At 41.4% G+C, this 144179-nt stretch overlaps 1 protein-coding gene and 2 long non-coding RNA genes across 5 annotated transcripts; 2 read left to right on the top strand and 1 right to left on the bottom strand.

Moving 5' to 3' along the window:
• Positions 1-30510: 30510 nt before the first annotated feature.
• Positions 30511-34962, top strand: LOC125456224 (uncharacterized). Its single transcript, XR_007248421.1, has 3 exons — positions 30511-30941; positions 31019-31177; positions 33805-34962. It is a non-coding gene; the product is annotated as an uncharacterized LOC125456224 (long non-coding RNA).
• On the bottom strand, positions 33925-43843 carry LOC125456228 (uncharacterized). Its single transcript, XR_007248423.1, has 3 exons — positions 43783-43843; positions 43264-43495; positions 33925-35254 (listed from the first exon to the last, which is right to left on the bottom strand). It is a non-coding gene; the product is annotated as an uncharacterized LOC125456228 (long non-coding RNA).
• Positions 43842-137119, top strand: anapc4 (anaphase promoting complex subunit 4). Of its 3 annotated transcripts, XM_048539116.2 has the most exons (29): positions 43842-43976; positions 53616-53733; positions 55130-55235; positions 55323-55455; positions 57254-57328; positions 68258-68284; positions 68374-68418; positions 76791-76875; positions 81265-81375; positions 81701-81784; positions 83658-83744; positions 87272-87336; positions 89829-89871; positions 90070-90146; positions 97082-97182; positions 101723-101774; positions 103523-103578; positions 107042-107088; positions 116199-116255; positions 121087-121143; positions 121588-121681; positions 122463-122560; positions 122657-122718; positions 123311-123346; positions 123471-123572; positions 126769-126846; positions 127939-128109; positions 130985-131108; positions 135484-137118. In XM_048539116.2, exons 2-29 carry the CDS (start codon positions 53626-53628, stop codon positions 135727-135729), a joined length of 2427 nt encoding a protein of 808 aa, XP_048395073.1. In that variant the 5' UTR covers positions 43842-43976; positions 53616-53625; the 3' UTR covers positions 135730-137118. The 3 variants fall into 3 exon arrangements, with proteins under 3 accessions (XP_048395073.1, XP_048395082.1, XP_048395091.1); XM_048539125.2 differs by lacking the exons at positions 68258-68284; positions 68374-68418; XM_048539134.1 differs by lacking the exons at positions 43842-43976; positions 53616-53733; positions 55130-55235 and having other exon boundaries at positions 55340-55455; positions 68379-68418; positions 135484-137119.
• Positions 137120-144179: the final 7060 nt, after the last annotated feature.

The raw sequence follows: 144179 nt of genomic DNA, 5'->3' as shown, positions 1-144179 counted from the left end.
TTGCTGCTCAAATCCATTGAAATTAACACAGACATCAGAGCACAAAGGTTTCCAACATTAAATTTCACTTACAAATATTTCACATTACATTGGTTTCACTTTATTATTCTATGTGTCATCATTATTTGTTGTTTCTATCTTAGTCAGAAATATATTGGCAGACCTCAAGGTCGGCATGCCTGGATGGTTACAGCGGAGTTAAGGACACTTGATTCATTGTGCCAGAAAAAAAGAAATGGGTGTTTTTCAATCATTCTTCATTGAATTTTCATACTAGTGTCCATTGTGTGCTCTCCACTTGGCTGCACTTTCTGGCTCAGCTGGTCCTTCCTTCTATACATTGTAAAGAACATTGTCTAATCTCTGTCATGTTGTTGAGGTGCCAGTGTTGGACTGGAGTGAGGAAAAGGTCAGAAACCACATGACATCAGGCTATAGTCCAACAGGTTTATTTGAAAACAAAAGCTTTCAGAGCTTCACTCCATCTTCAGGTGTTAGTGAAAGATAGTATGCAACACAAGAATTTATAAGCAAAATATCAAAGGGTCACCCACTGATGAGGATGTATTAATCAAACCTGAGATGCTGTTATATCTTTAATCAGTTAGGAAGTTTTAATTGATCAATATGTAGCTGTAAATTCTCGAATTCCTTTCACGTCACTGTCCTGAGAGAACTAAAGAATATCAGTGCAAAGAAGAGGTGACATTTTAGACAGACAATACATGTTAGATGTGAGGCCTTGTTAAAAACTGTTTGTGTTTTGGTTTGGAGTCAGATTGGTTTTATTCCGAAAGTAGGAATTTATAAAATGCCACATTGACTGACTGTCTATAAATTGTGTACTTTTTGAACAAAATAGAATGTAGCTGCAAATACGTGTGTGTGTGTGTGTGTGTGTGTGTGTGTGTGTGTGTGTGTGTGTGTGTGTGAGAGAGAGAGAGAGAGAGAGAGAGAGTGAGTGTGTGCACGTGTGTCAGACGGGGAGAGAAAGAGTGTGTGTATGTGTGAGGGGCAAAGGGTAAGTGAGTGTGTACATGTGTGTGAAGGGAGGAGAGAGAGAGAGAGAGAGAGAGAGAGCATTGTCTAACCTAAAATGTCACCTCTGCTTTACACTAATAAAACCTTCAGTTCTCTCAGGACAGTGACTTGAAAGGAATTCAGGGATTTATATATACATATTAATCAAACAAAACCTTCGAACTGACTGAAGAGCTAACAGCATTTTAGGTTTATTTAGTACATTCTCATCAGTGGGTGACCCTTTGACCTTTGACTTATAAATTCTGTGACAGATACTACCTCTCTTACTAACATGTGAAGAAGGAGCAAACCTCCAAAAGCTTGTGTTTTCAAATAAACCTGTTGAGCTATAACCAGTGTCATGTGATTTCTGACAACCTATTTGTCAGCAGAGATCATTTAAATGTTGTCAATGAATTCAAAACTCTGTAAGGACTCTGCCTGTCCAACTGGAGATGTATGCACATTTATAACACCTGACATTGTACCCCTCATCTTCTTCCCTTGACTGACTCCCCATCTCTCCAGCTAGAATATCCAAAATATCAAGTCCCTACCCGAATTGCGAGCTTTCCTGCTCCTCTGATGCTGCCTGGCTTGCCGTGGTCCTCCAGCTCCACACTGTGTTATCTATTTATCCACATTACATTGCATTTGCCAAGCAATTGCCCACTCAGCAGCCTGTACAAGTCGCCCTGCAGCATCTTAGCATCCTCCTCACAGCACACACTGCCAACCCGCTTTGTTTCATCTGCAAATTTGGAAATATTCCTTCATCTAAATCATTAATGTATATTGTGAACAGCTGGGGTCCCAACACTGAACTTTGCAGTACCCCACTCATCACTGCCTGCCACTCCGAAAAGGACCCATTTATTCCAATTCTCCCGCTTACTGTCTGCCAACCAGTTCTCTATATATATATTACTACAATATATTACTTCCAGTACTATAGGCTTTAATTTTCTGTACTAATCTCTTGTATGGAACCATGGCAAAGGCCTTTTGAAAGTCCAGATACACAACAACTACTGATTCACTCTTGTCCACTCTGGTGCTCACATCCTTGAACAATTCCAGAAGATTTGTCAAGCATGTTTTCCCTTTAGTGAATCCGTGCTAATTTGGGAGATTCTGTCACCACTTTCCAAATGCTCAGTTATCACTTCTTTAATTACTTCCCCATCACTGATGTCAGGTTAACCAGCCTATAATTTCTCATCTTCTATTTTTTTTTGGAAAAGGGGGGTTACTTTAGCAAACCTCTCATCCATGGGAATTCTTTCAAAATCTATAAAATACTGGAGAATGATCACCAATGTGTCCGTTATTTTTAGGGCCATTTCCACATTTTTTTTCTTTATTCGTTCATGGGATGAGGGCGTCACTGGCCAGGCAACATTTAATTCCCATCCCTAATTGCCCAGAAGGCAGTTCAGAGTCAACCACATTGCTGTGGATCTGGAGTCTCATGTGGGCCAGACCAGATAAGGATGGCAGTTTCCTTCCCTAAATGGTATTAGTGAACCAGATGGGTTTTCCTGGCAATCGACAATGAATTCATGGTCATCATTAGACTCTTAATTCCAGATATTTATTGAATTCAGGTTCCACCATCTGCCATTGTGGGATTCAAACCCAGGTTTTTTTTTATCTGGGTCTCTGAATTAACAGTGCTGTGATAATACCACTAGGCCATCGCCATGCATCCACATATGATGCATCTTATGGCTCTTAGATCACATTTTTTTAAATACATACTCACTGTGCACTGTGAATTTGAAGTTGCCAGCCTTTCTGGCTTGTATTGATTTTCAGCACATTGGCTTATCAGTCCTAATTTACAGGCTACCAGCATTTGTGGTTTGCACTGCTGTTTAGCACAGAGGGAGGAGAAGGCAGCTTGCCACTGTTCAGGGAAGTGGACACATCAGTGTAGGGCATTGGAATAAATCAATGTCACAGCTACAGCATGTGCTAGCAGCTTCTGCAGCCAAACATTTTGTATGTGCCTCAACCAAATGGCCAAGTCTGAAAGTCAAAGGGGACCAGTCTAGAGTGAAGAGGGGCTATTGCAGTCAGGGGATGCAGCCACAGATAAGGGGCTTATCCAATCTCAGTCCAAATGTTGACTACATTCAGTCAGGCACACGACTTGACCTGTGTCCAGGATCTGTGTACTTTCAGCCCAGAGATGGGGCCACAGTCAGTGCCTGACATCCAGTGCAATCAGTCTAGGGATTACAGATACATCAGTTGTCATGCAGTGGAGACACTCAAACTAGCTCAAAATAGACACTCAAACTTGCACCTTTCTTTAAACACGGGGGCCTTTTGTGTTCAATTCATCTCATAACAAAGAATGGCAACCTACTAGCCGTTTTGATTGTGTGCTTTCCTTACATATTAACATTTTGTGACTCATGCACTAGACCACCTAAATCTTGCTACCTCTTGGAATTCTGCAGTCATTCTCCAGTTAAATAACAGTCTTTACATTCTTCCTGCCAAAGGAAATAACTTCATGTTTCCACATGACACTACATTTGCCAGATTTTTTGCCCATTCACTCAATCTGTCAATATGTATCTGCTATCTTCTTTTGTCTTCTTCATAACATATTCTCCATTCTAGCTTAGTGTCATTTACAAACTTAGCTACCATGCTTTCAATCTCTTCACCTGTGTTGTTGATGTAAAATTACATTAATGTAAATTCGGCCCCAGTGCAGACTTTTTCAGAACTCCACTGTCACTTCCTGCCAGTCAGACTTAGACTCATTTATGCATACTGTCTGTTTCCTGCCAGCCAGCCTAATCTTCTCTCTGTGCTAATATTTCACACCCTATGCCATGGGCTTTTATTTTCCAGAATATTGGTTGATGCTGCACTTTCTCAAATGCTGGCTAGAACTCCATGTACAGTATATCTACAGGCTCCCCTTTATCCACAGCATACATTAATTCTTCAAAGAACTCCAATAATTTGTTTACTGATGATTAACCTCATGATAAAATAATGCTGCCTCTTGCCAATTACCTTAGATTGTTTTATGTATCTCAGTTTAATCTCTTCAATGATCAATACTAACATCTTCCCCACATCAGACATCGAGCTTACCTGTCTATGATTTCCTGCTTCTGCCCCTTCTTGAACATGAGGGTTGTATTTGCTACCGTCTAGTTGACAGGGCCTTTCCTGAATTGGGGCAAGTTCAGAAAATTAAAACCATTACTTCAATCATCTCATTAGCAACATCTTTGAATTCTTAAGATGAAGTTCACATGGAACCAGAATCTTGTCAATCTGCAGCTCTTTCACTTTGCTCACTACCCCTTCTCTATTGATTGCAATTTTACCCTGATTTACAGTTTGTACTATAATTTTTATAATAAAGATAGAAGTAAAATATTTGTTTGTCTGCCTTGTCCTTATTATGTACTATTAACTCCCCATTCTTACTCCATAGGACCAACATTCACACTATTTAGTTTTTTTCAATGATTGTAAAAACATGTGCTACTCATTAATACATTCCCAGCCTGCTTCCTGACACTAATTTCTATACCCTGAACAACGTTTTAGTCATTCTCTGTAGTTCTTTGTATTCTGACCAATGGTCTGATCTGCAACATATCTTTGCAGTTTTATGCTTTTTCCTATGACTTCTTTCCCCTGTCTTAGAATTCCACGGAATCCCTTCAGTATGGAAACACCCCATTTGGCCCAAATAGCCTACACTGACCCTCTAAACAGTATCCCAGCCAGGCTCATCGGCCCACCCTTTCTCTGTAACCCATTTCCCATCGCTAACACAACTAACCTGCACCTCCATGGACACTATGGGGCAATGTCTCACAGCCAATTCACCTAACTTGCACATTTTTGGACTGAGAGGAAACCAGACACCCGGCAGAAATCCACACAGACACAGGGAGAATGCGCAACTACATACAGACAGTTGCCTGAGGGTGGAATTGAACCGAGATCCCTGGAGCTGTGATGCAGCAGTGCTAACAACTGAACCATTCAATTTGTTATTTTGTTATCTTTGCAACATTTAGTTTCAATTGTTGGTGTAGCCTTAGTTTTTTATTTGTCCCTTTCTGTTATTTGCTGACCCTGATTTCCTATTTGAATATTTTCTCTTTACCTAACCTGTACTGTTTGATATACCACATCTTTCCAGATTAATCCCTTACCCCCAATATTTAATTTAAGACCCGCTCTCCTTCCCTAATCATGTGCTTTGCAAGAACACCGGCCCCACTGTCCCAGTGGTACAATGCCCATGTTGTCCAGTACTAGTGCCAATGGCCTGCTAACAGGAACCAACTTCTCTAATACAGTCTCTGAGCCTTGAATTCAATTCTCTAATTTTATGTTCCCAATGCCAATTTGTATACTTCATAGGAAGTTAGGTGAAGGTGGTAGAGTAGCCTGTTAATCGAGTGGCACTTGTGCAATAGTTATGGATGACCTTGGATCAGGAGATCAGGGTGTAGAATCAGTTTGGTAAGTTGAGAAACTGTAAGGGAAAGAAGTTACTAGTGACCATCATAGATATTTAAGGGAATATTTCAGAATTCTTTCGATAAATGCATTTATATTATAAAAAGTCCTTTGAGCTTCAGCTTTCAATTTCATGCACAGTTCATCATTCTCTCCATTCAGATCTCTTTCCTAGGTCTCAGTCTGCCCTTGGTAACTACATGGACCATAACAAATGGATCCTGTCCTCCCACTGTAAGCTTTTTCCCAGACCTGACCAGATGACCTGAAGCCTGGCATTGGGCAGGCAACAATGCCATCTGGACTCCTGCTCTTTGCTGCTGAAAATGGTGTCAATCTCCTTCATTTCGCTCCTTCACCAACGCAGGAAATGACATCACCAACCCAAGGAAACCTAACCAGATAAATAGAAAGCGGGACATAACACCAGCGCTTCGTCGGAGGCTCACTGATGATGTTACCTAGAATGGTGACGAAACGTCTGAAAACTAACCTTCCAGCTCAGCGAGCAAACTCACATCCAAAATCATGCCTTACATAAGTACATCAAGGTTAATAGAACAGATTGCAGAATATAGTGTTACAGCTACAAAGGAGCAGAGAAAGACTAACTCTAATAAATGAGCAATCCATTCATAAGCCTGATAACAGCGGAAAATAAGCTGTTCTTGAATCTGCTGATACATATTTTCAAACTTTTGCATCTTCTATCCAGTAGAGGAGCGTAGAAGAGGGTATAACCAGAGTGGGAGGGGTCTTGGATTATATTGGCTACTTTCCTGAGGCAGTGGGAAGTGTAGACAGAGTCAATGGAACTTACTATCACACCTGCAATTGCTATTTCTAAAAATCAAACAAATTAGAAGATCCTAAGGTTGCCTCCTGGGACAAAGAATCCAGGTAACCTTCTCCTTACTTAATGCACTAGAGTGTCTGCAGTTCAGCCTCCAGCTCATAAACAATGTGTCAAAGCTGCTGAAACTTCAAACATTAAATGCTAATTTGCTTACCCCTGGATCACAATGATACCCAGGAGCTCCCATTACTACAGCCTTGAGATGTCACCTGAATGAATGAGTGTAAATAAATTAATAACCTAATTAAATAATTATGTTACTTTAAGTATATTTTATCAATTTTCTTACCAATTTGTACACTGCATTAAAACCTAAGAATAGAAAATACTTTAATCACTTACTGGAGATTTGCTAACTGGCCAACTCCTTTCCCTTGTAATGTAGCAAGCAGAAATTCCAATCAGTGCCAAAGAATCTGGTTGTCCCTGACTGCCTGTTTTAGGGATGAAGAGTCATCTAGACTTGAAACATTAGCATGCTGTCTCTCCATGGATGCTGTCTGACCCACTGTGATGTCCAACATTTGTTGTTTCAGTACAGAATCCAGCATCTGCAGTAATTTCTTCTTCATTACCTCACTCACTCCTTTAACTGCTACTCCACGCACAGTGGGCAATGTGTGTTACTGATTTTTCTCCTTTGGAATGGTTTACAATGTTTTACACGTAAGACAATTGTATGGGGGCCACTGTATTAATCATGCATCCATTGATTCTGTAATACCACCCATCTGCACTCAATTGCAAGTCCTTTCTTTTGAGAACCATTAACATTACAAATTATGGTCCCAAGCAATCATAATCACTACACACTTTCATCAAATGTCCCCACGTCATGTCACATACACACAGCCACGCTCATCACGTTTTCATACCTGACATTTTAATGCAACAATCTGAAATTTAAGTATGTGATGATGTGGTCTATTATGTTAAAGGGTGGCTTTTTTGAGAAAAGTGAGTTTACTGTAGAGAAATGCCTGCATTATACTCAATGTAGCAATGGCACTTTGGTTCCCTACCATTCATCTGCATAAGATTATAGAGCTCAGAACTCGTTATCTAAAGATGACATTGGCCTCCTTGCGAACACAAAGCGGTCATGACACAATATGTGAGTCCATTAAGTGTTGTTTTATCGTAATTGATGTCAGGGATCAAGAGTTCCGTTACTGATTTGCTATTCTATTGCGTATATACCCCACAATATAAGTTACAACATCATCAGAAACAGGAAGGGAGTGCTTCAAGAGGGAAAACCAACAAGTGAAGGTTTACCAAAGAGGCAGAGAAAAATGGAAAAAACCTGCATCTACACCTGCTGGAAACACAGGTGGAAGCTCATGATGTACTGGGCCATCTCCACCAAACTGTATCATCTGCTGGAGCAGGACCTGTGCTCAGAAGGAAGGGATGGTCATCCCTTCACAGCACCTGTTGAGATCATAGTTCCATTAATTTTAACACTGGTGACTTGTTCCAAGAAACAACTGGGGACCTGAGATGACAAGGTATAGAGCTGGATGAACATAGCAGGCCAAGCAGCATCAGATGAGCAGGAAAGCTGACGTTTCCGGTCTAGACTCTTCTTCAGAAATGGATAGCATTATCTGAAAAAAAAGGGTCCCCATTAAGACAGCAGTCAGGAGGAACTTCTTCTCTCAGATGGTGATGGAAGCTTTCTGAAAAAGGGTCTAGACCCGAAATGTCAGCTTTCCTGCTCCTCTGATGCTGCTTGGCCTGCTGTGTTCATCCAGCTCTACACCTTGTTATCTCAGATTCTCCAGCATCTGCAGTTCCTACTATCTCTGAAACAAGTGGGGACCTTTGCAGCTTTTCTCAATCATCAGTCCAGATGCCATTTTCTCTAGATTACAACGCTTCATTACCTTGCCACATTATGATGATATTCAAGCAGTCTGGGTAATGGATTTTCTACCATCGTTGTCTTCCCTGAGGTGCAGGACACTATAGACTGCAGTCACACTGCCTCACTGTGATAAGGTAGCACCTGGGATGAGGCCGAGGGCCCTCACCCCCCTCCCACCTTAAGATTCATGCTGAAAGCTCTTAGCTAAAACAATGTAGTGCAGGTCTGTGCACATATTCAGCAGGCACTCAGTGTGCTGGACTTGGGTCTCCATTGCATTTTCAACTTGTTCACGGTGATAGTTAGACATGTGTATGCCAGAGCCAGTACAGTATTGCGAATGTAGTGGACTCCTCCATCCTTTGATTTCATTTACTGACTGCTCCCGAAGAATCTGCCGGCTGTTCCTGCACCTCTCTGTGCATTTTGATGAAGTTACTCGTGGCTGACACTATCAGGATTGTTTTCTGTCTGGGGCTGAACAGAGTCTAAGTCTGTCAAAACCTTGAATGTACTTAATGAACTTAACCTCAATATCACTCTACGGTGAAGAATTTCTTGTATTCATCACCATCTGAGAAAAGAAATTCCTCCTGACTGCTGTCTTAATGGGGAACCCCTTTTTTTTGAGAATTATGCTCTCTGTTTCTAGACTCTCTCACAAGGGGAAATAACCTTTCCAAATTTATTCTTTCAAGCCCAAAAGAATGTTCTATGATTCACTGAGGCCACCTGTCATTCTTCTAAATTCCAAAGGATTACCAACCAAAGCAACTCAACTTCATATAAAAAAAACCCACTGTAAATGGTACCACCTGAGTGAACTATCTCCGGATTGCTTCCAATGCCAGCATATCTTTCCTTAGATAAGGGAGAATTCGCGGTTTTGCAGCTATGGCCTGGCTAGTGCCTTGTACATTTTTAGCAAAACTTCCCTGATTTTTTATTCCATTCCTTTTTGAAATAAAAGCCAATGTTCCATTTGCTGCCATCTCTGTTATCTGCTGAATGCTAGATGTTTGTGATTAATGCATGAGGACCCCAAAATCCCTCTGCGCTGCAGCTTTCTGCAGACTTTCTCCTCCATGAAGCCAGGCTAGCTCTGCATGACTTTATTACTATTTCCAAATGCTATGTTATTCTATCCTTCACTGTAGACTTAATCTATTCTCAGTGACAGATGTTAATCAAACAGGCCAGCACTTAACTGTTCTTCTCTGGCTTCCTTTCTTTTTAACTAAGAGTGTTACATTGACAATGTCCCAATCCTCTGGGGCTTTTCTGGAGCTAAGGATTCTTGGAAGATTATAATCAGTGCTTACGCTATTACAGTAGCTACTTCCTTTACATGAGACGGGATGTAATTGTGTCGGAGGCAGTTCAGAGAAGGTTTACTGGATTGATTCCAGAAGGTTTACTGGATTGTCTCCAGAAATGAGTGATTTGCCTTTGAAGAGAGATTGAGCAGTTTAGGCTTATATTCTCTGGAGTTTCGAGGAATGAAAGGACATCTAATTGAGATATAAAAGATGGTAAAGGGGATTGACAATGTGGATGCTGAAAAGATGTTTCCTCATGTGGGGTAATCCAGAAAACGAGAGATCATAGTTTGAGGGATAATGGGAACTGCAGATGCTGGAGAATCCAAGATAATAAAATGTGAGGCTGGATGAACACAGCAGGCCAAGCAGCATCTCAGGAGCACAAAAGCTGACGTTTCGGGCCTAGACCCTTCATCAGAGAGGGGGATGGGGAGAGGGAACTGGAATAAATAGGGAGAGAGGGGTCCGCCTCCCCCTCTCTCCCCATCCCCCTCTCTGATGAAGGGTCTAGGCCCGAAACGTCAGCTTTTGTGCTCCTGAGATGCTGCTTGGCCTGCTGTGTTCATCCAGCCTCACATTTTAAGATCATAGTTTGAGCATGGGGCTCAGCAGATTTTAAACAGAGATGATTGATAGATTGATTTATTGTCACATGTACCAAAAAACAGTGAAAAGCTTTGTATATAAGTGGTACAGGCAGATCATAGTAAGCCAAGGATGTACAGATTAAAAAGACTTACACAGAGGGATACAGGTTACATTGCACAGGATGTGCAATAGGCGAGATTGATGTTAGCAAGATTAGCATTATTTGAGGCTAGAGAGTCCATTCATCTGTCTGATAACGGCCAGAATGAAGCTGTTCCTGAAACTGCTGGTGTGTGTGTTCAGGCTTTTGTATCTTCTGTCTGACAGAAGAGGTTGTAGGAGGTCATTACCAGGGAGTGATGGGTCTTTGATGACTTTGGCAGTCTTACCGCAGCAGAGAGCTGTGTAAATGGAGTCCATGGATGGAACGTTGACTTCCGTGATTGTCTGGGCTGTGCATACCATCTTCTGTGGTTTCTTGCAGTCCTGGGCACTGCAGTTGCCATACCAGGCCATTATGCACCCGGACAGTATGCTTTCAAAGGTGCATCTGTAGAAGTTGGTGAGGGACTTTACGGACATGCCTAATTTCCTGAGCTGCTTAAGGAAAAAGAGGCATTATTGCACCTTCTTGGCCGATGCATCTACGTGAGAAGTCCAGGACAGGTTGTCAGTTATCGTCACTCCAAGGAACTTGATACTCTTCACCCTCTCAGCCTCAGTTCCATTGATGTAGGTGGGAGCAATGAAATCCTCCTTTCTTTCCGAAGTCGATGATCATTTCTTTGTTTTGCCAACGTTGACAGACAGATTGTTTTCATTGTAGCGTGTCACTAAGCCTTCTATCTCCTTTCTGTAGTTTGACTCTTGTTGTTAGATATCCATCCCACTACAGTGGTGTTGTCGATGGCGTTCATTCAGAATTTGGCAACAGAGACATAGGTGTAAAGGAAGTACAGTAGGGAGCTGAGGACACATCCTTGGTGGGCTCCGGTGTTAAGTGTTATTGTGGAGGAGGTGCAATTATCAATCTTCACTGATTACAGACTGTTGGTCAGAAAGCTGAGGATCCAGTTTTGAGATCAGTCTGGAGGGGATAATAGTGTTAAAGGTGGAGCTGTAGTCAATGAGCAGGAGTCTGATGTAGGTGTCCTTGATGTCTGGATGTTCCAGGGATGAGTGCAAGGCTAGAGATACGGCATCCTCTGTGGACCTGTTGTGTTGTAGGCAAATTGAAGGGGATTGAGGCAGCCTGGGAGACCAGAACTGATATGGGCCATGATCAGCATCTCGAAGCACTCATGATTATTGAGATCAATGCTATTGGGAGGAGAAATTACTTCTCTAAGTGTCACGAATCTGTGGAATTTGCTATCCCAGAGAGTGGTGGATGCTGGGAAATTGAGTAAACTTAAGGAAGAGGTAGATTTTTAATGAGTAGTGAGTTGAAAGGTTGTGAAGAGTGGACAGAAAAATTGAAGCTGACTTGAGATCAGCCATAAACACATCAAGTGGCAGAACAGGCTTGAGGGGCTGAATTGCCGATTCCTATTCATAGTTCTTATGTTCTTTAATATTCTAAGATGCATCCCATCAAGTCCACAGAACTTATCCGTCTTCAGGCCCATCAGTTTTGATAGTTATTTCCTTGTCATCTTTTTTCCATTGATTTAGCATTTCAGGAATGCTATTCGTGTTCTTTACTGCAAAGACAGATGCAAAGTATTCAGGTTAAAAATGAGTTAGCACTGGCATTAATAGGAAAACAGTGTAGTACATTACAGTGAAGCTCATTTGATTGGTTGCTCATGGTAGTCACAGACTCCCCAGATGAGCAATTGCCATCTTCGCTGGCCAGCTGCAACATTTTCTCCTCATACAGGGTGAGGAGCTTACTGCCCGCTATCTCATCACTTGAACCTCTTGTCCTGGCTATGAGGAACATTTTCCTGCAATGACTCAAAGGGATGATTGAGTATGATGGAATTGGATGGGAGAGTCCTTAACAGTGATGCAGGGGCTCAAGGGATAGTGGGGTCTTCCAAGTGACTGAACAGGAGGTGCAGACAGCAGGAAGAGGATTAATAGTTTGGGAGGATGAGTTGACTGCATGTCATTGAGTAGATTTGCTGCACACAATAACGATACTTGGTGAGAACTGTGTGCAGTGGTGTGTGTAAGGCCAATTTCCTGGATTGCAGCTTATGAAAGTGTTTACCTTCAAATACAGGTATATGATATTTTCTGTATACATTGAGAAAATAAAAGCTTGTCCATCAGAAGATTACTTACACAAAGATCACAGGAAGTGTGGGTCTTATAGGAGCCCTACAATGTGGAAAAAGACCATTTGGCCCAACAAGTCTATATTGACCATTCAAAGGGCATCCCACCCAGCCTCACTCCCACCAGACCCCACATCCCCAACCCTGCATTCTCCCTGTCGCTAATCTACCTAACCTACACATTGCTGGACATTATAGGCAATTTTTAAGCATGACAAGTTCAGATAACTTACATATCTTTGGACTAAGGGAGGAAACTGGAGCACCCAGCAGAAGCCCACGCAGACATGCAGAGAATGTGCAAACTCCACACACACAATCACCCAGAATTGATTCCAGGCCCCTGGTGCTGTGAGGCAGCAGTGCTAACCACTGAGCCACTGTGCCGCCCTTATTTTTATTCATTGCTTTTCTCTTGCACATAGCTAAGCTTATCTGTTGTAAAAGTAAAATCTGCTACTGACATTGCTTGTTTGCTCTTTACTGTTCAATAGGTCAAAGTCTAGGGAGCTTTATTCTGCAACATTCCAAAGATGACGAGGATCATGCAATATAAATCACTCACTGAAATAAAATGAAAGAATATCTTTGTTTGTTTCAAAAGAACAAAAGAGTACAAAAGAACAGTACAGCACAGGAAAAGAACTTTCAGCCCTCCAAGCCTGTGATGATCATCATGCCCTAACTAACCTAAACAACAAACCTTTTGCCCTTATTTAGTCCATACCCCTCTATTCCCTCCCTATTCATGCAATCATCCAGGTGCCTCTTAAAAGTCACCAACGTACCCACTTCCAACACTTTCTCTGGCAGTGTGTTCCAGGCTCCTAGTATTCCTGTGTGAAAAACTTTCTTCACACATGTCCCTTAGACTTTCCCCCTCTCACCTTGAACCTGTGCACTGTAATCAAAACTTAAACCCTGGGAAACAGCCTCTGATTATCCACCCCTTCGATGCCTCTCATAATTTTGTAGACCTCTATCAGGTCTGCTCTCAGCTGCCATCTTTCCAGTGAAAATAACCCTGGTCTTTTTAACGTTTTCTCATAGCTAATGCCCTTGAGACCAGGTAACATCTTGGGGAACATTCTCTGTATTCTCTCCAAAGCTACCATGTCCTCTGGCAGTGTGGTGACCAAAACTGCACACAATACTCCAATTGCGGCCTAACAAGGATTTTAGATTGCTGCAACATGGTTTTCCAACTCTTGTACTCTATGCCCCAGCTGATGAAGGCCAGCATGCCATATGTCTTCTTAATCAACACTGTTGCCACTTTTACAAAATTGTGGACTTGCACGCCCAGATCTGTCTGTACTGTATATTTATGTTCTTAAGGGTTCTGCCATTAACAGTATAATTCACACATAAATTTGATCCTCCAAAATGCAACACCTTGCAGCTGTCTGGATTAAACTTGATTCATCATTTCTGTGCCCAAGTCACAAAACTATTTATATCTGTTGTATCCTTTCACAATCATCAGCGCAATCAGCAACTCCACCAATCTTCATGTGATCTGCAAACTTGCTATTCAGACCACCCACATTTTTCTGCAGATCATTTATGTATACTACAAACAACACAGGACCTAAAGCTAATCCCTGTGGAACACCACTAGTTACCGGTCTCCATTCTGAAGAACACATTTCCATTGCTACCCTCTGGCTTCTTTGACTAAGCCAGTTTTGTATCCATCCAGTCAGCCCACCATGAATCTCATGTGATTTTAGTTTTTGTACAAATCTGCCATATGGGACTTTATCAAATACCTTACTAGAGTCCACATAAACTACATCCATAGCCCTTCCCTCATCAATCATCTTTGTCACCTCTTCAAAAAATTCAGTCAGTTTGGTGAGACATGACCTTCCCTATACAAAACCATGCTGCCTGTCACTAACTAATCCATTTTCTTCCAAATGTGCACATATCTTATCCCTCAGTTTCTTCTCTCAGAGGTTCCCCACCACAGACGTCAGGCTCACCAACCCATGATTTCCTGGATTGCCCCTGTGTCCTTTCTGAAATACGGAACAACACTGGCTAATCTCCACTCCTCTGGAATTTCACTTGTGGTCCAAAGAGGATGTGAAGGCATCCATTAATGTCCTAGCAACTTCTTCCCTTGCCTCTCATAGCAATCTGCGATAGATCTCTTCTGGTCCCAGGGACTTGTCTACCTTAATACAATTTAGAATACCCCAAACTTCCTCCATCAATATACTGGCATTTTCTAGAGTATTCACACATCCATCCCTGACCTCAACATCAGTCATGTCCTTCTCCTTGGTGAATACCACTGCAAAGTACTCATTAAGGATCTCCTCACTTTCTGTGGCTCCACATATAACTTCCCTCCTTTGACCTTGAGAGGGCCTGCTCTTTCCCTTACTATCCTCTTCCTTCTAATATATGCATAAAAAGTCTTGGGATTCTCCTTGTCCCTGTTTGCTAAAGACATTTCATGGCCCCTGTTTAGCCATCCTAATTCCACATTTAAGTTCTTTCCCACTTTCTCTTTCCTCCTCAATGGCTTCATCAGCTTGAAGCTGCCTAAACCAATCATATGCTTCCTTTTTCCTTTTGACTAAGCTTACAATTTCCCTTGTCATCCATGGTTCCTGAATCCTGCCATACATATCCTTCAGTTTTGCATGGGCATGCATGTCCTGAACTTTAATCAATTGGTCTGTAAAAGACTCCCATGTGCCAGATGTAGATTTGCCCTCGAATAACTGCTCCAAATCCACATTCCCCGGTTCCTGTCTAATGTGGATATAAATGGCCTTGCCCAATTAAGCACCCTCACCTGAGGGCCAATCCTGTCCTTGTCCATGAATACTCGAAATCTTTCAAGTTATGGTCACTAAGCCCAAAATGCTCTCCTACTGAAACAACGATCACCTGTCCTGGCTCAATCCCTAGGACCAAGTCTAATATGGCCTCTTGTCTGATTGGATTGTCAACATTCTGCATCAAAAAGTTCCCCTGGACACAACTAACAAACTGCTATCCATCTAACCCCCGGCTCTAATAGAGTCCCAGTCAATAAGAGGAAAGTTGAAGTCATCCACCACAACTACCCTGCTTTTTCACACCTTTCCACTTTCTGACTACATATCTGCCTCTGTGGGCTATTGGGAGGTCCATAGAAAACTCCCAACATTGTGATTTCATCCTTCCTATTCCGGAGCTCCAAATATAATGCCTCACTGCAAGATCCCTCCAATGTGTCCTCCCTCAACACAGCTGCGATGTGATCCCAAATCAGCATTGCAACTTCCCCGCCCCTTTTGTCTCCCATTCTGTCCCGTCTAAAACATCCTGGAATATTAGGCTGCCAGTCCTGTCCCTCTTTTAACCATGTCTCCGTAATGACAATAAAATCATAATTCCATGCAGTAATCTATGCTCTTAGTTCATCTTCCTGCACTGAAGTAAATATACTCCAGCTCTCCAGTTCGTCTGAGCCCCGTGACTTCCCTCTGCCTGCTCTTATTCTGCGCTATGCATATCTCAGTCTCTCTTTTGTCCCCAGTCCTTGCACTTACTGGCCTATTGTTCCGGCTCCCACCCCTGCCACACTAGTTTAAACAGCTCTGGCAAACCTCCCACTCAGGTTATTGGTGCCCCTCCAGTTTAGGTGCAACCCATCTTTGTTGTACAGGTCTCACCTTGCCCAGAAGACATCCCAATGAATTGTCTTCCCAGGACCTTTCCCTACCTATGTCATTTATGCCAAAGTGGACAATAACTTCAGTCTGTTTTCTCTCCCATTTCAGGATGACCTATGCCCACTCAGAGACATCCAGGACCCTGGTACCAGGCAGGGAACACAACATTCCATCCTCTCTTGTCCACAGCCACAGAAACACTTGTCTGTGCCCCTGACTATCCAGTCACTCACTACTATTGCTCACCTGGATAGCAGAACCAGTTGCGGTGCCACAATTTTGGCTACTGCTCATACAATCTCCTAAAGGGAAAAGCCACAAAAGATTCCCATACCACCTGCCTGCCTTTCCTGGCAGTCACCCAAATATGTATCTGGACCTGTGGTGTGGCCACCTCCCTAAAGCTAGCATCTATCACTCTCTCTGTCCCCTGTATGCACAGCGATGTGTCCAGCTGCTTCTCCAAACAAACCGTGAGTCTGAGAGGAGCTGCAGCTGGTCACACTTCCTGAAGTAGTTGTTAAGGACACCAGACTGCTCCCTAGCTTCCCACATGTGGCACAAGGAGCATACCACTACCCTAACTGCCACCTCTGCCCTTGTACACTTCAAAAAATATGAATCTTACCTTGCCTGAACTCCTCACAGTGCCCCAGACCAGTCGCGGTGACTGCAGTGCCGCCTCCCAGAATTGCTCTCATGATGTCCTAGCTGTACAGTTTCCTAGGTATTCAATGAATTGAACCAAATAGTTCAAAAAGTAAAGCATTTCTTGTGGCATAGAAAGCTTTAAGGGTAATCAGAATTACAGGAGTGAAATAAATTAAAAACATGGGAAGCATATCCTTAAAATGTAATGAAGATGTTTGGCTGAGGGAAGTTATGCGACTGCTTGCTTGCATTGCAGAATATGCAATTTGAGCCATAATATATTTATGTCTGACTTCCATGCTATGAGGGAAGATAAGTCAAATAGACCTCTGAACTGCTATTTATCATATAGGTTCATACAGTGTAGGAAAGGCCCTTTGGGCCATCAAGACTACACCGATATAACTACCACTTCAAAAACTTGGGTGCACATTTCAAATATCATAACATTCATGGATATGGGACACCTGCAGGAAAATGTGAGTGGCTGCCTCCACTGTCTTCCCACACAATGCATTCCGAATTCCCACCGCACACTGAGTGAAAACGTTTTGTTTTTCCAAATCCCCTCTGAATCTCCTGCCCCTTATGCTAAAACTATGTCCTCTTGTGATTGACTCCTCAACTAAGGGGAACTGTTGCTCTCTACTCATTTAGTCCATACCCCTCATAATCTTATACACCTTAGTCATGACCCCCTCAGTCTTCTCTGTTCTGAAGAAAACGATCCACACCTATCGAGTCTCTTTCTAGTCTCATGGCCTTGGGACATGCAAGTATGAAAATCTTCAGCAAAGTTATTATTACTAGATGCACTCTTTGATATGATTCTAATAACTTTTATGTTCAGGATTTGGCACTTTTTTATCTTTGATTATACGGAATAGAAATCTTTAAAACTGATTGCGATGGAACAATTAAACATGCTGCAATAGCACCTCATTCCAATTAATCAAGTACTCTCTCTCAATTGTTACATTATATTAGATCTGATCATGGGAACGTGAAGCTAAGCCAATGATTATCTGGAATTTCTAAACAAAAAACTAACAAACTGCAGATGCTGGAAATCAGAGACAAAAACATAAATTGCTGGAAAATCTCAGAACTTATGCAGAGAAAGTAGAGTTCATGCTTCAGGTCCAGTGATCTTTCTTCAGAACTGTTGTTAAAAAATTATCTATCAGGTCTCAAGAGGACTTGTTGCTTAAGTTCAATGCCTGCCTTGGATTCATTAGCCTCTTTTATTGGTTTACCATGTATTTTGATGTGACCCTATTGTCAGTGTACGGTATGCCATAGAAAGATTCCATCTGGAGTGTACTGCAGTGCAACCTCTGAATAGAGTAAGTACATGAATCTTTGCAGTAGGATCTCCACTGGTCATTGTGTAATAGTTGTTGTAGTAGCATAGACCTTAGTAAAAATGTTCTCCTATTGTGCAGAAATATTGCAGAAACATAATAAAACCCGGTTTAGAAAGATTCCCATGATCCACCCAAAAGCTAGACCTTAACTGAGTTTAGATTATGAAAGGCAATTTAGATTGCATTCTAATATTCCACCCAGAATATTTTGTATTTACCTGTGTGATTTGACAGCAGTGGATATCTTGAGCGCCAAGCAGAATGATGAAAAGCTGTTGTGGTTTTTAATTGAACCTTCTTGCTTCATTGTTATAACATCAATCACCTAAAATAAACAAGACAGTCTCCTCATGACAATAATCAGTTCAAGTCATTACAATGGCAAACCCCCAGACAGGGTTAAGATCAGAAGCTCTTAGTCACTATCTATGTCAAGCGATAGAAAGAAAGAACATTCTCGGTCACTTGTTAAGATTTTCTGAACAAAGAAGTACCATGGAGCAATGTGCATCAGCAAAATATCAAGCACTAAATTCGTCTCCTTTACTTCAGCAGAAATAAAGAAATAGAACAAAACTGAATAGTCAAGTCATTTTCAGCTGTAATATCCTAGGTTCACTCAGACGTAAAATGAAATGATGCTGATGCAAATGCAGAAAGAATACATAATTTTGTAAAGTAAATCTCTAAACATATGTTTGAAGATGTTTGTTGACCAGATGAACATACAAAAAATTTGCAAAAATGGAAACAGGTCAAGCAGTTCAGTCGATGCATGACACATTTATCTCCCATGTGGACAAGTAGTGCAAATCTCATTAACCCATCAAGTTTCAAAGTGTCTTTATCCTTGTTTCTTCTATTCACCTACTCAACCTATGAATATTGACATAGCCCCTGATTTTACATCCGAGTCAATACTGGGTTAGAATTATGGAACTTAGAAATTCAATAGCTGCTCTACAAAGAGGATCCAGAGTGTTTTAACTTCCAAGTTTCATTTAAATTGCACTGAACAACTTCCCACTGTTCCAAACTGGAGGCAGTGGAAAATGACGTAGCCTGGAGGGTCACTACTGAGGCCAGCATAGTGTTGAGGATCAGTATTCTGTGTAAGCTGCATGCATGCCCTGAATGATTATCCGGACATATACAGCTAATGAAGGAATCCCAATGGCCACGTACAGAATGGTCATGAATCCCAGGGTCTTTGATGCGCCAGAATAAAGTCCAGGCATTATGAACTTATTACTTGCCTACACTTCTGCTTCCTGCTCTAGACAAATTGTAAAAGCTTGAGATTGTCGAAGCAGACTCTAGGAAGAGAGAGAAGTAAGGTCACACCACCTCCAGTTGCGATCTGAAGCTGTAGGAACAGGGTCAAGAAGTTTTGGGGAATTTACAGTCTTCTCAGCAGTGGTCAGGCAACACGGTCTGGGAAGCAAACAGGCATTCCAGAAGGAAGCAACACTTGACACAAGTAACAAGTTACATTTCTCTTTAATACGTTAAACAATTTTTACTTGATAAGTTTAAAATATGTCTGAAAGAAAAACAAATGAGTCTTCAAGTTCCGAAACATCAGGTGATTGTGAGATGAGAGTGGACTTTACAAAACACAGAAATTAATTCTGATCTGGTGAAAGTTCACATTAAGAATTTCATATCTGCAGTCAAGGTGAATGTGCCCATGTTTTCTACGCAAGATATTTGTGATTATGTAACAATGTACACAGTGATTACTGAGGCCTGGCACAGCAAAATTCAAGTCTTTGAATTTGTAGAGTCTATTGACCGTCATATAGAGACAGCTCAAGGATAAATAGTACAAATTGCATTTTCTTGCCTTAATAGTGGATAAAAGTACAGACGTTTCAGTTCAAAAAATGTTGATTCTGTACATCAAGTTTTGATCAGAATCTGAACTTGCTTACAAAGACTGCAGCAATTTTGAAAATGGCTGCTTACAACAGTGCCTCCCTTGTGACAGCAATCAAGCAATTTTAAGTTCGCAGTGACCTTGATTTATAGCAGATGGTGATATTTACATCAGACAGATCTTTTGTTACACTGTGAAAGAGAAATGGAGTACTGCAATCTTGCAACGTGAAATCAAACATTTGTCTGGACAGCACAGAGTTGCTCAGAGATATTCTGGGAATAGATGGTGGTTCGACGCAGGAGTAGTTGAAATGCTTCTAAGAACATTGTGTACAACGTTAAGAAGGTTAACAGTATAGAAACGGCAGTTTGAAGATTTTACCAAAGTCACAGAGTGGGATCCTGTGGCATGTTAACCTCTGAATGAAGTGAGGTGGCTGTCAAGTCACCTTGCAGTGAGTGCACTAACGTAAAACTATAATGTGTTGACGAAGTACTGCATAGAGCAAGTAAATAAGCACAACAATCTAATAAACAAATATTGCCTGAAAATTCTCACAAAACCTCAATATCACATTACACTGACAGCTCTAAATGATGTTCTCAATGAGCTTGCATCACTGTGTAAGTTCTTACAGAGAAGCTGTTTGGCAACAATTGAAGTTACGCAAACTGCAAATTTAGTATCTCAGTGGATGTGTTTATTGGAGTAACGAAGTTAAGAAGGTAATAAAATGTGAGGCTGGATGAACACAGCAGGCCAAGCAGCATCTCAGGAGCACAAAAGCTGACATTTCGGGCCTAGAAGGGTCTAGGCCCGAAACGTCAGCTTTTGTGCTCCTGAGATGCTGCTTGGCCTGCTGTGTTCATTCAGCCTCACATTTTATTACCTTGGAATTCTCCAGCATCTGCAGTTCCCATTATCTCTGAAGTTAAGAAGGTGCTGGCTGCTCTTGACACTGATGTGGTCACGGCTGCAATTCTTCAATTTATTCAACCACCTGGAATTAGATTTCCAGGAAAGGAATATTGAGAGTAGAATGCATTTGATCAGGCTGCAATTGCCAAAACAACCAATTACGAATTTGGCAAAGGCAGTATTATGTGACTGAAATTGAAATATTTCATTTTTAAACCACATTATGGCAAAAGTGTGGCTACACAAATGTGTGAAGTATGCTCTGATTTCAAATTTTATGTTTGTGTGAATAAAGTCAAGATGGGCTCCATTCCAACATTTAGTGATTTAGTGCATTATGTTCTAAAAGATGACCAGTTTCAAGAAATGCCCATTCTTCTGGATATTCGATTATAGATGACTCCATGTGTTATATCAGTTGTTATTATCAATTTTTATAGATGAACCATAGAAAGTATCCCATCTGGATGCATCACAGCATGTTATGGCAACTGCTGTTCCCAAGACCGCAGGAAACTATCGAGTCATGGACACAGCCCAGCTCATCACACAAACCAGCCTTCCATCCCTTGTCTCCGTCTATACTTTCTGCTGCCTCAGGAAAGCAACCAACTTAATTAAAGATTCCTCCCATCTTGGTTATACTCTCTTCCACCCTCTTCCTTGGGCAGATGATATAAAAGTTTGAATACACATACGAACAGATTCAAAAACAGCTTCTTCCCGGCTGTTATCAGACTTTTGAACGGACCTCTCAAATGTTAACGTTGATCTTTCTCTCTGCACCCTCTCTATAGCTGTGCTGGTATATTCAGCACAGTGTTCGGCTACCCTGATGCACTTTGTATGGTACGATGTGCCTGTACAGCATGCGAATCAACACTTTTCACTTCATCTCGGTACATGTGGCAACAATAAATCAAAGCAAATAACAAGAAGATTCATCAATGCTGTTTAATTTTGAGGACATCATGTTAAACAACGAAATGTTAAGGAATGGATCCTTTCCCATTTGAACGCTATTACGCCTTTGCAGACTAAAACTCCGTTTACTCCTTTCACTGACAGCAGCTCGTTTTTATCGATATGTTACGTTCAAGGTTGAGACCAAATCATTCGTGACAACACATCTTTTCGAAAGCAGGCAATTTGCTTCAAAGTCTCTGCTGGTACCTCTCTATATTTTTCATTTACTCACTATCACGCATTTGTAACGAATACAGTGAAAACTGTTGCTTAGTGTTGCTGCTCTCCGACGCCAGCAGAGAAAGAAAATAAATCAAAAACAGAATATAAAGGCTGAAAATAAAATAATAAAGCTCATCTTAGAGTCGTATCTCAAAAAAGTTAGGTGGTCATTGGAACAGCTCCTGATTCTAGCAGTCATGAGTCTGGATCTGGGCTCTTCCAACCCGATATTTTGAGTCCCTGCTGCTATACCGACAACAGTGCTGCAACCGTGTTTCACCATGCTGTGCTGCTGGAACAATTTGGTTGTGAGAAGCTGTGCAAGAATAACCAAGGTGACAGAACCTCTGGCACATTTCCACACTGTTGATCAGCAGGCCTCTACTTTGCACTTTGATCTATGGCTAAAATTGATAACTTTTATGTGAGAGAGTAATAATGTCAAACTTATATTGTACCACTCCACTTGTCAGCTTATTAAGACAAGCTGTGACATGCTTTCAAGATAATAAAATGTGAGGCTGGATGAACACAGCAGGCCAAGCAGCATCTCAGGAGCACACTCTGTGACATGCTTTCTATTTGTACTTATTTCAGAATGTGGTCATTTTTCATACATTGTGTTTTTCACAATGGAAAAGGTAATAATTTAAGACTGCACTGTTTACTGTATTCAATGCTGGGATTTTTTAACTTTATATCTGAGTCTTCATTCACCTATATCTATATAAAACGCCATTCAGTAATCATGAGCCACTTTTATAACATCTGCCATAAAAACAAAATCAACAATAAGCCATAAAGTGGTCTTAATGCTTTTATAGTATAAACGTACCATGTTTTTTGGTTGTCATGTTAACATTGGCATTTACATCAGCAAGTGACTTATCTATGCGGTTGACCAGTATAACAAAAAGTTATTGTCGTTTACCTGACTTGAACTGGATAGACCCACACATGTTGACAATCTCTTTACAAGTTCAGAGTTCTTGCATCATAAAAACAAATAGAACATAAAACACAACATAAAAAGACAATTCAAAAATTCTCAAAATAAAATTGAAAACTGGAATAACAATTGCACTTATAAACATTTGCTTTGTGGTTAAACTGTAGGAGTAACTTCAGGGAAATGTAGCAAAATACAAAGAGACATTTCCAGTGTTCCTGTTGTCTGTGGTTGATGATGTTCAATCTTAACAGATCAAAAGCATACAACTTCTTATAAGGACTGCTGGATATACGCAGCTAGTCAGCCAGAATCTGAAAGAGAAAGGTTAATGATCATTGACACCTTTTTTTTTAGCAATGTACTGAATGCTTATTGAAGTTGACTTCTTAAGGACTGAATCTTGGAAATGTCTAAAATGAATGTTGACCTTCCTGTCTTTGATGAAATCCCTTAGAATTTGCAACAAAACATAATGAATATTTAAAGTTTTGAAGAAAGGTTTAGAGGAATATGGGCCAAACAGGAAAATGGGATTAGTTCAGCTTAGGAAACCTGATCGACATGGACGATTGTGCCAAAGGGTCTGTTTCCTACCATGTGACTCTATGACACTATGATTCTAAGATGGTGGGTATTCAAAACCAATGTTCAAATATAGAATTAAATTGACAGAATTGGTGTATCTATACTAAATAAATATGCTTTATAATCATGTTTGGCAACTGTTTTTTCTGGCTGAAATTAATGTTTTTCCTTAGAAATATTTTCCACTACTTACCATAAAGTAGGTAACACAGAGGCGGCTCAAGAAAGGGAAGCAGCAAGCAGGAGGTGATGGGTGGGGCAGGAAGCAACAAAGACCACAGGTCAGTCAATAGATAGTATAGGGTATATTGCGAAGCAGGAAAAGCACTAATCAAGTGACATGTCCTAAAATCAGACCAGTGAGAAATGACAATCAAACAGCTCTTACAATACTAAATGTAAAAAAAATCCCCATTAGCTGATCAATGTTAAAATGGAACAACATTAAATGGGATAATAGCAATCACTTTGGTTGCAAATCTTTCAACTTTGCCTTTCTACTGACGTGCTTGGCGCTTCAATCACTAAAAATAGGAGTGTTTATGGAGCTATCTCCTACCATTGGTTGTTTAACACCATTCCTGCCTGGATATGGCAGAAGCATAGAGCTCTGATCTGTTGACTAAGAGATTGCTTGGCACTGTCTATTTTATGCTGCTTTTTAGCATCCGTATACTGTAGCTACACCAGGTTGACACTTCATTTTTAGATCTGCCTGATGCTCTCCTGATATGCTGTCTCACATTCCTTATTTTTTAAGGGTTAGTTTCTTGGCTTGATAATAACAGTTAGAGAGAGGGAACTGCTGGATCATGAGATACAGATTGCATTTGAATACAATTCCTTTGCTGCTGATGACCCACCTCATGGATGCCAAATTTTGAGCTCCTAGATCTATTCTTGATCTTTCCCAAGTAAGTCGGTAGTAGTGCCACACAGCACAGGTTTTCCATTGTTAAGATAGGACTGTGTGGTGGTCATTCTAATCAAAACTCTCATGTACAACTGGTCAATTAATGAGGAATTGATGAGGTCATGTAGGCTTTTCCTTCATGTTGGTTCTGTCACCAACTGCCACATTCCAATATCGGCAAAATTATGTGCTCTGTACTTGAAACTACTGCATCAGCACCTCTAGCATGTCTGCCTACCCCACAGAACCGGATACACCTAAAAATGATGGTGGAGACCTTGGGATGGAAGGTATAAATCAGTGAGTATGATTAGGTTGGGTTGTTGCTTGGCTAATCTGTGAGACAGCTTTCCCAACCTTATGGCACAAATCCCAAAGGTTAGCATGGAGGACAATGCTGAGTCAGTTGGGCATTTCCTGTACTTAGAGTGATTGCAAGTGGTATATCCAAACTTATTTTTCTTTAGTGTTTCTGGAGACATTTCATCAAAGTTGATGGCTTGCTGGGTCATTCCAGAAGGCAGTTAAGACATAAGTATCTTGCTAATGGGCTGAGGTCTTATGGAGACAGACTGGGTCAGGAATGCAAATTCCCTCGCCCAAAAGACAACTTAGGACTTTAAAGATGATAAAATGTGAGGCTGGATGAACACAGCAGGCCAAGCAGCATCTCAGGAGCACAAAAGCTGACGTTTCGGGCCTAGACCCTCTCTGATGAAGGGTCTAGGCCCGAAACGTCAGCTTTTGTGCTCCTGAGATGCCGCTTGGCCTGCTGTGTTCATCCAGCCTCACATTTTATCATCTTGGAATTCTCCAGCATCTGCAGTTCCCATTATCTCTTAGGACTTTAAAGAGTGTTTTTGTTTATCAATTCATGGGATGTGGATGTTGTTGGCTGGAATAGCAAATATTGCCCATCCCCAGTTGGCCTTGAGAGTGTCATGAAGCTCTTTATTACACTCACAGATACTCAGAATCACATACCACGGAAACAGACCCTTCAATCCAACTCATCCATGATGACCAGATTTCCCAAACTAAACTTGCCCCATATCCCTCTGAACCTTTGCTATTCATGTACATGTCCAAATGTCTTTTAAATACTGTAATGGGACCCACCTCCACCAGTCCTTCTGTCAGTTCATTCCAGATCTGCACCACCCTCTGTGGGTAAAAGTTGCTCGCCTCTCACCTTAAACTACGTCTTTTCTATGCAGTTATTATACACACATCTATAAAATCATGCTAACAGTTGTATAAGCACCCAGCAAGCAAACAGGACCCAATCTCTCCCTACACCCTGCTACTCCTACAGTAAACAGACCCTCCCCTTCCCTGCACCCCCTCAACCCTAAACCCAACACCCAAAATCCCCAACCCAGCACCCAACACCCCTAACCCCAACATTACTACCATGCTGACCTCAGGTTACTGGGGATTTTCAACAGAGATGGACGTGGGAATCTTGGTGTACAAAGTTTAACAAGCAAAAAGTGCCAGTTTGTTAGAAGCCACCAGGAATGCATTGACTTCTCTGTTGATACTCCATGAGATAATTTTTTGACATGAACATATGCCTCATTAGCCTGGAATTCTATAAATTACATTTAAATAATGTATCTTCGCATGCCGAACATCTATTACACAAGTATATCCGATCTAACTATTAACTTGCTTATACAACTCTGTCATGCAGACAGTAACCAGTTATACTGTTTCAGCAAGGATTGGTGGAGAGAGAACTAGAATCCAAAGCTAGGGGACACCGGTTTAACGTGAGAGGGGAATGATTTAAAAATGGACCTAATAGGCAACCTTTTCACACAGATGGTGCTGTGTGTTTGGAATGAGTTGCCAGAGGATGTGGTGGAGGCGGATACAATTACAACAATTAAAAGGCATCTGGATGGGTACATGAAGAGGAAGAGTTTAGAGGGATATGGGCCAAATGCTGGCAAATGGGACTAAATTAGGATATCTGGTCGGCCTGGACAAGCTGGACTGAAGGGTCTGTTTCCATGCTGTACATCTTTACAGCTCTCTAACTGAGCCTTCGGGCTTCACAATCAGCACGACCAGTGCTCCCCATTCTGCAAACTGCAATGATTTGATGATTTTTTCATTTTCCAGCCTCCTGATTTCTGCCTGTACTTTTGCACACAAGGTAAATGGTACCAGGTAGGCCTTGCAATATTATGGAACTATTTCTTGGTCAACATGTAAGGTGGCCTCGGCCTCTTTGATAGTCCCTAGACCTTCCTGAAAGACTTCTGGGTACTTAATTAAGACTTCACGCAGACAACCATTTTCTAATCAAAAAACGTTGAGGCAACCAAATGGAATCTTTCTGAACCAATTTCAATCCATCAAGCTTAGGCCTGAGCCTTTTATGACAGTAATGATAATTGAACCAGCTGCTTATCATAAGACTGGAACCAAAATTGTATCCGTAATCTGTACGGGTTCCCCATTATTGGTTCTCAGCCTGACCAAGGTCTTATACAAACTTAAGGAGTCCAGAGGGAATTTTGTTAAAGACTTGTTCCGCTATCACTGATACATCCATGCTAGTATCGCCTTCCATCAGAACTGGGTGACCATTTAAACAGACATTTATTTTGATTGGTTCTGATTTGGATGATGCTAAGCAATTTAACAGTTCCAAACCAGATATAGATGGACTTTCCAGGGTGTGCACTCTCCTGGATACCAGCCTAACAGGTCTCTCACTCTTCTCAGGTCTAGTAGGATTCTTTTGTTACGTCCAGTTTGCATATCAGCAGAGACTACAATGACTTGCTGGCCCTGATCCTTGAGAAAATATTAACTGTTTGGCTGAGGCTTGGCTTTGTTTTGGGGCTTTGTTGCAGGCTGACCTAGAGTCCCTCTGTTCAGGGTATGTCCTGAGTGAGGCTATGCAATTGCCTTCACTTAAGTGGGGTTCCCCAAGCTCAGACAGCCTGGCGAAATGTCCACTTCCATTGGTGTACCTTGTAACTCATACACTCCACATGCCACATTTTCTAATGATGAAGTCAACTGTAGTGCATGTTGGAATCCTGTTGGGTTTCAGCTAGTAGGTGCTTTGCATGATCAGATCATTAATCCTGCATATCAAATGGTCTCTCAGCATTTCGCTTAGGGTTAAACAAAAATCACAAGTTTCTGCCAGTCATCTTAACTTCATCAGAAATCCCGATACAGATTCCCCAGGTTCTTGAGCTACCAAGTAAAACCGCCATTGTTTCAGAATTGGAGGAGACTTGGAGTCATAATATTCCTTGGCTGAATCCATCGACTCTCGAAAAGTTTTAGAACCTGATACCTCAGGGAAATTTAGGCTCCCGATAACCAAAAAAAGCTATAGGTCCACACGCTATCAGGAGAATTACTCATTGCTTTTCATCTCCCCAAATGTCATCTGACGTGAAAAAATAACGGTCCTTTCAATATACAGGCCACAGTCTTTGATGGCAGGATCAAGTCAAACTTCCCAAATGGTGGTGTGATGTCAGAATTATTTACCCTAACTCAAAGATGGTTGTTGCGAGCAAATCTCTTCGGGGCGTGTTTTCCTCTCATTGCCACTGAAATAATTCCATGAAGGCTGGTAACCCATTACCAAGCAATCCTTTATTTACACATGCATAGAACATGACACTGATCAAATTAGCTCACAGCTGGCTCCTAAAGATGACAGAACACCTGACACACTGTTTATATCCGTCAGGCTCCCTGGTTGGACCAGGTTAACGGTGCCATCAGGGAACTCATATTCTATGAGGGTTATCTGGCTGATCTTGTTAAAATTACTTCAGCCTACCCCATTTTCTTTCTGTCTCTTGGCTCTGACTCCTCCTATCCACTCATCTCTTTCCCCCTGTCCAACCCTGTTGTGAGCATAAATACATGTTTTTCTGAGCTACTGCCAATTCTGATGAAGGTTATTAGGCTCAAAACTTTACTGTTTCTTTCTACAGATACTGCCAGACCCTCAGAGTTTCTCCAACAATTTGTTTCTGTTCGTTTCTTCGTTGATAACTTGTAGTACCATATGGTTCTCATATGCTGCCTTGTACGCAACTCCCACAAGTGACATCTTGCCTTTATAATTCCTAAGCACTACCCAGAGTGCTTTTAATCACCATTTGCTAAATTGACATTATCCTTCTCTATTGTGTTAATGTCATCTTTAGTTAAGAGGGCCAATCTTCCCTGTCTCAGCTTCCTGTCCTTCTTAAATGTCACAAACCGTTCCATAAAGATTTCATTCTCCATCATCCTGCAGCGACATCTCAAAATGGCCACTAGATCATACTTATTTATGTTACATTATAGCATGAGTTCATCTGTTTTGTTACAAATGCTACATGCATTCAAATACAGTGATTTCAATTTTTGCCCTTTTATTATTTTTGGCAAAGCAGACTCAATTGGCTGAATTGCCTGTATTTGCTCCTGCATTTGTTGTCATTATTGCACAATATGCCTTTATAAAATGGCTGTAGAAGTTCAACCTGTTTGCAATTTCATGTTGGGAATTGGGAGAATTAGCAGGTCATTCAGCATCTCAAATACTTACAGAATGAAGTATTTAGAGGGGATCTTACCATTACTCAAAGAGACTTCAGCTGCTGGGACCAATATGAATTGAGCCTTCATGCGAGTAAACTGATGGGATCGAGTGCAATGCTGGTTTCACATGCACTCTTTTTTAATTCACTCATGAGACATGGGCACAACTGGCTGGGCCTTTAGAACTGCAGCAGTTCATGTGCTGTATGTAGGTCTACGAACCCAAACCCTATTGTTTGGTCCTCTGAATATTTTAGCCCAGTAAGATACCAATACGCTACTGTACCTAAAACTGACATTATAATATTGATCATATATCTTTTCACAAGTGTGTTTATAATTAATTGTGCCCTTTTATGCTCTTTAGAGAATAGAAGATGGTTAAAACAAAAGTTAGATATTTTAATCAAGTTGTTCGAATTGGCTATTACACACCTTTGGACCCGGTGAGATTTGAAACCAGGTCTTCCAGCCCCAAAGGTAGGTACACTTCCACTATGTTAGAATACCCAAAAAAAAATTAACTTGTACACTTTTGAAACCAATTAAACAAATTAACTGACAATCCCTCAAAGAGGGTCTATAACAAAACAACAAATCTTCAAAGGAAACTTAAACATAAATTAAAACAACACTCATTGGACTGCAGCTTGTACAGTCCCCATCTGTTGTGAAAGGCCTTAAATCTACTGGTGGACACCATGAACACCCGCTTAAGGGTCACCTAGGTACGAACATAGGTGTGGAGCATGAGCAGGCAGTCAATCTGATTGACCTCCTCAACCGCTGATTGCCTAGACTTATTAATGGGCATCTTGGCCAAGTCTAGGAGCTGGCTAACAATTTCGTCTTTCTTGCTTATGCCCCTGCATACTGGTGACCAAAGATCAGAAATGTAGGGCTGAAAGGCAGACAAAATCTGTGAAGCAGCTGCTTCAATAATTTAAATATGGATTGCCACCTCACACAAGCTACTTACACGAGGAACATGGACGCCTCAAGGCCACAATAATTCACTTGTGTCAGTCATTACTTATTATTGCCTAATTAAACATGAGTCTGGATTGACAAAGCATAAGAAACAAAATTGCAATGTTAGATGAGCTGCTGTATTATCATTGGAGTGCTCATAACTAAGATTAGGTAGAATTCAGATCGATTAAAATGGGTTTGGTTCAATGATAGTTACACATTAACTAATTTCTGGAAGCCAGCACACAGACAGGGTACAGGGTTCCAAATTGTTTGGCCCACGTTACTGATTGATCTTGTTCAAAGTCTGAGTAAACATTATTAATGCGTGATCAAAATTATAATTCACCATTTCTGGAAAGAAATGGAGGAAGCAAAATTACTGGAACAAGAGAAAACAGGTTGAAGAATTTGACCATCTCCAAAAATAGCCCTATGGAGTGCTGAAACTAGCGTGCCTCCTGCAGCATGCATTCATACACATTGTTGCAGCAATGTGAATTTGGTACTGGAGCCTCATCATACTGGGACACGTGCAGCTAGTGGTGTTACTTATTGGCAGAGCGCTGATTGAGGGTGGGCAGAATATCAGGCATCATGGATGATGCTTACAGTAGCAAGTGACTTTGAAAGCAAAGAAGCCAAGCTGTGTCTGCAGGCAACAGAAAATACTGGAAACCTCAGCAACTGCAGAAAGGGCAGTCAGATCCTCTAACGCTGTTTTGGAGGGCCAATGCAGGCAATTGACAGGAGAAAAGACATTCTGTAATAGAATTCAATTGCACCGTAAAACACGCTGCAACAGGTGATGGCGCAAGCATTCACATTTGTGCAAGATTCACATGCTGACAGTTCAATGATTCAATTGCTTTATTTATTCAGGTGCCTATTTACTGAAGCATCAATAATCGAGAATGACTTCTGTTACTTAAAGGCAACTAGCAACTCTTACACAAGATGAGTTCTCTGGTTACAGAGAGCCAGAAAGATTCTGCAGTTAATTATCCAGGCTCCTGATGCTGCTTTGGAGATGCTGTTCTGGTCAGTGAATGGGAGCACGGGCAATCTTTGGATTCTTCTGTAACTATTTCTCGTCTGAAAAGTGGCTTCTGCATTCTAATTCCAAAGCTTTTTTTTGTTAATTTCTCTGAAAATGTTTCTGTTTGTTTTATGACTATTTTAAACAATTTTTTATGTTTTATTTTCTTTTTTATATAGTCCCAGTAATGAAAAAAAATTTAATTGTTGAATATTTTTCTAATCTCTCATTTTCACGTCCAGTCTTCCCCTTACTTCTGAAATTATTCAGCAAAATAGTTCCAGTTTTTCTAACTGTGTGTTTATCTGCTACAAAGGCCCCTGGAAACATAAAAAGAGTGATAGGGTGATTAGAAACGGGTGATCATGTATAGTACTGCTGAGTAGCTTGGACAATTGGTGGTGAAGGGGATTGGAGTTCGTAATAAACCTGTTCTGGTTCCTCTTTTAGAATTCGCTTACGTTTACATTGAGTTCAAAATTCTCCAAGTACGTTCTCCAACAGTTCAGTTCTTTTGTGTTTTTTTTGTTGACAACTAACATTTATTTGAGATATTGGCAAAGTCTCCAGAGCATTGAGATAACATAAATGAGTCCTGCCATTACTACCCAGAATACTTCTGGTTATTGGACTACTTCAACAGCAACAGGAAGTCATATTTATACGATGCTTTAATGTAATAAAATGCCCCTGAATCCAGTGGCGGCAGCAGAGCAAGCATGAGCCGGGTCCTACAGGAGTGGTGGAGCAAGCGGGCTCAGGCTAGAGTGGTGGAGGAGTGCACAGGTCACGCCCTGGAGTGTCAGCAGAACACGTTCTCGCTGGTGGCCGGCACATGGCCTTGTGTACTGGGGCAGGCAGGTGCAAAAGATCATATTGGAGAGGGACTAGAACTTAAGTACTTTATGGTCACTTTTTATCATAATTCTGGATTTTTAAAACTCCATGCCTATGCTGACCTACATATTTCTTACTTTTTGACAACATCAAGTGTCTTTGCCTAGGTACTCTGTCTGAGGTGACTTTGAAAGGCAACATGACAAACTTTTCATTACACTCATTAGGGTGTGTGTGACAATAAAGGCCAATTCCAATTCACTCATAGGAATATGATTAATCATAATTTAACATCCAGTTAGATAAAAAGATATTAGATCAAATGGTCAAAAGTTTGGTTGAAGAAGTCAAGTTTAAGGATTGTAAAAAGAAGAGAAAGTGATGTCAAGAAATGGAAAGGTATAGGGAGAGAATGCCAGAAATTAAGGCCTGGGGCATTTACGGCACAGTCACTGATGGGGGCAGTCAAATTTGGCGATATTCATGAGGCCAGGATTAAAAGTACATAAGTAGTTCAGAAGGTTATAGGGCTGAGGGAGATGGGCAGAAGCCATGATTGTGGAAGCATTTTGAAGTAAGGATGAGAAATTGAAACTCAATACACTGTTTGATTAGTGTCAATGTATGTCATTGAGCAATTGGCTGATAGGTGAATGACAGCTGCTGCAAATTTTAAGCACAGAGTTTTGGATGACTTAAATTTTCAAAGGAGAAGAAGGAGATCAGCCAAAATTGTGTTGCAAGAGTTGAGACTGCAGGTAATAAAGGTATTAGTAAGAATTTCAGCAGCAGGACAAATCAGGTGATGTTCCAAAGCTGGAAAGTAGTCATCTTTTGAATCATGTAACTACGTGAACAGTAGCTCATTTCAGGGGCACTTTTGGTGGAAGGTTGTGCTTCGTCTGGTGTAGCCTCAGACAGAGAGAGTTTGGTGACCTCAGTAGCTATGGTACAGAGTTTGGAGCAGGATTCAAAACAATGATTTCAATTTTCCCAATATTTAATGGGTGAAAGATTCTGCTCATCCAGAACTGTATGTCAGATAAGCACTTTAACAATTCATTAACTATGGAGCGGTTGAGTGGGAGGTGACAGTGAGGTACAGCTAGAGGTCATTAGCATAGATATGAAAACTGATGTATTTTAGAATGATTTGAGGAGCAGCATGCAGGTGTGAAATAAGAGATGGCCAAGGGTGGATCCTAAAGAGACAGCAGAGGTGAAGATGAAGGAGCAAGAACAGCAGACATTGTAACCAGTATCGCTTGCAATCAGATATATGAGAATAATTAAGAATAAAACTGAACGTCAGCAGTACCATCCAGCTTTCCGACAATGGAGAGGTTTGAAGGAGGACGGTGCAGTGAACTAAGCAAAACATTGCAGATATGTTAGTTAAAAGGAAGAAAAGCTTAATTTTGTGATAGTGACATAAGATATCATGTCACTTCAATGAGAGCTGTTTTGGTACAATGGAAGGGATGGAAAACTTATTACTTCCATTATGTTATCATGTTTTCCTGAGATTAAAATAATACAGATTGGGGCTTGCTTGAAAGCCCTGCAGCTAACTGATAATGGGCTAGGAAGAGCTCGAATATGTCCTAAAACATAAGTGTCACATTAGCTGATCTCAGTCAACTACAGCACCACATATAAAACATCCTGTTTAAATAAATGTGCTTGTGGCCCCTTAATTAGCCAAGCCAGAAAATACGTTTCATGGTGACAACTTTAAAAACATGAATTGTACTCAGTGTAGAATCTTATGGAATTAACTTTTCTTTTAAAGATGGGCAATGATGGGCTGAAAAGGAGGCCATGGAAGATCACCTGACTTGGTATGTGGATTCAAAACTGCCACATTGTCTTGAAAGTAAAAAGGACGCCTTCCACATTAAGAAGGTATCACAAATGACAAATGCAAAATACTGCAGACACTGGCGTGGTGATCTTTAAGATAAAGAAACAGTGCTGGAGAAACTCTGAAGGTCCAGCAGTACATGTAGAGAGAGATTCAAAGTTATTGTTTCAAATCCAACATAACTCTTGTTGTTGAAAAAGAGGGAAGGGGCAAGTGGAACAAAAAAAAGAAGAGGAAAAGTTTTAGAGAGCAAGAAATCAAAGGTGTCATATAATAATGATAGTTGTAAAGGTTGCAAACAGGAGACAAAGTAAAGGTCAAGAATCAGTCCAAGATCTGTCACTATCCATCTCCTAAGACCATCCAAACGTTATTTCCTGACTTAAATAGGTCATTCTGAAACAATGATTGTCTCAAAGCCTGAAGAATAAACATCTTCAAATAATAACCAAGGTTGTGGCTAATTAACTTAAACCCCAACATCATATTTGGGAATTGGGACTGTGGTAAACCATTTAGTAAGGCAGGCCAGTTTCCCTCCTTTTTCAAAGCTTCAAGTGCTGGTTACTGAGAGACAGCAGCAGTAATAACAGCAGCAAAACCCATGTCTCAAGAAACAGACAGTACAACTCAAGGTCTCCGGAGCTGCTTCCACTCAAGTCCACCAATTCAGCAAACCAGCTTTCTGAATGACTATTAGGAACTAACTATGTATTGGACGGATAGTTTATCTCTTCGAGAGAATCTTGCAATGACACTGATATGTAACTTGGGACATGAATTCACGCCCAGACTGCACTTCAGAAATGAAAATGTCTTGTCAGGTCTGCAATGTGTGCCTTCTAAGGCAAGCCAATCATGTGAACTACAAACTATTCCTTGTAAAAGTGTACGATTCTCTTTAACTACTTGCCTTGAGCGTGTTTGTGTGTGAGATTTTACGAGTCAGAGGCAACGTATCAGACTTTTGAAATGTGAATAAATAATCCCCTTTGTTCAAAACTATGAAACACTTACTGCAGGTTATTCAAATTGTCCACAAAATTTGGGATTAAAATACACATGAAAAAGCATAATGGTTATGTACAGTACGGAAGAGGACAGGATTTTCCCATAGTTCTTTCTCACGCTGTCCATAACCCTTGGATTGACCAAAAGAAAAGGAGTCTTCCTTCTTTGGATCATACTCATGTGAGGCATGCTAGAAAGTGTACAAAATTGCACTTTTGAAGAAAGAGTTTGGTTCAAATATATTCTACTGCCAGATTGAAATGGACTCAGGTTCACCGACTCTAGCATCAGGAATGATGTTTTGGGCGAAGTACAAAGGAAGATGGCTGTTGACTTCAAAGGAACAGCATTCAGCACGAGTCTCCACCTTCATGAGACAAAATAAAAATATAAAAAAGAATAAGTTAATAAAAATAATAAACTATATTTCACCACTTAAGGTTTTAAAACATCAGCAAAATGAACACAGGACTCACTTCACTAGATTTTCAACAGCTTAAAATGTTTTCAAAACACTTTACTTCAGCAACATAAATCTAAAAACATCTCCATTACCTCAACGAGTTAAAAATGTTTGAACGAACTTTGGAATGCGCTTAAAGGCTTTTTCACAAATGCCTACATAAGCAGTATTAATATAAAGACTATAAATACTTTTTACTTCTGATAAAATCTAAAATTTAGCAACATAATATGTTTTGAATAACAGCTGAAACATCAAAATGTCATAAAGATTAAATAGTTTAGAACATTCAAAAAATCTCTGGAGAAAAACTCAGAAAATAGACACCACAGAACATAGTGACTTCATCATTTGACCTTTACACATCACTCAACTTTACTTGATCTTTCATTAGACTGCAACACAGTTCTGTACTTTTGAAAAGTAGTCCCAACTTTTGGTTAGTCTTTTATTGACAACTAATTGATCTGTACATTTAGTAATAATGACAGTATTGCCATGTTTTTGAACAAAATGAACATTTAATTTTACATTAAGAATAATTATTATCAAAGGCATCTCCTCTGGTTCACATACTCTTAAGTCTTCGTTGTTGAGGGCTTTTTAGGTCAACATTTTAAGTCCCTCAAAGCTATTGGCAACGGAGCTGTAAATTCAACAATTCATAATTAATTTATTGTTAATAGAAACGGAAAGTTAACTATTTGCAAGATATTCCTATTCTATTATAAGTTATTTTTTATATTTATTTATTGATATTTATTCCTATTTAAAAAGGTACAGACTAATTAAAAGTTAAGCTATACATCAATCTTTCATCAGTCACACAAACAAATTCTGAGATGACAATTCTGCTGTCCATCTATTGCTGAATTTAAAGAGGCCTAAATTTCATAAATAAAGTCATTCATCAACACCTATTACTCTGGGAAAAAGGAAGCACTATATTGCAGTCAGAATCTTCTGATCACAGAAAAGGTGGACTTAGAGGTTGGAAGGCAAATTAATTAGGTGGAATAGTGGTGTATCAGCATGCCGCTGCTATCCCACCTCTGCTTCAATGAGTGTCAGGGTACGAACAGCCATGAGTGATCTTCCCATTCCACTGCCAGTCAGTTCACTATCACTTAAAGGCCAATTCCTGCCTGGCTGGAATGAGCTTATCTCTAGGTGGGATACATAGCCTGTCCAGCTGGTATACGAGTGAGGCAGCATGTCAGTTGAGGGGAGGGATTCCTCAATTTGCACAGATTTATGCACAATCAAGAGACTGGATATAGGACAGTAGAGTAGCAACTGAGTCCATTTCCTACTCTTGCATCAACTCTCCTTCTCCTTTCTCCCCACTAACCTCACCTTCAGAAACCCTTTCCAAAAACACTTAGTTGCTCCATTGTCATGGCAATCTTGGTTTTCCTTCCAGCAGCAACAAGGACTTCTTTGGAGCTGTCCTGTGAGAAAACTGTCAGTTTCTGATTTGTTGGAAACACTTGCTTGATTTCAGAAAATTATGGTCTGATTGGAAGACGATATGATAGGTCTTTTTGTGAAAAATCTGTTCGGGTGTCTACCACATTGAGTCAATGAGGAGACACTTGACAAAGAAATTTCAGACTGTGTCACTGTTCTCTTTACACTGGACTGGATTTTTGATGTTTCCCTGAAACTGGTGCTTGGAGCTGGATCTGTAATTGGTGAAGATGCAACATTCAAGAGGTTAATGAGGCAGGAATAGGTTTTTTTTCTGGACCTTTACCTCAATTTTTACCTGGAATTCCCTCCCTCAGGGCATTGTGGATCAACCTACAGCATGTGGGCTGCAGTGGTTCAAAATTGGCAGATAAAATTCAAACTGGATAAATGTGAGGTACTGCATTTTGGCAAAACAAACAAGTTCAGGGCTTATGCAATTAATGTTACAGCCTTGGGTAGTGGTGTAGAATTGAGAGACTAGGTTCAGGTACATAATTCTTTGAAGTTTGCATCACATTTAGATAGGGTGGTTAAAAAGGCATTTGGCATGCTTGTCTTCTTTTGTTCAGTCCCTTGAGTATAGGAGTTGGAGAGTCATGTTGAGGATGTATAGGATATTAGCAAGGCTTCTTCTGGAGTACTCTGTCCAGTTCCAGTCACGGGAAAGATATTATTAAACTGGAGAGGGTTCAGAAGAGATAATGGGAACTGCAGATGCTGGAGATTCCAAGATAATAAAATGTGAGGCTGGATGAACACAGCAGGCCGGATTTGCCAGGATATTGTCAGGTATGGAAGATTTGAGTTATAACGCAAGACTGAATACACTGGGACTTATTCCACTAGAGTCTAGGAGGTTGAGAGGCAACCTTAAAGAAGGTTTTAAATAATGAGGCGTATAGACAGAGTTAATGATAGTTGTCTTTTTCCTGGGACGGAGGATTTCAAGACTAGGGCGCACATTTGTAAGGTGAGAGAAGAGAGATTTAAGAGAAGACATGAGGGTCAATTTTTGTTTTTACAGAGGGTGTTTCGTGTGTGTAATGAATTTCCTGAGGAAGTGGTGCATGTAGGTACAATTACACATTTCAAAGACATTTGAATAAGTACTGATAGGAAAGGTTTGGAGGTATATGGCCCAGGCGTAGGCAGGTGGGACTAGTTTACTTTGGGATTATGTTCAGCATGGGCTGGTTGGATTGAAGGGTCTGTTTCTGTGCTATATGACTATGATTCTAAGGCTGCACACCATGACCTACAGAAGGGAAAGTAGGGATGGGCAATAAAATGCTGATCAGCCAGTGATGTCCACATCTTGAGTGAATTAAAAAATAACTTCCTCTTATTGTGGCTAGGAGTTCCTTGACACCTGAGCACCCATTTAACTGACAGTGCAACCATACAATAGAACTCAGATTTGAAAGTCAAATTGGGCTTGGCAATGAGCTGAAAAGTACCATAACAATAGGCGCAAATGATTGATTTCAGATTATCAACCAAATTTCAGGCACTGTAGTTTCTGCTGCTATTTCCTACCAGGCCACATCTTTGGTCTCCCATTCTCAAATGCAGAGTCTGTTCTAAATGTCAGGACACTAAATAGTGTCACAGCTCAATCTGCATTGTCACAGGTTACATTAATCCAACTCCGGGTGGGTGTGGTAGAGGCCTATGAAAATCAATTTCTTCTAGGAGATGGCTCAAACTGGAAAGAGAAGCCACTGCTGGAGACGTACTGATAAATTTAGGAAGATATCAATGGAACCACAGTCACGTGCCATTCAAGGAAAGATTGGCTTTGGAGGAGGCTGTCTTGCTTAGCTATGTCAAATGCTGGGGCATTGGCAAGCAGAAGGACAATGAAGGGTAAAACATGGACAAAGAGGATGTTATTTGTGACTTTATTTAAGGCTGTGAAAATAGCATAATGGAGAATTGTCAAGACTCAAAACAAGAAACTACAAGTCATACACATTGAACTAGAAACTGACACCAGGGAGATTAGAAAAGAGGCAGTAACTGATAATCTGTCAACGCCTCTATCTATTCTCTAACATATAAAAATCCTCCTTAAGTCTTCTTTGTTTCCTTGCCAAATCCTCACATTTAGCTTTATGTTATCAAGAAATTGTGACTGTTCTCCTTGGAATCAATTGTAAATCAACATCCCAAAAAATGAGGGGGAACGTTTGAGTTCTGGGAATTACACACTTCCAATTGGTGTCAATTCCAAGTAACATGTGGTTTAAGTCTACCCACTTCTCCAAATGTTTGTACTTCAATTTGATATCACCTATTGTTTTGCGTAAACTGCAGTGAAATGTCCATCTTTGTTAATGACCCTCTTGATGAATTTAAATTGCCAAACTCCATTCTTATTAGATACCGGTCAGTAGATTTTCAGTGGTGGTATATTCCAGTGAAGAGACAGGAAATATGGTCATTTGCATCTATTCCATCCCAACTAGCGTTTTTATTTCCTCAGTGTCAATTTGAACCATAGAAAAGTTTCCAGATGGAGATAAAGAGCAGCCATGAAGAAAGAGGGGAAAACGAGTCTTAAGTCAAGATGCACATGAAAGTAAATGCAATATAAGCATGCTGTCTGTGATAAAGGTACATTCATAATCTTTGCTCTGCCGTGAGCAGACAACTGTTGAGCATAGCTGCAACATTGCCTTATAGAAAGGGACAGTAAATTTATGACTAGGTCAAAATCAGCCATGATCTTAGTGAATGATGGAGCAGCCTTAAGGAGCTAAATGGCCTACTCCTGCTTATAAATTGTATGTAAAGCTGAAAATATTCTGAAGCAAATATGATACAAATAAGGTAGAGAAGAACCAGTAAGAAAACTAAAGCAGACACAAAGAAACAAATATGGCTTTGCTGTGCCTGTGTATTAGTGAAATCACACAAGGAAACAGCACATCTTTCACCACAGATATTAAACAAGCATTCTTCAATTATATCAGAGAGAGATAGTAGGATAGTAGAGATGCTGGAGAATGAGAGATGACAAGGTATAGAGCTGGATGAACACAGCAGGCCAAGCAGCATCAGAGGAGCAGGAAAGCTGATGTTTCGGGCCTAGACTCTCCTTGATGCTACTTGGCCTGCTGTGTTCACCTAGCTCTACACCCTGTTATCTCTCATTCTTTAATTATAATTTGGAATTGTTTTCTTTCAACTGAGAGACTCCATCTAGTGGAAATTGCGTACTAAATTGTTTCACTTTCACTTTACATTTAATATCAGCATAAGGCTTCTTTTGAATTGAAATTAAAACTGCTGGATACCTTGTTTAATTGCAGGAGAGGGCGTTGAAGAGTGGAAGGGGCTATGTACTCATTTAGGATTTCTAGGTCCTGCTGATCCTAATGGTAAGACTTCATTTAAACAAAAACTCTTCCCAACACCCAGCCAGGCTCGTTACACATATGGCAGGTGGGAGCTGAAATTTGTCCACAGGATGCCACATGAGATTTCTGTGAGAATGGTTCTCCATCATAAGCTGTGCCATCTTACTTCGGATGAACTTGGAAACAACAACCCCATACCACCAATTCCTAATGCAAACTATTCTAGTTGTCAGCCTTGGCTTGATGTTTGAAGCCATAAATTGTTGGTTCAAGCTTGAATCTAGAAATCCAAACGCTAATCTAGGCTTGCACTTCAGCAAAGTATCGAGGAAATAGTACTCCATCAGTGCAATTTCTTTAAGGTTGAGATATCAAACTTGGCTTGAAACAACTAAGTTCCGAGAATGAAGTCCGCTGGGATTAGAGAACTTTTCAGCCTTTGTCTCCAGTTTGCTCAGTACCAATTCCTTGATGATTGTAATTTCACCAAATTCCTCTCTCCTTTCCACCTTCTAATTTACAGCTATTACTTGGATGTCTTTTGTATCCTCTGTTTTAAAGGCAGGAGCAAAATTTGTTCATTTCATCCACAATTTTCTTCTCATCTACTCTTAACTAGCTCATTCTCCAGCGGATTAACAATAACTTTATTTATTCTTTTCCTTTATAGATATCTGTAGAAAGTTCTATCTGTTTTTATATTTTGAGGCAGTTTCATCTCACTCTTTTCCACTAAAGAACTTTTTCAGTAATTTTCTGGTGTTCTTTATGTTGTGTCCAACTACTTGACTTGCCATTGATCTTTGCCCAAATATCTTTTCCCCTTAAGTTTGAAGCCCTCCTTAATTTCTTCAGATAACCTCAGACATTGGGTCCTCTCCTTGGAATGCTCTTTACATTAGAAATGTACTTATTCTCAGTAAGCTAAAATAACCCTTCAAACATCTTCCACTGCTTCTCTAATTGACTATCATCTAACCCGGCATCCTCATTCACTTCAGCTATTTCAACTTTTATGGCCACATAGTTGCCCTTAGTTAAATTTAAAATGCTAGTCTGGTTCACTTCTCTCCATTTTAAACTAGATGCAAACTAGTCAGGAACGAGTAGATCACTCCCTCTGAAGACTTCGTTCCCCTAATAATTCTCAGCTCCACCCAAACCAATTCTACATCCTGACGTGCTGCACTAAGTGTATCTAACTATTGCATAAAAGCCATCATTGATGAACAGTGCTACTCCTCACCCAGCTTCTTACTCTTCTTGAATTTCATATACCTCTCAATATTTGGGACCCAAGTTTATCATGCAGCCACGTCTCAGCACAGACTCAAATCATTATTTCAAAGTGTGCTATCAATATGTTTACTTTATTGTGAATGCCATGTGACACGCACCCATTAATTTTGTGCTTTTGTCATCTCTGTAACATCTAGTCTTGACTTTTGACTTATCCTTAGGTTTATTTTCTGTCCCTTCCAGCCATTCCTTGACAAATTACTATTTCATTTTCCTGCCTTAACTCTACTTGATTTTCTACAGCTACCGAAACCTGATCCCTCATTATCATTGTTTAGTATAAACCCTAACTATTTCCCTACCTATACAATTTGCTGGAAAATTGGTCCCAGCTCAGTTCAGCTGCAGACTATCGCGATGGCCCAGCTCCCACCAACCCCAGTACAGATCGTAGTTCCCCACAAACCTGAAGCCACTTCTCCCATCCCAGGCTTTCAGACAGTTTCATTTCACTCATCTGAATGTGACTTTTGTTCATTGGCAGGTAGTTAGTTAATAATAGGGATTATCACCCTTGAGTTTGTTTTTCAATTTGTTGCTGGGTCCTCAGACTTCTGTGCAGCAGAACATCTTTGCTATAACTGCCACCTATGTTATTGTTACCTCTACAGACTCATTCAATTATAGAGTGAAAGGGGAGGATTCTAAGTCCCTGACCTTCCCTCTGGAGATGTCTGAGACCCTGGCACTAGGTAGACAAGATAGCCATCAAGATTCCTACTCACCTCTCTCACTGTACTATCATCTGCTCTCACTGCATTCCTTTTTTGCCTCCTTTGACTTGAAGAGTTTTCTACAGCACGGTGCCATAATCAATTCACCCATTTACCTTGCAACCCTCACTCTTATCCATACATGAAGAAAGAACCTCAGACGTGTTGGACAATTGCAAATGCTGAGGCTCCTGAACTCCTGCATTCCCCTACCAGTCTGAGTCACATGCTCCTTTCCCTAACCACTGACCAAATCAGACGACCCAACGGTAAGAATGTGGCTGCCTCCTGGTACAAAATATCCAGACAGTGCTTGTGGTTCTGCCTCCAACTCAAATTCTGAGCATAGCTGTTTGAGCTGTAAGCACCCACTGCAGACGATTTTACTCTGGGTTGCATAGCATCCAGAGGCTCCAGCTTGTTGCAGCCACGGCACATCATTGCCATCCTGAAAAATGTTTAAGTACCAAGTTGAATTCACAGTTCGTTGATCATGCTAATGCTATGCCTGGTATGATGTTGTGACAAAATCTTTATTCTAATTTTGAAGTCTACTAAACAAACTGTTTCCTCATTTCTCATATGAAGATTTTGGTAAAACCTTCAGTTCATACATTGTGGTTCACAAACAGGCTCTCATAATCAGGAAAAATCATCAGCAAGGACACTGAAAGGCTTCCACAAAGGTAATGCAGAAAACTTTGATTAATTTGCTTACAATCTCTTTTGGATACCAACCAAGTATCATAGCTTCAAGTCTGTGAGTGACACAGTGTGAAAACACAGCAGAAGGGAAAAGAAGCAAGAGGATAGGAAATGGCCCTCACGGAGCTCACCCTTCCTAAATGTAGGATCCCACAATTTATCTTTTTGAATTAGTGACCCACCGTTCCCAAAAGTCTGTAAACAACCTTGTACGGTTAACACCAGTGGCAGCAAGTTGGGGGTCTTTAAATGGACATTAATAGGACATTTAAGATTCTCCATTAACAGCAGTGCAAGAACACCATCCACTGATCTGCCCAATGATTTAACTGGGGAAGAGATGGAAAAGTAGTGAAATTACCTGCTCCCGTGCCAAAGTAAGTCCTGGGGAAGTGAAGATATTCTGGCCAATGCTTCTGTCAAAGTTGTCCTTAAAATCTCCCTCTCAGGAATGCAGCTTTCGCTTCTCCAGTCTTCCAGCATAGTTCCCTATCCCTGGAACTATTCTGATAAATCTTTTCAGCACTTTTTCCATGGCCTTGACTTTCCTCAAATGTACCGACTAGAGCTGAACCCAGTACTCTAAGTGAGGGCTATATAGACATAAGTGTTGTACAGACATGTATTATAAATTCCTTTATTTTGTGTGTTCTCCCTCTAATAATTAAGTCAATTATCCCATCAGCTATTTAAAAAAAATTAAAACGGATTTCTCAAATTTCCCTGCAAAATCCAAGGATGTGTTTATCCATGCCCTCTTTACACGTATTATTTCGCTCATGTGTACAAATAAAAAAAATTTAAAAGATAACAAAATTCAGAGTTAAAAGAAGTCAAGCTGCAAGTCATTTGCAACTTTTTTTTCTAATTTAGCGCTTACCCAGCGTCATCGCATTAGCAACCGCCCACGGAATCGCGCGCACAGTAACCGTAGCGCGCTACCGCCTGTACTGACGTGACCAAACGGGCACAGTGTACTCTCGCGATACCACCCCAGTGGTCTATTACGCATGCAGGCTGTGGGTTTGAACCCGACTGGCGGTGGCTGTCGCTTTTGGTGTAAACGGGCTGAAGGTAACATGCGGTGTTTCCAGTCCCGGGGCTGAGGTTCTCCCGCCCATCTGGGGTGGTCACTTCTTGTTTAAGATGCAACTGGCCTTGTTAGTAGCCACACAACTGAAGAAATATCTTCATTATGTGTGCTAAAAGCACCTGACAAGTTTCCTCATGGAAGACTGGTAAACATGGTTAGATCTCTCAGACGGTAGGAACTGCCGATGTTGGAGAATCTGAGCCAACAAGGTATAGAGCTGGATGAACACGGCAGGCCAAATAGTATCAGAGGAAGAAGGGTCCAGACCCTGAAACGTCAGCTTTCCTGCTTCTCTGATGCTGCGTGGCCTGCTGTGTTCATCCAGCTCTACACCTTGTTACCTTAAGATCACACAGACTACAGGGAGAACTAGCCATTTGGATATGGAACTGGCTCCAAGGTAGAAAATAGGTGGTGTTGGAGGGTTGCTGTTCAGATGCCACAAGGGTCAGTGCTGGGTCCTCTGCTTTTTGACATTTATGTAAATGATTTGGACATGAATGTAGGAGGAGGTATGGTTAGTAAGTTTGCAGATGACACCAAAATTAAAGATGTCGTGGACAGAGTTCAATAGGCTCTTGATCAGATGGGCCAATGGGCTAAGGAGTAGCAGATGGAGTTTAATTCATATAAAAGTGGTGTGTTTTAGAAAATCAAATCAGGGCAGGACTTAATAAAAACTGAAAGAATTTGCATCATCTGTAATTACGGGTTGAGGTGCTTCATAACTGGAGCATGGCTAATGTTGTACCTTGTGTTTGAGAACGATTGTACTGGAGAAACTGGGGAACTATAGGCCTGTGAGTCTGACTCCAGTTGTAGGTGAATTGTTGGTGGTGATTATAAAAGGTATGATTCATGCAAATTTAGAGAAGCAGAAATTGATTAGGGATAGTCAGTGTGGTTTTGTGAGGTAAATCATGCTTCAAACTTCATTTAGTTTTTTATTGTGTCAAAGAGATTGATGGCGGAGTAGTAGACTTTTATTTGGATTGTAGTAAAGCCTTTGACAAAGTTCCACTTGGTAGACTAATTAGTAAAGTTAGGTCATGTGGGATTTGGGGAGGAGCTTGCCAGTTGATACATAATTAACTTAATGGCAAGACTCAGAGAGTAATGATGTAGGTTGCTTTTCGGATTGAAAGCCCGTGGCCTGTGCTGTCCCACAGGGATTGGTTCTGGGTCCTGTTTTGTTTGTCAATTACATAAACAATTTGAATGAGATAATAGAAAGCATGTTTAGTCAGTTTGTGGGTAACACCAAAATCGGTGGCACAGTAGACCGTTAATATTTTCTAAAGTTACACTGGAGGGTTTCCTGACACAGTATGTTGAAGGGTCGACGAGGGGAAGCCACACTGGATCTGTTACTTGGTAATGAACCAGGCCAGGTGTTTGATTTAGTGGTAGGTGATCACTTTGGAGAGAGTGACCATAATTTGGTCACGTTTAGTTTGGCAATAGAAAGGGATAGGAGCATGCCACAAAAGTTATAGATGTGGGAAGGGTAGTTATAATGTGATTAGGCAAGGTTTAGGAGGCATAGAATGGGGTAGCAAAATGCAGGGGATGGGGACAATCAAAATGTGGAGCTGGTTTAAGGAACAGATATTGCGTGTCCTTGATAGGTATGTCCCTGTCAGGCAGGGAGGAAGCGATAAGGTAAGGGAACCGTGGTTTATTAAAGAAATTGTATCTCTTGCTAAGTGGAAGAGGGAGGCTTTTGTGACGTTGAGACGAGATGGTTCAGATGAGGCGATGGAGTGTTACAGATTAGCTAGAAAGGATTTAAAGAGAGAGTTAAGAAGTGCAGACATTAGCAGGTAGAATAAAGGAGAACCCTAAAGCTTTCTATAGGTATGTGAGGAATAAGAGGATGACTTGGATAGGAATAGGGCCAGTCAAAGACAGAAGTGGGAAGTTGTGTGTGGACCCTGTGGAGATCGGAGAGGTGCTAAATGAATATTTCTCATCTGTTTTCACTCAGGAAAAGGAGAATATTGTAGAGGAGAAGACCAAGTTATGGGCTATTAGACTTGAAAGGATTGAGGTTGGTAAGGACGAGGTGTTATCAATTCTAGGTGTGAAGGTAGATAAATCCCCTGGGCTGGATGGGATTTTTCCGAGGATTCTCTGGGACGCCAGGGAGGAGATGGCGGAGCCTTTGGCCTTGATCTTTGAGTCGTCATTGTCTACAGGTTTAGTACCAGAGGACTGGAGGATTGCAAATGTTGTGCCCTTGTTCAAAAAGGGCAGTAGAGATGACCCAGGTAGTTAAAGACCAGTGAGCCTTAGGCCTGTTGTAGGAAAAGTTTTGGAAAGGATTATAAGAGACAGGATTTATGATCATCTAGCAAGCAACAATTTCATTGGAGGTAATCAACATGGATTCATCAAGGGAAAGTCGTGTCTCACAAACCTCAGAGTTTTTTGAGAAGGTAACCAAGCTTGTGGATGAGGTTAGGGCAGTTGACGTGGTGTACATGGACTTCAGTAAAGCCTTTGATAAGGTTCCACCTGGTAGGCAATTGGAGAAAATGCGGAGGCATGGGATTGAGGGAGATTTAGCAGTTTGGATTAGAAACTGGCTTTCTGTAAGAAGGCAACGAGTGGTGGTTGATGGAAAATATTCAGTCTGGAGTCCGGTTACTAGTGGTGTGCCTCAAGGATCTGTTTTGGGAGCACTGCTGTTTGTCATTTTTATAAATGACTTGGACGCAGAGATAGGTGGATGGGTTAGTAAGTTTGCAGATGCCACTAAAGTCAGTGGAGTGGTGGACAATGTGGAAGAATGTTGCAGGTTGCAGGGAGACTTGGATAAACTGCAGAATTGGGCTGAAAGGTGGCAAATGGAGTTCAATACAGATAAATGTGAGGTGATTCACTTTGGGAAGAATAATAGGAAGGCAGAATACGGGGTCAATGGAAAGATTCTTGGTAGTGTGGATGTGCAGAGGGATCTTGGTGTCCATGTACATAAATCCCTGAAAGTTGCCACCCAGGTTGATAATGCTGTTAAGAAGGCTTACGGGTGTGTTAGGTTTTATTGGTAGAGGGATTGAGTTCTGGAGCCATGGTGTCATGCTGCAACAGTACAAAACGTTAGTGCAGCCTCGCTTGGAATCTTGTGTACAGTTCTGATCGCCCCCATTAGACAAAGGATGTGGAAGCATTGGAAAAGGTGCAGAGGAGATTTACCAGGATGTTGCCTGGTCTTGAGCGAAGGTCTTATGAGGAAAGACTGAGGGACTTGGGTCTGTTCTCATTGGAGAGAAGAAGGCTAAGAGGGGATTTAATAGAGACATACAAGATGATCAGAGGATTAGACAGGGTGGACAGAGAGTCTTTTTCCTAGGCTGATGACGTCGGCTTGTACGAGGGGGCATAGCTGCACATTGAGGGGTGATAGATTTAAGACAGATGTCAGAGGCAGCTTCTTTACTCAGAGTGGTAAGGGCATGGATCGCCCTGCCTGCCAATGTAGTTAACTCAGCCACATTAGGGGCATTTAAACAGTCCTTGGATAAGCATATGGATGATGATGGTATAGTGTAGGGGGATGGGCTTATATTCGTCCACAGGTCGGCGCAGGGCCGAAGGGCCCGTTCTGCGCGGTATTGTTTTATGTTCTGTGTTCTAAAGGGATCTTGATCGGATAGATTAATGGGGTGAAAAATGGCAGGTCGTGTTCAGTCTTGATAAATGCCAGGTATTGTATTTTGGTACGTCAAACAAGGTGGGGATTATACATTTAATGTTGGGGTTTTGAGTAGTGTTGTAGAAGAGGTGGACCTGGGGTGAGGGACATAATTCTTTTAAGTTTGTGTCACATACAGATAGAGTAGTTAAAAGGTGTTTGGCATGTTTCCCTTCATTGCTCGGTCCTCTGATTATAGGAGTTGGGATGTTATGTTGAGGTTATGGAGCATAGGAGGTTGAGAAACGACCTGATAAAATAATGAGGGGTATAGATAGAGTTAATGGTAGTTGTCTTCCCCCTAGGATGGAGGTTTCAAGACTAAGGGACGCATTTTTAAAGTGAGAGGAGAGAGATTTTACAAAAGACCTAAGAGGCAATTTTTTTTTACACACAGGGTGGCTCGCATGTGAAATGAACTTCCTGGGGAGGTGGTGGATGAGGGTATAATGCCAATGTTCAAAAGACATTTGGATAGATACAGGAATAAAAATGGTTTGGCGGGATATGGGGCAGGAGCAGACTAGTGGGACTAGGTTAGTTTGGGATAATGTTTGGCATGGACTGGTTGGACCAAAGTGTCTGTTTCCATGCTGAGTGACTGTATCACTCTGGATGCTGTAAGTCAGAGACAAAAATAGAAATTGATGGAAAAGGTCAGCAGGTCTTGTAGTTTCTGTGGACAGAATCGGAGTTAACATCTTGGGCCATGACCTTTCCCCTCCTTACTGGGTAAGAGTCACTCAACATGCAGTGTTAGCTAAGATAACAAAGTGTGAAGCTGGATGAACACAGCAGGCCAAGCAGCATCTCAGGAGCACAAAAGTGTTAGCTGATTCTTTGCACAGATGCTGCCGGACCTGCTGAGCTTTTCCAGCAATTTATATTTTCATCTCAGGCAGGACTTATACACTTCATGGTAAGGCCCTGGGGAGTATTGCTGAAAAAAGAGAGCTTGGAGTGCAGTTTCATTGTTCCTTGAAAGTGAAGTTGCAGATAGGCTGGTATAATTACAACATTTAAATGGGGATATGAATAGGAAAGCTTGATGGGCCACATGCTGGCGAATGAGACTGGATATATTTAGGATATCTGCTTGGCATGGACGACTTGGACCGATGGGCCTGTTTCCGTGCTGTACATCTCTATGATTATGAAACATATTATACAGCAGGTTAGTTACAGATTCTAATAAGAAATGCACCCCTCACCCTTACCAATTCTTTTCAAAATGCTTAAAAAAAACCTTCACTTGTAACTCAGAGCATACAGTTGATCAAAATGTGTTGGTTTCGACACCAAGTTTTGTTAGTAAATTTGAAGCCCAGGGAGTAAAGAACAGTGGCAGCATAGAGCCTGGAAACATGGTACTGGTGAACAGGTAGTTTTCTGGCTGAAGAAATGTATGCAGTAGGGTTCCATGTGAGAATCATTCTTGAGATATGTTGGTGACCCATGCATACCAACAGCTGTATGGTATTCAGCCCTCGAGCCTATTCTACCATTTGATAAGATTGCAGCTGATCTGTGGTCTAATTCCGTATACCTGTATTTAGCCCAAATCCATTAATATCTTTGCTTAAAAGTTTATCTTTCTCAGATTTAAAATTAGCAACTGATCTAATATCAGCTGCAGTTTGTAGAAGAGAGTTCTAAACCTGCTCCATCCTTTGTGAAGATGTGCATCTTGATATCACTCCAGAATAGTCTGGCCCCAATTTTCAGACAATAGCCCCTGGTTCAAGAATCCCTGACTAATGGAAATAGTTTATTTATCTTCATTCACCCTGTTTTTTTAAATCTAGAGTCATAGATCAATATAGATCAATCTTGATAATTGGATCAATGGTTGAAGATTGACAGATGGAGTTTAAATTGGATTGCATTTTAGTAAAAGAAGCAAAGGCAAGACTTGTGCAATTAATGGTAGAGCGTTGGGCAGTGTTATAGAACAGAGTCACCTCGGAGTTCAGGTACATAATTCTTTGAAATTTACTTCACATAGAGATGGCGATTAAGGTGTTTAGCACACTTGCCATCATTTTTTAGACCTTTGAGAAAAGAGATGGGACATTATGTTGAGGTTGTACAGGACGTCAGTGAGGCCACTCCTGGAGTGCTGTGTCATGTTATGGCCTCCCTGTCACAAGAAGGATATTATTAAGCTCAAGTGGGTTCAGAATGTTGCTGGGAAAGGAGGTTGGAGTTATAAGGAGGGATTGTATAGGCTGGAGCATAAGAGGATGAGAGGTAACCTCACAGAGGTTTATAAAATCATGAGGGTTATAGATAAGGTGTTGGCAGGTGTCTTTTCCCTAGGCTGGGGTATTTGAAGACTTGGGGGCATATCTTAAAAGTGAGGGGAGAAAGATTTTAAAAAGGACATGTCGGGGCAAACTTTTTACACAGAGTGAGACTAGTTTAGTTTGGGATTATGTTCGGCATGGACGAATTGGACTGAAGGATCTGCTTCTGTGCTGTATGACTCAATGACTCTGGAGTTGCACAGCATGGAAACAGACCCTTCGGTCCAACTTGTCCATGCTGACCAGGTTTCCCAAACTAACCTAGTTCCACTTGTCTGCATTTGCCCCATATCCCGTTAAACCTCTATTCATGTACCTGTCCAAATGTTGTAACTGTATCTGTATCCACCACTTCTGTAGAAATTCATTCTGCACACAAAGCACCCTGTGTATGAAAACGTTGCCCGCAAGTCCCTTTTAAATCTTTCTTCTCTCGCCTTAAAAATATGCCCCCTAGTTTGGAATTGCCCCACTTCAGTGAAAAGCCCTTGACTATTCGCCTTATCTATGCCCCTCATGATTATATAAACCTGTATAAGGTCACCCATGCTCTAGTGAAAAACATCCAGCCTATCCAGCCTTTCATTATATCTCAATTCTTCTTGTCCAGGTAAACCTCTTCTGCCCTCTTGCTAATTTATTAATTTCCAATAAAAAGGTGACCACAACTGTACACAGTACTTCAAAAGTGCCCTTACCAATGTCCCGTGCTCAATGGTTTGAGCAATTAAGGCAAGCATGCTAAACACCTTGCTAACCAGATTATTCCTTAATGTTCTAACTTTGGAGAAAACAAGCTTAAATTGTATAATCTGTTGTCATAATTTAACCCCTGAAGTTTAGACCCATTATTATAAACCTGTGTTGAACTTCCTCCATATCTTTCTCAACATATGACAGTCACATTTGCTCACAGTACTCCAAGAGGGGTATAACCAGGATTTTGTATAACTGCAACATAATTTTCTACGTCCTTGTACTCCAGTCCTCAAGATATGAATGTCAGCATTCAGTGAGCCATCTTGATTATTTTCTGCACCTCTTTGTGGCATTTTAAAGATCTATGCACCTAAACCTCTGATTATGTTGGACATCCACCATTTAACTTCATACCATCTAGAAAGTACCCTGATCAGTTCTCTCTTGGTCCAAAATGGATAACCTCAAACTTGCTTAGATTACAATTTATCTGCCACAATTTTGCCCATTCACTTAGACTATCAATATCCTTTGTAATTTACGGCTATCATCTATACTATAAATAATGTACCTAACTTTGTGCCATCAGCAAATCTGGATATTTGACTTTCAAATGCCATTATCCAAGTTGTTAATAAATGCAAATAATTAAGTCCTACATAGATCCTTGTGGGATGCTGCTATTGACATCCTGCCAATTGTCTATGCTTTCAGGAAGGAAACAAAGTAGAAAGAGTAGTTGTTGTTGCAGCAGCATACAGTGATGTTCAGATATCTGGTTTTGCCACTAATGATAATCTACTAACCTACACTAAATTAGGAATTATAGTGGCCAATCTGGACGCTAAGATCACTTTTGAGCATGCAAATAGCTTGTAGGATGAATCGAGGCGGGGTTATTCTGTAAGTGCAGAATAGACTGCTCAAAGCCAGTTCCACCATTTAGTAAGATCGTGACTGATCTGTTTGAACCTTTCATATACATTCCAACCTTTCCAAGATAACCTTTCACTCCTTTGCTTACCAAGAATTCATCTCCCTCTGCCTTATAAATATTCGTGGACTCTGGTTCCACCATCTTTTCAGGAAGCGATTTCCAAGACTAAATCTTCGGAGAAGGAGAAGAAAAATCATCTAATGTGTTTTGTAAAGGAAACTCCTGATTTTCAAACGATGATCCTTAGTTCTAAATTTTCCTGTAAGGGGAAACATTCTCTCCACATCCAACCTGTGAAGAATCCTCAGGATCTTGCATGTTTCAAGCAAGTCACCTCTTACTCTTAATTTCCAGCAGATCCACACCTAGCTTACCCAGCATATTTCATAAGACAATTCTAACATTTCAGTCCAGTAAACCTTCTCTGAACTTTTCCCGTGACAAATACAAAGCTAACTGGTAGGTAGCCTCCTGACTGTCTCTCTTCAAGTAAAAGTGTTATATCTGCCATCTGCAAATCTGGTGGCACCTTCCCTAAATCAAGGGAGGTTTGAAAAATTAAAACCAATGCATCACCTATTTTACTAGCCACTTTTTTAAGACACTAAAGTCCATCAAGATCAAGTTAATTTAGGTAACTTGTCAGCCCACCCGTCAAACAATTCACCCAGTATTATGTCTCTGATTGTGAATCTCCTGAATCCCTTCCTGTCTTCCGTGTCCTGATTTTTGGTTACATTTGGGATCTTACTTAATCCTCTGTTGTGAAGACTGATGGAAAGTGCCTGTTCAGTTCGTTTACCTATTCTTCATTTTCTGTTTGTAATTATATGGACTTGTACAACTTTAATAAATGTTATTCTTTTGTTATAGAAACTTTTGATATCTGTCATTCTTTCTTTCATAGTCACATCTTTCCCTAAATAATATTTTGGTCATTTTATGCTTTTTATTTATTCTGCCTAATTTCTGGACCTGCCATTTGTCTTTGCACATTAATGTACTTTTTCTTTGTTTGAAACCATCTTTCTAGTTAACCACGGATGGTGGGTGCATTCCTTTGAATTTTTAATACTCTTCAGAAAGTGTGTTCTGTGTGTTGTGAAACATCCCATTAAAATTTCTACCACTGTATCTGTATTGACCTGTCATTTAACCTAATTTGCCAATTCACTTTGCTTTCATGCCTTCATAATTGCCCATAGATTTAAAGCTAAAATACAGTTTTGGATCTACTTTGCTCACTCTTACCTGAAATATAAAATTCAGTCATATTATTGCTGTCACTGCTACCGAGGTGCACTTACTCTGAGGTTGTTAATTAATCCACCTCGTTGCACAATACGGGCCCAATTTAATTGATTCACTTGGAAACCTGCAAGTTTGGGGAACATAAGATTTAGTGAGTGGTTGTTGTCTTTGAGCGGTGTCTTGATCTGGAGGTTTTGTACAGCCCTGGTTCAGATTAGAGAATCAAATATCTGTACCTTCTATTAAGGCAGAGCTTCCCAAGGTGGGGCTAAGATTTTGGATTTTGCAAGCACCAAGGCACCTGTGGACCACTGATTCAGTTAGAGATAGTGGTTGACAAGACGTTGAGTAACTGCTCCAGTTGGTCTGTTTTTATTTTAATTAACCTGCTCAGTCCTCTAGAGCAGATGGGACTTGAGCCTAGACCTTCTGGCCCAGACGTAGGGCCACTTAGCACGCTGCCACCTTGAGGGCTGAATGTCCAAAAACACTTGTTTTTTCTCTTTTCTGGGAAATTCTCTGTATTAATTGATGTACTTACTGTAGGTTGTATCCTGGTATCCCTGCATCTCCTAAATGAATGCTATTGTGGAAGATGAACATAGAATCACGTCTACAGTCTGTATTACTCTAGTAGAAAGTATGACTCTTTACATTTCTGCTGTTTGCAGGCCTGTGCTGTGTTTAATCTCATGAGCCGGCACTAGCCCTATTTTTTTTTTGTCAACAGAGTCATTGTCATGCCACCATTTCGACAAGTTGGAGAGAAGCAACTTCCCAATGAAATACTTTACATGGTGTGGTCCCCTAAACGGGATCTCATTGCACTTGCAAACAAAACTGGAGAGGTAACTGATTTTTTTTTAAAAGAAATATAATATCTGGAAACGGATTCAATGTATGCATATTGTTGATAATTCACAATGTGAAGTAAGTGAGATAATTTCCTGACTTATAAAGACTGGAGTTATATTCCACTTAAATGACCAATGTCATGCTCTATGACAAAGGTGCAGGTGTATCCATTTAAGACTGAACTCTTACTCATTGTAGAAAATTTAGAAAATTGAAAAGCACTTCTAAGTTTCAAGCAGCAAATCAATGATTTGCATTCCATGGTGCTTGTTTCTCTGCCGCAGCTGTTCACGTCTGATATGTAATAAAAGTGCAGAATTCAACAATGTTATCGAGAGAAAGATGCAGAAAATTAATGGACACAAAATAAAATCAACAACGACAAGCTTTGTAGTTCAGAAGTTACTTTTTATTTTACAGCGCATGTGACTTATTGTTATAACAGAGCTGTTATAGTTGACCATTGTGTTGCTTGTCTGCAGATTGTGAGGGTAGGAGCTGTGTGAATGAGGGAATCCTAAGGGTTTATCGTTCTAACCTCAGCTGGAATATTGTTTACTATTCTTGGTACCATTTTTTAGGCAGGTTGTGAATGTATTGCAGGGCATGCAGAAAAGGCTCAGAAGAATGAGATGAGAAATTTCAGTTATGACGATAGAGTGGAGATGTCAGGACTGGTTTCTTTGGAGAGGGGAAGGCTAAGGGAAAATGTAACAGAAATTTTCGAGACAATAAGATATCTGGACATAGATACTGTTTTCACTTTTTTAAAAAAAACAAAAATGAATGGGTACAGTAAGCAAAAGCAACGTGAAAAAATACTTTTTCAAACAGGTGTAGTTAAAATCTGGAATACACTGCTTAGAATTGTGGTGAAGACAGGTATTCAAGTGGATACTAGATAGTGCCATTTTCTTGCTTGTGCCGCGTACATGCTTCTACTCAAATAACTAAGTTCATTTGGAGAGCAGAACAGACTTCTTGGCCCCTTCACTGTAACAGTTCTGTGATTCTTTGCTGGGGTTGCTTCAATTTGGCTGTTTTGGTGGAGGGAGTGCTTCAGCAGTACGAAATCATGAATTAATCCTATCTTACTGCACAATACCAGGTCAAGTACAACCTGCTGTCTCGGTGGCTTGATCAGATACTCTTCTAAGAAGCTACCCTGAAAACCTTCTACGAACTCCTTACTTATGCTATTTTTTCTTGTCTGTTTTCAATACATAGCTTAAAATTAGCTGTATTATCACTATACCTTTCTGACAAGTTCCCATTATCTTAATATGCTAACCTACCAAGTGGTTATTGTTTGGCAGCTTGTGCACCACTTACAAGAGCTACTCAAAATATATCAAAATTACACCATAAGTATCTATTTTTAATTTTTAGGTTTTGCTTCATCGCCTTGCCCACTTTCAACGAGTCTGGAGTTTGGCACCTAATGAAAACACAGGAAAAGAAGTAACATCACTAGCGTGGAGGCCAGATGGAAAGGGTAAAGGTCTAAATGTGCCAGAGTTTGTGATGTCTCAGTTGTTAAATTGAATTTGTTAATGATCAATTATTTTTGTTTTTCTACTAGTCTTAGCCTTTAGTCTTGCAGACACAAGGCGAATTGTTTTATGTGATGTGGAAAAAGCAGAGATCCTACATTTTTTCTCCTTGGAAAACGTAGTTACCTGTATGCATTGGACTGAGGTGATGGATCCGAAGAGGTAATGTAGCACATATGATCAGGCAACATCTCTGGAGAGGGAAACAGTTTGCATTTCAGATCTGTAACCTTGCATTAGAACAAAGTTACAAGCTTTTTGTTTTCTGAAGCAGGGTCTAGGCCTGAAACTTCAGCTTTCCTGCTCCTCTGCTGCTTGGCCTGCTGTGTTCATCCAGCTCTACACCTCGGATCACATTAAAAGCTGAGATAACCTGTTTCTGTCTGCGCAGGTGCTGTCAGTTGGGTGTTTGCAATGTCATTTTGTTTTTATTTCAGATTTCCAGCATCTTCACTATTTTGGTTTTGTATTAAAGACATTGGCCCAGTCTTAGTGCAATTAATATGTATATTAATATATAATGGAAATTTTTTTAAGTGAATGTAGTTTTGTAAAAGTTAAATCCATTATTCTTGAGTAGATTTGTAGCTTGGGTTGTGAATCCTGTCGTTGGTTCGCTCGTCAAGCTAGTTCATCAGTTTTCAGAAGTTTCAGTACCCTGCTGGGTAACATTGTCAGTGCAGCCTCCGATGAAGTGCTGTTGTTTAAAGTGCCTGGTATTTAAACTCTGGGGTCCGTTGGATTTGATTACCTCATTTCCAGTTTTCATTCACAGTGGTGTGTATATATCGGATCTAATTCTACATGTTTATTGATGGGCTTCTTGGTGAAGAGCCAGACCTCTAGAAATCCCCGTACTTTTTTCTATTTGGCTCGTCTTAGGATCCTGATTATGTCCCAGTTGAACTGGTGGTTCTCCTTGTCTGCGTGTATGGAGACGAACGAGAACCACCAGTTCAATTGGGACAACACCAAGATCCTGGGACAAGCCAGTGATAAGTATGGGAATTTCAGAATTCAGTACATAGAGTTAGACCCTGTATATACACCACTGCAAAGAAAAACGCGGTAATGTGGTAATCAACTCCAATGAACACCAGAGTTTAAATACCAGGTGGGAAAACACAACAACGCTTCATCAGAGGCTGTAATGTTGATGTTAGCCAGCACGGTAATGAAACATTCGTAAACTAATGAAGCAGCTTGGCGAGGGAGCCACCGCAGTAAATCCATTATTTGATGTTATGAGGCACTAAAGACTAAACTTGTGTTAAATGTTGCAACAGCTGCTATCAAGCATTTTTTGGCGATTTTAAATTTGATTTTTTTCGCGCTGTGATCAGCTGGAAATATGAATTGATAATGACATGGGGAAGGCAGTAGGAAATGATTTCAGGGAATGATGGATCCTATAAATGATCTCTTTAACTACTGTGATTTAATGATTGACAAAGAAATAGCAAGGAAAGAGAAGCAGTGTGAAATATAGCATGCATGTTAGAGTCAATTCAATCCACAAAATAAAGAGAAACAATTGTATTAAGTGAGAAAAGATCCATCATCCTTGTTATGCATTGCTACAGTGGAAATAATTCCTGATTCAACACTTAACTCACTTTTTTCCAACAATGAGATTGTAGATGTTTGTAAATGGCTTTACACATAATGCACTAAAAAAAACTTGCCGCCATAGTAGAAAAAACCTTGCATATTATTACTGAGCGGTCACAGTTTAATTCATTTTGTTCTGTTAGTACAGTCTAACCCCAAGTAACGTGAACAAAGATGTGCAAAGAAGTCACATGTTCCTTTAGGTAGACATGTTGTGAAGAAATCAATGAAAATATGCAGGGAATAAAATAGCTTCTAAGTGATCTATAATGTGAAAAATAAATGTAGTTGATATCTGACTGTTTCAGATTATTGTTTAATATCTACTGTTCTGAACACTTCTTTTCAGTGCTCCTACCCCAGTCAGTTTACTAGATGAAGAGGGAAGTCTTTTCTTGCCCAAGTTGCCTGCATTACCGAAAAGGTAAATTGAATGAGATGCAACTAAAATGAAAACGGTGATGTGTCGTTAACCCAAATTTCACAGTTGTAACAGCAAAAGTGTCTTTTTTAAGTTCAAAAATATACTTCATTCATAAAAGGACTTTGCGTATGTACATAGTCACAAACGCAGTTCGGTTCTGTACAGTAGCATTTTAAGGAAACAAACTTATTGGAATTTGAATTTATGTAAACAAACCTAACACATCTCTTACGCATACAACACAATGCCTAAATGCATTTCAGGCACTAGGAGGGTTTGATTACTGAGCAGATCCCCATTTAACTTCTGCAGAAAGACCTTATTCAGTGGTCTTTTGTCATTACAACTATGAAACTGATAGCAACTTCAGGCATTTGCACATAGAACAGTGCAGCACAGGGACATGCCTTTTGGTCACCATGTCTGCGCTAACCATGATGCCATTCTGAAGTAAACCCCCCATCTACCTTCACTGATCATTTTCACTTAAACAGAAAAACTCAGAGATTGCTCACAGTAATTGACTGCTACTCCACAGGATGCTTGTAAAGTATCTTCAAATAGTACTCTTTAACCCAATCTTTGTCATTCTGCAACTATGTTTATTTAATGTCTATAAGATCTTATTTATTCAGCTATAGAGCCTTTAGTTTGTTTTTTGTTATCTTTGTAGCACCTGCCCTTGAATGCTGATATGATATTATACTTTTTTTTTCTGTCCCTACCTGGAATTCTCTGTATTAGTATTTTGCTTTCCTTCCTCGATTATAGCTCTTGATTAGTTGCATTTATCCAAGCTTGACCCTTCCCACCCCTTGTTTACTTTAAAGCCTTCCATACTTCCCGCGCCAGTACAGTTCAAATATTGAACATTCCAACTGTACAGATAGCCCTACCCTGCACCCCCCACCCGATCCCACCCCACCCCACATGTACCACAAACCTGAATCTACTGCTCCTACACTAGTCTTTGAACCACACATTCACTGCTCCAGTCTTATTCATCCTCTGCCAATTCCCTTGTTGCCTACATAGAAATCAAAAGATTAATAGCTTTGAGGTTCTGCTTTTCAGTTTAACGCCTGCTTTCTCATACCGCCTCCACAGTACCCATTTCCTGTGGTACCGATGTGGATTATATCATTTGGTCCTCCAATTTCCAATGCAAGGTCCTCTGTAGCCCACAACAAACTTCTTGACTTTAGCAGTTTGAGCCATAAATATTTGAACCCAGCATTCTGTCAAATACAGACTATTTGAGTTGAGTTGCATACAAAGAGAAGTGAAGAATGCATTACAGGAAATAGTAGTAGAGATGGCATGGTTATATACTGCATATCATATAGACTATTGGATGAACCTATTTGGAGTGTTATGTTCAATATTGGAATTTGAGGGAAAAAGTAATGTATTACAGTGGTAACAGCTATTAAAACAAGGAGGGAGTATAAAAAATATAACTTGGCGGATAGGCTTCAGAATGTCAAGGTCTCAGCTTCATCCTCTAATGTCCTCACTTCATTGAATTTTTGGCCTATCATAATGCTAGTCCCTCATCTGTAGCTTTCACATCTGTATGTAAGTTTGCTTGCTGAGCTAGAAGGTTCGTTTTCAGACGTTTCATCACCATTCTAGGTAACATCATCAGTGAGCCTCCGATGAAGCGCTGGTGTTATGTCCCGCTTTCTATTTACACCAGCGCTTCACCGGAGGCTCACTGATGATGTTACCTAGAATGGTGATGAAACGTCTGAAAACGAACCTTCCAGCTCAGCGAGCAAACTTACATTCAGAACCTCAACCTGAGCTACAAATCTTCTCAAAACTCGCTTTCACATCTGTGTGTACTTTGTTGGCCAGGAATTTTCGCACCACACAATTGTCTCTTACTGCTGTCTTCAGAATTTCCCTTTTCCCTGGATGCTTCCCTTTGGCCTCTTGCTAAACTGTGGAAAAGACAATATCATTCTGATGAGATGTTAAACCAAAGCTCCACCTGTTCTCTCAGATGTAAAAGATCCCAAGACACTACCTCAAAGAGGAGCAGGGAAATTATTGCTAGAGTATTATCAATGTTTATCACTCAGTCAGCGTCACAAAATCATGTTATGATTATCTGGTCGTTGTCACACTGAGTTTTGTGGGAGCTTGGGGAGATAATGGAACTTAGTGGTATTATCACTAATTGGTAATCTGGAGACCCACATAATGTTCTGGGGACCTGGGATCAAATCATGCCAGGACTGATGAAAATCTGGAATTAAAAGCCTAACGATGACCATGAGTTTATTGTCAATTGTCAGGAAAAACCCATGGAGTTCACCAATGATCTTTAGAGAAGGAAATCTGCCATCCTTACCTGGGATGGCCTCCATGTGACTCCAGATCCACAGCAGTGTGTTTGACTCTTAGCCTCACCCCCCCCCCACCGCCCCACCACAACCCCTTGTGCAATTAGGGTAGCCAGTGAATACTGGCCAAGCTGTGATGCCCGTATCCTGTGATTGGATGAATAGAAAAAAAAGCTTGTTCACAAATTGGCTCCTGAGTTTCCCATAGTAAGGCAGTGATGCCATTGCAAAAATTCCTGGTTTATTGCATAGCACATTGGGAGGCAAATCATGAAAGATACTACATAATTGCAAATTTTTTTCCTTTTGTTTGTACCCTGTTTAGGCTTTTTAATTCAGCTCAATCACTCTAACTTCCCTCTGAACTTGCAGTACTCCACTCAGTATGGTCTGACCTTAACATGTCATTGAATATGCTGACAAATTGGCTATTCGGCATACTCATCTTGACGCTTAATGGTTGAGACAGCAACCCTCCAATAGGATCACCAACCTCCTCCAGACTATGTGCCACAAAAGAAACGTAAAGCTGTTGAATTTGTCTCTTCTGCAGATATTGTTTCCAACTCCAGTACTCCCACCCCCGCCACCCTCATAACCTGCTTTTGTCTCCTTCCCAGATCCACAAACAGGACTGCCCTCAGACCTGTGGTTGCCCCACAGAACTTATTTCATCCTATCTTGAATTTTCTTTGTTCACCTTTGTCCATTTTCCTCATACCTATATCTGAGAGCCATCTGATACTCTCTGCAACTTCTTGGCCCTAAACGTCTCTTTCACCAATGATATTCAGTCTCTGCATGTGCATCCCCAGCAATATAGGCAGTGTGCCTCCTTCCACTTGAAGTTATGCGGACCATATCCTCGACCACCATCTTCCACTGGGCTCAAATTGTTATTAAAATCCACACCTCCTCCTTTGAACCTTCACCTTTCTCCAAATGATGGGGATGAGGACTTCCTATGAGTCAGCGAAATGCCTGCCTTTTTTGTGGGATGAGTAGAATATCGTTTGTTCCAGTCCTACTCTTGGTTCCATTGTTTATGTCTTTTTCTGATCCATTCATAATTGTGGTGGTGCAGCTTTTTGTTCTAGCCTTTTAGTGGAAAATTTCATTAACATTACTTCTAATATTCATCCTTGTTGCCAATGTCTACTTCTCAATCCCCTCCCCTTTGATACAGCTACTGGTGATACAACAGTTGCTCTTTTACTTCCTATAAGGTCTAAAAGCCTCCTTTCAGATAAAACACTGATTGCCTTGTACTTCTTTCAAGTTAGTAAATTCCTCAAAAACCATCTTTTATTTTCTCACGATCACCACTTTCTCTCATCTGTCATCCCTTTGCTTTTTTAACATGTCTGCTTCCCAGCGTCGGTAGTTGCCCCTTGATTCAAGGGTGATGCCTGCTTTGGGTTACAGTTTTATGCCATGACTCTGCATGTGACAGAATCACTCAGTTTTCAACCCCTTGGAGATTGCATATAAAGGGTTGAATGTTTTATAAGGTAGTGGGATCTGGAGTACAGAATTGCATTCCATTTCTTCGCTTCCCTGCTGCCCTTCATTAAGGAGGTGGGACGCAAAGCTCATTACAACTTAATACACAAAGGTGTTTTCATTGAGAATGCTGCTTACAGTCATTAAGATCACTGCTGCAATTGTTTAAAGAATGTTTGTTTGTGTCTTCAGAGAGTGTTGGCCATTTGAAACTTGATGGATCAAGACATGGTGTAGGCAATGGTTTTTGACCATCTGAACACAGTGTCTAGTCCATCAAAATTGATTTTGCAGTTTTGTCTGATTGCTTTTGGACCCTGCTTGAACAAAAATACTGGTGTTTGTTCAGTATCTTCCCATTGCATTGGAGCATTTGACAGAGGCATTGCTGATGAAATTACTGTGTTTTTGTGTGTCTGATACACAGTCCAGGTTTCAAAGCAGTGCAGGTGAGCAGTGATGATGACTACTTTTAAGTTACATGGGTCTTTATCATTAATTAATCACTGCCATAATTTGTAAAAAGCTTCACTGGTGCAGCTGATATGGTGTTAGATTTTCTCATCAATGTCTGCCAAGATACAGGAAGTGTTCATCATAATACTTCTAGACAGTGTATAGGCTTTGAGGAGTCCTGCTGCAGGATTCCTTGACTCTGACAATACTGTTGTAGCCATTGTATTTTTATGGCTAGGCGTGTTCATTTCTGGTAATGGTAACAGTCAGGATATTGATTGTGAAGGATGATGGCAGGATTTTCTATTGTCGAAGCTGGGCATTTTCTGACACTTGCGTGGCATGAATTTTCATTGCCACATGTCAGCTCAAATCAGGATATCATGCTGATTTTGTTGCATTTGGACATGACTGTTACTGTATCTGAATGGTGCTGAACATTGTTAAATCATTTACAAACATCCCCAGCTCTGATCTTTCAGTGGTGTGAAGGCCATTGAAGCAGTTGGAGATGGCTGGGTGTAGGACACTACTCTGAGGAACTCCTACAGAAATATCCATGAGCTGAGGTGACTGATTTCCAACAACCACAACCACGTTCTTTAGTATTGGATTGACTGTAACCTCTGGAGAATTCCTTTTGCTATTGACTTGTGTTTGTCTCGGTCTCCCTGAGGCCACACTTAATCAAATGCAGCCTTGATGTCAAGAGCAGTTACTCTGCTTCTTTGCCAATGTGGTATACTGTATCCATTGTACCCGGTGTGGCTTCCTCGACATTGGGGAAACCAAGCGGAGGCTTGGGGACCGCTTTGCAGAATACCTCCACTCGGTTCGCAATAAACAACTGCACCTCCCAGTCGCGTACCATTTCCACTCCCCCTCCCATTCTCTAGATGACATGTCCATCATGGGCCTCCTGCAATCCCACAATGATGCCACCCGAAGGTTGCAGGAACAGCAACTCATATTCCGCTTGGGAACCCTGCAGCCCAATGGTATCAATGTGGACTTCACCAGCTTCAAAATCTCCCCTTCCCCCACTGCATCCCAAAACCAGTCCAGCCTGTCTCTGCCTCCCTAACCTGTTCTTCCTCTCACCCATCCCTTCCTCCCACCCCAAGCCGCACCTCCATTTCCTACCTACTAACCCCATCCCACCTCCGTGGCCTATCCAACTTCCCTAGACTGACCTATCCCCTCCCTACCTCTCCACCTACCTTCTTTTCTCTCCATCTTCGGTCCGCCTCCCCCTCTCCCTATTTATTCCAGAACCCTCACCCCATCCCCCTCTCTGATGAAGGGTCGAGGCTCGAAACATCAGCTTTTGTGCTCCTGAGATGCTGCTTGGCCTGCTGTGTTCATCCAGCCTCACATTTTATTATCTTATACTCTGCTCCTTTGTCCACTTTTGGAACTAAGGCTGTAGTCAGGAACTCAGTGACACGAGCATTAGCCAGACCAAGTTTCAGCAAGTAGGTTGTGACAAAATAAGTGCTGCTTGATAGTAAAATATGGAGCTGGATGAACACAGCAGGCCAAGCACATCTCAGGAGCACAAAAGTTGACATTTCGGGCCTGGGTACTGAAATAAATAGGGAGAAAGGGGGAGGCGGACCGAAGATGGATAGAGGAGAAGATAGGTGGAGAGGAGAGTATAGGTGGGGAGGGGATAGGTCAGTCCAGGGAGGACGGACAGGTCAAGGAGGCGGGATGAGGTTGGTAGGCGGGAAATGGAGGTGCGGCTTGAGGTGGGAGGAGGGGATAGGTGAGAAGAAGAACAGGTTAGGGAGGCGGGGACGAGCTAGGCTGGTTTTGTGATGCAGTGGGGGGAGGGGACGAGCTGGGTGGTTTTGTGATGCAGTGGGGGGAGGGGACGAGCTGGGTGGTTTTGGGATGCAGTGGGGGAGGGGGAGATTTTGAAGCTTGTGAAGTCCACATTGATACCATTGGGCTGCAGGGTTCCCAAGCGGAATATGAGTTGCTGTTCCTGCAACCTTCGGTGGCATCATTGTGGCACTGCAGGAGGCCCATGATGGACATGTCTTCTGAGGAATGGGAGGTGCACTTGTTTATTGTGAACCGAGCGGAGGTGTTCTGCAAAGCGGTCCCCAAGCCTCCACTTGGTTTCTTCAATGTAGTGGAAGCCACACCGGGTACAGTGGATACGATATACTACGTTGGCACAGATGTGCAGGTGAACATCTGCTTGATATGGAAAGTCATCTTGGGGCCTGGGATGGGGGTGAGGGAGGAGGTGTGGGGGCAAGTGTAGCACTTCCTGGGGTTGGAGGGGAGTGTGGAGCGGACAAGGGAGTCACGGAGAAAGTGGTCTCTCCGAAAGGCAGACAAGGGTGGGGATGGAAAACTGTCTTGGGTGGTGGGGTCGGATTGTAGATGGCGGAAGTGTCGGAGGATGATGCGTTGTATCCAGAGGTTGGTGGGGTGGTATTTGAGGACAAGGGGGATTCTCTTGGTGTGGTTATTGTGGAGGCAGGGTGTGAGGGATGTGTTGTGGGAAATGCAGGAGACACGGTCAAGGGCATTCTCAACCACTGTGGGGGAGAAGTTGCGGTCCTTGAAGAATGCGGACATCTGGGAATTGTGGGAGTGGAATGCCTCATCCTGGGAGCAGATGCAGTGGAGGCGAAGGAATTGGGAATAGGGGATGGAATTTTTGCAGGGGACTGGGTGGTAGGAGGTGTATTCTAGGTAGCTGTGGGAGTCGGTGGGCTTGAAGTGGACATCAGTTTCTGCCCAGCTCGTCCCCTCCACCCCCCCCCCCCCCCCCACTGCATCACAAAACCAGCCCAGCTCGTCCCCACCTCCCTGACCTGTTCTTCCTCTCACCTATTCCCTCCTTCCACCTCAAGCCGCACCTCCGTTTCCCACCTACCAACCTCATCCTGCCTCCTCGACCTGTCTGTCATCCTTGGACTGACCTATCCCCTCACCACCTCCCCACCTATACTCTCCTCTCCACCTATTTTCTCCTCTATCCATCTTCAGTCCGTCTTCCCCTCTCTCCCTATTTATTTCAGAACCCTCTCCCCGTCCCTCTCTCTGAAGAAGGGTCTAGGCCCGAAACGTCAGCTTTTGTGCTCCTGAGATGCTGCTTGGCCTGCTGTGTTCATCCAGCTCCACATTTTATTGTCTTGGATTCTCCAGCATCTGCAGTTCCCATAATCTCTGCTGCTTGATAGTGCTGTTAATAATAATCACTTTGATGGTTGACAGTAGACTGAGCAATAATTAGCCAGGTTAGATTTGTCTTGCATTGTGTGTACAGGACATGACTGGGCAATTTTCCGCATTATAGCTAATGATCAGCTTGGGTGGGGTGTAGCAAATTCTTAAACACAGGTCTTCGTGCTCTCAGGACCATAGCCATTGCAGTATCCAGTGCCTCCAGTCTTTTCTTAATATAACATGAAGTTAATCAAATTGGCTAGAGACTGGCAGTTGTGATGCTAGGGACCAGAGAAAGACGCCAAGATGGATTGTCAAGTTGATGCTTGATGCTGAAAAATGTTGTAACTGCTTCAGCCTTATGTTATGCCCTGCAATGGAACCCCCACCAACCCTATTGTGAAAGCACAACCAGTGAGTTGTAGAGTCATAGTATATTGCATATCACCATTCACAACTAGATGTGGCAGAACTGCAGAATTGCTTGTGATATCACCTAGCTCAGCTCATCACTTGCTGCTTATGGCCTTTGATATGAAAGTAGTCCTGTTGAGTAGCTTCACCAGGTTGACACTCTGGTATGTGGTAATTAGCAAGAGGTTTCCTTGTCCACATTTGACTGGATGCCATGAGACATCATGGATCCTGGAGTCAATGTTGAGAACTCGCAGAACAGTTCTGTCATGACTGCATATCACTGTGCCGCTACCCCTGGTGGGTCTATCCAGGTGGAGAAGGCATACCCAGTAACTGTTGGCTGGAACATTGTGTGTAAGGTACAATTCTGAGAGTATGACTGTTTTGGTCTATTGCTTTGCTAGCCAGATATTAATAAAGAGGACATTGCAGAGTTGGTTGCCACGGCTATGTTTGCCATGTTGTTTCTGGTGCCTTGATAAATGCCAAGTAGTCCATTCGGCGTCGTACCTTTTTTTAACCTTTCTCGCAGTTGATACAACTGAATGGCTTGCTAGGCCATTTTTGAGGTCAATTAAGAGTCAACCACATTGCTGAGCGTCTGCAGTCACATATAGGTCTGACCATGGATAGCAGGTTCCCTTTTATTTGAAGGTGAGAAAATTTCCTGTCAGTTATATGAAGGCTTCCAAAAGGGGCAGTAAGATTCTCAAGAAAGGGCATTGAAGCCACAGTTGAATTAAGCCTTAAAGATGTGAAATAGAGAATTCTCTTGTGTTCGTACTATAAAGCAGTATTTCTGGTGTTAATGGAATTGTACTTTTACTTTCTAATTTGAAATCTTTAAACGTGTGTTGTGTCGATGGTTTGGTGCATTCATTTCTTTTGTCTAATGGTAGACCAATTAAATACATATTTTGGCTCAGCCTTCATAAAGAAGGACACAAATAGTGTGTTGAAAATGTTGGGGAACAAAAGGAGTTTGTTATTAATGGGGAAAGTGATGGAACTAAAGACCAACAAATTCTCTGGACCCTGGAAAGGTTCCTATAGTTTGAAGGGTAACTAATCTACCGTTTAAAAAAGAAGTTGGCGAGAAACAGGAAATTATAGACCAGTTAGCCTGACATCAAGAGTAAGGAAAATGCTGGAGTCCATTATAATGGATTTAATAGCAGAGCTCTTGGAAAACAGGGACAAGATAGGACAGAGTCAGTATGGACTTACGAATGGGAAATTATGCTTGACAAATCTACTGGAATTTTTCGAAAATGTAACTGGAAGAGTTTATGGAGGGGAGGGCAACCAGTGGATATGGTTTTCTTGGACTTTCAGAAGGTGTTTAATAAGCCCCACATAAGAAATTAGCATGTAATGCTAATTTCTTATGTTAGAGGTCGTGGACTGACAGGGATGGAGAACTGGTTGGCAGATAGCAAACAAAGAAGAAAACACAGCTCATTTTCTGATTGGCAGCCATTGACTATTGGATACAGAAGGTATCAATGTTTGGACTCTAACTCTTCACAAGAAATGTTAATGATTTCAATGAGGGAATTACATTTAATATCTCCAGGTGTGCAAGCAACACAAAACTGGGTGGGAGGATGAGCTGTGAGGTGGTTGCAGAGATGCTTCATTGTGATTTGGACAAGTTGTGCGAGTATGAAAATGCATTGCAGACAAAGGATAATGTGTATAAATGTGAGGCTATCCATTTTGTTAGTAAAAATAGTACAGTTTGGAAGCAGACACTGTCCAACTCATCCAGGTTGATTATCCTGAATGAATCTAGTCTCGTTTGTTAGTATGTGACCCTTATCCTTCTAAAACCTTCCTACCCATATACCAATCCAGATGCCTTTTAAATGTTGTAATTGTACCAGCCTCCACTTCCTCTGGCAATTCATTGCATATCCACACTAGCCTCTGTGTGGAAAAAGTTGCCCATTATGTCCTTTTTAAATCTTTCCCCTCTCACCCCTCAGTCCCCGATGCTCCAGAGAAAATAGCCCCAGCCTATTCAGCGTCTTCCTTTTCCTCAAACCCTCCAATTCTGGCAACATCATTGCAAATCTTTTCTGGAGCCTTTCAAGTAACACAACATCTTTCCTATTGCAGGGAGATTAGAATTAAATGCAGTATTCCAAAAGTGGCTGAACCATTGTCCTGTAAGCTGCGACATCACCTCCAAACTCACATACTTAATGCGCTGACCAATAAAGGCAAGCATACCAAACGGTTCCTTCACTACCCTGTCTACCTGTAACTTCACTTTCAAGGAACTATGAACCTGCTCTCCAAGGTCTCTTTGTTCAGAAACACTCAGCAGGTCCTTACCATTAAGTGTATATGTCCTACCCTGATTTGCCTTTCCAAAATTTACCTCGCATGGATTTCCTTCCCTCAAAAGCATAAGTAAACCAGGTGAGTTGAGTTTTCAAAACAATCTAAAATCAACTACAATACTGAGATTAGCTTTCAATTTGACAGTTGTTAATTGAGTTGAAATTCTACCATGTGCTGTGGTGGGATTTGAATTCATGACCCCAGGGCATTATCTGGACCTCTGAATTACTAATCTAGTTACATTGTCATTGTGCCACACTCTCCCTGCATTCCTGCAAAAAGATCAAATATAATTTTCTAGAATAATAATACATGTGACCTGGTGACATTTGATGTGGAAGCAAAACCAATAGGAAGAGAGGTAGGAAAGGTTAAGAGGAATATGGGCCAAGTACCTGCAAATATGTCTAATTTGTTTGGGAAACCTGGTTGGCATGGACAAATTGGATTCAGTCTGTTTCCATGCAGCTTTAAGAAGAGATTTTCTAATATGTTTTTGGAATATGTTTCTGATGAATCTTCTATTTCATCACTCCCTCACATACTTACTGTTATGTGGGTTACTCATAATTGTACAATTATGTTAAGAATTGGCAATACTACACCCATTTGTATTTGACATATTTTCCTAATGCACATGTTTGTTTTTTCTTTGTCTTATCAGTTACAGTACCTCTGCAAAGATTTTCAGGTATGCCAAATGCCTTTGAAATCTACAGATTTTAAAAATTAGCCTTAACCATTTCATGAGCACTAACATGCATTTTCTCTTCTTTTAAGTGAAGAAAAAGCAGATGAAGTCACAAAGCTATTAGGTGACAAAAGGTATTTTTTCTCCCATTTCGAAAAATGAAATTCTTTAATATGTGATAGAACAAGTTGTAGAGCTGGATAAATACAGCAGGCCAAGCAGCATCAGAGGAGCAGGAAAGCTGACGTTCTGGGTCTAGACCCTTCGTTGATTCTGAAGAAGTGTCAGCTTCCCTGCTGCTCTGATGCTGTTCGGACTACTGTGTTCATCCAGCTCTACACCTTGTTATCTCTGATTCTCCAGCATTGCCACAATGATGCCACCCGAAGGTTGCAGGAACAGCAACTCGTATCCCGCTTGTGAACCCTGCAGCCCAATGGTATCAATGTGGATTTCACAAGCTTCAAAATCTCCCCTCCCCCTACTGCATCCCAAAACCAGCCCAGCTCGTCCCCGCCTCCCTAACCTGTTCTTCCTCTCACCTATCCCGTTCTCCCACCTCAAGTCGCACCTCAATTCCTACCTACTAACCTCATCCCGCCCCCTTGCCCTGTCCGTCCTCCCCAGACTGACCTATCCCCATCCCTACCTTCCCACCTACACTCAGATGTACTGGCTCCATCCCCACCGCTTTAACGTGTCTGTCTCCTCTCCACCTATCTTCTCCTCCATCCATCGTCGATCCGCCTCCCCTTCACTCCCTATTTATTTCAGAACCATCTCCACCTTCCCTTTTTCTGATGAAGGGTCTAGGCCTGAAACGTCAGTTTTTGTGCTCCTAAGATGCTGCTTGGCCTGCTGTGCTCATCCAGCTCCACACTTTGTTATCCTGGGTATCTATAATGCTTTTGCTGTATCAGAACCATGAGATTACCATGGTTAGCAAATTAACTTTAACATCTTACATGGGGAAGATGGATGTGGATGTGAGTTTGCTCGCTGAGCTGCAAGGTTAGTTTTCAGACGTTTCGTCACTTTTTTTAATTTGAAAAAATATACTTCGTTCATAGAATGTACAAAAAATAAAACATTTATACACCTACCCACTCATGCAAGCCACTCCGGATTACCCAGGGGGTACATACACCAACTAAAGGAAAAAACAAAACAGAGAAAAAAAAACAAAGCAAAGAAACCACCCCGGCAGTCATCACCCCGCACAGTCCCAGTTGGCCCCCTGACCAGTTGGGGAAGACGCCAGCTGGGCCCAGTTACCAGATAGGGCTCTTTTTCCTATTCTGGACGAGGGGGTTCAGACGGTGGTCTTTCCCCACCATGCCTTGGCGGCGGCTGCCCCAAGCTTTAGCGCGTCCCTCAGCACGTAGTCCTGGACCTTGGAGTGCGCCAGTCTGCAACACTCGTTCGGGGTCAGTTCTTTCAGCTGGCAGACCAGCAAGTTGCGGGCAGACCAAAGAGCGTCTTTCACCGCGCTGATGGTCCTCCAGGCGCAGTTGATGTTGGTCTCGGTGTGCGTCCCCGGAAACAGCCCGTAGAGCACGGAGTCCCGCGTCACGGAGCTGCTCGGGACGAACCTCGACAAATACCACTGCATCCCCCACCAGACCTCCTGCGCATAGGCACACTCCAGAAGGAGGTGATCAACAGTCTCGTCCCCCCCGCAGCCACCTCGAGGGCAGCGTGAGGTGGTGCAGAGATTCCGGGCATGCATAAAGGGTCTCACTGGCAGAGCCCCTCTCACCGCCAGCCAATCAATGTCCTTGTGCTTGTTTGAAAGTTCTGGCGATGAGACATTCTGCCAAACGACTTTGGCAGTCTGCGTGGGGAACCACACGACGGGATCCACCCTCTCCTTTTCCCGAAGGGTCCCGAGGATACTACGTGCTGACCACTGCCTGACAGCCTTGCGGTCAAAGGTGTTTCCTTTCAAAAATTTCTCCACGAAGGACAGGTGGTACGGAACGGTCCAACTACTTGGAGCGTTCCGCGGCAACGAGGCCAGGCCCATCCTTCGCAACACTGGGGACAGGTAGAACCTCAGTAAGTAGTGACACTTGGTGTTCGCGTCCTGAGGACCTAAGCACAGCTTGATGCAGCCGCACACAAAGGTAGCCGTCAGGGCGAGGGTGGCGTTCGGTACGCCCTTTCCCCCATTTTCCAGGCCTTTGTACATGGTGTCCCTGCCGACCCGGTCCATCCTCGACCCCCAAATGAAGTGGAAGATGGCCCCGGTGACTACAGCGGCCGGGCCTGCGCCACATACAACAGTACCGAAAGCCCCTCGCACCTGACAACCAGGTTCTTACCCGCGATGGAGGGGGACCGGAGCGTCCACCTGCCCAGCTTCTGCTTCAATTTGGTGATACGCTCCTCCCAAGTCTTAGTGCATGCCCCAGCTCCACCAAACCAAACACCCAGCACCTTCAGGTAGTCTGTCCTGACGGTGAAGGGGATGAAGGAGTGGTCGTCCCAGTCCCCGAAGAACATGACCTCGCTCTTACCCCGATTGACTTTGGCACCCGAGGCAGTTCAAACTGGCCGCAGATGTCCAATAGTCTGTTCACCGACCAACGATTGGTGCAAAAGACGGCGACGTCGTCCATGTACAGGGAGGTCTTGACCTGAAGGCCTCCGCTGCCTGGGATAGTCACGCCCTTCAGGCTCACGTCCTTCCTGATGGAGGCGGCGAAGGGCTCCACACAGCACACGAACAAGGCAGGACAGAGCGGGCAGCCCTGCCTGATTCCAGATCTAACAGGAAAACTGTCTGATTCCCACCCGTTGATCGAGACTGCGCTAACGATGTTGGCGTGGAGCAGCCGGATCCAATTGCGGATGCCCTCCCCGAACCCCAATCTGGAGAGGGCATCCCTCACGTAAGCATGAGAGACCCTGTCGAAGGCCTTCTCCTGGTCCAGGCTGACGAGGCAGGTGTCCACCCGCCTGTCCTGTACGGAGGCGATCGTATCCCTGATGAGCGCGAGGCTCTCAGCGATCTTCCTGCCCGGCACAGCACAGGTTTGGTCAGGGTGAATCACTGACTCCAGGACAGACCTGACCCAGTTGGCTATGACCTTGGCCAGGATTTTGTAGTCCACGTTCAAAAGTGAAATGGGACGCCAATTCTTAATTTCTTCCCTCTCCCCCTTCCTCTTGTAAACGAGGGTGATGATGCCCTTCCTCATGGACTTGCACATTTCCCTTGTCCGAAGCGCACTATCGTACACCTCCAGCAGGTCCTGGCCGACCAGGCCCCACAGAGCGGAATACAGCTCGACCGGTAAGCCGTTGCTTCCGGGAGTCCTATTCCTCTCCACGGACTTGAGGGCTCTGGTCAGCTCGTCCAGGGATATCGGCCGGTCCAGCCACACCCTTGTGCCATTGTCTAAGACTTCCGTGGTAGACGACAGGAACGACTCGGAGGCCGTGCTGTCCGTGGGCTTCATGTCGTACAGTCCAGCATAGAAGGATCTGCTGATCCTCAAAACGTCGGGCCGAGACGACGTCACCGAGCCGTCGTCCTCCTTCAGCCGGCTAAGCACAGAGCTCTCTTTGTGCACCTTCTGAAAGAAGAAATGCTCCATCTTCCACGGAGCGGACCCTGGACCGGAAGATTATCCGGGAGGCCTCCGCGGCGAAGAGCGAGGCTTGCTGGCCCCTCACCTCGCGGAGGTCCTCCGTGACATCGACCCCCATCAACTGCAGAAGGAGCAGGTTCTGCACCCTTTTCTGGAGTCGCGACAGCTTTCCCCGCCTCTCTCTTGCCTTCTGAACACCCTTGAGGACAAAGAACCTCTTGATGTTCTCGTTCACCGTCTCCCACCAGTCGCCTGGAGACTCAGAGGGGTTTCACGGTTCTCCAACCGGCGTACTCCCTCTTAAGCTCCTCGACGTCCTCTGGGGTCAACAGAGTCGTGTTGAGCTTCCACGTCCCCTTGCCGGCCGGCTGGTCGTCCTGTAAGTGACAGTCGGCCAGCAGGAGGCAGTGGTCAGAGAAGAACACCGGCTCGACGCCGGTGGACCTGACCGAGAACGTCCGTGACACAAACAGGAAGTCTATCCTTGAGCGGATAGACCTGTCTGGCCGTGACCAGGTGTATCTCTGCTGCGCTCCGTCTGCAGGGGTGCTGAAGACGTCGAGCAGCTCGGCGTCCTTCACCGTGCCCATCAGGAATCTGGACGTGACGTCCAGTTGACTCCGCCCACCCACTGTCCCCACGCTGGATCTTCCATCTGCATCAATGATGCAGTTGAAGCCTCCGCCTGGGATGACCGGCCTGGACGTAGCCAGCAGGGGTGGAAGCCGCTGCAGGACGGCCAACCGCTCACTCCGTACCGCTGGGGCGTACACGTTGATCAGCCTCAGGGGAGCGTTCCTATAGGTGACGTCAGCCACTAGGAGGCACCCCCCCCCCCCCCACCCCGACCACCTCCCTGAACTTGAGAGATGGTGAAGTTGCGCCCCCGCAGCAGAATAGCCAGGCCCGAGGAGCGACAGTCGTTACCCCCCTGACCAGATCGAAGGCCCACGGGTCCAGGCGCCGGACCATTTCCTATACCTGCTGAGGTGCGGTATCCTGCACTCCTGCAGAAACAGGAGGTCTGCCTTGATGGTGGTCTGGTAGGCCAACGTGGACACACATCTTGCAGTTGACTTGACGCTGCGCACGTTAATGCTCGCAACTCGTACCCCCATTGTGGGCAGTGACCGCAGTACCCTCCCCAAGTCCAAGGTCCAGCCCCCTCCATCTGTCCCTTCATGCCCATTGCCCGGGCTAACTGCTGGACGCTCTCCGGGCTCCGGAATCCGTCCGTGCTGCCTTCCGGGTGGCATCCCCCCCCGTCAGGGGTGCGGAGGCAGGAGGGTCCGGCTCTGGGTCAGGCTGGGGACGCGCTGTTTCCTCCTTCCCACCTGGAAGTTCCGGGGGGCCCTCCAGTGCTCCAGCAGCACTTGACTGGGTGTCGCAGGGAGCCTCAGGACGCCTCCCGTCACCTGGAAGCGGGGTGCTGCTTTCCTTCCCCCCTCGAGATCTTTAACTTCTGCTTCGGGTGGGCCCTCTCCAAATCCCCCTCGTCAGAGGAGTTCTTATAGCCCCCCTGTAGTTGCCTCTTCCCGCCTGATGGTTGCGGTTCCTGGGCCCGTCGATACACCTTCCTCCTCGCTTTCCAGACTGTTGTCCACTCCCTGGGTCGCCTGTCGCCACCTCCATCGACTCCGGGTTGTTGGGGGGGATCGGAGCCTGCAGGGGTGCTTTGCTGGCCTCGGGACCATCCTGCGGGGCTGGGCCCTCCTGCATGGCCTGGCCCTCCTACACATTAGTGGGGTCCTTGCTGGGCCCTGGTGCCGTCCTCTCCTCCGGTGGGGGCTGGCCCCGCATTGCCCCTGCCGGCGACCTGGGCGTAGGTGGTCCCCCGCCGCGGGCATGCCCTATAGAGGTGGCCCCCTTCCCCGCAAAGGTTGCAGCTTTTCTCTTGCGGGCAATCTTTTGCAAGGTGTCCCTCCTCCCTGCAGATGGTGGCTTTGCAGTCGGCCGCCACGTGACCTGACCTACCACAGGCATGGCAGACTTTAGGTTGCCCTGCATAGGTCAGGTAGCCCCTGCTCCCGCCGATCGCGAAGCTGGACGGTGGGTGTACGACATTCCCGTCCGCGCCCATCCTCAGCGTCACCTTGACCTGCCTCTTACTCGTCCAGATGCCAAAGGGGTCCATGATGTCAGTTAGGTCCCCTTCCACCTTCACATACCTTCCGAGGAAGGTCAGGACATCAACTGCTGGCACATGTGGGCTGTACGTATGTACAGTCACCATACGGCTCCTCTGTGCTGGCATCACAAACAGCGGGACAGCGGTCAATACAGAGAGGGGGCCCTCACCTCCCTTGTCCTTGAAAACCTCCAGGAAGCGCTCGCAAAGCTTGACACTCCTGAAGGTCACGTCGTAAAAACCTCCTCCGGGGAAATCCTGCAGGCAGTAAGTGTCCGCAGCAGCGAACCCACAACAGTCCAGCAGGACCCTCTTCACGAAGAAGGTGCGGTCCACAGGTGCACCTTCATCCACCTTCTTTACAGAAACACGGATGGTGTTCCGGACCCCCTGACCTGGGGCACGAGCACTTGCCGCAGCCATCGTTGCAGGTTGGCTGCTCCCCTGAACCAGTGTTCGGCCGAAGCCAGCATTAAGATCCACTGGTTGCAAGGGTGCACAGCCAACCCGATGTCCTCCTTTCACCTCCAAGATAGCATTCTCCTCCTCTCGGTCCACAAGAGAGTGGGTCTTTATTGTGTTCCAGATGTAAGCTGGTTCACTGAGCTTGCCAGTTTGTTCCCAGATGTTTCGTCACCATACTAGGTAACATCATCAGCGAGCCTCCAACAAAGCGCTGGTGTTATGTCCTGCTTTCTATTTATCTGTTTAGGTTGCCTTGGGTTGGTGATGTCATTTCCTGTTCTTTTTCTCAGGGGATGTGGAAGATGTTAATATCAATCATTAAGAGTTTGTAGCTGTGAACTTAGTAAAACTCAAGGGAATTGGTAAGAGTTAGTATGGGTTTACAGAAGAGTAATCCTCTTTAAACAATACATTGTGGTTCTTTTAAGGAGTAACATGCGCTCTGGATTCCGGATCCTATAGATGTGCCATACTTGGATAACCAAAAAGCATGTGGCAAGATGCCACACAATGTTTTTATGCAAAAGAGATGATGGTGTAGAAGAATATTGGTATGAATCAAAGATACACATTGAAGATATAGAAGATTGGCATGAATAGAAGACAGAGTTAGGGTAAAAGAGCATTTTCAGGATGGCAACCTGGAATTAGTGGAGTGCCACATGCATGTGTGCTGGGGCCCATATTGTTTACATTATATGTCAATAGATTTACTGGCAGAAATGAATGTACTATTACCAAATTTGTCAATGACATAAAAATGGTTAAGAAAGCAAGTAGGAGGATTATGCAGTCTACAGAGATATATTACAGGAAGAGACAAAACTTTGGCAGATGGAACATAATGTGGGGAATGTGAGATTATGTACTCCCACTGAAAGACTACAAGAGCTACGTGTTATTTAAATTGGGAAAGAAGGCGCAAAAATGTAGCACAGGCAGATTTTGGATTATTGTGCATGATTCACGAAAAGTTCAAGTTCAGCATGTATTAGGGAAGGCAAATCGATTGTTATCCCCTATAATAAAGGGAATGGAGTGTAAAATTATAGCTTTGAACTGTTTTGATCTCCTTATCTCAAGAAAGATATATTGGCATTCCAGAGAAAGTCCGCCAGGTTGATTCCAGATATGGAGGGATATTCTTATAGGGAGAGATTGCGTAGTTTGGAGGAGAGACTTACTGAAGATAGAATACATAGAAGATTATTAGGGGGCTTGACAAGTAGATGAAAAGAAGCTGTTCCTCAATTTAAAGAGTCTGAAGACCCAATGACATAATCTCAGAGTAAACAGTCACTTACTTCAGATAGAGTTGAGAAGGATTTTTTTCTGACGGTAGGGAGTCCGTGGAATTCTTTACCACAGAAGCATTTCGCGGCTGACTCATTTAAAAATACCTGTCTTCAACCTTGAATAGACTTAATGTGAAATGAAATCGAGGGTTATGGGGAAAAGGCAAAAAATTGGAATTGAGGATTATCAAATTGCCATGATGACATTGAATGGCAGAGCAGATTCAATGGACTAAACAGTCTATTTCTGCTCGTGTCTTATTATTTTAAGATTGTTTCCTAACTGCCAGGCAATGTGTGCATAAATGAGTCTTTTTCTGCTCAGCAAGATGTAACAAATTGAAGTCCTACAACAACCTGTGCTGAGTCCTCAGCAGTCTGCAGTTTGTCTCAATGTATTCTTGTCCACTTTTAATCAACTAAAGTGGATCAATACTACAAATGCATTATAATGCTGGAGTCCAGAAATAAAAACAGGACCTGTATTACATAGATTAAGCAGCATCCTCTGATTTTTGTCAACTAAGAGAATCCACCTGAAACACTGTTTCTGTCTCCATTGTGGCAGTCTGGATCTGTGCCAGTCTATCAGACGACAAAAAAACAATAAAAGTGGATATAGTTTATTTACGACTTAGTCTTAAAGATCTTTGCACGTCTTGGTGCTGCAGGTGCTCCCTAGATATGTGCTCAGTCAATTAATAGCCACTACCTGTTTCTTCTTAACCTTGTAAACATTAACAAGTTTAATAATGTCATTAAGTAGGCATTATTGCATGGATGTTGCCTGATTTGCCAGCGGTTTTCATATTTTGTTATTCATAAACTGGAGCGAAATTTTTCACGGTCATACTGTCCAAAATGCAGTAATATAACTGAGCATCCTAGTGTTTTTAACACTAGCACAATTTATCTTTGGAGGCTTTTCTATATTATTTAAAATGCTAGCAAGATTAAACTTGATTGTTGAAGATCACAAATAGTATCTTTCAAATTTAAATTTTCTGTTCTTGACCTGCCAGGCTAAATACCCTTGTTCTTGGAGGGGATTCTGGATTCATCGAATTATATGCATATGGAATGTACAAAATTGCAACGGTAACACAGGTATATTAGCTTAGAGTTTGCTGTGAAAACTGTAGCCTTACATATTTTTTAATGTATGCCTTTCACAGAATTTGCATGTTTTTACCATGGTGCAGAGATTAACACTTGAAATCTTAGGAGAAAAGTCTTCTGCTCCTACAGGTTTAATCTCTGGGATCTTTTGCTCAAATGTCTTCAGCAGCCAGAAATGCTCCAGTGCTGATTCTTGCCCTGATGTCTCTATATGGGGGGGAGAAACAATGCCTGTTGGCTGCCTGCCAATCTCATTTCTTTTGTGATGTTCAACACTTATTTCTTCTAAGCATCTAATCCAATGCATTTTTCTTCCCTCACAGTAATAGAGAATATTGAAGTGGGAAGATTAGATGCCCTCATGCCTTTGTCTCTTATTGAATTGCTGTTTTTTCTTCTATTCTTTACCCAGGGATTAAGCATTCCCTAAGCACAGACGAAGGGCAACAGCTATGTTGTATCCACATTAATTGTACAATACAATAATATTTGTGTTACACAGAGAAGGTTATTGTTAATTTTACCAGCCACTTTCTTATAACACTGGATTGGCTTTCTATACATCCTTGTTGTTCGCTTTTTTTCATTTGTGATGTGTTTTAAAAGCTTGCGACTTGTTGCAAGCATAATTTCAGGTTGCTACAGTCCAGTTTTGGACATAAGCGTCTTCCTGGGGCATAGCCCTCTGTTTACTGGTTTTAGAGAAAGATTTCAGGAGGCAGAAGAGACATGGTTTACCATGTAAAGTGATCTGACCGCACTATCCTTTTGCAACCATCCATTTTCTCTAGATCAAATCACAACTAATTCAATTCCATTAAATATTTTTTCAGAGTTTGTGGCTGTCACTGCCTAAGGCAGCACTTGTTGTCCACCCCTATTTCAGAAGGTGTTGATGAGCTACCTCCAAACCCACTCCAGCCTATGTGGTGTGTGGACAGCCACAATGCGATTATGAAGTTAGTTTCAGGATCTTGACCCAGTAAAAGTGAAGAAATGATGATATAGCTCATGTAATAAGTCACGATGATGCATGACTTGGAGGGAAACTTGCAAGTCTTTGTATTTCCGTATATCTGCTTCATGTGTTCTTCCAAATAGAGATTACACGTTTGGAAGATCCTCCTAAAAGAACCTGTTATCATCTTTCAATTATTGTGTATTTGCAGAAAACTTTTGGATTCCGTTTTATGTTAGCCACCAGTTTCTTTTCATGCTCTATGCATTTCTTGTTAATTCTTTTAATTCTGTTCTGTATTTGGTACTCAATTGTGTCATTCAATTGCATTGTATTTGTCACAAGTACACTTTTTTCTGCTTCATCTTCATCTCTACTTCTTTCATCATCTAGGAAGCTCTGGATTTATTTGTCATACCACTTCCCTTTGTAAGCATTGGCTGTACTTGACCTGTCTCTTATTTGAATGCAGCCCATTGTTCAAGTACTGTTTTATCAGCAAATGATCAATTCCGGCTTATCTGGGTTACATCCATACTTACCTCCATTGAAGTTGGTTTCCTCTGTTAATTATTTTTACTTTAGACATCTGCTTTTGCTTCTCTAGAGCCAACTTAAATCTTGTGATACATAAATCATTGTTCTGTAAATGTTTCCCTGTTACCTTTGATCTCATTATCAAGAACCAGGATCAGCGAGCCCCCTTTTTTTGATGGGCTGGAGGCACACTGCTGTAGACAGTTCCCCTGAACACACACTAAGAATTCTTGCCCTTCTCTGCTGGTAATACAAATATTATATGAATCTATATTTGGATGAATTAACTCACCCCAATGATAACTACTACCCAGTTCTTGCAGTAGTTAGCGTGCTTTATTTTGCATCCCATTTCATTTTCTACTAAGGATTTTGACATTTTCATTTACTTCTGTTTTCATTTCAATTTTACATATATGCGATTTCCAATGAAAAAATCTCTTGACCTTTCAAATAATGGAGTTGCAACAAAATAGGATGCCACCAGATGACGTTACACTTATGTATTTTCCAGATCCACCAACCCATATCAAAAGAAATTGAATGAATGGTTTTGTTTGCGAGACTGTGCTTTCAGAGGCTGCAGTTGAGGCTGTTGTGGTACAGTGGTAATGTCCCTACTTTTGAACAAGGAGACCCAGGTTCAAGTCCTACCTGTTCCAGAGGAGTGTCTTATAATTTCCTAACAGAGTGATAGCAAGTATCCAGAAGCTGCATTTCCTGATGAGGCTGTCATCTCAATATGTCAAATGTTCCAATATGACCTACATATAGACAACCTCCAGTAATATTCCACAATTTTCCAATCTTGAGCATTTTTTGGGGAATCATAAGGGCCATCCAGAAGAAAGTCAGAAGGACTATTGCAGATACATAAAGCACATAATTGATTTGTTTTTTTTTACAAATCCGTCACTCCTCCAACGTATGACTAGCCAGAAACTGCAATAAAGTGCTTTTTACTTACCGCAAATGACAGAATTCCTTCTGACCTCAAAACATATTTGAGGCCACCATGTGAGTTATTGAGCTACCAGTGCAGTTCAGGTATATTGATAAATTGCTAGGAGTGCCACATGATCAGTATGCAGCTCGTTTGTGGTCATCACTATACAGTTCAATTCAGGTGAGCACTCCAGGCAGCATAAATTATGCATTTTCTTGAGGCAGTTCACTGTATTTCCATGCAGGTGGAACAAAAGCATCAGTTTCTTAGCAGGTAAAAGTCCCCACTGAAATCTTTGCCACTGACATTTTCAAATAGTTCCTGACATTGACAGTTGGCCAGTGCAAAGAGGTAGATGCCCCAATCAGAATTAATGTCTATAAGCATGCAAAATAACATTTGATTCCAATTTGAGCTCCAACATTGTTTGGCAAAACATAGGAACGTAATTCAGAGCAATAAAAGACCAGTAGGCCCTTCAGGCCTGCTCTGTCATTCAGTAAAATCAGATATGATGTGCACTTTCCTCAGCACACCACCCCCCCACCCCCCCCCCCCCACCACCCCAACGAAGAAACATGAAGCTAGAGAGAGCAATGAATGAATGCATGGCTCCAATGCTGCCATGCAGTGGGAGAAATGTGTTCTTGCGAGGCACTGCTAGCTACCACTACTGGAGAAAGTAAGTAGGGGTTACCATTGACCGGAAGCTCAACTGCACGTGCCATATAAATACAGTGACTACAAGAGCAGATCAGAAGCTAGTAATGCTGCAGCAGGAAACACACCTGACTCCCCAAACGTATTCATTAACTACAAGGCACAAGCCAGGAGCATGATGGAAGACACGATAACAAAGTGTGAAGCTGGATGAACACAGCAGGCCAAGCAGAATCTCGGGAGCACAATGATGGAATACACTCCACTTGTCTGGTTGGGTGCCGCTTCAACAGCACTCAAAGGTTGAAACCATCCAAGTCAAAGTAGGTTGCTTGATTGGCACAAACCATCTACTTCCAACCATTAACACTCGGAAGCAACAGGATCCACTCTCCTACAAGAGAAAGTATCCTCTCAGAATCCACCCCGTCAAGTCTACCTGGGCTCTTGTATTTTTCAAGAAGAGTGCCTGGTGGCCTCCCATGTTTCAATGGGTAAAGACCAAACCTGTTCAATCTTTCAGCATTAGATAAGCCCTTCGTGCCAGGAATAAGTTGTTATTTTGTAATGTTTAGTTCCCTTTTAATAGTGTAATAGCTCACTTTAGCTGTTACCTCCTCAGAAAAACTATAATGAATCAGTTAAACTCAGATTCCCTTTCACAAAGTCCTGTTAACTCTGACTGCATTATGATTTTCTAACTATTCCGCTATAACTTTAATAACAGATTCTAGCAATTTCTTTATGATCTGATGTTAGGCTAACTTGCCAATAGTATCTAGCATCAACTATATTTAATGAGGTTCAAGTGACATGGAGCTATGGAAAGACAAGGACAGTCAATGACAATTAGAAAATAGCATCACAAAATTGCCTGCAGGCTACTAGATCATTGATGCTGCCTTTGAAGTATTCAGTCTGTCCAAATCATGAGTACTTTTTTTTTAAGCCGAATTCAACTTTATTTACATTACCAATTCCTGTGTTTCAAATGCCAGATATTGTGTTTTTTTTCTGAATGCTGAAACGTTATCTGACAGTACCACAATATACCAAAACAATCTGGTTATCAAAGGGGGATATTGGAGCAAATGACACATGCGTGTTTGGTGGGCAACGAATAGTTTGCGGTATTCTGATGGTCAAAAATGGCCATTCCTTCATTTATAAAATATTTGATTTTCCATGTATTTTTGAGAGAATAGTTTGATATGCTTTGTAACTCATCCTGTAAATAAATACACAATATTGGACTAAAAATGATTTCCTTTTGGAGATTGCAGGCCGCTGTCTGGATCTTTGTTTATCCAGTGACCTGAAAGCTTTGTCTGTTATCACAGAAGTTCAATTGTCCAAGGAACCAGAACCAATTATCAGCTTTTTTCAGGTAGAATTTTCTAACCTTTGCTCAGAAATGTGTGTCATGTCTAAGATAATGGATTCAAACTTGAATAATTCATCATGAAATGTCTCTTTATAGCCAGTACTTTATTTATGCAAATTAAATTCCTCTGAGCCCGCAATAAGGAGCCATTAAAGTTGATTAGGAGTTCACATTCGTTGTGCCACTAGAATTTTTATTAAGCTATGATTATTTGGTTGGACATTAATTACAGCATTGTGTAAATTCAAGGAATTAATTCACCAAAAGTTTTAACTTTGAGAGAGGATGTTGACCTTTTAACCTGTGATCTTCTAATTTGTTTACATAGTTGGATACCACTTTGCTATCAGATTGTTTACCTGAGGTAACTCGCATGGCTCGGAAGTTCACTCATATTTCAACACTGCTCCAGGTAACATAGTTATAAGTGTGCACTAGTTGGGATCATCATCTTGGAGATTAATTATTGAGAGCATAGAATTTGTCTGACTGTCTATTGCCTTGCACTGGAGAGTATTAATTGGCAACAGTTTGTCACATATATAAAGGATTTTACTTTGAACCAATCATAACTCGATCAGAAAAATTGGGAGTAAAAGCAATGTTTTGTTTGTCTTCAACTACTAACTCACCTTGTGACTTGTTTGAGTACAATCACCTTTTGGACCAGCAAGTTCCCAATTCAGTCCTTGAGTGTTGCTGAAATTTTACTGCAGTTGGCGTTGATGCTTCTGGCTTGAAGAAGAGAGAGTGAAAATGGAATGATTCAGAATTACTGCTCCTCCTGGTATTTCTGTAAAGCCGTGTATAGATATGTAGGGCCTATTGTAAAAGGTTTGATATTTGCAATGAAAGATTCCCCTTGTTCAGTAGTGTGTTTAGAAAACATAGAAAATTGGAGCAGGAGTAGGCTTTTCAGTTCTTCTAGTCTGTTATGCTATCCAAATTGGTCATGGCTGATCGTCCAACTCAGCACACTGTTACGACATTCTCCCAAAAGCCTTTAATCCCAGGCCAAAGAACTATATCTAACTCCTTTTTGACAACATTCGATGTTATGGCCTCACCTGCTTTCTGTAACAGAGAATTCCACCACTTTCTGGGTGATGAAATTTCTCTTTATCTCAGTCCTAAATGGCCTAACCCATATCCTTAAAATGTGACTCCTGGTTCTGGACTCCACAATCATTGTGAACGTCCTTCTTGCATTTACCCTGTCTGGTCCTTTTTAGAATTTTGTAGGCTTCCCATGGGATCCTCCCCTCAATCTTCTAAACTCCAATGGATATAGTCCTAAGCAATGTCTCTTTGTACATCAGCCCTGCCATTCTAGATATAAGGCTAGTAGACCTTTGCTCTCCCTCCATAGCCAGAACATCCTTTATCAGATAAGGAGACCAAAACTGCACACAGTATTCCAGGCGTAGTCTCACCAAGGCCCTGTACAATTGCAGCCAGACATCACAGTTCCTGTACTCAAACTCTCTTGCTATGAAGGCTAAGATACTGCTTTTTTGTTCAGTGCCTACTGCACCTGTTTGCTTATTTTCAACAGCGGTGTACAATGACACCCAGGTCTTATTGCAACTCCCCATTTCCCAACCTGATGTCATTCATATAATTACCTACATCACGCTTCATGCATTAGATGACAAGGGGATACTTTACTACATTAGAGAAGCTGCTCACCTTGAGTAGTGGTATTTCTGAAATGCTAGAATAGTTTCATATTTATAATAAGCTAAATCCTGAAAAAGGATATTAAGTGTTTTCAAGACCTTCATTCATGTGATTGGTTTTGGGAAACAGTTTTTTTTTGTTCAAGAAATAATTGATCTTAATAGGCTCTTTAATGGAGATTGAGTTGAAACCAGATTAAAGTCTTTACCTTGGTGAAATATAGGCTGCAGGATAATCTGTTATTTTCAACACAGATTTAGAAATAAGACAATATAATTATGAATACAACACTGAATTAGTGATAAGGCAATATAGTTAAAAATACACATCTCAGTTTTTCTTTGTTAAAAGTTTGCCAGTATCATCGTTGTCGTATGCATGTGGGAGTCTCTAGTTTGATAATCAAAACTCTATTAAGTAAAATGTGGAATTTCCCGATGGATTACCTGAATTGACCCCTGGACTACAATATAATACCAGAGAATTTATAAGTTACTAGGTTGGGTAGTTTAATAATTAATAAATTGTTAATTAAAAAAATATCATTAACCTTGGTTGTCTTCATTTTTTTTTCTGAACTTTCTCGTTCTTTTTTAAATGGATAGTACCAAAAGCTGTCTTTAGCCTGCATGTGTGAAGCATGGGAAGACATTTTGATGCAAATGGATTTAAGACTGACAAAGTTTGTGCAGGTCAGCTGTGACATACATAACTCTATTTTAGTTATGCAATGTATTGTATTTTAAGGTTTTGGAGTAGATCTGTAGCTCGGGTTGTGGGTGTTGAGGTTGGTTGGCTCGCCGAGCTGGTTTGTTGTTCTGCAGACGTTTCATTACTGTGCTTGGTAACAGCCCCAGTGCAGCCTCTGATGAAGGGTTGGTGTGTTTTCCTGCCTGATTGTTTTAAACTCTGGGATCCGTTGCAATGGATTGCCTCACTTCCGGGTTTCCTCTGTAGTGGAATGTATATGGGGTCTGATTATTAATAAATACATTGAACTTGACCCCATATACATTCCACTACAGAAGAAACTCCGAAGTGAGGCAATCCATCACAACAGACCCCAGTGTTTGAAAACCAGGTGGGAAAACACCGACGCTTCATCAGAGGCTGCACTGAGGATGTTACCAAGCACAGTAATGAAACATCTGCAGAACAGCAAGCCATCCATCCTCAACAGTATTGTGTTTTGTTTCATACATGTTCTATAGTTTCTATGATGTTCTTCATGAGCTTTCAGATTTAAAAGGCATAAATTAACTCTGGCTAGCATTGCATGTTTCTATCATGCCTATTTTTTCCAGATATGCAGAATAACTTCAATGATTCTGCGCTAACAGTTTGTATTTCAGTTGTATAGGCATTATTTGAGAGAATTTTTTTTTACGGGAATGCAGTGGTCTGGTAGTATTTTCACTAGACTATTAATCCGGAGATAACATTCTGAAGACCCATGTTTGAATCCCACTGCTGCAGATGGTGGAATTTGAATTCAATAAAAAAATCTGGAAATAAGAGTCTAAGGATGACCATGAATCTATTCAACAGCAGTTGTTGGAAAAGCCTCTTTCGTTCACAATTTCCTTTGGGGAAGGGAATCTGCTAGCCTTACCTGGTCTGTCCTGCCCCAAACTCCCAACAACGTGGTTGACTCTTAGTATTAAAGGGTGGTAATAAATTCTGGCCCAGCCAGCGATACTCTAGTCCTGTAAATGAATTAAAAACCAAATTTGATGCTGAGGGAATCCCTCTATGTCCTCTGCTACAGATAAGGGCAAAGTATTTCCAAGGAACATAATTTAATCAATGACTATTGACTATTCAATTAATATCAATTGTGAAATAACATTTAATGGCTGAGCTTCTCATTGTAACAATATGACTCCAGTATACACAATTTTAGTTGATATTTAGTTTAGGAGATGATAATTTTGAACCGATGCAGTTCCTGATGCTGAAACAGAATGCATCATTTCGCTGACTACATCTGGCATTCATGCACGACATGTGTCTGACCCATTTGAACTGAGTACTTTGCTTATTCTGTTAAAACTAAGCCTTGAGAAGCAAACCCTTCGAAATGCTTCTTAAAGATATCGGAAAAGCGAGTGATTTATTGGAAACACATCTGATCAATCTGTTACATACCATGATGACTGGATCCTTCCCTTGCTGCCTTCAGCAGATATCCTAACCCAGGAAAACATCTGCCGAACACCTGCTCTTTGAAAAGTATAGCATGCACTTCATTTTTTTGAACTATACCACCACTACATTTCTTTTCATTCCTTCCATTTGAATGGCTTTCTGTACAACGATGGTATGGTCAGTTAGCTTATTCGTCCTGCTCACCTTGCTACCATTCCAAACAAGCTGAAGGAATTCAGGCCTCTTGGACAATTATGTCATCTGATGCCCCTGCTGTCTGCCATCTGGACTTCCTCACCTGCAACATGTACACTACACTTCCCTGTCCCTGAGCAGTGATCAAATGAAAAACCTGAGTTGAAGGGATAAGAACCCCCTTCTGGTACAAAATATCCAGGTCATTTTACTCTGAAGTGTCGCGATGTCCAGTATTTGGCCTCTAATTAATCACCCAGATTCAAAATCCTTGAGCTCTGGCAGATGTGCATCTCACAAGCATTCAGGAGACCGCATGTTTTACAGTTGTGCCAATTCAACTGTACTGTCATCCTTAATGTGATATGTTGTAATTCATGATTTTATTATTTAAGTTCTTTCTTTTCCTTTCTTTCTATTTTATTTGCTTCCCTCCTGTTTCTGTATGAGTCATACGGCATGGTAACAGGCTCTTCGGCGCATCAAATCTGTGCCAATCAAGAAACACCAAACCACGCTAGTTTCATTTGCTTGCACTTGTTCCACAGCCATCAATGCCTTGGCATTTTAGTTGCTCATTCAAATACTACTTAAATGTGTCTGAGTACCTGCCTCCACTACCCTCTTCTCTTTAAATTTACTCAGTTTTCCAGCACCCATTGCAATCTGAGGTAATGAATTCCACAAAATCACAACCCTTTTGAGAGAAAACATTTCTCCTCATCGCTGTTTTAATTTTGCTATCTCTTGTCCTATAACAATGACCTTTCATTGTAGATTGGGCAATGTGGAAACATTTTTTTTAATATATCTACCTTATCAATCCCCTTTAGCATCTTCTGTACCCCAATTAGATCTCCTCTCTATTCTTCTAAACTCCAGAAAATTTAAGCCTAACCTGCTCAATCTCGCTTCACAAGACAGCCATTTCTGGAATCAATCTAGTGAACTTCCTCTGAACTAACTTCAATAGAGCTTCAATAGGGCTCTGATGAAGGGTCTAGGCCCGAAACGTCAGCTTTTGTGCTCCTGAGATGCTGCTTGGCCTGCTGTGTTCATCCAGCCTCACATTTTATTATCTTGGAATCTCCAGCATCTGCAGTTCCCATTATCTCTGATTCAATAGAGCTAACCCCCTTCTCAAATAAGAGGACCAAAATTGTACACAGTACTCCAATGGCAGTGTCACTAATAGTTTGTGGTGGACCATGCTTCACAATTCACTGGATGCAAGATGCTATCAAATAATTTTGCCTTGTCAGATCCTGAAACCCTCTGATCTACTCCAGGCCAGACCCTAACCTTGCAGGCACTGTACCCAATACTGAGTCGAGTCATCCTGTTTCCCAGAATGTTGCACAGCTGTTTTATGGGAACAGTGTCCTGAAGTACTGATGTCAGAAACCCTTCCTGCATGCACCTTGTTCAGCTGTAAATTCATTTTGCAGTGTATCAAACATTTACTTGGTGCTGTACCTCTTCATAAATTGCTCATAGATCCCATTTCACGCTTTCATTTTGAGCTTCCTTTTAGCCTAACATTTCCCTGCTTTGTGAACCCTGCCCTCAGTTTTGGTAAAATGATGGCTGTTTCAAATGTCTTTTGGATTTTTTTTTCTAATGAATAGTGTAGTAATTTTTTAAAAGCCTTTTAAAAAATTTACTTTGTACAACCTTTTGTATTTGAACTGCTGACTAAAATTTCCACAGTCCCCTCTTTTCCCCTTTCATTGTTAATGAATTTTGACTAGAATTTGGAGAGACCAGTGGAAATGACACAGTTACATAATGAAATTAAATAATCTATGGTGCTGACAAAATCTCTGGTGATTGAATATATATCACAGAATCCTAAATGTTATTTTTTTGGTTTTAGGAAAAGAGCACGAAGACTTCCGTGCAAGAAGAGTTCATGGAACTACTGATGTGGGGAAAAGCTAGGTACGTCTGCCCAGGAATATGTTAATAAAATCCATATATAATTGCATGTGAGTGTTCCTTATGTTTTGGCCTTGAGCTTTATGGATATTAAGTATATCACAGGACGTGTAGTGTTAATCTTTGGTTATTACTAGGCAGTGAAATGGAATCAAAAGCTAGGGACCAGAATTTGTTTGCAATGAAGCGGCTACCGAAAACAATGGTTTCTCTCTTCCTAATATTTAATTGAAAGAAATTTCTGAAGGGATGTTTGATAAGTTGATAACAGTGGAGAACTGTGTGTTGTCAGACTTGCATGTGAAAACCAAGCTTGTGCTTGTGGATGTGTTGCCTTTGGGCAATAGGAAAGGTCCAATCTTAGATATTTGGATGATACCAGCAGTAATCGAATAGCAAGTGAAGCCATTGCAAGTGATTCCTCAGCTGTGATCAGATAAGCAGGAACGGAACCAGGTTAGTCAAAACCTACTAGCGACAGTGGAGTGATGTGAGGGGACACTGACATGGTTGACCTTACCATATCAGAGGCTGCATACATTAAAAAGGATAAGAAGGGATAATTCACCTTTGTCACAGTTATGTCGGATGTCATTTGTAACTTTGAGAGTTATTTTGGTGGTGTGGCAGGGGCAGAAACCCATTTAGGCATGGTGTTCCAGGAAACATCAGACAAGAGTTTTGGAAATGACAACATGTTCAAGTACTTTGGCAAGAAAATGGAGGGTGAGAGTGGGTCCATGATCTTCAAGGCAGCAAGTTCAGTTTTTTCTGAGGAAAGGAATAACGATAAACTTAAAGTAGAATATAGAACATTACAGCGCAGTACAGGCCCTTTGGCCCTTGATGGTTTCACAGGTTGGCGCAACAATCTGAAGCCCATCTAAGCTACACTATTCCATTATCATCCATATGTTTATCCAATGACCATTTAAATGCCCTTAAAAGTTGGCGAGTCTACTGCTGTTGCAGGCAGGGCATAAAGCAGCAACGGAAGGAGAATTAGTACCAATACCAGGTAACATGGGAATGAGGCAGGGAAATCTGGTGATCAGTAGTGGATGTTAATGTGGGCGTTCATGGACAAATGAGCTTACAAAGCATGAGTGGCAAGAAGGAAAAAATAGACAACAGTGCAAATTCAGGGCCATGGTTGGCGATGCCCTAAATGAAGATAGCTCGATAGGCTAGCAGAGAGGAGAGAATGGCACGACCTAATTGTATGATCTTGATCATAGTGATAAAGACGCTCATGAGCCCCTATCACATTCTTGTAGACGGACGTAGAGAGTTTGGTTGGTCACTGCTTTATGTGGGCCGATCAGGCAATGGATGGTTAAACCGTTCACGCACCCTTACAAGTTTGGGTCTTTTATGCTTTAGAGCACGAATGTGAATCTGTACCAGGGGAACAGGAAGGGTTAGAAGGCTTTATTGGGAAATGGGGATGAAAGTTTCTTGGGATACTTGAGTGAAGGTGAATTCACTAAAACAAAAGCTGCAGAATTTTAGCAAACGGTGGATGAAGGGCTAGACTATTGAACTGTTGAAAGTGCACTTATAAGCAAATGCACAGCTAGTTTCTTTTAGTGGATACAAAAGGAAGAGTTTGGTTTTAGACATGGAAGAAGGATATGAGTTCAGAGTGAAGTGAACCAGTGAAGAGTGATTGAGTTTTTTCGGTGATTCCTTTATGGGCTATGGGTGTCACTGAATTGGCCAACATCTGTTGCCATTCCTAGTTGCCCCTGAGAAGGATGGTGGTGGTGAGCTGCCTTCAAAAACTGCTGCAGTCTTTTTTTTTCGTATAGGTACACCACAAAACCATTAGGGAGGGAGTTCTCAGATTTTAATGCAGTGATACTAAGAATGGATTTATATTTACATGTAAGAATGGTGAGTACCTTCAAGATGATGGTATTCCCAAGCACCTGTTTTCCCAACCTTCTGGAAGGTGGTGGTCATGCATTTGGAAGATGCTGTCTAAGGGACCTCTGAGTTGTTGCAGTGCACCTTGTAGATGGTACAATCCGCCAATATGTCAGTGGTGGAGGGAGTGAATGTTTATAGATGTTTGAAACAACTGGGCTGTTTTGTTCTGGCTGGAGTCAAGCTTTTTGTATGTGCCAGAACTTCAAACACTTAGGCAAGACCTCATGAGTAGCAGGGAGGAGTTGACTATGAATAATGGTGAGTTTACATGGATGCGAAATTAAGGATATGTAAGAGGTCAGTAAACTTGGAGGTGAGGCAGTATGATTGATTGAGGAGAACATCTCAATGAGAAAAGTTTTATTGTACACCGGGCGTCTGGACAGAAGAGAGAGAGGATTTTAGATGAGCAGTGAACCAACATCTCTAACCATTGATTTTAAAAATAACTGGGATGGCGAGAGATTTTTGGTGTCAGCTGTTACATGTTGTATAAAAATGGAAAATTAATCAAACTTTTATATTTTCTGGCTGTGACTTATACATTTTTTTTTGTTTTGTAGTCCGGAGTTGCAGTCTTTGTTAATGAACCAGCTAACTGTTAAGGTGAGTGTATTTAAAAGACACAAATAAAGAATGTGAAGAAATTTTCTTTGTAGACTTTACTAATGATTTTGAACCCACCAACATAAACGTCTGTCGTATGGATTTCACATTTTCTCCCTAACGTAATGCTAGATTTTTGTGATATGTACAATTGGTTACTTTTATGCTTAAACAGATCTTTTACTTTGAATCTAATAGGGCTTAAAGAAACTTGGACAGTCCATAGAATCATCTTACTCCAGTATTCAGAAATTGGTTATTAGTCACTTACAAAGGTAGAGTGTCATTCTGTTTGAATTGTGGAAATGTATTTTGTTTATTTGGCCAAGATAAATTTCCAAGCCATTTATCAGATAATAACTGCAACATATAATTTGATTCCATGGTATTGCAATTCAGAGAAACTTTTGAAGAAATGTTTTGAATGCTCCCTGTAAGACGTAGCAAACTTAAATGTAAACTGTAGGTTTACCAATGGAATAATATCTTGACGATTTTTTAAAATTGAATGAAATGCAGCAGTGAGCAGTTATCTTTTGTAATCAGTTATGGACTATTATCATTCCGAAGTGATTTACACTTTGCCACACCACTGCACTTGTGTGTCAGGATCTTTCTTTTGGGACTGCAGTATCACCTATCATAGAGATGTACTCCTGATTCTCAAATTTTCACAGTAGAAATAGGTTGGAAGTTTTCAAATGGCCAAACAAAATCAAAAATAGTAAATTTGAAATCCAAATTGTTCCATGTAAATCAGATGTCAAAAACCTAAACCGAATGAAACCAAACTGGAGTAAGCTTCTTGCTACAGCATGTTTCTCTCAGACATCCAGAAGGAAAGAATTCAAATTCAGAGATTTCGGTGACAGTGCAGAAGGTTCTACCTCATAATTTTAATAACTAATCATTAAACTGAAGAGAGCTATTTGTCAAGTTTCCATGACCCTACCAGGAGTAACCTATTAAACCCAAGTGAAAGCAATATTCTTTTATGCAATCAACTTAGATTGTAGAGTTTTTGTTTTAATTCCACGTGCAGTAGGATAAATTTTTCATTCACATAGTCAATAAACATAAAGCTGGCATAACAATTTGAGTAAACAAGCTGGATTGATTATGAATCAGGGAAATATGTTTGGGGAATTTTGGTTAGAGCTATATATGTTCCAACTAATTTTACCTGTAACAGCCATTCACTGAATGATGTATGTGCCTACATAATGAGTTTGATTACTTCCTTGCATATAGAATTTTATAGTGGTAGGAATTGCTGAGTTTTCAAATGAAAAGATTAACCCATTACTGGCCCAGCTTTTAAATTAGATCTATACATCTGAGGCTATATAAAGTGTAGGAAATAATATTATTGAGTTGCAACTGGAAATAGCATGATAATGGACACCCTGAATACTAAACATCTCTGGTTCACGAAGGAAAGAAGGAAGATGGCAATATTGATTAAGGAGGATATTACAGTGTAGAAGAGAGAATGCCCTGGAGAGCCAAGGATGGAATCTGAAATAACAAAAAACTGCTGGAAACACACAGGCAGCATCTGTCAAGAATGAAATAGAAATAACGTTTCAAGTGCTATATGACTTCTTCAGAATCTATCTGGATAAAACTAAAAAGCAAGAGGACCCTGCTGCAATCTTATGCGCAATGGATAAGAGTTACCAACCAATAAATAAGGATGCGTAAACAAGAAAGCCCAACAAAGAGGTAAAAAATAAAGTCACCAGACCCTAAGCCTAAATATCAGTTGTCTGACATGGAGAAGCGGTGAAATTACTGGACTGATTCTGTGAATTAGAATGCATACACAGTCAAGCAAAATGAAAGGACAGTTGAGTGAGAGCAAGTGGTAGTAGAATTTAATTCTATGACTGTGGTTGGAATATGAGAAGAAATGGTTTTATAGTAGTACTAGGCAAAGGAAATGTGCACAACTTTTTGACAATGGACAGCATCAGTAACAGAAAAGCTGGAAACTGGGTTGCAATGTGGAATTAATTGTTACAGACCAAAGGCAAAAGAAGAAACAACATATTTCAAATAGCTGTGTGGTAGCAGGTGACCTGAGTGAACATGTAGAATGAGAAAGAACAGGATGCAAGGTATGAGAAACAAATGAAAAGACCAAGATCCTGTTGTTTGCTGTGGTATACCAGCTGTTGGTGCCTGTCCCTTTTGGAAGTTGCTGTCGGAGGAGTCTTATTGAGCTATTACAGCATCTATACATGGTACACAGTGGTGTGTTAGTGGCGTAGGGAGTAAATGTAAATAGCTAATCAAACTTGTTGTTTTATCCTGGATAGCTTCAAACTTCGAGTAGTTTTGGAGGTACACTTCTCATTCAAGTGACGTATATTCAGTCACACGCCTAAATTATGCTTTGTAGATAGTGGGCAGGCTTGGAGGCGAAAGGAAGTGAGTTACCCATTGCAGAATTCCAGACTGCACTTGTAGCCACAGTTTTTATATGGTTGGTCTATTTTAGTTTATGTTCAAAGGTAACCACCAGGACGTTCATAGTGGAGGATCAGTAATGCTGTAAAATGTCAAGGGGAAATGGTTGATTTGTCTCTTGTTTGAACTCACCATAGCCTTGCCATTGACCAGGTTTTCCTGCATATAATGTTACATATACGCTACTTTGGTATCTGACATGCTTTGTATGGCACTACATATTGTGCAATCTTCAAACATCCTTACTTCTGTGTACTTATGACCCTCCCTCCATCATTGATGAAGCAGCTGAAGATGGTTGGGCCAAGGACACAAGGCTTATGGAGGTGATGTCCTAAATCTGAGATGATTGACCTCTGTAACTGCAACCGTCATTTATTTTATGCTAGGTATGACTGCAGCTGACAGAGAGGTTTTCCTCGGGTTGCTTTCGACTTCAATTTTGATAGGCCTCCTCAATGCCTTGACGCAAAGAACAGTTACTTTCACCTCACTTCTGCAGTTTGCACTTTTGTCCATGTTTAGACTAAGGTTCAAATAATGCTAGGAGACAAGTATCCAAACTAGCTATCTGTCAACAGGTTATTCATTTGTAAGTATGCTTGAAAACGCCAGTGATGACCTCTTTCATCACTTTGATGATTGAGAATAGACTGATAGGGCTGTAATTGACTGGGATGTGTTTGTCTAGTTTTCTTTGTGTACAAGACATAAGTGAGCAATTTTCCTCATTTGGCAGGTAGGTGCCATTGTTGTAACTGTAGTTGACCAACTTTGTGACCAGTTCTGGAGCACAAGTCAATGGTATGATGCCATAATGTTATCTGGGGCTATAGTCTTTGCAGTATCCAATGCCTTCAGCTGTTTTTTTTTAAACATCACATGGAATGATTCAAATTTATTGAAGACCTGCATCATTGATGGTGGGCACCTCAGGAGATGGCTGAGATGATCATGTACTTCGCATTTCTGGCTATAGATGGACTCAAATACTTCAGCCTTGTCTTTTACACTGATGTGCTGGGCCCCCTATCATTTGAGATTGAGGATATTTTGGATCCTGTACTTCCTTTTGTTTAATTGTGCATCCTTGATGGCTCAATCTGGCAGGACTGCAAAGTTTAGATTTGGTTCATTGGTTGTGGGGTTGCCTAGCCCTGTCAGTTGCATTATGTTTTCACTGTTTAGTATGCCAGTACTTCTGTATTATATCTTCATCAGGCTGACTCCTCATTTTTCAGTATTTCTGATGGTGCCCCCGGCATGCCCACCTATACTGTTCATTGGTAACAAAGTGTGGAGCTGGATGAACACAGCAGGCCAAGCAACATCTCAGGAGCACAAAAGCTGACGTTTTGGGCCTGGACCCTTCATCAGAGAACTGTTCATTGGATTGTGATATGATAAGAAAGAAAATCCAAAGGGCGTAGGGGGAGTAACATTTTTTGGTGCTGATATTCAAAGAGAACAGAGTTGTTGCCATCTTGAATAAGTGAGGCAGTTAACCTATTGCATACTTTCAAGATATGACAGAGAATCACAGACTAGAAACTTAGAAAAATAATGGAATTCCATGGTGTCAGTTTGGATTCATGCCTAAGAGAAGCATCTCCATTTTGTTAAGGCGCAAGATGGGAAAATATCAGGTATGCCAATGCAGCATGAAAATTGTATTCATCAATCTGGACAAAGCTTAAATCCAGGTTCTCGGGGATTAAATTTGAAGGTTTATTAGAATTTGTAGAACCCTGGGAAGTGCTTACAGCTTTTACAGGACATCTACAAGGCAGGCAGGAATAAGAAACAAAGTTTCAAAGCCAAGTTTGGATTATACCAAAGATCAGCACTGATCACTTCCTTCTGCCTGATTATCGTGTATGATATGCCAGAGCAAGTGGGACAGGAAGTTACACGATTAATGTTGTTTACCAATAATATTGACTTACATGATGCGGATGATGAGACAATGGGTGAGTATCTGGAAACTTAGAGAAAATCCTGGAAACCAGGGATATGATGATCAGGAGACCAAAACACAAAAATGGACTGTCATTTTAAACCTAGGGCAAAGGATCAGAGTGAAGGTGTGAAGGTAATAGATGATGACTTTGATAAATTGAACAGTTTCAAGTAGCTGGGGTTAGTGGTAACAGAAGATGGAAATATGGAAACTAAGCAATGATTAGCTTTGTTTGGAGGAATGAGAACATGTGGAATGTTGAAGAAAAGCATTGTATAACTAAAAGGAAACATGTTCAAGGTAATTGTGAAACAAATTTCACCAGCTTATAGTTGATTGGCACAAAATTACAAAACAGTGATGCCATTTAACCTTCCATTTTGATATGTACTATATTGGCTGTAGGTGTAAGAGATGGCCAACTTCATCTGTTGCTCAAATATCTAAGCTTCCTTCCTCTACTAAGATAACATAAGGTAGAGAGGCCATCTTTCAGGATGAACAGTGGTGGCCACTGTGGTAGCCAGTAATACGCAGGATAGTTTGATAGCCCCATGTCAGCATAAAACATACATGATGAGAAGACTGAAGCCATATTTCATATACAATGTGAAGTATTTGCTCAAACTCTGGCATATGATTAACTCAGATAGTAGGAACTGCAGATGCTGGAGAATCTGAGATCACAAGCTGTCGAGCTAAATGAACACAGCAAGCCAAGCAGCATCAGAGGAGCAGGAAAGCTTTTAGACAATTCGGGCCTGGTTCCTTCTTCAGAAATGTGGGAGGGGAAGGGGATTCTGAAATAAATAGGGAGTGGGGGGGACGGTGGACAGAATACGGATAAAGGAGAAGATAGGTGGAGAGGATACAGATAGGTCAAAGAGGTGGGGATGCAGCTAGTAAAGGTGAGTGTAGGTGGGGAGTTATGGAGGGGATAGATCAGTCCATGGAGGATAGGTCAAGTGGTGGGGGGGGGTGGAAAATGAGGCTACTAGGTAGGAGATGGGGGTAGGGCTTGAGGTGGGAGGAGGGGATAGGTGGGACATCCAGCTCTACACCTTGTTATCTCATATAGGATTAACTCAGTTGGTTGGACAGCAGGTTTGCAATGTTCAGTGACAGCAACAGCGTAGGTTCAATTCCCACACAGCTGAGGTTATCATGAAGGACTCTCCTTCTCAACTTCTCCCTTTACCTAACATGTGGTAACTCCTCAGGTTAAACCACCACCATTTGTGTCTCAAACAAATACAAAGATGGCTGGAAAAGCTCAGCAGTTCTGGCAGCAGCCGTGAAGAGAAATCAGAGTTAATGTTTTGCGTCCAGTGACCCTTTCTCAGAACTGAGGCCAGGTCATGAACATCACCTAGCCACAAAACAACATGACCCACTATCACGAGTATCCTTACATACAGATGAGGAAGGATAACACTTTGATTGGGACAACACATCCTTCCTAGGACAAGCCAAACAGAGACACGCACGAGAATTCCTAGAAGCATGGCATTCCAACCGGAACTCCATCAACAAACACATTGATTTGGAGCCCATCTACCATCCTCTGAGAAAAAGAACAGGAAATGACATCACCAACACAGGAAAACCTAAACAGATAAATAGAAAGCGGGACATAACACCAGCGCTTCATCAGAGGCTCACTGATGACGTTACCTAGAATGGTGACGAAACGTCTGAAAACTAACCTTCCAGCTCAGCGAGCAATCTCACATCCAGTTCTTATGTAGTGTACAAGTCTCACTGATTAGCATACTCTATAAAAACAACATGTCCTATTGACCATCCACAGCAGGCAATCCACTGACCATTACTGAACCAGCCCATGCTCGCAAACCTCAGAACATTTGTGTTCAACGATAGATATGATTCTGCTGTTGGACAGATTGTACTAAATTATCCCGGCTTTTCTAAAAATTACAATGGAAACCAATTCATAACTTTCACTTGGGCTGTCAGTGTAATTCATTTGGACTTTCTGGAAGCTACATCTATTCATAACATAGACCTTGTTTTTTGCAGGCAGAAGGAATTTATGTATACATTGACCTTTTTCATTGAGGAAAGGGTTGTAGAGACTGAACCCACGCTGCATTCTACATGGCAACGCTATGATCAGACTCTGGCCTGAGTTTGCTCAACTAACTAAGAATGACAGTTAACAATTTTTGCTGTCTCTCCATTGCAACGACGTTCTAACCATTCAAAGCTTGTCTTATGCTGTATAAATTAGTGTTTTCTTTCTAAATTTGTTTTATTGCACCCAAGTCCTGATGAGTGCAAGACAAAAATCTTAAACTTATTGTTTCCAGCCTGTGCTGTCAGTGAATTAAATATAAGTTCTTTCTTTCAAGGAGGCTTTAGTGTGGGGCACTGAACTTTTTGAAGTTCCATGTGGAGTAGAAGTATAGAGCTGCAGATATATTTATTGTGAAATGGTGACATCAAAATAATTTGTGTGACACAGTGAAGAGAAAAGGCTAAAATAAACCAAAGACTGCAGTGCTGAAGATCTAAAATGCAAATAGAAATTGCTGGAGAAACTCACCAGGTCTGACAGCATCTGTGGAGAAAAAAACAGAGTTAACATTTAGAGTCCAGTGACCCTCCTTCAGAAAAAGGCTTTTGGAAATGCAACAATTCATTTTCATAGTAATTTAAGTAAGTTTAAGAATGCAGAATTGAATTAATAATGCACATTATTTTTTGACCTTATGAGCTGATTTTCTGATGTCTTCTTTCCCTGTCGCTATTACACAGTGGCTCAGAGGCTCTCCTGTATCATCTAAATGAGTTAAAGGGAATGGCAATGTGGAAACAGAAATACCAACCTTTAGGGTTAAATGTGCCAGCCATAGAAGGTATATCTTAAAAATTTTTAAGCCTTTAAGTGTTCAATACCTTTGTAATATTACGAAGTATTTGTTTTTAAAGAATTTGGAAGAATTGTAAAATATGTAGAGATGTCGGCTCCATATTAAACCAAAGTAAGAAAATGCTTGATGATGATTAACCAAATGGACAAAAAGGACCATGACTTACATAGAATGCAAATGAACAAGGTTTAATGGACAATAAATATCAACACTTAACATGTAATTTGATGAGCCAAGTTATAATATTTCCAAAGGATGTTGGTTTGCCTTTCCCAGACCTGCAGAGATCTTTTTCTTTGGTTCCTTAAACTTTGTCCTTGATCCACAATGTCCTACAAGATTTTAGTTTAGCTAACTTAACCCAATCAATATTAAGATTTCAATTCCAGTGGATTTTTTCCAAGCTCCACAACTTAATCTACTTTAACTTCCAGACCACTTTAGCTGTTGAAGCTACACATTTCATAAGCTGCTTGAATACTGAATTCTTCGAGCAACCCTTCATCCTGTAACACATTCCAATGCCCTGTGCTAATACTAATTTCCTAACAAAGCCCCATTACTAACTCCCTCCCCTGACAAATGCCTCTCAAGTGCCCTGGGAGAAATGCTAATACTTCGTAAGTGCAGCAATCTTTTGTGGTGCACCCCTCTTTTTAGGGATGTTACTTAATCAACTGTTTAGAGATGTTATTACCCATCCCTGGCACTGGTGGGACTTGAAGGCAAGCTCTTTGCCAAAAGATAGAGACACTACCATCGTGCCACAGTAATCCTCATCAGTCCTTTTTGTATATCCTGTTTTGGAGGTAGCTTGGCAACATTTAGCCCAAGTATGTGCACCAGCATCAATGCAACTAAATTTAACATATTTGTAACTTTTAATCAATGGGGTGAGTACTGCTAACTTCCCTACAATAATCAATTCTTAGTTGTATCTCTAACAGGAGATCCTCAGCATATTTAAGTCCTCCAACCATTTTTCTAGTCATTCACGTTTGCCTCTTGGTTTCTGTTTCCAGTTAAGCTACACTCACTGAAGGCCAATTATGCAAATATTCTTTCTTAAATGTTTTGTCATTTAAAGAGCTGGTAATGACTTTGTAGCAACATTGCCCAAAATTCATGAATCATCCCAAAGTTACATCCATGCCAAGACTTACTATCACTAAACTTAAGTACAGTACAATTTGAGACAACAAAATGTGAGGCTGGATGAACACAGCAGGCCAAGCAGCATCTCAGGAGCACAAAAGCTGACGTTTCGGGCCTAGAACCTTCATCAGAGAGGGGGATGGGGTGAGGGTTCTGGAATAAATAGGGAGAGAGGGGGAGGCGGACCAAAGATGGAGAGAAAAGAAGATAGGTGGAGAGAGTATAGGTGGGGAGGTAGGGAGGGGATAGGTCAGTCCAGGGAAGACGGACAGATCAAGGAGGTGGGATGAGGTTAGTAGGTAGATGGGGGTGCGGCTTGGGGTGGGAGGAAGGGATGGGTGAGAGGAAGAACAGGTTAGCGAGGCGGAGACAGGCTGGACTGGTTTTGGGATGCAGTGGATGGAGGGGAAGAGCTGGGCTGGTTGTGTGGTGCAGTGGGGGGAGGGGACGAACTGGGCTGGTTTAGGGATGCAGTAGGGGAAGGGGAGATTTTGAAACTGGTGAAGTCCACATTGATACCATTAGGCTGCAGGGTTCCCAGGCGGAATATGAGTTGCTGTTCCTGCAACCTTCAGGTGGCATCATTGTGGCAGTGCAGGAGGCCCATGATGGACATGTCATCTAAAGAATGGGAGGGGAAGTGGAAATGGTTTGCGACTGGGAGGTGCAGTAGTTTGTTGCGAACTGAGCGGAGGTGTTCTGCAAAGCGGTCTCCAAGCCTCCGCTTGGTTTCCCCAATGTAGAGGAAGCCACACCAAGTACAGTGGATGCAGTATACCACATTGGCAGATGTGCAGGTGAACCTCTGCTTAATGTGGAATGTCATCTTGGGGCCTGGGATAGGCGTGAGGGAGGAGGTGTGGGGGCAAGTGTAGCATTTCCTGCGGTTGCAGGGGAAGGTGCCGGGTGTGGTGGGGTTGGAGGGCAGTGTGGAGCGAACAAGGGAGTCACGGAGAGAGTGGTCTCTCCGGAAAGCAGACAGGGGTGGGGATGGAAAAATGTCTTGGGTGGTGGGGACGGATTGTAGATGGCGGAAGTGTCGGAGGATGATGCGTTGTATCCGGAGGTTGGTGGGGTGGTGTGTGAGAACGAGGGGGATCCTCTTTGGGCGGTTGTGGCGGGGGCGGGGTGTGAGGGACGTGTTGCGGGAAATACGGGAGATGCAGTCGAGGGCGTTCTCGATCACTGTGGTGGGAAAGTTGCGGTCCTTGAAGAACTTGGACATCTGGGATGTGCGGGAGTGGAATGTCTTGTCATGGGAGCAGATGCGGCGGAGGCGGAGGAATTGGGAATAGGGGATGGAATTTTTGCAGGAGGGTAGGTGGGAGGAGGTGTATTCTAGGTAGCTGTGTGAGTCAGTGGGCTTGAAATGGACATCAGTTACAAGCTGGTTGCCTGAGATGGAGACTGAGAGGTCCAGGAAGGTGAGGGATGTGCTGGAGATGGCCCAGGTGAACTGAAGGTTGGGGTGGAAGGTGTTGGTGAAGTGGATGAACTGTTCGAGCTCCTCTGGGGAGCAAGAGGTGGCGCCGATACAGTCATCAATGTACCAGAGGAAGAGGTGGGGTTTGGGGCCTGTGTAGGTGCGGAAGAGGGACTGTTCCACGTAACCTACAAAGAGGCAGGCATAGCTGGGGCCCATGCGGGTGCCCATGGCCACCCCCTTAGTCTGTAGGAAGTGGGAGGAGTGAAAAGAGAAGTTGTTGAGGGTGAGGACGAGTTCAGCTAGGCGGATGAGGGTGTCGGTGGAGGGGGACTAGTCGGGCCTGCGGGACAGGAAGAAGCGGAGGGCATTGAGGTCATCCGTATGCGGAATGCAGGTGTATAGGGACTGGACGTCCATGGTGAAAATGAGGTGTTGGGGGCCAGGGAATTGGAAGTCCTGGTGGAGGTGGAGGGCGTGGGTGGTGTCACGGACGTAGGTGGGGAGTTCCTGGACCAAAGGGGAGAAAGTGGAGTCCAGATAGGTGGAGATGAGTTCGGTGGGGCAGGAGCAGGCTGAAACGATTGGTCGACCAGGGCAGGCAGGTTTGTGGATTTTGGGAAGGAGATAGAAACGGGCCGTGCGGGTTTGGGGAACAGTGAGGTTGGAGGCTGTGGATGGGAGGTCCCCTGAGGTGTTGAGGTCATGAATGGTGTTGGAGATGATGGTTTGGTGCTCAGGTGTGGGAACCCTGCAGCCTAATGGTATCAATGTGGACTTCACCAGTTTCAAAATCTCCCCTTCCCCAACTGCATCCCTAAACCAGCCCAGTTCGTCCCCTCCCCCCACTGCACCACACAACCAGCCCAGCTCTTCCCCTCCATCCACTGCATCCCAAAACCAGTCCAGCCTGTCTCCGCCTCGCTAACCTGTTCTTCCTCTCACCCATCCCTTCCTCCCACCCCAAGCCGCACCCCCATCTACCTACTAACCTCATCCCACCTCCTTGACCTGTCCGTCTTCCCTGGACTGACCTATCCCCTCCCTACCTCCCCACCTATACTCTCTCCACCTATCTTCTTTTCTCTCCATCTTCGGTCCGCCTCCCCCCCCCTCCCTATTTATTCCAGAACCCTCACCCCATCCCCCTCTTTGATGAAGGGTCTAGGCCCGAAACGTCAGCTCCTGAGATGCTGCTTGGCCTGCTGTGTTCATCCAGCCTCACATTTTGTTGCCTTGGATTCTCCAGCATCTGCAGTTCCCATTATCTCTGATACTACAGTACAATTTGATTATTTAAGCATTATTAATTACACCAATATGCTAACAAGGTGGAGGCAAATCAGTCTTAATCCATAGTACAGTTTTAATGATGAATAACTTGTATGTAGAATTCTGTTTTAAGTATGCATACTTATATTTTTAAATGCCTATTAATGAAATACAAAGCATGAGCATTGGACGAATTCATCGAATTTTCTTTAAATGACTTAAAGTCATGGATTCTGGAATTTTGTAAATTATAAAACTTGCCTGCTTTTCAGTTTATCATTCACGCTGCTGACTGGCTGTCTTTGTGTTGTTATCCGTTCCTTCTTGCCTTAAATTGTGATATTTATTATATAACATCAAATTACAGAATGCATTTTGCCTTATGAGACACAGTGGTAGTGTGCTCAAGACTTTTCTAATGCTGTTCTGCTGACATAGGAATTATTGTTTTGCAGTTACAGGAACAAAAGCAAAGGTGAAAGGGGTCACGCTGTTGAATTACAATCTTAATACAGTTCATTAGCACTTAGACTTTAGAAATAAAAGCAATCTAACTCTATTTCTAATCTCTCTTTGCTATGATATATTGGAACAGCTTCAAACCACCTCATGAATGAAACTTGCTATTTTATTTTTCAACATTGATTTAAGTAAATTACTTCTTTTCTTTCAAAGATGCCATAAATGCTGTAGGAACATTTATACTGAAAGCAAATGAATTGTTACAGTAAGTACAAATGGAAACAAGCCTTGAGTTAAGTTGCTATTTTTGTGTGAAGAATCTGTTTTACCCGTAACAAATAAAAAGTGTAAATGAGCAATAACTGAAACATTGATGAATTTTATGAAAACAGGGAGTCTTAAATAAAATGAATACAACTAATTGAAAGGCATAGTTTGTGATTTAACAAAAAATCTTAATGTATGGCATACGAATGAATTACATTACAATAGGTTGAAATACGTTTCAATAAATAGTTGTTTTCCTTGTCCCTTCTCTGTTGTAAATGAATAAGCCGTTCTAAATAATATGGAAATTTTATTTTAAATACTTCCATATGTGAATAATATTTTAATGTTAAGCATGGCACAGATTTTGTATTTAGCAGGAATAACAGCATCACCTTGATTTGATGTCATTTATTATTTGTCACACATACTTCAGTACGGTGAAAAGTTCTGTTCTGCGTGCAGTACAAGCAGATCATAAAGTACATTGAAATACAGATGATAGGGTGGTTGAACAGAACAAGGCATGGTAGATGTTAGAGAACATTGTTAGTAATTTTTACAGGCTTTGAATTAAGGTTTAAAATTGTGGAATGATTATAAGAAATGTGAGATTAAGATCTGCTGTAGAGAGCTCACAGTCGACTTGTCAGTGCTGTCTTGAATCCATTTACTTTCTTTACACTTATTCAAGTTTGCAAACTTTCTATATGTTTGTTCACTGAAATTTGAAGTTGAATCCATTTCTTTGCAACACATTCACAGACTCTAAGGAGCAAGGTACTGCGTATAATCCACAATCAATAAGATTGAAAAATTATTGCAGCAGGCAAACAAAGTCTGAACTAGGAACTGTACGTCACAATAGCTAATTCAACCTATGTCATGTACTGCAAGTAAAATAAAGAGTGTGATTAAGAGTGTGAAAAGACAGAGAAAGTTAAAATAAAACTTTAAAAAAAACTGAAGGAATGGAATGGCATTTGAGAGAGTTTCTTCTATTAGTAGAAAGACTTTGAAAGTCATTATGATTTGCCATACCATTGCAAAATTATTCACATTGGAATGGTCAAACCCTAACTTTTTCTGGTAAGTTTATACTTCTGTATCGTGTGAATGTTAGGACTTCATGCTCTTCAGTGTGTTTCAATATTAAGTCTCTCACCGAGTGCTTAGAACAGTGTTTATAAATGCTGAAAGCAGAATTGATAAACTCATATGTATGCATTTCTTGGGGGCCATTTGTGTGTTCCTCCTAGTGAATGCCCCAAATTATATTTCTTTTCCTCCACTGGAAAGGGGAGGCTGTATTCAGCCCAGTTCCCTCCAATAAATTAAAGAAACTGCACTTTGGTGATTACTTGGTAAGTTTGAAACTTCCATAATGTGAATTCTTATATAAGGGTAGATTGAAATTTCCTCCTCCAACAAATGCCTCCCCACACCCCTGTAATATTTCACTAAATGGCTCTTCCTCACAAGAATGACTATTGTATAAAATAAGTCCAACATGTAATTCCGGTCCCCACTGCAGATCTCCCCATCTCCGCTCACTTTATCAAATGGTCAATCTTCCATTTATAAAGAAATGTGGGAAATTTGCCACACTCTCCTCTGAATCTGAGCCATCATTATTGGTGTCTCTACTGAGCAGCGCCACACCATAGAAACCAAAAAAATATTGATGCCATCTTGAGTACAACCATTAATATGATTGACTTTAACTGATACTCTTTTCTTTTTTAGAGTTATAGACAGTAGTATGAAAAGCTTCAAGGCATTTTTCCGATGGCTGTATGCAGGTAATTAAAATTGCATTTACCATAAAATCTATATGTAGTAGATTGTTCTATTGTATTGTAATTTTGAATGCTGCTATATTTGTAAGTCCTTGACTTCGATACAGCTAACAGTATGGAATGAAGCATGCTAAGTAGAAGAGTCTATTTCAGCATTATTATCAGTTGTATGAATAAAAATAATCATTTACATGTTGCCATTATAATTTAAAAGCAACTGTAGCATGCACTGGCAGAATTAATGTTACTTAATGCAGAATTGGAAATATGCCCACTTCACTCTGATAGAAGTTGCATGAACCTGGACAGTAGTTGATAAAGAGATGGAAAAGACTGCAGATGCTGAAAGCTAGAGATTTTAAATGCCAAGCTGGAAAAGCACAACAGGTCAGACAGCATCAGAGGAGTCGGAAAGTCAGCGTTTCGGGTCTGAACCCTTCTGAACAAGTGTTCCAACCTGAAATGTCAACTTCCCTGCTCCAGCAGTTGATAAATTTATTTTGAAGCCAATTTTATCAAGTTCTGTTCTGTCTAGTTATGTATCTACCAAACTGCTAGTCACCATATGAAGAAACGTGAATCTGATAATTACTGACTTAAAAAAAATGACTATTTATGTGGGCTTCCAGAAAATGTTCAATAGAGTTCCACATAATCAACTGTTAGAAAAAATGGAATCACATGGAATTCGCGGCATGGTTTCGGAAATTCTTTTGTGTGTTGGGTAACTTTGATTAGGGATGACGACATGCACTCTAATTGACGGGTTGTAACTAGTGGTATCCCCAAAGGATCTGAATTATTGATTCAGTTTTTTGCTGTGTTTGGAAATAATTCATGATGGGATAGACAATAATTTGTTGACAACAAAATTGAATCATACAATAAGTAATGTAGGTGAAAGTTGAAAAGAGATATTATTAGTGAGTGGACAAACCTGTCCCAGATGGAATTCAGAGAGGAACCATGTGCATTAATCTATTTTAAATACAACAAAACCAAATCGTACTGTTCTGTAAGTGGCAGGGAGTAAGGAATGGTGGAGGATGTGCTGGAGTGATGTCAGTTGTGGTCTTCTGCATAATAAGTGGAAATCCAAACAAGCTCCTTTAAAAGCTGCTAATGCCTAGATTAATTGCAAGTGTAAAATCTGAAATTGATAGATTTTAGATAAACTTGAGGCTTAAGGACAATAGCACCAAATTGTGGAAATTAGATTAAAGTACCAATCACTCATGATCTAATTGAATGGCAGAACATGCTCACAGGACTGAGTAACTTGTGTTCCTAAAAATGAATAAATGTAGTCAAATAACTTCAGATCAATTCCATCAACCTCAGAAAAATATTACTCTTGTAATTTCTAAATTTATGATGTACATGTTCAAATTCTACTTACTAAATTTTAAGTGGAGACAACAGGAACAAGATCATATTAATTGTCCATCCCTAGTTGTCCCATGGGGCTGATGGTGATGGGACCTTTTTGCAACACAGCACCCATGCATGATCTGAACCACCTTCCTTTGTTGTCAGATGTTAGTCAAAAGACTGAAGTGTTTTCTGTTTGAAACCCATCTAACATACATTTTGCTAGAAGTAATTAGTTTCATATTTGGTCCTGTGCTGTTTTGAATCAAGGACCGTCACACTGATCTTACATCTAGAATGCAGCCTTTAGAAATACTATACACTAAGTGCCTCAGACCCACTTTCTGAAAACGCCATTACAATTTGTCTATATTTTTAAAAATTTCTTTCAGGGACATGGGGTTCATTGCATGGGCCAATATTTATTGCCCATCCCTAAATGTGCTTGAGAAGACAATGATGAGCTAGCTTCTTGAACTGCTGCAGTCCATTTGATTTGGGAAAGTTGACAATGCTGTTCGGGATGGGGTTCCAGAATATTTACCCAGAGACACTGAAGGAACAGTGATATATTTACGATTCAGAGTAGTAAGCAGCTTGGAGAGGAACTTGCTGTTGGCGATGTTGCCATGCCAGTGCTGCCCTTGTCCTTCCAGATCAGCAGGGTCATGGTTTCGGAAGGTGCTGCCAAAGGTATGTTTCTGCAGCGCATCCTGTAGATGATACACATTGCTACTATTATGCTTCAGTGATGGAGGGCATGGGTGTTTGTGGATGTGCTGTCAGTCAAGTGGACTGATTTATCCTGGATGGCATCAAATTTCATGACTGTTGTTGGATTTATGCTCATCCAGGCGAGCGCAGAGTATCCCATCACAATCTTGACGAATGTTCTCTCAAAGCTGCACAAACATACGGCCACTCCAACGATCTGCACATGCTGATTGGCATGCTAACACTGTTCCCAGAATTGACTTCCAGTTTTGGGGACTCAGGTCGTGCATAAAAGAAAAACAAATTATAGGGAATGTAGGATAACCAGGTGTAGAGCTGGATGAACACAGCAGGCCAAGCAGCGTCAGAGGAGCAGGAAAGCTGACGTTTTGAGCCTAGATTGAAGTTCCTGATTTGTTCTTGTTGATGGTGGGCTGGCCTTGGAGAAGTAGGAGATGAGCAATCAAATGTTAATCTAATAGCACTGTGGATTATACTGCATGTCTGGCCAGGTTTAAAGTAACTTAAATGATAATTATTTTTAAAATGCCTTCTTTATGTAGCAACTTTAAAAAACTAAAACTTAATAAAACAGCTTTAACTCAAGCAACAATTATTTTAAACTATTTTCAGAGATGTTATTACTCCAGTGAGAATTTTTTTTTCCTGTATTCAGTCATAGAATGCAAACATCCCTGGCTGGCATTTATTGCCTGACCCTAACCACCCTTGAGATGGCGGTGGTGAGCTGCCTCCTAGAATCGCTGCAGTCCATGTGTTGTAGGCTGACCCACAATACCCTTAGGAAGGGCAATTGCTGCAACTAAGTAACTTGCTAGACCATTTCAGAGGGCATTTGAGAGTCAGCTGTGGATATAGAGTTAAATATCAGCTAGGTTAGGTGAGGGTAGCAGATCTCCTTTCCTGAAAGACATTAGTGAGCCAGGTCGGTTTTTCTAACAATAGACAAGTTTCAGGATCATCAATAGTTTGTTAATTCTGGATTTTTGTTTCCTGTTGAATTCAGATTCTACCATCTGCCAAGGCAGGATTCAAACCCAAGTCCTGAGAACATTAGCTGAATTTCTGGATTCATAGTCTAACGATAATAACACCGAAGCCCTTGTCTCCTCCGTTGTAGTCATGTGTGAATTTTACATTTTTTATTTCACATTAATAGCTGGCACTTAAATCAAATGAAATAGACATTTCATCGAGCTAGGATTAAATAGAAGCTTGCTAAACTAATGTTTGTCTCAAGTGACAGTATTTACAATATTATCTTTCATTAGTGTGTGGGCTGAAGATGGTTCGTTAATGAAAATTTATGTAACGCCATGACAAATTCTCATGGTATAATCAGGCTTAATTTTTTTTTCAGCAATGTTGAGGATGTCTGATGATCATGTTTTGCCGGAGCTAAACAAGGTAAATTGCAGTAATGCATACAGTAGTTCTTTCAGAGCTACAAAGTAATATTGTTATTTTTAACAATCTAAAACCATTCACTTTTGTATAGTTTATTTAATGTTGAAGAATCTTCATCATTGCTCTACAAGAAGTTGAAGCTGCAAAAGGAAAATTTCCACTTACGATGAAGGAGATTCCATGAAGAGTGACAAAAAAAGTTAGCTGAAGAAATAATTTTCAAGTGAGAACAAGAGGTGAAGAATCAGAAGAATTAAGTGAAGGAAATCCAAAATATGGGCCTAGGCAGCTGGAGGTACAACTACATTTGGTGGATTGAAAGGGAGGGAGAGATGCACAAGAGGCTAGAGACGGATGAATAATTTAGAGATAGACTGAAGGAGGTCACCAAATTAGGAAGTGAGATCATGGTGGGCTTTAAATGTTTGTGATGCAGCATTGCTGCTAGCAATCAGGAAGCCTCAACCCAAATCTAGTGTTATCCACTTAAAACAGAGGCGAGGCAAAATTTTTTTCTATTAAGGTTGAGAATCTTTGAAACGCAGTTCCTGAAAAGGCAGTGGAACTAGCATCCTTTTAAAAGTTGTAAGGCACTGGTGCTAGGCAAGGTCATTCAGTAAAGTCACTATAGTCTTACCAGACCATGGGGCTTCTCTCTCAATAGAGGGAGAGAGAGAGATGCAGGATGGTGGTTTAATTTGAGGTGAGGGGAGAGTCTGAGGAAGATGGTCCTCCAAGATAACCTCAGTCTGGAAATTGAACCCATGCTGTTGGCATTACTTTGCATTGTAAACCAGCCCAATCAGCTGAGCAACTCTTTTTGTAATAGATTATCAGGGATAGGTGGGAATGTAGATTTGACGTTACAATCAGATCAACTGTGACCTTATTGAATGGTAGAGCAAAGTTGAGGGGCAAAATGGTCTATTCCTGCTCCTTGTTAGAATTTAACACAGCATTCACCTTCTTCCAAAGATAAATACTTATTCCAAACCGATGATTCATGGTTATGCAGCGGCATGTTTTGTGAATTTGGTAATTATATGAGCAGATAAAATAGAGTTTACGAGGCTAACATTTCAACACAATTTGAAGTTTGATATTTCGCCCTGATTGGGTGACATTTACCCCTCTGTTCTTTGCTCATGCTGGTTTCTGTCGCTAAACATCATCTCACAGTCGTTATCAGAGTGTTCTTCCTCACTCTCTTTGTGCTTAATAGGTGTGTTGTATATTGGTCCAAGCTAGCTTCTATTCCTTTGCACTGCAGCACCTTGTCTGTTCTGGGCTAGACCTGAAACTTTTCCTGGTATCCAAGTATTTATATCCTTATTTGTATCTTACTTTCTCCCCAAAGCTCAATTTTTGTTCCTGTCTACCTGGTTGCTTCTCAAGTATCTGTTACATTCTCCTTTTTGTCCTGGGATTGATAAGACAGTTCCTGGGTATGGTTGTTCGCACTTGCCTTCCAAGTATGTTTGATAATGGTAATCCCAGTGCTGTCGATTGAAAAGGCAGCAATACCATGCAAATGTGTTGCTTTGTTGCTGGACACTTGATCATTGATTGCATGGTACATACTATATATTCTGTTCGTGTTTGAGTGTGGTCGACAATGCGATATGAGTCATTCCCCACTTAATGCCCATGTCTGAAACAGTTTACCAGTGTGAGTACAGTCCATTTTTGGATATTGTCTCTTCTAGAACATGGAACATAGCTGATAATAGTGCTGATTGTGTCAACAACAGGCACACTCGTTGTGTTACTAATTTGATGAATAATGGGAAATTTAGAGAAACAAACCCATGCTCTTCACACCTCCTGTGAATAGGTTTGCAGCTACTGGCATCGAAGAATATCCTGCAGCCGTGAATGTAGAACATAGAACGTTCCCTTCATTGTCAAGGTTGGTATGTTTAACATGCTGCACATACATTCAAAAGTGATTGCATGTCCAGAGTCTTCCATGGCCAGAGAACACATGGCAGCTAGCACATTAATCTGTGTTCAATGCCGTGTGTCCCTGGTGTTACAGGAACATGATGTCCTATTTGCCTTTCATAGGGACTGCTGTCTCTGTGACTCCCTCGTCCATTCCACGTTCCCAACTTGCCCACCACCCACGCCTTTCCCTGCAACCGCAAGAAGTGCAACACCTGCCCCTACACCTCCCCCCGCCTCACCTCCATACAAGACATCAAACAAACGTTCTACATCAGACAAACCTTCCACATCAGACAGATGTTCACCTGCACATACGTTAATGTGGTTTATTGCATCCGTTGCTCCCAATGTGGCTTCCTGTATGTTGGTGAGACCAGTTGGAGGCTCTGAGACCATTTTGTAGACACCTGCGCTCTGTTCACAACAAATGACAACACCTTCCATTTGCGAACCTTTTCCACTCCCCCTCCCGCTCACTGGGTGACCTGTCCATCCTAGGCTTCCTCCAGTGATACCACCTGTAAACTTGAGCAGCACCTTATTACGCCTTGGGAGCCTACAGCCCAGTGACCTAAATGTGGATTTTACCGGTTTCAAAATCTCCCCACCCCTGGCCTTATCTCATGACCCTCCCTCTCATCCCCACCTCCTTGAACTGAGACAACCTGTCCATCTTCTCTCCCACTTATCTGCCCTGCCTACCTCACTGACCAAACCCCACAACTGCGTAATTACACTCACCTATCACAATCCCACCTACCTTCCCCAGCCCGACCCCTCCTGTCTCTCTCTTTATTTCTGAGCTCCCTTCCCTCCCCCATCATTTCTGAAGGAGGGTCCTGACCCAAAATGTCAACTTGCCTGTCCTTTGCTGCCTGGCCTTCTGTGTTCCTCCAGCTCCACATTATCACCGTACCTGGTTTTATGACTTGTTTGCTTTTAAGAATCATTTGTCGTGGTATAATTGAATCTCTGTATGGCAAAAATGACTGTATCCTCTCGGGTATTTCTTTAATATCATCAGGCCATCCCTGGATAATGACCTTCTGTAACTCTTATAGTCCCTTATCTTTGGCAGTTGTCAATTGCAGCTGCTCATGCTGGCTGTGGGCAAATTGCAACAGATCAGTTTTCAGAGTATCTTTCGCTTTGTAGTATAGGGCATTGATGTGTACATCAAGAGGAGGATTTTGTCCTTTGCCTGGGTTGCCTACTCTGCTTAATGTGTCAGATGTAATTGTCGTGATACCTGCTTTACATCTCATTTCAAAATGTTTACTTGCAACTTGCTGATTGCTTTGATTGCATTGTCCGTGGTCCATCCCACCATAGTGGGTGTGGGTTCGAATCTCATGACCATACCAAGATCTGTGCCTACTTGTATTCCTGCTGACTCTTGGAATCTGCTAGGCAGAAGATTTTGAACTGAGCTTGTATATTGGCAGTGTGGTTCTGCCACTGCACAGAATTGGTGATCTGATCTGATCCACTGAGATGGTCTCTTGCGGGTTGTACTATGAAACAGCATTGCCGAGATTTGTGCCGTTCGGCATGTGCAGTGCTAAAATATTGACACAAGCTCCTGTGTTGATTTTACCTTGCAGTACATGTCATCCTGCCTTTTCATGACACCTGATGGTAATGGGTGTTAAAGCTCCTTACTGCCTTATGCCGTCAACATGTGATTAACAATGTAGAAAGCTTGATCGTGTTCCGAAATTTGTCTTTTGCTTGGTTGACTCTGAACATCAGTGATGTTTTGCATCTGAGCACTTAATACTCGTCTTGCTGCCACTGTGCGGTGGTGTACTGGCACTCTGATCACATCTTATGTTCTGGAGTCTGACTTGGCTTTTCGACTGAGATTTATTCCTCATGCCTACCCCGTGTCCCTTGCTGTCATGTGCTTTGCAGATCTTCACAGGAATTGTTTTGGTGCTTTCAGCCTATTGTGCCTGAACTTGCACTATTATCTAGTGCCAATCTTCAGCCTTTTCTCCATGTCCTTGTACACCACTACTGTCCAAAAACACACCCAATGACTCCTTGAATGCCTTAATCGAATGTGCTTCCATAACATTTTCAGGCAGTGCATTCCATATCCTAGCAACTTATTCTGTGAAAAAGTTTTCTCATCTTTGCTTTGTTCGCACATCATTTTAAATCTGTACAATTTCTTGTTTCTTTTACGAACAGAAACAACTTCACTCTATCTGCTCTGACTACACAACTCATGTATTTGAAAATCTCAAGCAAATCATCTCTCAGCTTTATTCTGTCCAGGGAGAGTGCCCCAATTTCTTCAATCTGTCCTCAAAACCAAATTATCACTTACCTGAAACCATTGTAGTAAATCATTTCTGCAGTGTTCCAATGCATTCGCTTCTTTCCTATAAAGTAGCATCCGCAACTGTACATGATACGCCACCTGAAGTCTAACAAGTGTCTTATGAGTTGAGAATCACCCCTTTGCTTAAGAAAAGACTGTGGATGCTGGAAATTGGAAACAAAAACAAATTGCTGGAAAAACTCTAATTTTGGCATCATCTGTGGTGAGAAAGCAGAGTTAACAGTTCCAGTGACCCTTCTTCAGAACTTAACTGCCACAGTTGCTGCAAGACCAGCAGACATTTCCCAGCAATTTCTGTTGCTGTTTCTCAACACCACCTTGCTGTTATACTGTACACTCCAAAAATAGACCCTGTGCCTTATTTACTGCTCTATCCATCTGTTTTGCCACCTTCAGTGATCCATGCACCTGTACACCCAGGACTGTCTGCCTCTGTACCCCCTTTAGAGTTGTATCCCCGACTTGCATATCTTGAAAAGCTGACAAGCCAGGACAGTTTAAATAGAAATCTTCAAAAAAAGCTTTTCACTCGAGATGAGAAGCTGCATCTATTAGAGAATTGTTTCAGAGATAGTAGGAACTGCAAACGCTGGAGAATCTGAGATAACAAGATGTCGAGCTGGATGGGCATGGCAGGTCAAGCAGCATCAGAGAAGCAGGAAAGCTGATGTTTCAGGCCTAAATCCTCCTTCAGAAAGTTTCTGAGGAAGGGCCTAGGCCTGAAACGTCAGCTTTCCTGCTCCTCTGATGTTGCTTGACCTGCCATGCCCATCCAGCTCTACACCTTGTATCTCTAAAAGATAATTGGCTGGTTTGGTGTGATTTTCTGATCATAGCAGTGGTGTTGACTGTACCTAAAGCATGCAATTGTTACTGGCCTACCATTGTGGCTTTGTATTTGTGCCAATCCTCAAGTAATGTGTCAATAGTATGACCATTTTCTTGCCCAAAATATCTTTCCTAAAGGCTTTAGTTTGCTGTTATCCCACCTGATGCTAATACTGGACAAGTGAGATTCTAGAATGAAACCTGACTTGCTGGATCATATATAGAGATAATAGGAACTGCAGATGCTGGAGAATCTGAGATAACAAGGTGTAAAGCTGGATGAACACAGCAGGCCAAGCAGCACCTTAGGAGCAGGGAAGCTGACGTTTTGGGCCTAGACCCTTCATCAGCTTCCCTGCTCCTAAGATGCTGCTTGGCCTGCTGTGTTCATCCAGCTGAACACCTTCTTATTGCTGGATCATATATATACTTTTTGCATTAGGTTAATCTGGTGGTTAGTCACTGTAACATATTCACAGGAGGTTTCAGATGTCCTTGAACTTAAATTCTGTTGTTAATTACACAAACGAAGAAATTTTAAAAAATTTTATACATACAGAAGATGGAAGCATAGAAAAAAAGCTTGTCTGTTTCCCAACATCATCTGTTGTAGAGAGAGAATCCCTAAGAAATATCACTCCTAACTTGACTTTTTTAATTCTCTATTTAATTGATGCAGTCTTGTTTCCTTTTCTTGAACTGCTGATTCCATTTTTCTGTGACTTCTTTCCATGTTCCTTGGCATTAACCTTAACTCTGCCCTTCAAAACTTTTGCAGTTCTAATAATTTGAAGATTTCTATTGAAACTGACCTGGCTTGTCAGATTCGAGTACTAAAGATCACTCCTTCTGAGGTGACCGGTTCCCTTAAGTGACTTAATTCCTCTGATCGGAGAAAGCATTCTGCTTTTGAACTGAACTTTGCTTTTCTGAACTAAAGATTTGAACTTTCTGTTCTGCAGTCAAAACTAAACTAATTGCCGTAATGTTTACTCTGTCTGTCATAAGCCCAACTAGATACAAACATTTGATTCATTCACGCTGCTCTCAACCGCAAGCACATCCTCCCTTGAAACTGATGTATTTACGACCCTGTCCCAAATTGAACCTAAAGAAAATTTCAGAGAATATCCATCTGTCTCTGCTTTGAAATGCAAATTCAGGAATATAATGCATCTTTTATCCCAAGGTGACTTGTTCAGTGAACCTCTCTGAAATTCTGTTCCCCTTCAGAAAAGTCATATTTATGACTTTTACAATGGCGTCAACTCTGCCAACATTTTGCTGGTTGTTATAGATTCTTCTGTACCTTTTTAATTCAAAAAAAAGAGCTATACCAGACTCAAAATATTAACTCTGTGCCTCTCTGACAGATGCTGCCAGACCTGTTCCAGACATTTCTCCAGAATTCTGTTTGTGAGATGACTTGAAATCTGTTGATCGTGAAATGAATCTTACCTTGGCTTCAAGACCCTTCCAATTTAGATGTTTTTCTGATCGTCTGTATGAAAACAGAATGTGTTAACACTGTGATAGCAAGGTGTAGAGATGGATGAACACAGCAGGCCAAGCAGCATCAGAGGAGCAGGAAGGCTGACGTTTTGGGCCTAGACCCTTCTTACTGCTCCTGTGATGCTGCTTGGCCTACTGTGTTCATCCAGCTCTACACCTTGGTATCTCAGATTCTCCCGCAGCTGCAGTTCCTACTATCTGTCTTAACACTGTGAAGCCTTTCTGTGCCAACTGCAAACAAGATTGTCGGAGCTCTTTTGTCTTTAAAATAGCACACAATTTTTGAATAGTCCTAATTATGTAAACGTGTCACAGTCTGTGAAATCCATAATTAGATTAGATTAGATTCCCTATAGAGTGGAAACAGGCCCTTCAGCCCAACAAGTCCACACCACCCCTTGATATATCCCACCCAGACCCATCCCCCATAACCACAAACCCCTGAATACTACAGGCAATTTAGCTTGGCCAATCCACCTAGCCTGCACATTTTTGGACTGCGGGAGGAAACCGGAGCACCCGGAGGAAACCCACGCAGACACAGGGAGAATGTGCAAACTCCACACAGACAGTTACCCAAGGCTGGACTCGAACCTGGGTCCCCGGTGCTGAGAGGCTGCAGTGCTTAACTACTGAGCCACCGTGCCGCCTAGGTTTCTGCTTTTTGATTCTGCCTTAAGTGCTTTAAACTGGCCCACCTTAAACCAAGTGTCACCAACTTTATGTTAGTATATATTTAAAATTGCTCCTCCTTTTAAGAACATGGACTTTGCATCTGCTGTTATGAGAGACTAGTATTTGTGTCATCTATCAGAAACAGAGCTTTCAAATCTTCTAGCTGTGTGCACAGCACTACAGTAGTTTTCTGTGCCAGCTCAAAAATGCACCACCCATTTTTATTTTCAAATAAAGCAATTTATTTTATCTTGAAAGAACTTGTGTTCTGGTCAAAAATAAATTAGCCTATTCTTATTGTGGTCACTGCCCTATCTACAGATCTCGACAACTGCTGTACTCTCAGAAATGTACGCTGCTTCACAGTGAGGAGACCTCTGTTTGTCTATTCATTTTTAAAAGTCCAGGGCTTTGGTCCAGTATTTTATATGATGTGGATTTTTGCTCAAACCTACAGAATTCACTTGTCCAAAGATGTTGTCTGGTTGTTCTTTAATTTTCCAAATGTCTGCCACGAGATTAGAATCTTTTAATAGATGACTGCTGCTTCATTGAGTAAATTTGCCTCCGACAGGGTTCTACCTAGTGTAACAATGTCTATATTATCTCCTGTAATTACGTAACTGGGCATGGTTATTGTAGTATTAAGCTAGTAGTTTATAACAGAGGAGCTTGCTTCCAGTAGAGTGCCATGTCTCAAGGGCCTCGAGGTAAAGTAGAGTAAAAGACCCTTGTACTCTCCAATCACATGCTATGATACAATGCTGATATCATGTGCATGTGTCTTAAAGGTAAAGTAACTGTGGGATAGAATGCAACAAGTCATTTAAATTTCAATTGTTTAAGAAAAATCATAAATTTTCTCACTTCCTTTTTTGTTGAGACGGTTGTAAATATCTGTCATTTCAGTCAGTGTTTTGGGCTTTTCATTACAGATATTGGCAAAATAACTGAATGCAAAACACTGCTTGTAATTGGTCAGCTACCTCTTGTAATCAAGCAATGGCCATTGGGTTTTTTTAAAAAAATAGGAAATCTGATGTTAAAACAAAATGCTAAAAATGCACTGCAGGTCTGTCTGCCTGTAAGGTGAAAGCAAACGCAACATATCTAATGTGTTATCTTTCATCACTAAGGAGCTGACATGCCATTTGATCTGTCCCGTCTGTGACAGCTGTTCAACTTTAATAAAGTAACATCAGTGTTTGCTTCTGGGAGAAAATTGATATTGAATCCCATTTAATTCTGTGGACGTTCAACAGAAGATATTATAGAAACATAGAAATAGGGGCAGGAGTGGGTCATTGGGCCATTCTAGCTTGCTCTGCCATTCAATATGATCATAGATGATGATCCAACTCAGTATCAAGTTACCACTTTCTCCCATAAAACTGTTATTTCAGTTTTTATAGATATTATAATTTGTAACTGGGGTTAGTACAACCAGGCTGAACTAGTGTTTGACCTTCTTAGTTTCGGTTTTCTTGAGCTGGGGGAGGTAAGTAAGGAATATGGGCCAAACACAAGGAAATGCAATTGAGGTGCAGATTAGCCGTAATTGAATTGAATGCAGAGCAGGTATGATCAACTAAATGGACTGATTCTATTTTGAGTGTACCTCTGTGAACCAAGCTTTTAATTGCTTTGGAATTGTGCAGTTTTGAATCATTGAGAGACGGATCATGAGTTAAATATTTAATCAGTTATTGACCAAAAAAGAAGTATTGAGGCATATTAAGTCTAATTTGGATGTTTATTATTCACATCAACTATTTATTTTAATATATTTCAAATATAGATGACACATAGAGATGTTTCCTTTGTTGCTGACTTCCTGTCTGAACACTTTAAAGAGGTAAGGCTTCAATTGTTGTTCATCTTCATTCTTTCAGTTTTCAAACGTAACAGGGATTTACAGTTGTCAATTGGAGGAGGAAAGTGGGTACCTAAAAATTCTGCTTTTAGGAAATTGATGAATTTCCAAACACTGGCACAAATTCATACTTCCATAATGCATTATTGAGTTTTTGGTAACTTTGATACTGTTTTTCTTTACCAAATTACTTAAGAAACATTAGAAAAAGCAGCACGAATAGGCCATATGACATTTTGAGCCTGCACCCCAGTTTAATTCAATCATGACAGATCCTCAATTTTGCCTACTTAATCCTCTTGTCACACGAATTCCTTGGAGTCAAAACATATGTCACTCGTAGCCTTGAATAGACTTAGTGAGCCCTGCAAGATAGAGAGTGCCAAAGAGTTCACAACTCTCTGGAGAAATGTCTCTCCATCTTAGTCTGAAATGGTTATCCCTCTTTCTGAAATTTTACTGTCTAGTCTGAACTCTCCAACAAATGAACCAAAATCAACATCTTCCTGGTCAAGACCTTCAGAGTGTAAGTGAACCCATCTTTTGTCCTTTTAAACTGCAAAGACAGATGTGATTGGCTAAACGGCCATTTTGTATTTTGAGTGCCCCTCAAAAATAGACCATTCTGAACCATTGAGGTCCATTCTACTCAATTACAGAGCTCCAGAACTGTGTTGGCACAGGAGGAGAGCAAGCCGTCCATTCACAGTGTGTGTATTGGCTTTCCAAATGAATATTTCACTGCATCCCATTCTTCTGCCTTCTCCCTGTAATCCTGCACATCCATCCTTTTTGAATAGTAATCCAACTTCCTTATGAATGCCTCAGTTGAATCTGCCACCATTCTTATGCAGTACAGTTCTTACTGAACCTTAACAACTTACTGTGTGAAAAAGTATTTTCTCATATTGCTTTTGCTTCTCTTCTTAGCTTAAATCTGCATCTTGCTCTTAATCCTATTGTCAAGTGGGAACAGTTTCTCCCAATCTGTTCTGTTCGGACTCCTCGTGATTTTAAATATGTTTATCAGATCTCTTTCCTGCCTTCAAGCAGCTCTAACTTCTCAGATCTTCATGACCCTCTTCATGACATATCTTCAACCCTGGAACCATTAGCAAGTACCTTTTCTGCACCCTCTTCACTACCTTCATGCTTTAATGGTCGGGTTAAGGAGGGGTATTTTGATATTCTATGGCATGCCGATATTAAAAAGATTTTGTGTGTCTTGCAAAACATTTAAGGTAGATAAGTCCATGGGGCATGATGGTATCGATCAGTGGTAGGGAAATAATTGGCGAAGATTCCTAGCGGCAGAATTTGCAGGCATTTGGAAAAGGATGGACTTTCTAGGGATAGTCAGCTTGGATTTGTGTGGGTAAGTCTTGATTTGATTGTCACTTCTTCAAAAATAAAACTCAAATGGTTGATAATGGTAGGGCAATGAATATTATCTACATAGACTTTACTAAAGCATTTTACTAAAACATTTACTAAAGCATGAGAATGGTGTCTCATGGTAGGCTGGTCCAGAAGATTAAGCCACATCGGAGCCATGAAGAGTTGGTTAACTGGTTACAAAATTGACTTGATCATAGAAGACCGAGGGTATGTCTGCGGAACAGCAAACCAGCTCGGTGAGCCAACCAACCTCAACACCCACAACCCGAGCTACAGATCTACTCCAGAACCTTAGAGAGGGTACTCGTAGAGGGGTATAACCAGTGGCCTTCTGCAAGGATCTGTGCTGGGACCTGTGTTGTTTGAAACATATACAAACGATTTGGATGAAAATATAGGTAGTCTGATTGGTAAATTGGCAGACAACATAAAAATTGGTGGAGTTGTGGATAATGAGAAAGGTTGTCGAAGGATACAGCAGGGGTAGATCAATTGAGGATGAAGTGGCAAATTGAGTTTAATCTGAGCATGTATGAAGTGATGCAATTTGGGAGGTCAAATGCAAGAGGAAAGTAGACAGTAAATTGCAGGATGTTTTGGATCATTGAAATGTAGAGGGATCTTGCGGTGCAAGTCCAAGGCTCATTGGAAAAAGCAACACAAGTGGATAAGTTGATAAAGAAGATATTACAGAATGCTTGACGTTATCAGTCAGGGCATTGAGTATAAAAGTTGACAAGTCTTGTTGCAGCTGTGTAAAATTTTAGTTAGACCACATTTGGAATTTTGTGTGCACTTCTGGTCACTGGTCTATAGGAAGGATGTGAGGGTGTAAAAGAGGTTTACCAGGACATTGCCTGGCTTTAGAGTGCCTTAGTTGTGAGGAGAAGTTAGACAAACTTAATTTGTTTTCACTGCAGCATTGGAGGCTGCGGGGTGACTTAATAGAAGTATATAAAATTATGAGAGGTATGGATGAGGCAGATAATCGGACCTTTTCTTCCAGGGTGTTAATGTCAAAAACAAAGCTTTAAGGTGAAGAGGAGAGTGTTTAATGGAGATGTACAAGGCAAGTTTTTTTTTTAATGCAGAGGATAGTAGGTACCTGGAATGCGCTGCTAAGGGAGGTGGTAGAAATAGGTATGATTGCAATGTTTAGGGGGCATTTGGACAGATACGTGAACAGGCGTGAACATGGTTGGCATGGACAAAATGGGCCAAAGGACCCATCCCTGTGCTGTACTGTTCTGTGTTTGTAACCTTTCTAAAATGTGGTGCTGAGAATTGAATGTAATACCCCAGCTGAAGTTAAACTAGTAACAAAAACAAAGTTGCTGGAAAAGCTCAGCAGGTCTGGCAGCATCTGTGAAGCAGAAGACAGAGTTGATGTTTCAGGTCCGATGACCCTTCCTCAGAACAGAAGTTAAACTAGTGACTTGTACAAACTAACCTCCTTATTTTTGTACTCTGGGCCACTATTAATAAAGTGTATGATACTCTATTTTATTAACCATGCCCTTAGTCTGTTCTGCCACATTTAATAACTTATGTATGTAAAGTACCCCCCATCATGCGCTCTTGCAGTTCTTTTTAAGTTATACCCTTTATTCTATATTGTTTGTGCATATTCTTGCTATAAAATCAATCACTGCATATTTCTCTGTTGAACTTTACTTGCCACCTATTTATCCATTCTATCAACTTGTCTGGTCTTTTGAGCACTATCCTCACATTTCTCAATGCTTCCAGGTTTTGTGTAGTTTGCAGATTTTGAAAGTGTGTCCTGTGCGTGAAGATTAAGGCCATTATTATGCTCGTGTATCAGGAAAAGGGGCCCAACTCTGCACCCTGGACACCTCCACTGCAAGCTTTCTTCCAGCTGAAAAAGTGTCCCTTACTACAGTTTTCCGTCACTTAACCAATTTGGAATCCATGATGTTACTGTCTTTTTTTTTATCAGTGAGCTATAACTTGGCTTACAGGAGTGTTGTGCAACACTGTACCAAGTACAAAACACTGTACCAAGTACCTTTTGGAAGTCCTCGTGACTTTTGAAAGTATCTTCCGCGTAGGACAGTCATCACGTTCCAGCCATCAAACTGGTAATTTCTTTTGTGCACCATCTTTAAGACAGATATATCCTTGTTTGGTTATGGAGCCCAAAAATGCATACCATTCTGTGCGTACCCAAACCACTGTCCGAGTGCAGTCTGACCTTGTGCACCGATCCTTTGGTAATAAAGACCATTGTATCTTTTGCCTTCCTTATCGTTTGCACATATGATTATCATTGTGTCCTCAATGGATGTTGGTATTTTTGTCAAGGTTAGTCATGGGAAAAGTACTCTCCAGTGACCAAGCTGAAGCTACCACAAGAGGGCTTTTTAAATCCCCAAAGAAAAGTTTTTCTAAACTTGGCTTGTCAAATGTAGAACGTGACCATTTCAGCAAAACGCTTCTCTCGTTATTTTTAAGGGAAACCATTTATGCTTTCAAGCAGGAAGAAACATTCTGACTGCATTCAAATAATCATAATTTAGACAAACACTATTTTTTTCATATTATTCCTAGGCAGAGCAGCCGCCAACAGGGAAACTTGAGTTCACCCCGTCATTCCATTAGCCAATTTACTGAGGGTTTTTTCTAAATGTTAGTTAACATTAAGTAAAAAAAAGACACTTTCAGTGAACATTTCTATTTTGATTTGACAGTTGAAGATATTGGAACATGAAAGTAGTTAGTAATTCTAAGCTGCCTATAACATTTAGTTCCACTGCTGATTTGTTTTGGTACGATTATAATATGTGAATACTGAAGAAGCAGAAAGTTGTAGAATGCTTTTGATACATTGGGTCATCTTTGATCTGATAGGTATTCACCCTCTTAACCCAATTCAATCCTTTTTTTTTAGTTCATGGGATACTTTTTACATTAGTTGTTCAGTTTTTTGATTTAGATCACTTGTTCTGTCGCTTGACAAGTGTTGCAACCAGAAAATGAATGGTGCAGTTCAGAATAAGGCTTTGAACATGATGGCATAAAGAAAAGTAAACTCACTAGCAAGATGAATGAATCTCTAAAAGGTCAACAACTTCTGCTCCCTCTGAGTGATTGTGAATCTTAGTTTTCATTAGTAATTAAAGAGTTGTCTCAAATGTGCCAGGCCATATCTGTTAAATAATGACTGATTATCTAAACAACCCGAATTGTACTTTCTAATAAATTGTAATCCTGATTTTCCATAAACTAATGCTGTGTAATTGTACGTACAACAAACAAGAATGTAACTTTCATATGCTAGATACGTGTACAATTTATACAATAATTATATTATAGTTATGTTTATAGATTTCACAGAAATTGTTACTTAAAGTGCTGATTTTCAACAAAGTTTTTTGTTTCTTATTTCATAAAGGCACCAGAGCTTTATGATCAAAAGGGCCAGTACTTTAATGTTGAGAGAGTTGGTCAGGTATGTCATTGTTAACATTAGACTTGGTCTGATTTAATATTTGTTGATGTTAGTTTTTAAAACTACTATGTAAATTAAGCCTCTTGATTTAAAATAAATCAGTACTGTATTTCAAATGTTTTTTCTATTTACACTTAAAAAATGATGGAATTTTTTAAAGAAATTAAACATTTCCAAATGATGTGCTAAATTTTTAAGAAATATTCACTCAGGTTTACATGTCAATCGGAAAAAGAGCAACTGGTATTTCCCATAATTATTTTGCAATTATGTGATTGACCCCTGACGAAATTTTAGAAAACCTGCATATTCTTGATAGAATTCAATTGTAATGTGATTACTCTGGCTTGGGTTCAAAGAATAAAGGTTATTTGCATTTGTTATCTTTCATTCCTCTTGAGAAAGCACGCCTTGAATCTGTACAATTGCAATTTGTTTTCACAGTATTTAAAAGATGAGGATGATGACCTAGTAACTCCTCCAGAGACTGAAGGAAATCCGTGGTTTACCTTCTTACAAAATAGTGTCCATCTTAAAGGTAAAAATAAAGAACTCTGGAACTTTGAGTTCCAATTTTGTGGTAAAGTTGGGGTTAGGGTAAAGGACTTTTGGACTGATAGCTATCTCTGATAGCTGTTGCAGTTTTCGTATTCATAACTTGGCACAAATTGAGCAATCTCCTCAGGTGAATTCTAACTGGGGAATATCCTTTTTCTCTACTGAACGTGTAGACAGACACATTATTGAACGAGTAGCGTTGTGTTCCATTCCATATTTACCTGTTTTTATTACCATTGTTACTTGCCTGAATTGGAAAGTGTTCCATGATAATCCACCAGCATCTTTTACTTTGATGTTCCCTAGACATTCCAAATACTGTTCTGTAAATTTTGCCCTTTAGGTATGGGTCTTGCTTGTTTTATAAGCTCTGTATTGTTGAACAACTTTCCATAATGCTACAACATAGGGCACTCCTGCAACCCTAAACTGAACCATCCAGAACCTTTCAGAATCAAGCACACCATAAAAATGAACCTTTGGCTCCTCTCTTAGTTAGCTTGACCAAGAAGTGGCTTAGCAAGCTGCCAAACTACCTTGATTCAGGAACACGCTTCAGCAGCATAACTTGTCCAAGTTTTCAGCCTCTTCTCTGATTCTGTTTTTGTATTCTTTGCACGCAAATTCCCAAAAAAGCCCAGTGTTTTGCTTAACTTCCAAAGTAGATATTTTTATTTAGGGTTATAATTTAGCATTTTGCATCTGATTGATAACCTACTTATGGTACAATGTCATGATGATTATTATAACTTTCTTTGCAGAAAGTCCCTTGCTTTTTCCATATTTTCCTAAGAAATCACTGCATTATGTTAAAAGACTTGTGGAAGCACAGATTGATAGTTGCCTACAAAAGCCGGCTGTAAGTGTTACATCATATAATCACCATTGTTACAGTGATATCATAGTAAAGTCAGGTTCGTAATTTTCTACTAATTCTTTCTGGTTTCCTTCATAGGAGGTGATTGGAAATTCTGTCCATCAAGTTGTCTACATGCCTCTGTACAAGCTGCATCCAATGTAAAATTTTATTTCTTATGTTTGCTTCAGTAAAATGTGCAGGTTTTACAATGGTATTAAATAACAAAAATAATTATTTAAGTTGAAACAAAGCCGTTATTTTATATTAATATCTGAGGATCATGTACTGAGAACAACACTAGACTTGAGACTCAAAGGCCCAGGCTGATGCTATGGTGTTGTGGGTTCATGTCCCACCATGACAGCTGCTGCAATTTAAATTATATTAATAAATCAGAATTTGAAATCTAGCCTCAATACTGGTGACCATGAAATCATCATTGATTATTGTAAGAACCTTTCTGGTTCACTAATGGAAAAAACAAGAGCTGCAAGTGACTCCAAATCAGCACCCATGCATTTGACTCTTAACTGCCCCCTGTGACCCAGCAAGCCACTCAGCTCAGGGGCAGGTAGGTATGGGAAACAAATGATGGTCTTTGCCAATTATGCTATGTCCAATAGAAGAATGATGAAAAAACATTGAATTCAGTATAAACTAGCTGCTGTTTTCCTGGAGTAGTTTTCAAGCTTTGTTGAAATAAGCGGTCATACACATTTTTTTAATACATTTGTTTCTATTTAATTTCAGTGAGGGGATTGCACCCAGATTTTCACTACCATCATTGTAAGTTTTCTGATATCTTTAATTGTTAAGACACCCTAAATGGAATTATGTGGTTTCCTCTGTAATTTTGTGTTTTCAATTTTGGCAACTAAACTGAAACCTGCTGCTCATTTTTTTTAAATAGTTGGAACGATAAGTCATCAAATCTACTGTATGTAGTGTTCACAATGCACAGCATTGAATCTTCCAGAATCTATATTATGCGGAGGCCGACAGACCTTTCAAGGTGAGAACAGCATATTTGGCTTATGTGATCTCGTAGCACTCATGATTTTTCTGTTTGCTCCTCTGAAAACTGCTTACAAGTGTTATATTTTAATGGAAAACATGAAACTACAGTGCATCAAATATAATATTATTGCCACATAGGAAATACACAGATCACTTGTTTATCAATCACATTCTGTAAACATATTGTTATATGATAATGCATATACATGAATTACTAAGATTGGGAGAAATATTCCGTTGATACATGAAAATAAATGAAATTTCCTAGCTTTAGCTGCTTAACATTCCGACATTTGTCCTGTATTTGACATGTGCCCAAATATAACTTTAAAATTTACTTAATCAACATGCCACCAATTCTTGTAGCAATTTGCAGTTATGCTTTATCCAAGGTACTGGCTACTGGCCTCAAAGAACAGTCTAGTTTACTAAATATGCACTGCTGGGAATACTAGTTTTAAAAGCTGTAGTGTTCGGTCCACCAAACTCACTTCTGTTTCAGTTTTTTCTACAGTTCTTGAAATCCTTCTAAAGCCAAAACATGGTCTAATTAACACCAACAGTTCGTTGTCATAGTCCACGTTACCACTGTGTTTTGGCAAATTGCTTAAATGCATGGACATCTAAACTGAGCCCATTTCCTGTCCCCACACATGCACGTTGACAACAAAAATGATGAGTAGAGATCAATAGTAATTGTGTACTAATTGTACCTTTATATACAGATGTTGCTTATTAATTGGGGATTATTTTGAGCTCTTTCGAGGACCCTCTTGTGGAACAGTGGTGCTGTCCATACTCTGGACTGGAAAGCCCAGGCTCAAGTACCACCTGCTCTAGAAGTTTGCAATAACATTTCTAAACAGAGTTTAGAAAATGGTTGAAGAATGAAATTTGTGTCCTTTAAGTCCACAGATTTTAGAACTGTTCTGAGTCAGGAAATCCAGGTTTGATTCCATCTGGTGTATCATAATATTCCCAAATAGCTTCAGTTTAAAAAAAACACTAAACTTTGTTGTGTACTTCTAATGTATAACTCTGAGATTGACTTCAGATCTATCCTTTCGTGAATTCCTGTTCTGGAATAGAGCTATTTAGAAGATCCAGCTGGCTTTCCTTACCATAGTCCCAAGTGTGCTGGAAGTATGTTGTTACCCGAATGATAGTCAGCTGAAATGCACTGAAACAGATTCTTCAGTACAACTCGTCCATGCCGACCAAATTTCTCAAACTAAACTTGACTAATTTGCCTGCATTTGGCCCATATCCCTCTTAAAGCTTTCCAATTCATGTACCAGTTGCAATGTATTTTAAATGTTGTAATTGTACCTGTATCTGCCACTTCCTCTGGCAGTTTATTCCACATACGAATCACCCTCTGTGGAAAAAGTTGCTCCTGGGGTCCCTTTTAAGTCTTTCTTCTCTCTCCTTAAAATTGTGCCCTCTAGTTTTGAAATCCCAAACCCGATGCAAAAGACTTTCAATGAAGTACATACCTGAATTCCCTAGGCCTCTCTGTTCTACAATGCTCCCTAGGGCCCTATCATTAACTGTGTAAGACCTGCCCTTCTTTGTCTTACATCTGGAACTCTCTAATTTCAAATCTAATGTTGACTTTACTTTAGCGCACCTCATATGCAGCTGTAACCTTAAATATCTCGCTTGGTCTAAGCACCCTATGATCTGTATGTCCTTTTTTTGTTATGATCTGCCTCTACTGTTCTCAAAACAAATCTTTTTACTGTAGTTAAGTACATGTAACAACAATAAATCAAATCAAATCAAAATGTAACACCTCACATTTATCTAAATTAAACTCCGTCAGTCAGTCTTTGGTCCAGTTGGTCAAGATCCCTTTGTAATATTAGATGACTTTCCCTACTGTCTACTATGCCACCAATTTTGGTGTCATTCACAAACTTACTAACCATGCTTTCTATATTCTGATTCAAATCACTTATATTTGTTCTAAACATCAGTGGACCCAGCACTGAACTCTGAGGGATACCATTGGTCAAAGGCCTCCAGTCTGAAAAACAGCCCTCTATCTGACCAGCAAGCCAATTCTGATTCCAGCTGGCAAGCTCTCCCAGAATCCCACGTGATTTAACTTTACTAACCAGTCAACCATGTAGAACCTTGTCAAAGCCCTCACTAAATTTCACGATCAAATCTTCCTTGAGGGTTTGCTGGCACGGTGGCACTATCCCTGCCTCTTGCCAAAAGGTTTGGTTTCAAGTTCCACCTGCTCTGGTGGTGTGTCATAGAGCAACCAAAAAAGATTGATTAAAAATAATCCAGACCTACTTGGTCTGAATTCTTAGCTTTCTCATTGAGCTGTTATAGGAATCTTCTGCTTATTATTGTGCTATAAAGATGAAGAATGAAAATGAAAGCTAAGTGTCATGCTTGGTGATGCAGTGGTTATCTCTCAGCAAGGCCCAGCAAATGAAAGCAGACCTCTGCCTTTTGGCTACATGAATGCAAAGTGAGATCTTAAGCTAGTAACTGGTGGACATTGATCATTAACTGCTCACAATCTGGCATAGTACACTAAAAACATGATAATAAAAGTGCTCCAAAATTGCTTATTGTAGAACTTGGATAACTTCTTTTAATGCTGCGGAAGAAGCTCAGTATAAGACCTATACAGGCAGTCCCCAATTTACAAGTGCTCATACTATCAAATATTAGTAAGAAAAATCTAACATGCAAATGTTTACCAAGACCTACAAAAGGCTATTCTACATTGTACTCTATTGTACTGTGTTCCAGCCCGTGTACAAATCAACTTATGAATGCACTCAAGAATGGAACCCATTTGTAACCCGGGGACTGCCTGTTTTAGAAAGATGCATTTTTATGTGGTACACCTAGGCTAGCACTAATTTTGAATCTGTGAAGTGTTACCTCTGACATCCGTTATTTACGTGGGCATGAGTTTAGTTTCATTCTGGAAATACCTTGCAGATTTAAACATGTTATGTCTGTATTAAACCATTGAAATTATGTAGTGCTTTAATAAAATATTCTGATATGATTAGATTTCACCCACAGTTTATTTAGAAAATTTCATAATAAAAGAGACTTTTAATTTCAGAAGTATTAAGATTGTGATACATATTGATCATCCAGGTGACATTTTAAGTAGCTTAATTTTAACCATTCCTATTTGTGGTGATTATATACAGGTCTGTTTCCAATTGGCTGCTTGCTGTAGAGTTTGGAGATCTGGTGTGGAGCACCAGAAATGACAGTAACAAGGAAAGGTGAGGCTCCAGTTATATCTTACTACATTCAACATGTACTGTGTTCAGTAGGATACGAGGAGGCATCCTGCAAGTCTGTCTGGCTGCCAGCCAGTGTCGTTCCCATGTGAATGCACAATCCACTCACTCATTATCAACTTGTGTACCCCACCAATTGCAAATTCTTTTGCAGCTGTTCTCCTCAACATTGTGCACTATTCATGAATGAAGCGGCAGGTTCAAAGGGCAGAATGGCCTACTTATGCACCTATTTTCTATATTTCTATAAAACTGAAATAAGCAAGTTGGGCAGAGGTTATGTCTGAAACTGTTGAGCATTACAGTAGCTACCTGACCTGACTATTTCCACAATTTTCCATTTTTATTTTAGGTCTACTGGAATCTTTATCGATTAACTTTTACAGTGAATTCACTTTGTTGCTTAGTAGTACTTGTTTTTATTGGCTAGTATGGGCACACTAGATAGAGTAGACCTGAAGAAAATGTTCCCACTGGTAAAGGAATCAAGATCAAGAGAGACAGATTTACAGTGATTTGCAAAAGAACCAATAACGAGAGAGAGTGCTCCTGAGATGCTGCTTGGCCTGCTGTGTTCATCCAGCCTCACATTTTATTATCTTGGAATTCTCCAGCATCTGCAGTTCCCATTATCTCCAATAACGAGAAGAACCTTCTTTCATTCTTGTCTTGAGTGCTCTGCCTGGGAGTGTGGTGGAGATAAGTTAATTTGGTGCATTCAAGAGACTTTAAATGTTTAAATAAAAAGTATGTACAAGGTTAATGGACAAAGACCGGAAAATGACACTAAGACATGATGTTCATTTGAAGACCAGGTGTAAACATGATGCGCCTCCTCCTATACCTCAACACTTCTGTGATTCTGTGATAAGGAATATTACCTAACAGATTAAAAATCTTCCTTCAAACTATACTGTAAATTGAGGTCCATAGCTTCACAATCCTATGCATTTCTACTCTATAACATAATGTTAGAAATTAATCAAGCAGGTATACTTTCTACAGGAAACTAGATCTGCAGTTGGTGAAAAGTAAAAACAAGCAGTTTGTGAAATGTTGTTTGCTTTCTTTTAGTCACTTCAGCTTTTTGGATGTTGGTTTTTATGATGATGAAATGCTAACAGTACTATTGAAGGGACACACAGACAAAGAAGAGAAAGGTCGAATCTTGGCACAGTTACCGTTATCATCGATTTACATCAATGACGAAACCGAGGAAGAATTCAACTTGGATGCTGGTAAAAGGTAGTACTTGAATTATGTTGATAGCAGGCATTGTACTTGGTGGTGCACAGTAAAATAGGATGGGGTCAGCATGGCTTTGTCAAGCAAAGGTCATTCCTGACAAATCTGTTAGAATACTTTGAGTGGATAACGAGCAAGTTAGACAAAGCAGAGCCAATGGCCATGATCTGTTTGGATTTCCAGAAGGCATTTGACAAGGTGGTGCACAGGAGGTTGCTAAATAAGATAAGAGCCCATAGTTTTAGTGGTAAAGTATTGGCATGGATAGAGGATTGGCTGACAGACAGAAGGCAGAGAGTGGGGCTAGAAGCTGGTAACTAGTGGAGTTTCACAGGGGCCAGCATTGGGACCACAACTATTCATGTTACACACTAACGATCTGGATGAAGGAACCGAAGGCATTGTTGCTAAGTTTGCAGATGAAACAAAGACAGGAGGAGGGGCAGGTAATGTTGAGGAAGTGAGGAGGCTGCAGATGGAATTGGACATGCAAGGAGAATGGGTAAAGAAGTGGCAGATGGAATACGTTGTGGGAAAATGTGAGGTTATACATTTTGACAGGAAGCGGGTTCATTTGGCATTTAGGAAGGCAAATGCAATGTTGACATTCATTTCAAGAGGGCTAGAAAGCAAGAGCAGAGATGTAGTGCTGAGGCCATATAAAGTTCTGGTCAGACCATATTTGGAATATTGTGAGCAGTTTTGGGTCCTGTATCTAACGAACGATGTTCTGACATCGGAGGGGTTCCTGAGGAAGTTTACGAAAATGATCCCAGGGATCAAGCACTCGTCATATGAGGAGCGGTTGAGCACTCTGAGTCTGTAATTGAAGGGGTTTAGAAGGATTAGGGATCAATTGATTGAAAGTTACCGAATACTGAGGGCCTAGATAAAGTGGACATGGAGAAGATATTTCCACAAGTAGGAGAAACTAGGACCTGAGGGCACAGCCTCCGACTGAAGAGGCAACTCTTTGAGGAGGAATTTCTTCAGCCAGAGGGTGGTGAATCAGTGGAATTATTGCGACAGAAGGCTTTGGAGGCCAAGTCATTAAGTGTATTTAAGACAGCGATAGTTTTTAGATTAGTAAAGGGATAAGAGTAACTGGGAGAAGGCAGGAGAATAGATTGAGAAACATGATTGCATGGCACAGCAATGGCTGAGTGGTCTAATTCTGCTCCTATATCTTGTGACCTTATGACACGTTACTCTTACTAGCAGGAGCAAGAAGTAGAAATCCAATTGATAGCAGTTGAAGAATCCTATCTTAGAGTAACTGGTTCAGTTCAAACTGGAGTTGTAATAGCTTAACATCTTTGACTAACTGGGTGTTTATCTTCATAGTATGCCTTAAGGGATCTTGTCATTCCTGGAATAAACCTATAGTTGTATGCTCAGAGACTAAATAAATTGGGTCTGTATTCAATGGAGGTTAAAAGACATAGGATTATTGATATGTATAAGATTCTGAAGGAGTTTAGCCGGGAAGAAACAAGTTATTTCACTTGGCTGGGGAATCTAGAAAATGGGTAGTCTTGCACTATAATTTTCCCACTCTATGGGTTATAAATCCAGGAGGGTTGTGAAATCTCTTGTCATAAGAATGTGTAAAGCTGAGATGTGCAGCTTTTTGATCTCCATTGTCAAGGAGTACAAAAACTGGGCAGGAAGGAGGAGCTGCAGCAGAAGTTAAGCCATGCTCTTATAGACCAACAGGGTATCTCAACCGGCTGTCTAGTTGTCTTGCTGCTATTGCTTATGGTGGTCAATACATTAAACTATTTAGTCATTGAAATAACATTTCCTATAAACATTTAGAAGATAAAAAGGAGATTTACAATTGTTAATCTTCTGTTTTTACACAGAAGCTTTTGTATCCGTTAACTGCAAAATCATAGCACTATTTGTTGCACTTGTTCCAAAACCTACATCTTGTTTTATTTCAGAAACATGCTTTCAGGGAAATAATCTAAATAGTATAAGGACAAAGGCATGATATCCATTGTCCAAACCATTGTCATATAAACAAAATATTGCCAGAAATTACATGAACTAAAATGTTTCCTCTTAACCAAATTTACAAAATATATGCCTATTTAATTGTTCATGTGATTAGAGAAAATTGGATAAAACTTAAAAATAAAGCTGAATATCCTACTCATGGAAAGGGAATGCTGCATGTTCATTTAAAACAGGAAGGGAGTTCTGACAATTTTCTGCTGTGTTCACCCGCTTTGTTTTGCTTTGTATGCACAAAATCCTAAGTCTTGACATATAAGCAGTATGCTCATGTTTCTAATTCTGCTTACAGATTTTTTCCTTAACCTTATCGTTCATTGCAGAGTAACTGGGAAGTGGTAATAGCACAAAATTTCCCACTGGTCACTTTATAAGTGACATTGATTATTTTAATATAATTCACTAATTTCAAATGCTAAACATAAAAATGGTTTAAAATTTTTTAGTTTTTTTCTGCCATAATTTTTATGACATTTTTAAAGAAGCACAGACTAGGAGTGTCTGTTACTATTCTGGGAAAGATTGGATTGAAGCAAAGAGTTCCAACTTCGATGTTGATTTGACTGTACTCAAATCCAATTCTCTCAATATTTTTTGTTCAGTTTTCAAAGACAGCATTACAAACTACTGAATAAGCCAATTTTAAAATGAATAAATGAATATAGTGTTCACCTTTCTCAAATATTGTCAATGAAATGAAAATAATAAGCAATATTTTCAATCACCATCCTCCCAGACTGTAAAACACATCACAACAGACTTACTGAAAAATACTTTGCCGTAAAATGCTATTGTTTGTAATGCTGAGAAAAGCTTCAGTCTAGTATTCCAAATTGCATTTGGTTTTTATTTACAGGATAGATGAACAAACCAATCAAATTCCAGTTCAGACAGTAGTCCTTGAAAATCAGTCTCGGACCTTAGAGAATATGAAAGCACAATACCTTGCCGTAAATGGTATTCGTAAAGTATCTTGTGTGGTAAGTTCTTTCAAAAAACTAGTACATCTATTTCAAACTAACTTTCTGTAGCCTTAAAGGCTTGGTATGTTTTTCCCTGCAGCCTGATCCAGCCCTACAGTCTTTTGAAGTGTACTCTCTTCCGATTCAAGACATCTGTATTCTTCTGATTTTAATCATGGCACGAATACTGGCTGTGCCTTCATGTGCCTAGGACCAAAACTCTGGAATTCTCTCTCTAAACCTCTGTGGGTGTCTCCCTCTCGCCTCCTTTAGAACTAAATAAATTGATTAAGCTTTTTGTTATCTGCCCTTGTATCTCGTGTGGCCTAGTGTCAAACTTTGTTTGATACCATTGAATCAAGGAACACTAGCAAAACTATTCCCAGCAGGAAAATCAAGGACAAAATTCTCTGGAGTCATATGTAGTGCAAAAAATAATGGTTGTAGTTGTTGGTCAGTTATCTAAGTTCACGGACATCATTGCATAACATACATATTTATCTGCCTCATCAGTGACCTTTCTTCCATCATAAGGCCTGAATTGGGGACGTTCACTGATGATTGCAAAATGTGCAGTACTATTCACAACTCCTTGTTTACAGAAACAGTCCATGTCCAAATGCAGCAAGACATTGACAGTAGCCAGGTTTAGGCTGACAAGTGACAAGTGACATTTATGTCACTCACTGTCAGGTAATGACCATCACCAAAAAGAGAAAACCACCCTTTGATAATCAGTGACATTAACATGAACATTATCAACATCCTGAGGGCTGACTGGAAACTGAACTGGACAAACCATATAAATACTGTGACCATAGATGCAGGTCAGAATCTAGAAAGTTGAAGGCGAATAATATTCATGCTGATTCCCCAACGCCTACCACTGCCTGCAAGACTAGAGTCGGAGATGTGACAGAATACACCTCACTTTCCTGAGTGCACTTCTAATGGCATTTGATGCTGAACATCATTCAGGACGAAGCACCCCACAAGATTAGCACTTCAAGGAGTCGTAAAGATCTGCAGCACAGGAACATTTGGCCTATCATGGCTGTGCCAGTCAAAAACAACCACCTAAAAATTCTAACGCCATTCTCCAGCACTTGGCCCATATACCTGTATGCCTTGGTATCACAAGTACACACCCAAATACCACTAAAATGTTGAGTTTTTCTGCCTCTCCCAGACTTACAGGTAATGAGTTCTGCATTCCCACCATCCTCTGGATGAAACCAATCTCCTCTAAACTTTCTGCCCCTTACTGTGATTCTATGGCCTGGTCAATGATCCCTCTAACAAAGGTAAAAGTTTCTCCTGTCTACCATATCTATTCCCCTTATAATTTAATACATCCCAATCATGTCCCCTCTCTATATCCTCTGATGTAAGGAAAAAAATCTTCAGAACTAAAACTCTCCAATCCAGACAATGTCTTGGCAAATCGCCTCTGCACCCTCCAGCATGACCACATCCCTTCTATGAGGTGGTTTCCAGAACTTCACACAGTACCGTACCTGTGTCCAAACTAATGTTTTATACAGTTCCAACATAACCTCCCTGCTCTTACTCTCTACACCTTGTGTAATAAAGACAAATATAACAAATGCCGCCTTAACCACTGTCCTGAGACCGTAACGGACTGGTTTACATGTTCACCAATGTCCCTCTGATCCTTGGTGCTTCCTGGAGTCCTGTTGTTCATTATGTATTCCCTTGTTTGTCGTGCCCAAACATCACCTCACATTTATCCTGCTTGAATTCCATTTGCCTCTGATCAGCCCATTTGACCAACCCACTGATGTTTTTGTAGTCTAAAGCTATCATCTTCACTACTTAGCACCCCGCCAATTTTTGTATCAGCTGTGAATTTACTGATCATCGCTCCTACGTTTGTCTGAATCATTCATATGAGTCACAAGCTGACCCAACACTGACATCTGTGGGACCTCACTGAGCAACAGACTTGTAGTCAGAAAAACGACCTCCAGCCATCACTGTCTGCTTCCTACACTCAGCCATTTGTGGATCCAATTTGCCAAATTTCGTTTGACCTGTTGGCTCTTACCTTTGATGTCAGCCTCCCTTGCCGCACCTTATCAAAAGACTTGAGTTCCAAGTGAACTGCATCAAAAACATTGCCCCAATCTATGCATCTGGTCACCTCTTTGAAAAATTCTATCCAGTTGGTCAGACATGACCCCTTAACAAAACCGTGCTGACTGTTTTGATTAATCCCTCCCTCTCTAAAAGTAGATAACTCTGTTTCTCAGAATTGCTTTCAGTAGTTTCCCACCACTGAGTTGGATAGATGGGCCTGTAATTTCCTGGTTTATTCCTTGCTCCCATCTTGAATAACAAATAGACTGCCCTCCAGTCCTCGGGCACTTCTGTGGCCAGAGTGGCAGTGAACATTTTTGCAAACCCCCTGCTACTTACTGTCTTGCCTCACTCAACAACTACAGATACGGTTCATCTGGTTCTGGAGATTTATCTATTTTTAAGCCTGATGTACCACTCAGAACCTCTTCTTTGTCCATGCTAATTTCTTTAATTACGTCACAGATCTTCTCCTTGATTTATGTATCCATATTGTCCCTCTCACTGAACACTGACTCAAAGTATTCATAGACCCTGCCTACGTCCTCTGGCTCCATGCACAACTTACTGCTATGGTGTTTAGTGGGCCCCACTCTTTCCCTCATTACCCTTTTATCTTTAATGTACCTGTAAATAATTTAGGATTTTCCTTGAGTTTATCTGCCAGTATCCTTTTGGCTCTTCTAATCATTTTAATTTTCGCCTTGTGCCTTCTGTACCCCTGTAGGGCTCTCTTTTTAAATCTCTTAATCTCCCATAGGTGTCCCTTTTATCTTAATTAGTATGATGTATATCACTTGATATCCAGGGTTCATAGAATTTGATGATCCAATCCTTAATCTATATTGGAACATGTTTGGCCTGTCCTCTCCCTATTTTGTTCTTGAATGCATGCCACATTTCTGATACAGATTTACCTGGAAGTGTCTGCTGTCTGTCCACTCTCTGGCCAAATCACATCTTATTAAAATCAGCCTTCTTCCAATTGAGGAATTTGATTTCAGGTCCATCCTTGGTCCTTCCATAACAATCTTGAATCTAACAGAGTTATGATCTCTGTCTGCAAAATGCTCTTCTCCTGATACTTCAACCACTTCCCCAGCTTTCTTACCTAAAATTAAGTGCAGGACTACACTCCCTCACTTGTAAGGCCTTCCATCTCTTCAACCATTCAATTTTCTGTATCGCTGATGCACAGTGACAGTAATACGTACCAATTGCAAGATGCTCAGCAGCAATTCACCACAGCTCTTTCAACGGTACCTTTCAAACCTGTGACCGCTATCGCTTAGAAGGACACAGGCAACAGACGCATGGGAACACACCATCTGCAAGGTTCCCTCCATGTCGCACACCATTTTAACTTGGAACTGTTGGCTGTTCCATCGCTGTCACTGCACCAATATTATTAAGGGTGTACCTGCCCCCTCCTTCGCTCAGAATGCAGCTCACCACCACCACTTTCTCCACCAGTTTGAGGTAATAGGTATTGGGGATATGTACTAAATGTTGGCTAAGCCAGCAGCATCCACATTCATGAACAAATGGAAAAGAACTTGTCAAATGGCCAACTCACTCTCTGCACCGGGAAGGTAAAATGATCAGTTCGATGTCACATCAGATGTAGAAAGAGAAATATATAATTAGAAATAAAGATGGGATAAAGAGAGAATAAAACATAAAGCAAAAATAAGAAAACCCATTTAATATTAGACAACTTTGAAATCCACCTGAAAAATTCACAATTTGAAATAAAATCTCACATTGGGTGATAGTTACTATATCAGGTAAGAGGTTGGTAATAATTAACAATTATTATACTATTAAAAGTGTACTTATAGCTACTAGTTACTGTTTTCAAATATTAGTAGTGCGTTAAGTTCACATGGAGCATTTAGATGTCATGAAGTAACTGTTTTCAGTACATTTCAGTGATAAGGGACACAATGAAATGTTTTCGCAAAGCTCCCAGAGCAGCTTTGAATATACACAGCCTGCCTGTATATCATTTGGTATATCATTGACTTATTTTGGCAGCAAATTCTCACTTATCACGAAACTGGACTGACATTTCTATTTTTCTTTTGCTGCCTAACCTCACATTGTGCCAGTTCTATTATGTACCCAAATGATGAAGGGTCTGGGCCCGAAACGTCAGCTTTTGTGCTCCTAAGATGCTGCTTGGCCTGCTGTGTTCATCCAGCTTCACACTGTGTTATCTTGGATAAAGCCTCATCAGTTTTTTTGATTTTCTAAATTAGGTGTATTAACATATTTTAACATAATTCCACAGCTCAGTTCAAACTTGCGACATGTACGCGTTTTTGAAATGGATGTAGAAGATGATGGGGAAGTAGATGAAGAGGAGGAGCAGGAGGAGCCAGAGTCTCAAAACGTTGGTGAGACTAAAGAAGAGATGAAAGAGACTGTGAATGCTCAAGATAATTCTGATGTCAATGCTGTAGCCAGCATCGAGAAGCCTGTATCGTTTGAGGATGACGCTTCCAGCCTGGAATCCATTCCTGGAACCTGGAGTTAGTTTGTGATATGTAAACTGCAGTCATGAACCAGTATTTCCTAGTACTAGTCAAGTTTATTTTTGTGGAGAGTAAGTAGCCAGTGGCAGCGTTTTGCACTCCCAAGTCAACTGCAACAGTAACTGCATGGTAAATCTCTGAAAAACTAAGAAAAGGTTTCATTCACTTAGCTTTTGTGAAGTTGTTGACACAAGTTGGAAATTATACTAAATCCATAATGGCTGGTGCAATTTGCTGTGAATGCTATTTGTACGAATTATATTACATTGTTCTGACTTTCACAGCACATGCAATGTTTGAAAACATTAGCACACTGGCTAACAATAGAATCAACTCTCTAGTCTTATTTGAATACGGTCTCACTGATAAGCTTGCATAAATTGAGCCCTTGTTTCTACAGGATGTAAAACCAGCCCAGACTTTCAACTGTTCACTTAAGAGGCGAAAGTGTGAGAATGGAAACTTAATATATTGCAATGAGATGATAGAGGTCACTGACGAGGTTTGGGGTGAAGCACACTAGGAATGCTTTCATATGTATGCTCATTGTAATGAGATTGTGAGCCTGCTGTTTGTGAATTCGTTGACTAAATGAATGAAACCTTTGTTCAGTTTTCAGAGACATTTACCATGCAGTTACTGTTGCAGTTGACTTGGGAGTGCAAAACGCTGTTATTGGGTACTTACACTCCACCAATATCTTAAGCTGAACAAATGCAATTATGTATAAGCAGGAAGTTCTCATTAATTTTTCTGCTGAGATTTTGATATGTCATTTACATTATTTTCTGTGTGATAGTGTAAAATCTTTAATTAAAATGGAATGTAAAAGCAGTTAACTTTGCCTTGAATTATGTTGCCTTGTGCATGATTTAATAGAACTTTGTTACAAATACTTCCAGTAATGTACATTGTTACACTTTGAGGAGTAATTTAATCTGAGTAGTAGCAAAATTCTCAGGATTTTACCTAATTTACTTCAGTTTGTTCATATTTAATTGAAAATGCTTTTCAAATGAAAGCTTGTATCTTCCTGAATACAGTTTTATTTTATCTTTTGTCATATCAAATGAGTTGATCTTGGATGTTGACTGCTTCATTGCTAAAATTCAGGACTGACATCATATCTTTAAGTTTTACAAGTTTTAAATGTGTGAATGCATGTAAAGCTGGGTTTTATGCTAAAGAGCAAGCATATGGATTTGAATTTGTACAAGACTTGCCACAATTGGAATTGGTTTGTAGATACAGGCATCCTTTTAAAAGGATATTAGAAACTTGCAAATCAAGAATGTACACTTTCCTAAAATTCACCAAACATGGGAAGTACAGATTTTTAAAAAATATTTTGAAAAATGGAAAAGTTGAAAAATTATATGTTTAATATTAAAGATTGCACCTATTGCTGCTGTAAGTTAGAGAGATTTCCGCGGGACATTTGACAGATGCCTTTATCAAAAGTTGTTGTGGAAAATAAGACACTAAGACATAGGAGTGGAAGTAAGGCCATTCGGCCCATCGAGCCCACTCCGCCATTTAAATTATAGCTGATTGGCATTTCAACTCTTCTTCCCTGCACTCTCCCCGCAGCCCTTGATTTCTTGTGAGATCAAGAATTTATCGATCTCTGCCCTGAAGGCATTTAACACCCTGGCCTCCACTGCACTCCGTGGCAATGAATTCCACAGGCCCACCACTCTCTGGCTGAAGAAATGTCTCCTCATTTCCGTTTTAAATTTACCCCCTCTAATTCTAAGGCTGTGCCCACCGGTCCTAGTCTCCCCACCTAACGGAAACAACTTCCCAGCGGCCACCCTTTCTAAGCCATATATTATCTCATAAGTTTCTATTAGATCGCCCCTCAAACTTCTAAATTCCAATGAATGTAATCCCAGGATCCTTAGCCATTCATCGTACGTTAAACCAGGGATCATCTGTGTGAATCTCTGCTGGACACACTCCAGCGCCAGCATGTCCTTCCTGAGGTGGGGGCCCAAAATTGGACACAGTATTCTAAATGGGGCCTAACTAGAGCTTTATAAAGTCTCAGAAGCACATCGCTGTTTTTATATTCCAACCCTCGAGATAAATGACAACATGACATTCGCTTTCTTAATCATGGACCCTACCTGCAAGTTAACCTTTAGAGAATCCTGGACCAACACTCCCAGATCCCTTTGTACTTCTGCTTTACAAATTTTCTCACCGTTTAGAAAATAGTCCATGCCTGTATTATTTTCCTCAAAGTGCAAAACCTCGCATTTGCTCACGTTGAATTTCATCAGCCATTTCCTGGACCACTCTCCTAAACTGTCTAAATCTTCCTGCAGCCTCCCCACTACCTCTACTACCTGCCTGTCCACCTATCTTTGTATCATCGGCAAACTTCGCCAGAATGCCCCCAGTCCCTTCATCCAGATCATTAATATATAAAAGCAAACAGCTGTGGCCCCAACACTGAACCCTGCAGGATACCACATCACCAGTTGCCATTCCGAAAAACAGCCTTTTTATCCCAACTCTCTGCATTCTGTCAGAGAGCCAATCCTCAATCCATGGGCTCTCACCTCACTCAGCAGCCTCCCATGAGACACCTTATCAAAGGCCTTTTGGAAGTCTAGATAGATAACATCCACTGGCTTTCCCTGGTCTAACCTACTTGTTACCTTTTCAAAGAATTCTAACAGGTTTGTCAGGCACAACCTCCCCTTACTAAATCCACCTACATACTGAAGTCCCCCATGATCACCGTGACCTTGTCTTTCTGACATGCCCTATCTATTTCACGGTGCATCTTGCGCCCCTGGTCCTGATCACTGTTAGGAAGTCTGTGCATAACTCCCATTATGGTTTTTTTGCTTCAACTCCACCCACACAGACTCCACATCCTCTGACCCTATGTCATTCAGTGCCGTGGATTTAATTCCATTCTTAACTAACAAGGCAACCCCACCCCCTCTGCCCACCACCCTGTCTTTTCGATAAGTTGTGAATCCTTGATGTTTAACTGCCAGTCCTGTACCCCCTGCAACCATGTCTCTGTGATGCGTACCACATCATTAATCATTCAAGAGGATTTGTGCTATTACTTTATCTACTTTGTTGCAAACACTACGAGCATTTAGACAAAGTGCCTTAATACTAACTTTATTATCGTTATTAGAGATCGGAAATCCTAAGGTGTCTTAAGCTATCCTTCCTTTTGCTGTATTCCTAGTCTGCCTTGAGCTTAAACCCACCTGTACACATGCTATCCTGTTGCTTATCCTTCCATTTAACTCCATACTCCCTGTCTCTTTCCCTTTCCCTCCCCCCCCCCCCCCCAACTCAGAAGTTTAAAGTCCTACTGACCACCCTATTTATCCTTTTCGCTGGAACACTGGTTCCAGATCGGTTCAGGTGGAGATCGTCCCAATGGTGGTACAGATCTCCCCACACCACCAAACCCCCGCCCCGGTTCCAAAACTGGTGCCAATGCCCCATGAAATGGAATCCCTCTTTCCCACACCGATCCCTTAGCCACGTGTTTACTTCCCTAACTTTCTTATCCCTATGCCAATTGGCACGTGGCTCAGGCAGTAATCCAGAGATTATGACCCTTGAGGACCTGTACTTCAATTTCTTTCCTGGTGCTGCATAATCCCTGAACAGGTCCTCTACCCTAGCTTTGTGTATGTTGTTCGTCCCAACGTGGATGACAACAACTGGATCCTCCCCCTCCCACTCCAATATCCTTTCAAGCCAGTCGGAGATGTCCCGCACCCAGGCACCGGGCAGGCAACACACCATGCGGGACTCCCGATCTGGCTTGCATAGAATACTATCTGTCCCCCTAATTTTCGAATCTCCTATGACAAACACCTTTATTTTTGCTGCCCCATCTTGGATGGCCTTGTGCACCACGGTGCCATGGTCAGCTGGCTCATCCTGTCCACAGTCCTTTCCCTCATCCATACAGGCAGCAAGAATCTCATACCTTTTGGTCAAGGGCTAAGGCTCCTGCACTCCTGAACTCAGAATCCCCTACCTGCCTCACTTACACTCCCACTTACTGAATTTGAATTACTTAATCTACCGGGTGTGACTGCCTCCTGAAACAAAGTGTCCAGGTAACTGTCTCTCTCCCAGATGTGCCACAGAGTTTGAAGCTCAGATTCCAGATTATTAATTCTGATCCGGACTTCTTCCAGCAACTAACACTTGCTGCAGATGTGGTCGCTGCCGTTCACAATGGGGTCAGCCAGCTCCCACATCATACAGCTACAGCACATCACCTGTCCAGCCATTACTACTTATTTAGTTATCTTTTACAATTTGTGTATTAAATAATTTCTAGTACTTCTCTGCTACGGTCTTTTTCAATTAAGCAATTAAACTTATAATCAATTACATGATACACAAGAAAGAATTGTGCTTAAATCGCAATCACTTACCTTCCCAACTGCCTCTCTGCTTCGACTTCACTTCCGCCCAGCTCTCGCCGCTCTCTGCTGGAATAAAAGCTCATGGTGTACTTGCTAATATATTAGCATGGGTAGAAGATTGTTTGGCAGGCAGAAAGCAAAAACTAAGAATAAGTGAGACTTTTGTCTGATTTGCAGGTTATGGAAAGATGTTGGGTAATTGAAGGCAGTTCAGAGATGGTTCACCAGGATGATCTTTGGCATGGAGGCTTTGTCTTATGAACAAAGGTTAAACAAGTTGGGATTCTATTCACTGGAGCTTGGAAGAATGAGAAATTGATACGCGGAAGATTCTTAAGCACTTGAGAGAGTAGAAGCTGAGTGGATGTTTCCTCTGGTGGGAAAGACTAGAACCAGGGCATGGTCTCGGAGTAGAGGTGTGCCGATTTAAGATTGAGATGTGGAGGAATTTCTTCTCTGAGGAATAAATTCAAAGTTGCTGGAAAAGCTCAGCAGGTCTGACAGCGTCTGTGAAGGAAAAAACAGAGTTAATGTTTCGGGTGCGGGGACCCTTTCTCAAAACAGGTTGAGAGTCTTTGGAACTCCTTGCCACAGAGAGCTTTGGGGGCAGAGTCCTTGTGTATATTTAAGGCTAAGATGAATTATTGATCAGATGGGAATAAAGCAGGAAAGTGGACAAGATCTAATTGAATGGTGGAGCATGCTCAAGGGGGCCAATGGCCTACTCCTGTTCCTATTTTTTGTAATGTGTGGAGTCCATAGGAGTTTGTGCTTTTAGCTTCAACTTTGTAACATTTACATCAGTTACTTTGAGGGAGGCAACAACATGGAAGCTAAATTCTCAGGTGATACCAAGATATCTAGGAAAATATGTTGTGATGATGATGTAAGGAAGATACAGATAGTTTGGGTGAGTTGTCAAAAGTCCCAGATGGAGAATAATATGGGAAAAATATGTAGTTTTAAATCTTTGGTAGAAAGAATAAAAAAACAAAATTTTAAACGGAGATTGTCTGCAGGAACTTTGACAAGATCTTTGTATCCATGCCTAGGGACTGGAGAGGTCCTGGAGGACTGGTGAGTAGCTAATATTGGTTCCTCTATTCAAGAAGGGAAATAGGATAATCCAGGAAACTGTAAACCAGTGAATCTCACATTGGTGGTTGGGAAGCTGCGGTGAATTCTTAGGAACAGGATAAGTAAGCATTTGGTAAAGAATGACCTAATTAGGGACAGTCAGCATGGCTTTGTGCAGGGCATATCGTGTTTTACTAACATGGTTGAATTTTTCAAGGACATGACAAAGGATGTAATGGAGGTAGAGCTGTGAATGTTGTCTACATGGATTTTAATAAGGCTTTTGACAAAGTCCTTCAGGATAGGCTCATCCAGATGATCAAGATACATGGGATCTACAATGACTTGGCTGCTTGGATTCGGAATTGGCTTGCCCATAGAAAGCAGGGGGGTAGTGGTGGAAGGGTGTTTTTCAGGTTGGAGGTCTGTGATGAGTCGTGTTCCACAGGAATCTGTACTGCGACCTCTAACTGTTTGTGATTTGTGTAAATGACTTGTTTGAAAATGTAGAGGGTTAGTACATTTGCAGATGACACAGATCAGTGGAGTGGTGGATAGTGTAGAAAGTTGACAAACGATATAGCAGGATACAGATCAATTGCAGATATGAGCGGAGAATTGACAGTTTAATTCATGTCTGTGTAAGGTGCTGCACTTGGGAGATCAAATATTAAAGAAAAGTATACAGTTAATGGTAGGTCCCTGAACAACATTGATGTACAGAGGGATCTTGGGTTGCAAGTCCATAGCTCCCTGAAAGTGGCCAGCTGAGTAGAGAGGGTGGTAAAGGAGATGTATGGCATGTTTGCCTTTTTTGCTGGGGAATTGAGTAGAAGAATCAGGATGTCATGTTGCAGTTTTATACAACTTTGGTTAAGCCACATTCAGAGTATTGTTTTCAGACTTGGTCACCATTTTACAGGAAGAACGTGAAGGCTTTAGAGCGGGTACAGAAGAGGATTACCAGGATGCCGTCTGAATGAGACGGTATAAGCTATGAGAGAGACAAGACCCGCCCTCCACCTCCTCCAGGACTTCCAATTCCCTGGCCCCCAACACCTCATTTTCACCATGGACATCCAGTCCCCATACACCTGCATTCCACGTGCAGATGGCCTCAAGGCCCTCCGCTTCTTCCTGTCCCGTAGGCCCGACCAGTCCCCCTCCACCGACACGCTCATCTGCCTAGCCGAACTCGTCCTCACCCTCAACAACTTCTCTTTCGATTCCTCCCACTTCCTACAGACTAAGGGGGTGGCCATGGGCACCCGCATGGGCCCCAGCTATGCCTGCCTCTTTGTAGGTTACATGGAACAGTCCCTCTTCCGCACCTACACAGGCCCCAAACCCCACCTCTTCCTCCGGTACATTGATGACTGTATCGGCGCCGCCTCTTGCTCCCCAGAGGAGCTCGAACACTTCATCCACTTCACCAACACCTTCCACCCCAACCTTCAATTCACTTGGGCCATCTCCAGCACATCCCTCACCTTCCTGGATCTCTCAGTCTCCATCTCAGGCAACCAGCTTGTAACTGATGTCCATTTCAAGCCCACCGACTCCCACAACTACCTAGAATACACCTTCTCCCACCCACCCTCCTGCAAAAATTCCATCCCCTATTCCCAATTCCTCCGCCTCCGCCGCATCTGCTCCAAGGATGAGGCATTCCACTCCCGCACATCCCAGATGTCCAAGTTCTTCAAGGACCGCAACTTTCCCCCCACAGTGGTTGAGAACGCCCTTGACTGCGTCTCCCGCATTTCCTGCAACACATCCCTCACACCCCGACCCCACCACAACCGCCGCAAGAGGATCCCCCTCGCTCTCACACACCACCCCACCAACCTCCGGATACAACGCATCATCTGCCGACACTTCCGCCATCTACAATCCGACCCCACCACCCAAGACATTTTTACATCCCCACCCCTATCTGCTTTCCGGAGAGACCACTCTCTCCGTGACTCCCTTGTTCGCTCCACATTGCCCTCCAATCCCACCACACCCGGCACCTTCCCCTGCAACCGCAGGAAATGCTACACTTGCCCCCACACCTCCTCCCTCATCACTATCCCAGGCCTCAAGATGACTTTCCATATTAAGCAGAGGTTCACCTGCACATCTGCCAATGTGGTATACTGCATCCACTGTACCCGGTGTGGCTTCCTCTACATTGGGGAAACCAAGCGGAGGCTTGGGGACCGCTTTGCAGAACACCTCCGCTCGGTTTGCAATAAACAACTGCACCTCCCAGTCGCAAACCATTTCCACTCCCCCTCCCATTCCTTAGATGACATGTCCACCATGGGCCTCCTGCACTGCCACAATGATGCCACCCGAAGGTTGCAGGAATAGCAACTCATATTCCGCTTGGGAACCCTGCAGCCCAATGGTATCAATGTGGACTTCACCAGCTTCAAAATCTCCCCTTCCCCCACCGCATCCCTAAACCAGCCCAGTTCGTCCCCTCCCCCCACTGCACCACACAACCAGCCCAGCTCTTCCCCTCCACTCACTGCCTCCCAAAACCAGTTCAACCTGTCTCTGCCTCCCTAACCTGTTCTTTCTCTCACCCATCCCTTCCTCCCACCCCGAGCCGCACCTCCATCTCCTACCTACTAACATCATCCCACCTCCTTGACCTGTCCATCTTCCCTGGACTGACCTATCCCCTCACTACCTCCCCACCTATACTCTCCTCTCCACCTATCTTCTTTTCTCTCCCTCTTTGGTCCGCCTCCCCCTCTCTTCCTATTTATTCCAGAGCCCTCACCCCATCCCCCTCTCTGATGAAGGGTCTTGGCCCGAAACATCAGCTTTTGTGCTCCTGAGATGCTGCTGGGCCTGCTGTGTTCATCCAGCCTCACATTTTATTATCTAAGACAAACTTGAGTGTTTTCGCTGGAGAGGCGGAGGCTGAGGGGAAACTTGACAGAAGTTTATAAAGT

The sequence above is a fragment of the Stegostoma tigrinum genome, chromosome 1, assembly GCF_030684315.1.
Source record: "Stegostoma tigrinum isolate sSteTig4 chromosome 1, sSteTig4.hap1, whole genome shotgun sequence".
Lineage (NCBI taxonomy): Eukaryota > Metazoa > Chordata > Chondrichthyes > Orectolobiformes > Stegostomatidae > Stegostoma > Stegostoma tigrinum.
This window is presented reverse-complemented; position numbering and strand designations above follow the sequence as displayed.

Bases quoted from the DNA above. Each gene is read 5' to 3' on its own strand.
- anapc4 (XM_048539116.2), top strand. From the start codon at position 53,626: ATGCCACCATTTCGACAAGTTGGAGAGAAGCAACTTCCCAATGAAATA. The intron at 83,745-87,271 runs GTCAGCTGTGAC...TTTTGGTTTTAG, and splicing joins GACTGACAAAGTTTGTGCAG to GAAAAGAGCACGAAGACTTC. The intron at 128,110-130,984 runs GTAGTACTTGAA...TTTTATTTACAG, and splicing joins AACTTGGATGCTGGTAAAAG to GATAGATGAACAAACCAATC.